The 144,179-nt window shown below is 51.6% G+C and overlaps 1 protein-coding gene, 1 long non-coding RNA gene and 1 pseudogene across 3 annotated transcripts; 2 read left to right on the forward strand and 1 right to left on the reverse strand.

The window, feature by feature from the left end:
* Window positions 1-3,666: 3,666 nt before the first annotated feature.
* LOC142919855 (uncharacterized) lies at window positions 3,667-24,708 on the forward strand. The gene is made up of 2 exons (XR_012938515.1): window positions 3,667-3,737; window positions 23,830-24,708. It is a non-coding gene; the product is annotated as an uncharacterized LOC142919855 (long non-coding RNA).
* A 14,722-nt stretch (window positions 24,709-39,430) lies between these two features.
* On the reverse strand, window positions 39,431-67,599 carry LOC142919856 (uncharacterized). 2 transcript variants are annotated; one of them, XM_076062526.1, is made up of 8 exons: window positions 67,405-67,599; window positions 65,507-65,592; window positions 64,450-64,657; window positions 55,423-56,866; window positions 52,268-52,395; window positions 47,233-47,429; window positions 44,288-44,803; window positions 39,431-40,332 (listed from the first exon to the last, which is right to left on the reverse strand). In XM_076062526.1, exons 2-8 carry the CDS (start codon window positions 65,582-65,584, stop codon window positions 40,258-40,260), a joined length of 2,646 nt encoding a protein of 881 aa, XP_075918641.1. In that variant the 5' UTR covers window positions 65,585-65,592; window positions 67,405-67,599; the 3' UTR covers window positions 39,431-40,257. The 2 variants fall into 2 exon arrangements, with proteins under 2 accessions (XP_075918641.1, XP_075918642.1); XM_076062527.1 differs by lacking the exon at window positions 67,405-67,599 and adding an exon at window positions 66,142-66,637.
* A 3,333-nt stretch (window positions 67,600-70,932) lies between these two features.
* Window positions 70,933-80,725, forward strand: LOC142919846 (large ribosomal subunit protein eL43-like; annotated as a pseudogene).
* Window positions 80,726-144,179: the final 63,454 nt, after the last annotated feature.

Genomic DNA, 144,179 nt, shown 5'->3' on the forward strand with positions numbered 1-144,179 from the left:
GGTCTGATGGAGCAAAGGCACTCAGCGCAGCTCGGTACGACAAGTCAACAATGCGACCAGCGTGCATACAGCACGGACCGGACTGGAAATTTGACACGGCACCAGAGAACTCGCACAGGAGAGAAACCCTTCAAATGTACTGTGTGTAACAAGGCATTTGCATGGCCATCAGTTTTTAAGAACCACCAGAGAACACACACGGGAGAGAAACCCTTCAAGTGCAGTGTTTGTGGGAAGGCATTTTCAGATTTATCTACTCTTAGAAAACACCAGAGAATACACACGGGAGAGAAACCCTTCAAGTGCAGTGTGTGCGGGATGGCGGTTACACGGTCATTTGCTCTTAAAAAACACCAGAGAACACACACAGGAGAGAAACCCTTCAAGTGCAGTGTGTGCGTGAAGGCATTTGCACAGTCATCTGATCTTGTAAAACACCAGAGAACACACACGGGAGAGAAACCCTTCAGGTGCACGATGTGCGGGATGGCGTTTACACAGTCATATAATCTCGTATTACACCAGAGAACACACACGGGAGAGAAACCCTTCAAGTGCAGTGTTTGTGGGAAGGCATTTTCACGGTCATCTGCTCTTAAAAAACACCAGAGAACACACACAGAAGAGAAACCCTTCAAGTGCAGTGTGTGTGGGAAGACAGTTTCAGATTCATCTGCTTTTAAAACACCAGAGAACACATACAGAAGAGAAACCCTTCAAGTGCAGTGTGTGTGGGAAGGCATTTGCACGTTCATCAAATCTTCAAGTACACCAGAGAACACAGAAGCATCAGAAGATCCACAAGGAGTGGAGTCTGAAATCAGCTTGTGAAAGTCAAAGTGCCGCAATGAACCCATCCCTCGTGAATCACGAACCGGACGAATATCCCAGCTTGGACACTTTTAAAGGTATCGAGGTGAAATATGAAGAGGTGAAGGTGAAATGTGAAGAAGTGATGGTGAAGAGGGAAGAAGTGATGAGCGAAGAAGTGAAGGTAAAATGTGAAGATGAAGATTCAACTCCAAAATGGGACCTTCACATCGTAAAGCAGGAGGAGAATTCTGACTGAGGCAGAGCGAGGCAACTCCCAGCAGTTTGTGGAAGTGGAGGTGTGGGTGGACTTCCTAGACAATACAAAGTCAAGTGGAGACCCGGTAGATGTGTAAGCCAGAGACGATGTCGCTACAATAGATGCACCTTTGTCACAGGCCTTTAATGACAAGAACGTGAAGTTGGACACTCAGTTCCTAGGTTCAACCTGCAGAGTAAGAGCGGCCAGTCTTTGTGGGCCCGTGGGTTGGGTAGATCTCTAACCAGGAGCGAGAGACAATAAGCCCCCAAGCATTCACTATGTTATAATAATTGCAGTTACACGGTGCTTGCTTAACCGCCTCAGCAACTCGGAGTTTTGTATCTCGTCTGAAGCACTCGAAGAGCATCCCCAAGTAGCAGCTGCACCTGTGTGGCACAAGGTGGTGGTCCTACACCAGCCTGCATGTGGACAAGAGCCTGTCAGGGGGCGATGATTGATGCGTAATTTCAGTTGTGTAGTTTGTAGGTAATCTTGATTCATAGCTTTCGTGACTGCAGGAATCCACACTCTTGAGTTATTTCGGTAAAGTCACCACGTGGGTAGAAACATAACAGATGACGGCGTTTAGATCACAACACAAGCAATCGTCATCAGGTGGGACAACCACAGCAAGAGAAACTGCTGAAGTAGTAGGCGCCTACTCCAGCAGTTTCTTATTGCTGCTGTGCTTGTCCCACCTGATGATGATTGCTTGTGTTGCCATTCGAAACGCCGTGATCTATTATTTGTAGCGTAATGTTTAGAATTTGCTACATTTTGACCCAGACGCCAGCATGCAACGGCCTACTCGTTTTGAATGACGCAACAATAGTTTGTTGTACATACACTGTTAAGCAGACGGTGCATATTTGTAAAATAGCTTCTTGTTAATACGATGTAACGTGATGCAGTCAATTTCGCTGCAGTAATTCAATGTTGTTAATATGCCCGTCAATGATTTATAATGAATACTTGTCTGTGCGCGTACATGTATCATTTTGTCTGAGGTCACACATTGAATAAGTGATGTTAGGACAAAGTGTGTGTGTGTGTTTTGGAAGTAACCTGTACAGGGAAGTCAGGTGAGACCCGTTGTTCTTGTGATACAGGTCAAAGGGTACTTTTGTGTTTCACGAAGCGTTTGCCTCTGGAGCAACTCATTTTCCTTGAAATAGGGAGCACGCTTGGATCATTCATCAGTTACAAGGCATACCACTTGAAGGTTACACGTATAGGAGGAGGTACATTCTCTACAACACAAATTGTAGTTTTGTCTTACGTGTTGACGTTGATTTTGTCTAACTGGGACTAGATATGGTCCTTGCTGATTCACGTCTGGATGTTCGTAACCATCGGTTGAAGCAAACCCCACTGCTGTTGTTGAGACGCTGTGCACCAATAAAGGTCCAACACGTTGACGGCCTTCAGGCCAGGAAAGTCACAACATTTGCACACGAAGGACGCATTCACGCAAGTACCCCATGCTCCGTTTTGAAGTTTTAGAATGAAACATCTTTGAATTGTGTTGTGTTTTGAGTTAGATGATTTTATTTCTTCAATAAAAGCTTGTATCAATTTACATCTGGAAGACTTCATTGCAAAGGACATTTCGTGTGAATTTTCTCTCGTCATTAAGTAGATGGCCTTGCCGGGGGTTCGGTTCAATGCGGACACACACTGTGTACACACACACAGTATACACAGTGTACACACACACAGTGTACACACAGTGTACACACAAACAGTGACACACAGTGTACACACACACAGTGTACACACACAGTGTATACACAATAATGTCCACGTTGTTGTTGCTGAGCTCACACACCCAAGGGAGGGAGCAGTAGAAAATGAATCTAAATCAACTTAAACTCCAACTCTGTGACGTCACCACTCTGCCATACCTCATCGGCGTGAAACGCAAGGGGGAGGTGTAACTTGCTAGTGACGTCATGTCACCAAGGTATTCACCCCTCCCCCGTCCACCGAGCTCTTGAGCGTGACGTCACCTCCGCCTGGGTCACTGCCGATATCGGTCCAGTGGCAATCCTTATTTGGGCAAAGCTACGCCCAGTGACTGGCGGCTCATTAACATAATGTATCCGTTAAAGCCGTCGCGAATTTATTGCGACGGGTTCAGCGCCAACGCCCCCATCCCTCGACGTATGGTCTGGTCTCATTAACATAATTTATTCACTTAGAGAGCCGCTCGTGGGAGGGAAGTGACGTCATACTACTTCCTGCTGTCGCGAGGCAACAGGAAGCTGCCGTGTGCGCGCTTGCACTGAAATCCGAGGTGAGAAATTCTCATCGTTGTGGTGGTGGTCGTTGTGGTGGTGGTTGTTGTTGTTGTTTACCAAGGTAGAGCCTCGCTCTCGTAGGGATGTCAGTTGAGTAGCAGCGAGCATGGGAATCGATGTCCAGGTTGGAACCTTACAACGCGGGGCCTAGCCACGCGGGGCCTTGCCTCCTGCCCTCGCCTGATTGCGTTCACTTTAATTATCTCGCTTAAGTTTAATTTGTCTTCACCCGGCTCGCCACTTTGTAACTTTGTTTTATTGTAAATATTCACGCAGTTTTTATTTTCTTTTGTTAGCAGGCCAAGCCCGCTTGAGCTGCTATACCGCTCTTGTTGTCAGAAGCGACCTGCCCACAACAACACAAGGTGAGGCTTTGTCAACGTGTGTGAATGTTTTGACTTAAAACTTTGGTGACTGCAGGAATTAATATTCTTGGTTTATTCGATAAAGTCACGTAGATAGAAAATAAAATAATAATAAAATGAAAAATAAAATAAAACAATAAACCCACGACGTTTCGATCGCAACACAAGTGGTCTTTATCTTATTGAATTTAATCTTCTTAGTTTTTTCGGTAAAGTCACGTTGAAGAGAAACAACAAAATAATAAAATATATATAACAATAAAAAATCTCACGACGTTTCGACCATAACTCAAACGGTCATCTTCAGGTGTGTTGGTTTGCATAAATTTATTTTTAAACAGCGCATTTATTTATAAAAAACGTTGGCGTCACGCGCAGCGATTTGGCAGTTTGCCCAGGACTAGTCCATCTATTTTTTTTTTAAAAGAGGAGGGGGGAGACGAAATTTTTTATAATGTATGCTGTCTGAAAGCCACTGTAAGCGTGAACAATCAATTAAGAACTGAAATGGTTTATCAAATCTTTCCAATGATTGCTAAGATAGAATCCATCTTCTCGGTTGAAATTGTCTCTGTGCTTGTATATGTGGATAGCCTCATGAACGAATCTCTCATGGAAGCCAGATGGCTTACAAAGAACCTCCGTCTTGGAAAAGTCAATGGCATGTGAGCCTACTGAATTAGAACAATGATCTGCTACGGCCGAGGTGTTGGTCCTACCGTGTTTAAGGTCTGCTTTATGTTCACGAATGCGGTCCGAGACATGGCGTTTGGTTTCTCCAATGTAACTACTACCACAGAGGCAACTTAGTTTGTAGACACCAGGGTATTGTATGTCCGGAATCACATCTTTTACAGACGGAACCAGATCACGGATTTTATGTAATGTGTTGAAACGGACCTGGATCTTGTGTTTATTCAAGATTTTGGAGATCTTTTTTGTGATCCCAGCAATGTAGGGTAAAGTGATGGTTTTGAAAGGCTCCTCAAGAGGGTTCTTCTTCATGGTTTGAGTGATAGCTTTGCGGATTGTATAGTCGGAGTAACCATTAGCCCTAAGAGCTTGGTGTACGTGCTTGAGTTCACTGCTTATGTGTTCCTGGTCGGATATGCATTGGGCTCTATGATACAGAGTCTTGATGAGAGAATTCTTCTGTGATGGATGGTGGTGGGAATCCGGTTTCAGATAAGCATCCGTATGGGTAGCTTTCCTGTAGACAGAGTGGCTCATTGAACCATCAGGTCTCTTTTTAATTAGGACATCCAAAAAAGGTATCTTGCCATCTATTTCGACTTCCATGGTAAATCTGATGGCTGGGTGTATGGAATTGATGTGGTCGAAGAATTGGTCTAGAGCAGGCCGGCCATGTGGCCAGATGACAAAAGTGTCATCCACGTACCTCTTCCATAAGGTTGGGCGCAGAGTGGCAGTCTGGATGGCGTCAGTCTCAAATTTCTCCATGAAAATGTTAGCTATAACTGGAGAAAGGGGGGAGCCCATTGGGGTGCCCTCAGTTTGTTTGTAGAAAGTTCCATTCCAAGTGAAGTATGTATTGGTTAAACAGTGCCTCACCAGGGGGGGTACCTCAGTGTTTAGTCCTTGATGAACCAAGTCTTCAATGATTGCAATGGTGTCAGGTACAGGAACCTTGGTGAATAAGGAAACTATATCAAAACTGACAAGCAGGTCGTCTGGGGACAGGGAAATACCCTTGATTGTCGATACCAGGTGAGTAGAATTTTGTACCGCAGAGGTGGTCTTTCCAGTGAAAGGACGCAGGATTTCAGACAAAAAACGAGCTAGTTTGTAGGTGGGGGAGCTGATAGTAGAGACTATGGGACGAAGAGGTGTATCAACTTTATGTATTTTTGGTAAGCCGTATAATCTTGGTGGCCTGGCAGGAGAAGGTTTAGACTAGTTTGTAGGTGGGGGAGCTGATAGTAGAGACTATGGGACGAAGAGGTGTATCAACTTTATGTATTTTTGGTAAGCCGTATAATCTTGGTGGCCTGGCAGGAGAAGGTTTCGACTAGGAGGGTGAGAGAACAGGCTAGCAGTGGAGAGGCTAGGAGCGTGAGAGAACAGGCTAGCAGTGGAGAGGCCAGGAGGGTGAGAGAACAGGCTAGCAGTGGAGAGGCTAGGAGCGTGAGAGAGAACAGGCTAGCAGTGGAGAGGCTAGGAGAGAGAGAGAACAGGCGAGCAGTGGAGAGGCTAGGAGAGGGAGAGAGAACAGGCTAGCAGTGGGGAGGCTTGGAGGGTGAGAGAACAGGCTAGCAGTGGAGAGGCTAGGAGCGTGAGAGAGAACAGGCTAGCAGTGGAGAGGCTAGGAGAGTGAGAGAGAAAAGGCAGGCAGTGGAGAGGCTAGGAGAGTGAGAGAGAACAGGCTAGCAGTGGAGAGGCTAGGAGGGTGAGAGAACAGGCTAGCAGTGGAGAGGCTAGGAGAGTGAGAGAGAACAGGCTAGCAGTGGAGAGGCTAGGAGGGTGAGAGAACAGGCTAGCAGTGGAGAGGCTAGGAGCGTGAGAGAACAGGCTAGCAGTGGAGAGGCTAGGAGAGAGAGAACAGGCTAGCAGTGGAGAGGCTAGGAGCGTGAGAGAACAGGCTAGCAGTGGAGAGGCTAGGAGCGTGAGAGAACAGGCTAGCAGTAGAGAGGCTAGGAGGGTGAGAGAGAACAGGCTAGCCGTGGAGAGGCTAGGAGAGTGAGAGAGAACAGGTGAGCAGTGGAGAGGCTAGGAGAGTGAGAGATAACAGGCTAGCAGTGGAGAGGCTAGGAGAGTGAGAGAACAGGCTAGCAGTGGAGAGGCTAGGAGAGTGAGAGAATAGGCTAGCAGTGGAGAGGCTAGGAGAGTGAGAGAACAGGCTAGCAGTGGAGAGGCTAGGAGCGTGAGAGAACAGGCTAGCAGTAGAGAGGCTAGGAGCGTGAGAGAGAACAGGCTAGCAGTGGAGAGGCTAGGAGGGTGAGAGAACAGGCTAGCAGTGGAGAGGCTAGGAGCATGAGAGAGAACAGGCTAGCAGTGGAGAGGCTAGGAGAGTGAGAGAACAGGCAGGCAGTGGAGAGGCTAGGAGAGTGAGAGAGAACAGGCTAGCAGTGGAGAGGCTAGGAGGGTGAGAGAACAGGCTAGCAGTGGAGAGGCTAGGAGAGTGAGAGAACAGGCTAGCAGTGGAGAGGCTAGGAGGGTGAGAGAACAGGCTAGCAGTGGAGAGGCGAGGAGCGTGAGAGAACAGGCTAGCAGTGGAGAGGCTAGGAGAGAGAGAACAGGCTAGCAGTGGAGAGGCTAGGAGCGTGAGAGAACAGGCTAGTAGTGGAGAGGCCAGGAGGGTGAGAGAACAGGCTAGCAGTGGAGAGGCTTGGAGAGAGAGAACAGGGCAGCAGTGGAGAGGCTAGGAGCGTGAGAGAACAGGCTAGCAGTGGAGAGGCTAAGGAGAGTGAGAGAACAGGCTAGCAGTGGAGAGGCTAGGAGCGTGAGAGAGAACAGGCTAGCAGTGGAGAGGCTAGGAGAGTGAGAGAGAGAACAGGCTAGCAGTGGAGAGGCTAGGAGCGTGAGAGAACAGGATAGCAGTAGAGAGGCTAGGAGGGTGAGAGAGAACAGGCTAGCCGTGGAGAGGCTATGAGAGTGAGAGAACAGGCTAGCAGTAGAGAGGCTAGGAGCGTGAGAGAGAACAGGCTAGCAGTGGAGAGGCTAGGAGAGAGAGAACAGGCTACCAGTGGAGGCTAGGAGAGTGAGAGAACAGGCTAGCAGTGGAGAGGCTAGGAGAGTGAGAGAACAGGCTAGCAGTGGAGAGGCTAGGAGCGTGAGAGAACAGGCTAGCAGTAGAGAGGCTAGGAGCGTGAGAGAGAACAGGCTAGCAGTGGAGAAGCTAGGAGGGTGAGAGAACAGGCTAGCAGTGGAGAGGCTAGGAGCGTGAGAGAGAACAGGCTAGCAGTGGAGAGGCTAGGAGGGTGAGAGAACAGGCTAGCAGTGGAGAGGCTAGGAGCGTGAGAGAACAGGCTAGCAGTGGAGAGGCTAGGAGAGTGAGAGAACAGGCTAGCAGTGGAGAGGCTAGGAGAGTGAGAGAATAGGCTAGCAGTGGAGAGGCTAGGAGAGTGAGAGAACAGGCTAGCAGTGGAGAGGCTAGGAGCGTGAGAGAACAGGCTAGCAGTAGAGAGGCTAGGAGCGTGAGAGAGAACAGGCTATAAGTGGAGAGGCTAGGAGGGTGAGAGAACAGGCTAGCAGTGGAGAGGCTAGGAGCATGAGAGAGAACAGGCTAGCAGTGGAGAGGCTAGGAGAGTGAGAGAACAGGCAGGCAGTGGAGAGGCTAGGAGAGTGAGAGAGAACAGGCTAGCAGTGGAGAGGCTAGGAGGGTGAGAGAACAGGCTAGCAGTGGAGAGGCTAGGAGGGTGAGAGAACAGGCTAGCAGTGGAGAGGCTAGGAGCGTGAGAGAACAGGCTAGCAGTGGAGAGGCTAGGAGGGTGAGAGAACAGGCTAGCAGTGGAGAGGCGAGGAGCGTGAGAGAACAGGCGAGCCGTGGAGAGGCTAGGAGTGTGAGAGAACAGGCTAGTAGTGGAGAGGCTAGGAGGGTGAGAGAACAGGCTAGTAGTGGAGAGGCCAGGAGGGTGAGAGAACAGGCTAGCAGTGGAGAGGCTAGGAGCATGAGGGAGAACAGGCTAGCAGTGGAGAGGCTAGGAGAGAGAGAACAGGCTAGCAGTGGAGAGGCTAGGAGCGTGAGAGAACAGGCTAGTAGTGGAGAGGCCAGGAGGGTGAGAGAACAGGCTAGCAGTGGAGAGGCTTGGAGAGAGAGAACAGGGCAGCAGTGGAGAGGCTAGGAGCGTGAGAGAACAGGCTAGCAGTGGAGAGGCTAAGGAGAGTGAGAGAACAGGCTAGCAGTGGAGAGGCTAGGAGCGTGAGAGAGAACAGGCTAGCAGTGGAGAGGCTAGGAGAGTGAGAGAGAGAACAGGCTAGCAGTGGAGAGGCTAGGAGCGTGAGAGAACAGGATAGCAGTAGAGAGGCTAGGAGGGTGAGAGAGAACAGGCTAGCCGTGGAGAGGCTATGAGAGTGAGAGAACAGGCTAGCAGTAGAGAGGCTAGGAGCGTGAGAGAGAACAGGCTAGCAGTGGAGAGGCTAGGAGAGTGAGAGAGAACAGGCTAGCAGTGGAGAGGCTAGGAGAGAGAGAACAGGCTAGCAGTGGAGAGGCTTGCAGAGAGAGAACAGGCTACCAGTGGAGGCTAGGAGAGTGAGAGAACAGGCTAGCAGTGGAGAGGCTAGGAGAGTGAGAGAACAGGCTAGCAGTGGAGAGGCTAGGAGCGTGAGAGAACAGGCTAGCAGTAGAGAGGCTAGGAGCGTGAGAGAGAACAGGCTAGCAGTGGAGAAGCTAGGAGGGTGAGAGAACAGGCTAGCAGTGGAGAGGCTAGGAGCGTGAGAGAGAACAGGCTAGCAGTGGAGAGGCTAGGAGGGTGAGAGAACAGGCTAGCAGTGGAGAGGCTAGGAGCGTGAGAGAACAGGCTAGCAGTGGAGAGGCTAGGAGAGAGAGAACAGGCTAGCAGTGGAGAGGCTAGGAGCGTGAGAGAACAGGCTAGCAGTGGAGAGGCCAGCAGGGTGAGAGAACAGGCTAGCAGTGGAGAGGCTAGGAGCGTGAGAGAACAGGCTAGCAGTGGAGAGGCTAGGAGAGAGAGAGAGAACAGGCGAGCAGTGGAGAGGCTAGGAGAGTGAGTGAGAACAGGCTAGCAGTGGAGAGGCTAGGAGAGAGAGAACAGGCTAGCAGTGGAGAGGCTAGGAGCGTGAGAGAACAGGCTAGCAGTGGAGAGACTAGGAGAGTGAGAGAACAGGCTAGCAGTGGAGAGGCTAGGAGCGTGAGAGAACAGGCTAGCAGTAGAGAGGCTAGGAGCGTGAGAGAGAACAGGCAGGCAGTGGAGAGGCTAGGAGAGTGAGAGAACAGGCTAGCAGTGGAGAGGCTAGGAGCGTGAGAGAACAGGCTAGCAGTGGAGAGGCTAGGAGCGTGAGAGAACAGGCTAGCAGTGGAGAGGCTAGGAGAGAGAGAACAGGCTAGCAGTGGAGAGGCTAGGAGCGTGAGAGAACAGGCTAGCAGTGGAGAGGCCAGGAGGGTGAGAGAGAACAGGCGAGCCGTGGAGAGGCTTGGAGAGAGAGAACAGGGCAGCAGTGGAGAGGCTAGGAGCGTGAGAGAGAACAGGCTATCAGTGGAGCGGCTAGGAGCGTGAGAGAACAGGCTAGCAGTGGAGAGGCTAAGGAGAGTGAGAGAACAGGCTAGCAGTAGAGAGGCTAGGAGCGTGAGAGAGAACAGGCTAGCAGTGGAAAGGCTAGGAGAGTGAGAGAGGGAGAACAGGCTAGCAGTGGAGAGGCTAAGGAGCGTGAGAGAACAGGCTAGCAGTGGAGAGGCTAGGAGCGTGAGAGAACAGGCTAGCAGTAGAGAGGCTAGGAGGGTGAGAGAGAACAGGCGAGCCGTGGAGAGGCTATGAGAGTGAGAGAACAGGCTAGCAGTAGAGAGGCTAGGAGCGTGAGAGAGAACAGGCTAGCAGTGGAGAGGCTAGGAGAGTGAGAGAGAACAGGCTAGCAGTGGAGAGGCTAGGAGAGTGAGAGAGAACAGGCTAGCAGTGGAGAGGCTAGGAGAGAGAGAACAGGCTAGCAGTGGAGAGGCTAGGAGAGTGAGAGAACAGGCTAGCAGTGGAGAGGCTAGGAGCGTGAGAGAATAGGCTAGCAGTAGAGAGGCTAGGAGCGTGAGAGAGAACAGGCTAGCAGTGGAGAGGCTAGGAGGGTGAGAGAACAGGCTAGCAGTGGAGAGGCTAGGAGGGTGAGAGAACAGGCTAGCAGTGGAGAGGCTAGGAGAGTGAGAGAGAACAGGCTAGCAGTGGAGAGGCTAGGAGCGTGAGAGAACAGGCTAGCAGTAGAGAGGCTAGGAGCGGGAGAGAGAACAGGCTAGCAGTGGAGAGGCTAGGAGGGTGAGAGAACAGGCTAGCAGTGGAGAGGCTAGGAGCGTGAGAGAGAACAGGCTAGCAGTGGAGAGGCTAGGAGAGTGAGAGAGAACAGGCAGGCAGTGGAGAGGCTAGGAGAGTGAGAGAGAACAGGCTAGCAGTGGAGAGGCTAGGAGGGTGAGAGAACAGGCTAGCAGTGGAGAGGCTAGGAGCGTGAGAGAACAGGCTAGCAGTGGAGAGGCTAGGAGAGAGAGAACAGGCTAGCAGTGGAGAGGCTAGGAGCGTGAGAGAACAGGCTAGCAGTGGAGAGGCTAGGAGTGTGAGAGAACGGGCTAGCAGTAGAGAGGCTAGGAGGGTGAGAGAGAACAGGCTAGCCGTGGAGAGGCTATGAGAGTGAGAGAACAGGCTAGCAGTAGAGAGGCTAGGAGCGTGAGAGAACAGGCTAGCAGTGGAGAGGCTAGGAGAGTGAGAGAGAACAGGCTAGCAGTGGAGAGGCTAGGAGAGTGAGAGAACAGGCTAGCAGTGGAGAGGCTAGGAGCGTGAGAGAATAGGCTAGCAGTAGAGAGGCTAGGAGCGTGAGAGAGAACAGGCTAGCAGTGGAGAGGCTAGGAGGGTGAGAGAACAGGCTAGCAGTGGAGAGGCTAGGAGGGTGAGAGAACAGGCTAGCAGTGGAGAGGCTAGGAGAGTGAGAGAGAACAGGCTAGCAGTGGAGAGGCTAGGAGCGTGAGAGAACAGGCTAGCAGTAGAGAGGCTAGGAGCGGGAGAGAGAACAGGCTAGCAGTGGAGAGGCTAGGAGGGTGAGAGAACAGGCTAGCAGTGGAGAGGCTAGGAGCGTGAGAGAGAACAGGCTAGCAGTGGAGAGGCTAGGAGAGTGAGAGAGAACAGGCAGGCAGTGGAGAGGCTAGGAGAGTGAGAGAGAACAGGCTAGCAGTGGAGAGGCTAGGAGGGTGAGAGAACAGGCTAGCAGTGGAGAGGCTAGGAGCGTGAGAGAACAGGCTAGCAGTGGAGAGGCTAGGAGAGAGAGAACAGGCTAGCAGTGGAGAGGCTAGGAGCGTGAGAGAACAGGCTAGCAGTGGAGAGGCTAGGAGTGTGAGAGAACGGGCTAGCAGTAGAGAGGCTAGGAGGGTGAGAGAGAACAGGCTAGCCGTGGAGAGGCTATGAGAGTGAGAGAACAGGCTAGCAGTAGAGAGGCTAGGAGCGTGAGAGAACAGGCTAGCAGTGGAGAGGCTAGGAGAGTGAGAGAGAACAGGCTAGCAGTGGAGAGGCTAGGAGAGTGAGAGAGAACAGGCTAGCAGTGGAGAGGCTAGGAGAGTGAGAGAGAACAGGGCAGCAGTGGAGAGGCTAGGAGAGAGAGAACAGGCTAGCAGTGGAGAGGCTAGGAGAGAGAGAACAGGTTAGCAGGGGAGAGGCTAGGAGAGTGAGAGAACAGGCTAGCAGTGGAGAGGCTAGGAGAGTGAGAGAACAGGCTAGCAGTGGAGAGGCTAGGAGCGTGAGAGAATAGGCTAGCAGTAGAGAGGCTAGGAGCGTGAGAGAGAACAGGCTAGCAGTGGAGAGGCTAGGAGTGTGAGAGAACAGGCTAGCAGTGGAGAGGCTAGGAGCGTGAGAGAACAGGCTAGCAGTGGAGAGGCTAGGAGAGTGAGAGAGAACAGGCAGGCAGTGGAGAGGCTAGGAGAGTGAGAGAGAACAGGCTAGCAGTGGAGAGGCTAGGAGGGTGAGAGAACAGGCTAGCAGTGGAGAGGCTAGGAGAGTGAGAGAGAACAGGCTAGCAGTGGAGAGGCTAGGAGCGTGAGAGAACAGGCTAGCAGTAGAGAGGCTAGGAGCGGGAGAGAGAACAGGCTAGCAGTGGAGAGGCTAGGAGGGTGAGAGAACAGGCTAGCAGTGGAGAGGCTGGGAGCGTGAGAGAGAACAGGCTAGCAGTGGAGAGGCTAGGAGAGTGAGAGAGAACAGGCAGGCAGTGGAGAGGCTAGGAGAGTGAGAGAGAACAGGCTAGCAGTAGAGAGGCTAGGAGCGGGAGAGAGAACAGGCTAGCAGTGGAGAGGCTAGGAGGGTGAGAGAACAGGCTAGCAGTGGAGAGGCTAGGAGCGTGAGAGAACAGGCTAGCAGTGGAGAGGCTAGGAGTGTGAGAGAACGGGCTAGCAGTAGAGAGGCTAGGAGGGTGAGAGAGAACAGGCTAGCAGTAGAGAGGCTAGGAGGGTGAGAGAACAGGCTAGCAGTGGAGAGGCTAGGAGGGTGAGAGAACAGGCTAGCAGTGGAGAGGCTAGGAGAGTGAGAGAGAACAGGCTAGCAGTGGAGAGGCTAGGAGCGTGAGAGAACAGGCTAGCAGTAGAGAGGCTAGGAGCGGGAGAGAGAACAGGCTAGCAGTGGAGAGGCTAGGAGGGTGAGAGAACAGGCTAGCAGTGGAGAGGCTAGGAGCGTGAGAGAGAACAGGCTAGCAGTGGAGAGGCTAGGAGAGTGAGAGAGAACAGGCAGGCAGTGGAGAGGCTAGGAGAGTGAGAGAGAACAGGCTAGCAGTGGAGAGGCTAGGAGGGTGAGAGAACAGGCTAGCAGTGGAGAGGCTAGGAGCGTGAGAGAACAGGCTAGCAGTGGAGAGGCTAGGAGAGAGAGAACAGGCTAGCAGTGGAGAGGCTAGGAGCGTGAGAGAACAGGCTAGCAGTGGAGAGGCTAGGAGTGTGAGAGAACGGGCTAGCAGTAGAGAGGCTAGGAGGGTGAGAGAGAACAGGCTAGCCGTGGAGAGGCTATGAGAGTGAGAGAACAGGCTAGCAGTAGAGAGGCTAGGAGCGTGAGAGAACAGGCTAGCAGTGGAGAGGCTAGGAGAGTGAGAGATAACAGGCTAGCAGTGGAGAGGCTAGGAGAGTGAGAGAGAACAGGCTAGCAGTGGAGAGGCTAGGAGAGTGAGAGAGAACAGGGCAGCAGTGGAGAGGCTAGGAGAGAGAGAACAGGCTAGCAGTGGAGAGGCTAGGAGAGAGAGAACAGGTTAGCAGGGGAGAGGCTAGGAGAGTGAGAGAACAGGCTAGCAGTGGAGAGGCTAGGAGAGTGAGAGAACAGGCTAGCAGTGGAGAGGCTAGGAGCGTGAGAGAATAGGCTAGCAGTAGAGAGGCTAGGAGCGTGAGAGAGAACAGGCTAGCAGTGGAGAGGCTAGGAGTGTGAGAGAACAGGCTAGCAGTGGAGAGGCTAGGAGCGTGAGAGAACAGGCTAGCAGTGGAGAGGCTAGGAGAGTGAGAGAGAACAGGCAGGCAGTGGAGAGGCTAGGAGAGTGAGAGAGAACAGGCTAGCAGTGGAGAGGCTAGGAGGGTGAGAGAACAGGCTAGCAGTGGAGAGGCTAGGAGAGTGAGAGAGAACAGGCTAGCAGTGGAGAGGCTAGGAGCGTGAGAGAACAGGCTAGCAGTAGAGAGGCTAGGAGGGTGAGAGAACAGGCTAGCAGTGGAGAGGCTGGGAGCGTGAGAGAGAACAGGCTAGCAGTGGAGAGGCTAGGAGAGTGAGAGAGAACAGGCAGGCAGTGGAGAGGCTAGGAGAGTGAGAGAGAACAGGCTAGCAGTAGAGAGGCTAGGAGCGGGAGAGAGAACAGGCTAGCAGTGGAGAGGCTAGGAGGGTGAGAGAACAGGCTAGCAGTGGAGAGGCTAGGAGCGTGAGAGAACAGGCTAGCAGTGGAGAGGCTAGGAGTGTGAGAGAACGGGCTAGCAGTAGAGAGGCTAGGAGGGTGAGAGAGAACAGGCTAGCAGTAGAGAGGCTAGGAGGGTGAGAGAGAACAGGCTAGCAGTGAAGAGGCTGTTCTCTCTCTGTGTGCCAGTGGTGAGCTGTTCTCTCTGTGTGCCAGTGGTGAGCTGTTAGTGTGTGCCAGTGGTGAGCTGTTCTCTCTGTGTGCTAGTGGTGAGCTGTTCTCTCTGTGTACCAGTGGTGAGCTGTTCTCTCTCTGTGTGCCAGTGGTGAGCTGTTCTCTCTCTGTGTGCCAGTGGTGAGCTGTTCTCTCTGTGTGCCAGTGGTGAGCTGTTCTCTCTGTGTGCCAGTGGTGAGCTGTTCTCTCTGTGCCAGTGGTGAGCTGTTCTCTGTGTGTCAGTGGTGAGCTGTTCTCTCTGTGTGCCAGTGGTGAGCTGTTCTCTCTGTGTGCCAGTGGTGAGCTGTTCTCTCTCTGTGTGCCAGTGGTGAGCTTTTCTTTCTGTGTGCCAGTGGTGAGCTGTTCTCTCTGTGTGCCAGTGGTGAGCTGTTCTCTCTCTGTCAGTGGTGAGCTGTTCTCTCTGTGTGTGTGCCAGTGGTGAGCTGTTCTCTCTGTAGGCCAGTGGTGAGCTGTTCTCTCTGTGTGGCAGTGGTGAGCTGTTCTCTCTCTGTGTGCCAGTGGTGAGCTGTTCTCTCTGTGCCAGTGGTGAGCTGTTCTCTCTCTGTGTGCCAGTGGTGAGCTGTTCTCTCTGTGTGCCAGTGGTGAGCTGTTCTCTCTGTGTGTCAGTGGTGAGCTGTTCTCTCGCTGTGCCAGTGGTGAGCTGTTCTCTGTGTGCCAGTGGTGAGCTGTTCTCTCTCTGTGTGTCAGTGGTGAGCTGTTCTCTCTCTGTGCCAGTGGTGAGCTGTTCTCTCTGTGCCAGTGGTGAGCTGTTCTCTGTGTGTCAGTGGTGAGCTGTTCTCTCTGTGTGTGCCAGTGGTGAGCTTTCTCTCTGTGCCAGTGGTGAGCTGTTCTCTCTGTGTGTCAGTGGTGAGCTGTTCTCTCGCTGTGCCAGTGGTGAGCTGTTCTCTCTGTGTGCCAGTGGTGAGCTGTTCTCTCTCTGTGTGCCAGTGGTGAGCTGTTCTCTCTGTGTGCCAGTGGTGAGCTGTTCTCTCTGTGTGTCAGTGGTGAGCTGTTCTCTCTCTGTGTTTGCCAGTGGTGAGCTGTTCTCTCTCTGTGTTTGCCAGTGGTGAGCTGTTCTCTCGCTGTGCCAGTGGTGAGCTGTTCTCTCTCTCTCTATGTGCTAGGGGTGAGCTGTTCTCTCTGTGTGCCAGTGGTGAGCTGTTCTCTCTCTGTGTGCCAGTGGTGAGCTGTTCTCTCTGTGTGTCAGTGGTGAGCTGTTCTCTCGCTGTGCCAGTGGTGAGCTGTTCTCTCTGTGTGCCAGTGGTGAGCTGTTCTCTCTCTGTGTGCCAGTGGTGAGCTGTTCTCTCTGTGTGCCAGTGGTGAGCTGTTCTCTCTGTGTGTCAGTGGTGAGCTGTTCTCTCTCTGTGTTTGCCAGTGGTGAGCTGTTCTCTCTCTGTGTTTGCCAGTGGTGAGCTGTTCTCTCGCTGTGCCAGTGGTGAGCTGTTCTCTCTCTCTCTATGTGCTAGGGGTGAGCTGTTCTCTCTGTGTGCCAGTGGTGAGCTGTTCTCTGTGTGCCAGTGGTGAGCTGTTCTCTCTCTGTGTGCCAGTGGTGAGCTGTTCTCTCTCTGTGTGCCAGTGGTGAGCTGTTCTCTCTCTCTCTGTGCTAGTGGTGAGCTGTTCTCTCTGTGTGCCAGTGGTGAGCTGTTCTCTCTCTGTGTGCCAGTGGTGAGCTGTTCTCTCTGTGTGCCAGTGGTGAGCTGTTAGTGTGTGCCAGTGGTGAGCTGTTCTCTCTGTGTGCTAGTGGTGAGCTGTTCTCTCTGTGTATCAGTGGTGAGCTGTTCTCTGTGTGCCAGTGGTGAGCTGTTGTCTCTGTGTGCCAGTGGTGAGCTGTTGTCTCTGTGTGCCAGTGGTGAGCTGTTCTCTCTGTGTTTCAGTGGTGAGCTGTTCTCTCTGTGTGCCAGTGGTGAGCTGTTCTCTCTGTGTGCCAGTGGTGAGCTGTTCTCTCTGTGCCAGTGGTGAGCTGTTCTCTCTCTGTGTGCCAGTGGTGAGCTGTTCTCTCTGTGTGCCAGTGGTGAGCTGTTCTCTCTGTGTGTCAGTGGTGAGCTGTTCTCTCGCTGTGCCAGTGGTGAGCTGTTCTCTGTGTGCCAGTGGTGAGCTGTTCTCTCTCTGTGTGTCAGTGGTGAGCTGTTCTCTCTCTGTGCCAGTGGTGAGCTGTTCTCTCTGTGCCAGTGGTGAGCTGTTCTTTGTTTGTCAGTGGTGAGCTGTTCTCTCTCTGTGTGCCAGTGGTGAGCTTTCTCTCTGTGCCAGTGGTGAGCTGTTCTCTCTGTGTGTCAGTGGTGAGCTGTTCTCTCGCTGTGCCAGTGGTGAGCTGTTCTCTCTGTGTGCCAGTGGTGAGCTGTTCTCTCTCTGTGTGCCAGTGGTGAGCTGTTCTCTCTCTGTGTGCCAGTGGTGAGCTGTTCTCTCTCTCTGTGCTAGTGGTGAGCTGTTCTCTCTGTGTGCCAGTGGTGAGCTGTTCTCTCTCTGTGTGCCAGTGGTGAGCTGTTCTCTCTCTGTGTGCCAGTGGTGAGCTGTTCTCTCTGTGTGCCAGTGGTGAGCTGTTAGTGTGTGCCAGTGGTGAGCTGTTCTCTCTGTGTGCTAGTGGTGAGCTGTTCTCTCTGTGTACCAGTGGTGAGCTGTTCTCTCTCTGTGTGCCAGTGGTGAGCTGTTCTCTCTCTGTGTGCCAGTGGTGAGCTGTTCTCTCTGTGTGCCAGTGGTGAGCTGTTCTCTCTGTGTGCCAGTGGTGAGCTGTTCTCTCTGTGCCAGTGGTGAGCTGTTCTCTGTGTGTCAGTGGTGAGCTGTTCTCTCTGTGTGCCAGTGGTGAGCTGTTCTCTCTGTGTGCCAGTGGTGAGCTGTTCTCTCTCTGTGTGCCAGTGGTGAGCTTTTCTTTCTGTGTGCCAGTGGTGAGCTGTTCTCTCTGTGTGCCAGTGGTGAGCTGTTCTCTCTCTGTCAGTGGTGAGCTGTTCTCTCTGTGTGTGTGCCAGTGGTGAGCTGTTCTCTCTGTAGGCCAGTGGTGAGCTGTTCTCTCTGTGTGCCAGTGGTGAGCTGTTCTCTCTCTGTGTGCCAGTGGTGAGCTGTTCTCTCTGTGCCAGTGGTGAGCTGTTCTCTCTCTGTGTGCCAGTGGTGAGCTGTTCTCTCTGTGTGCCAGTGGTGAGCTGTTCTCTCTGTGTGTCAGTGGTGAGCTGTTCTCTCGCTGTGCCAGTGGTGAGCTGTTCTCTGTGTGCCAGTGGTGAGCTGTTCTCTCTCTGTGTGTCAGTGGTGAGCTGTTCTCTCTCTGTGCCAGTGGTGAGCTGTTCTCTCTGTGCCAGTGGTGAGCTGTTCTCTGTGTGTCAGTGGTGAGCTGTTCTCTCTGTGTGTGCCAGTGGTGAGCTTTCTCTCTGTGCCAGTGGTGAGCTGTTCTCTCTGTGTGTCAGTGGTGAGCTGTTCTCTCGCTGTGCCAGTGGTGAGCTGTTCTCTCTGTGTGCCAGTGGTGAGCTGTTCTCTCTCTGTGTGCCAGTGGTGAGCTGTTCTCTCTGTGTGCCAGTGGTGAGCTGTTCTCTCTGTGTGTCAGTGGTGAGCTGTTCTCTCTCTGTGTTTGCCAGTGGTGAGCTGTTCTCTCTCTGTGTTTGCCAGTGGTGAGCTGTTCTCTCGCTGTGCCAGTGGTGAGCTGTTCTCTCTCTCTCTATGTGCTAGGGGTGAGCTGTTCTCTCTGTGTGCCAGTGGTGAGCTGTTCTCTCTCTGTGTGCCAGTGGTGAGCTGTTCTCTCTGTGTGTCAGTGGTGAGCTGTTCTCTCGCTGTGCCAGTGGTGAGCTGTTCTCTCTGTGTGCCAGTGGTGAGCTGTTCTCTCTCTGTGTGCCAGTGGTGAGCTGTTCTCTCTGTGTGCCAGTGGTGAGCTGTTCTCTCTGTGTGTCAGTGGTGAGCTGTTCTCTCTCTGTGTTTGCCAGTGGTGAGCTGTTCTCTCTCTGTGTTTGCCAGTGGTGAGCTGTTCTCTCGCTGTGCCAGTGGTGAGCTGTTCTCTCTCTCTCTATGTGCTAGGGGTGAGCTGTTCTCTCTGTGTGCCAGTGGTGAGCTGTTCTCTGTGTGCCAGTGGTGAGCTGTTCTCTCTCTGTGTGCCAGTGGTGAGCTGTTCTCTCTCTGTGTGCCAGTGGTGAGCTGTTCTCTCTCTCTCTGTGCTAGTGGTGAGCTGTTCTCTCTGTGTGCCAGTGGTGAGCTGTTCTCTCTCTGTGTGCCAGTGGTGAGCTGTTCTCTCTGTGTGCCAGTGGTGAGCTGTTAGTGTGTGCCAGTGGTGAGCTGTTCTCTCTGTGTGCTAGTGGTGAGCTGTTCTCTCTGTGTATCAGTGGTGAGCTGTTCTCTGTGTGCCAGTGGTGAGCTGTTGTCTCTGTGTGCCAGTGGTGAGCTGTTGTCTCTGTGTGCCAGTGGTGAGCTGTTCTCTCTGTGTTTCAGTGGTGAGCTGTTCTCTCTGTGTGCCAGTGGTGAGCTGTTCTCTCTGTGTGCCAGTGGTGAGCTGTTCTCTCTGTGCCAGTGGTGAGCTGTTCTCTCTCTGTGTGCCAGTGGTGAGCTGTTCTCTCTGTGTGCCAGTGGTGAGCTGTTCTCTCTGTGTGTCAGTGGTGAGCTGTTCTCTCGCTGTGCCAGTGGTGAGCTGTTCTCTGTGTGCCAGTGGTGAGCTGTTCTCTCTCTGTGTGTCAGTGGTGAGCTGTTCTCTCTCTGTGCCAGTGGTGAGCTGTTCTCTCTGTGCCAGTGGTGAGCTGTTCTCTCTGTGTCAGTGGTGAGCTGTTCTCTCGCTGTGCCAGTGGTGAGCTGTTCTCTCTGTGTGCCAGTGGTGAGCTGTTCTCTCTCTGTGTGCCAGTGGTGAGCTGTTCTCTCTGTGTGCCAGTGGTGAGCTGTTCTCTCTCTGTGTGCCAGTGGTGAGCTGTTCTCTCTGTGTGCCAGTGGTGAGCTGTTAGTGTGTGCCAGTGGTGAGCTGTTCTCTCTCTGTGTGCTAGTGGTGAGCTGTTCTCTCTGTGTACCAGTGGTGAGCTGTTCTCTCTCTGTGTGCCAGTGGTGAGCTGTTCTCTCTCTGTGTGCCAGTGGTGAGCTGTTCTCTCTCTGTGTGCCAGTGGTGAGCTGTCTCTCTGTGTGCCAGTGGTGAGCTGTTCTCTCTCTCTGTGCTAGTGGTGAGCTGTTCTCTCTGTGTGCCAGTGGTGAGCTGTTCTCTCTGTGTGCCAGTGGTGAGCTGTTCTCTCTGTGTGTCAGTGGTGAGCTGTTCTCTCGCTGTGCCAGTGGTGAGCTGTTCTCTGTGTGCCAGTGGTGAGCTGTTCTCTCTCTGTGTGTCAGTGGTGAGCTGTTCTCTCTCAGTGCCAGTGGTGAGCTGTTCTCTCTGTGCCAGTGGTGAGCTGTTCTCTCTGTGTCAGTGGTGAGCTGTTCTCTCGCTGTGCCAGTGGTGAGCTGTTCTCTCTGTGTGCCAGTGGTGAGCTGTTCTCTCTCTGTGTGCCAGTGGTGAGCTGTTCTCTCTGTGTGCCAGTGGTGAGCTGTTCTCTCTCTGTGTGCCAGTGGTGAGCTGTTCTCTCTGTGTGCCAGTGGTGAGCTGTTAGTGTGTGCCAGTGGTGAGCTGTTCTCTCTCTGTGTGCTAGTGGTGAGCTGTTCTCTCTGTGTACCAGTGGTGAGCTGTTCTCTCTCTGTGTGCCAGTGGTGAGCTGTTCTCTCTCTGTGTGCCAGTGGTGAGCTGTTCTCTCTCTGTGTGCCAGTGGTGAGCTGTCTCTCTGTGTGCCAGTGGTGAGCTGTTCTCTCTGTGTGCCAGTGGTGAGCTGTTAGTGTGTGCCAGTGGTGAGCTGTTCTCTCTCTGTGTGCTAGTGGTGAGCTGTTCTCTCTCTGTGTGCCAGTGGTGAGCTGTTCTCTCTCTGTGTGCCAGTGGTGAGCTGTTCTCTCTCTGTGTGCCAGTGGTGAGCTGTTCTCTCTGTGTGCCAGTGGTGAGCTGTTCTCTCTGTGTTTCAGTGGTGAGCTGTTCTCTCTGTGTGCCAGTGGTGAGCTGTTAGTGTGTGCCAGTGGTGAGCTGTTCTCTCTGTACCAGTGGTGAGCTGTTCTCTCTCTGTGTGCCAGTGGTGAGCTGTTCTCTCTGTGTGTGACAGTGGTGAGCTGTTCTCTCTCACTGTGTCAGTGGTGAGCTGTTCTCTCTCACTGTGTCAGTGGTGAGCTGTTCTCTGTGCCAGTGGTGAGCTGTTTTCTCTGTGCCAGTGGTGAGCTGTTCTCTCTCAGTGCCAGTGGTGAGCTGTTCTCTCTGTGTGCCAGTGGTGAGCTGTTAGTGTGTGCCAGTGGTGAGCTGTTCTCTCTGTAACAGTGGTGAGCTGTTCTCTCTGTGTGCCAGTGGTGAGCTGTTCTCTCGCTGTACCAGTGGTAAGCTGTTCTCTCTCGCTGTGCCAGTGGTGAGGCCGTCGCTGTGCCGGTGAGTGGGTCAATCCCCAACGTCGCCCCCCCCCCCGCCACGCCTCGTGTGCTGCTCTGTACAGCTCTCACACTAACAACAACTCTTCTCTCCGCCTGATGAAGGCCGCTCGTGTTGCCATCGAAACGTCGTGGGCTTTTTTGGCTTTTGTTATTTCCCCAGTGATTATTTAAACATTTTTACTATCTAATTTTTGCCGCGTTATTTTTATTTTCTATCTACCGTTACTTCATAGAAAGGACCAGGAATCACTAATAAAACCCTGTGTCTTCTTTGGTTCTTTCGGTAAAGTCACGAGGAATGAGAATAAAATAATAAATTGATAAAATAAAATAACACAATAATATTCTCACGACCTTTCGGCCACAACACAAGCGGCCTTCATCAGGTGAAGGGACGAGACTGGTAGGACAGCGCTGGAGTGAAAGAGCCACGTTCAGATCACGGCCTTTAAGCTGTGTGAGAGGAACAAAGCGCCTTGACAAAGGAATTAGCATATAATTTAGCATTGAAATGGCTGAATGATTAGCTTGTGACTGGTCACAGAAATAGTTATGTTAAAAGTTAAAGCATACACATCCGCAGAGGCACCCCTTGACAATGGAATTAGCATAGAATTTAGCATTGAAATAGCTAAGTTAAAGCATACACATCCGCAGAGGCACTCCTTGACAATGGAATTAGCATAGAATTTAGCATTGAAATAGCTGAGTGATTAGCTTGTAACTGCTTACAGAAATAGCTACGTTAAAGTCAGACCATACACATTCACCGAGGCACTTAGTACAAATCAAACAGGAGAATTTAGCATTGAAATAACTAGGCGAATTTAGCATTGAAATAACTGAGTGATTAGCTAGTGACTGGTCACAGAAATGACTATGTTGAAGTCAAGGCCTACACATCTGAGCTATTCACAGTACTATATAGTGACCCAATAAAAACTAAAATATAAATTACCTTAATGTTATCAATAAACTCTATATTCTCCAATCAGCTCAGCTACCAACAATAAGTCGTTATATATCACAATGCTATATGGCAAAAAATGGGTGGATTCTTACCCTCAACTTTAGCACCACGGATAGCTACGGGCCCCGTTCAGACGGATGAGTTCGTCCATGGTCGGAACAGAGGAGGGGGAGAGAGTCTCTCCGTGTCTCTCCACGTCTCTCTGTGTCTCCGTGTGTCTCCGTGTCTCTCCGTGTCTCTCCGCGTGTCCGTGTCTCTTGTCTCCGCGTGTCTCTCCGTGTCTCTCCGCGTCTCTCCGTGTCTCTCCGTGTCTCTCCGTGTCTCTCCGCGTCTCTCCGTATCTCTCCGTTTCTCTCCGTGTCTCTCCGCGTCTCTCCGTGTCTCTCCGTTTCTCTCCGTGTCTCTCCACGTCTCTCCATGTCTCTCCTTGTCTCTCCGTGTCTCTCCGTGTCTCTCCGTGTCTCCGTGTCTCCGCGTGTCTCTCCGCGTCTCTCCGTGTCTCTTGTCACCGCGTGTCTCTCCATTTCTCTGCGTGTCTCTCCGTGTATCTCCGTGTCTCTCCGTGTCTCCGCGTGTCTCTCCGTGTCTCTCCGTGTCTCTCTGCGTCTCTCCGTGTCTCTTGTCACCGCGTGTCTCTCCGTGTCTCTCCGTGTCTCTCGCGTCTCTCCACGTCTCTCCGTGTCTCTCCGCGTCTCTCCGTGTCTCTCCGTGTCTCTTGTCACTGCGTGTCTCTCCGTGTCTCTCCGTGTCTCTCCGTGTCTCCGCGTGTCTCTCCGTGTCTCTCCGTGTCTCTCCGTGTCTCCGTGTCTCTCCGTGTCTCTTGTCACCGCGTGTCTCTCCGTGTCTCTCCGTGTCTCTCCGCGTCTCTCCGCGTCTCTCCGTGTCTCTTGTCACCGCGTGTCTCTCCGTGTCTCTCCGTGTCTCTCCGCGTCTCTCCGTGTCTCTCCGTGTCTCTTGTCACCGCGTGTCTCTCCGTGTCTCTCCGCGTCTCTCCTTGTCTCTCCTTGTCTCTCCGTGTCTCTCCTTGTCTCCGCGTGTCTCTCCGTGTCTCTCCGTGTCTCTCCGCGTCTCTCCTTGTCTCTCCGTGTCTCTCTGCGTCTCTCCGTGTCTCTTGTCTTTCCGTGTCTCTCCTTGTCTCTCCTTGTCTCTCCGTGTCTCTCCTTGTCTCCGCGTGTCTCTCCGTGTCTCTGCGTGTCTCTCCATGTCTCTCCGTGTCTCTCCGTGTCTCTTGTCACCGCGTGTCTCTCGTCTCTCTGTGTCTCTCCGCGTCTCTCCGCGTCTCTCCGTGTCTCTTGTCACCGCGTGTCTCTCCGTGTCTCTCCGTGTCCGTGTCTCTCCACGTCTCTCCGTGTCTCTCCGCGTCTCTCCGTGCCTCTCCATGTCTCTTGTCACCGTGTGTCTCTCCATGTCTCTCCGCGTCTCTCCTTGTCTCTCCGTGTCTCTCCTTGTCTCCGCGTGTCTCTCCGTTTCTCTCCGTGTCTCTCCTTGTCTCTCCGTGTCTCTCTGCATCTCTCCGTGTCTCTCCGTGTCTCTCCACGTCTCTTCACGTCTCTCCTTGTCTCTCTGTGTCTCTCCGTGTCTCTCCGTGTCTCTCCGCGTCTCTCCGTGTCTCTCCTTGTCTCTCCGTGTCTCTCCGCGTGTCTCTCCGTGTCTCTCCGTGTCTCTCCGTGTCTCTCCGCGTCTCTCCGTCTCTCTCCGTGTCTCTCCGTGTCTCCGTGTGTCTCTCCGCGTCTCTCCTTGTCTCTCCGCGTCTTTCCGTGTCTCTCCGTGTCTCTCCGTGTCTCCGCGTGTCTCTGCGTGTCTCTCCATGTCTCTCCGTGTCTCCGCGTGTCTCCGCGTGTTTCCGCTTCTCTCCGTGTCTCTCCGCGTCTCTCCATGTCTCTCCGTGTCTCCGCGTGCGTTCGATGCGCGTGGAGCGACCCGCGTCACGGACTCACGCGCTATCTTCCTTTCTCATCGCCGCCCGCCCGCCCGCCCGCCCTTCTCTCTCTCTCCTCCTCCTCCTCCCTCTCCATGACCTCGTCGCCCATCGAGTCGACGAGCGAGGAGCAGCCAAATTCAACTGTGCGCCGGCCAGCCGGGGTGGAAGGCCGGACACACTGGACATACAGGGGAGGGTCGTGCATGCGGGCGTGCGGGTGGGCGGGCGGGCTCGCGTTCCACTCACTAACTCACTCACTCACCCGCTCACTCACCCACTCACTCACTCACCCGCTCACTCACCCACTCACTAACTCACCCGGTCACTCACTCACCCGCTCACTCACCCATCCACTCACCCACTCACTCACCCATCCACTCACCCACTCACCCAACCACTCACTCACCCACTCACTTACCCAACCACTCACCCGCTCACTCACCCATCCACTCACCCACTCACTCACCCACCCACTCACCCACCCACTCACCCGCTCACTCACCCATCCACTCACCCACCCAACCACCCACTCACTCACCCATCCACTCACCCACCCAACCACCCACTCACTCACCCACTCATTAATTTTTCCCCCCCGCAAAGACGTCCAGCAGGGGCACGGGGCTCAGCGAGTGACACCGACAATCGGGGCGACATTCTCGTCACAACAGACGGTCACGTGGGCTGGCGGCACCTGACGACAGCACGTGGGTCAAAACGTTGGACGCCGCGTTTGGTGGAATCGGGTGACATTGCTCATCGCTGTGCCAAGGTGCGACTCGAAGCGGTCTAAGTACGGGGCTCACGAGCGGCCGCGTTTGTTCCTCCGTGCCTGCTTGTAGCGGCTAAACAGCGGAATAAAACCCATCGCATTTAGAGGATATTGTCCCTTGTGATGCTTTGAATGTTGAACTGTGTCCATGTACATACAGAACAGAACAAACATACTCGTGATTAAAAAACACAAACATTAAATTCCGATTTAAAGCTTTCGTGACTGCAAGGATTCATCTTCTTTGGTTCTTTCGGTAAAGTCATTACCACGTAGAATGAGAATAAAATAATAAATTGATCAAATAAAATTCTCACGACGTTTCGGCCCAAACAGGGTGATGCCACTTCAGGTTGTCCGTTAGTTCTGCAAGATATAAACCCCACGGCGAAAGGTCTCGAGACCTCCCACGAGGCACAAATCAGACCGCGCGGCGTTGCAGCGGCGGTTTCTTATACGAACTACTCAAAATGTTACCTATAGAAAAGTCTTTTTTATTTGAAAAATCATTCTCATGTCCAGCTGCCTGGTGGGGTGGCGCCCCACCGCCCCCTAGTGGACTAAGTCAGACACCACCCCCCACTGCCCCTAGTGGACTAAGTCAGACACCACCCCCACTGCCCCCTAGTGGACTAACTAAGTCAGACACCACCCCCACTGCCCCCTAGTGGACTAAGTCAGACACCACCCCCACTGTCCCCTAGTGGACTAAGTCAGACACCACCCCCACTGTCCCCTAGTGGACTAAGTCAGACACCACCCCCACTGTCCCCTAGTGGACTAAGTCAGACACCACCCCCCACTGCCCCCTAGTGGACTAACTAAGTCAGACACCACCCCCACTGTCCCCTAGTGGACTAAGTCAGACACCACCCCCACTGTCCCCTAGTGGACTAACTAAGTCAGACACCACCCCCCACTGCCCCCTAGTGGACTAAGTCAGACACCACCCCCACTGCCCCCTAGTGTGTGAACGCGCACCACCACTGCCACCACTGCCACGACCGCCACCACCACCACTGCCACCACCGCCACGACCGCCACCACCACCACCACCACCACGGCCACCACCACCACTGCCACCACTGCAACCACTACAACCACCACCCACCTCACCTCAAATGAGTACCTGGTGCGGTGTGTAGTAATCATCGCCAGGAGGGAGACAAAGGCGGCCGGGCGTGGTGCTGACCACCCACCCCCTCGTGTGCCACAGTGCCGGCAGCCTTCATAGCTGCTGCTACTCGCTAACAGCACTTGCCCCTACAGTCTGTTACAGGCTACACAGTGGGGAATCTTTGTCTTTGTGTTTGTGTGTGCCTGGCCCCGCCCTGCCTCACCCACCCACCACAGCCAGAATACCTCGTCACACACACAACGTGACGAGGTGTGAACACACACAGCGTGACGAGGTGTGAATACTCACAGTGTGACGAGGTGTGAACACACAGTGTGACGAGGTGTGAACACACACACACACACAGTGTGTGACGAGGTGTGAACACACACAGTGTGTGACGAGGTGTGAACACACACAGTGTGTGACGAGGTGTGAACACACAGCGTGACGAGGTGTAACACACACACACAGTGTGACGAGGTGTGAACACACACAGTGTGACGAGGTGTGAACACACATTGTAACGAGGTGTGAACACACACAGTGTGACGAGGTGTAACACACACACAGCGTGACGAGGTGTGAACACACATTGTAACGAGGTGTGAACACACACAGTGTGTGACGAGGTGTGAACACACACAGTGTGACGAGGTGTGAACACACACAGCGTGACGAGGTGTGAACACACACACAGTGTGACGAGGTGTAACACACATTGTAACGAGGTGTGATCACAGTGTGTGACGAGGTGTGAACACACACACAGCGTGACGAGGTGTGAAGACACACACAGTGTGACGAGGTGTGAACACACACAGTGTGACGAGGTGTAACATACACACAGTGTGACGAGGTGTGAACACACAGGATGACGAGGTGTGATCACACAGTGTGTGACGAGGTGTGAACACACACAGCGTGACGAGGTGTGAACACACATTGTAACGAGGTGTGAACACACACACATTGTAACGAGGTGTGATCACACACATTGTAACGAGGTGTGATCACACAGTGTGTGACGAGGTGTGAACACACACACAGCGTGACGAGGTGTGAACGAGGTGTGAACACACACACAGCATGACGAGGTGTGACGAGGTGTGAACACGGAGTGATTGGGAACCCAGCAATAATGATCATTTCATTCACGCACGACTTGACCGTGGTAAAATCCTCTATACAAAAATAATAATTAAGGGGACGTCCATAAATGACGTCACGCGACTTTGGGTCATTCGGTAAAGTCACGGATAAAGGTTTCAAAGGAAATAAAATAAACTACGACGTTTCGATCCCAACACCAAGAAAATGAATTCCTGCAGTCATGAAAGTTTTAAGTCTTAAAATTGTATTTCTTACACTTGGCCAAAATAATGGGGTGGAGGGTATTGCGTGATTTCAAGAGGAGATTTTATATACACACCACCACACCTGGCTAAAGCAATTAACCACTCAGTTAATTAAGGTGCTAAGTGGAGGCACGTGGCTGGGCTAAACCATTTAAATGCTCACGCGCCACCCGCTAAAGCAATTAACCACTCAGTTAATTAAGGTGTTAAGTGGAGGCACGTGGCTGGGCTAAGACATTTAAATACTGACACGTGACACCAGCTAGACACTTTGAACACAGCACGTGGCTGGGCTAAGACATTTAAATACTGACACGTGACACACCAGCTAGGCACTTTGAACACAGCACGTGGCTGGGCTAAGCCATTTAAATACTGACACGTGACACCCCCACCCCCACACGCACAGCAGCGGTGGTGGTGACGGTGGTGGTGGTGGAATCTGCTCCTCCGCTTCTCAGCTGACAAAAATTTTTTTTATCTGCCGGTGTAGCGATGGAGAATGTAAAATCTCCGCTGCAAGTGAGTAGATAACCCCCCCTCTCTCTCATTCAGCGCTCCAACATCTCTCCCCATCTCTCTCTCTCTCCCCCTACCCCGACTCTCTCCCCCATCCACCTCCCGTACCGCGCGTCCTTCATTCCCGCAGTTTTGACTTCAGCAGCCAAGTGCGTCTCTGTGTTGTCTCTCTCTCTGTGTCTCTGTGTTGTTGCTGTGTCTCTCTCTATCTGTGTCTCTGTGTTGTTGCTGTGTCTCTCTCTATCTGTGTCTCTGTGGTGTGCCTCTCTCTGTGTCTCTGTGTTGTTGCTGTGTCTCTATATCTGTCTCTCTCTCTGTGTCTCTGTGTTGTTGCTGTGTGTCTCTATCTGTGTCTCTCTCTCTGTGTTGTTGCTGTGTGTCTCTCTCTCTATCTGTGTCTCTCTCTGTGTCTCTGTGTTGTTGCTGTGTGTCTCTCTCTATCTGTGTCTCTGTGTTATTGCTGTGTCTCTCTCTATCTGTGTCTCTGTGGTGTGCCTCTCTCTGTGTCTCTGTGTTGTTGCTGTCTCTCACTCAAAACTGCTCTAGAGGAGTTGTACAACCCTAGCTGCCACTGCTATTCAGTGGCCTAAATTATGGCCCTAGATTTTGGTGTTATAATTTATTTATGGAGTTTATTGTTAAAAATTCGGTCACAGTCCCTATGATCACTGTTACATTGCATTTATGGCTTTTATTTTGGTGATTTCAAAAAGTTTTTTTTGTTTTGGCCATGTTTTTGTTTATTGTAGTACGGAGTTAGACTGATAGCCTTAATCTTAGTTGTCTTGTGGTTGTTGTTGTTGTTTGACCTGCATCCCACTGGGATTTTTGCACACAGCGTTGGTGTACGGTGCTATTTCAGGAATATTTTGATATTTTTTTCCTGTATTTTCTGTTTGCACAGTCACAAAATCACTTTAAGATGTTTTCCTGTTCATGTTTTTTGTTTGTTGCGGTTGCACCCGATTCAAGAGCCGAATGTCTCACAGGGCTATACCAAATAAATGAACTATGAACTATGAACTCTCTCTGTGTCTCTGTGTTGTTGCTGTGTTTCTCTCTCTCTGTGTTTCTCTCTGTGTTGTTGCTGTGTCTCTCTCTCTCTCTCTCTTTGTGTCTGTCTCTGTGTTCTCTCTCTGTGTCTCTGTGTTGTCTCTCTCTCTCTCTGTGTCTGTCTGTGTGTCTATGTTGTGTGTCTCTGTGTGTCTCTGTGTTAGCAGTGGTGTAGGCAATTCCAACAAGACCTACATCTCTGCTTTATTGACCTGGTCAAGGCCTATGATACCATCAGTAATCCTGGGCTCTGGGTTGTTCTTCGTGCTTTTGGAGTACCTGACCCTCTGCTCACGATCATTAAGGACCTTCATGATGGTGAGCGGACCCGGGTAAAACTACGTGGCTGGGAGTCAGAGCCATTCCCTGTACACCTTGGGGTGCGACAGGGATGTCCTCTGGCTCCCACATGATTTAACATCTATTTTGACCACGTAGTTCGTGAAACCTTCAGTAGCTGTACCAGAGGAATTTCCATCTGGTACAGATACAATCGGAGGCTGATCGATGCCCGGGTGCAGTCAAGGGATGGCTCCCTATTGGTCAACCACGTTATGTATGCCGACGACCTGGTAATTGGGGTTCACTCAGAGGAGGCGTTGGAGGTGCTGCTGCTGAAACTGGAGTGTGCCACTAAGAGGTGGGGCCTTACCATCAGCCCCACCAAAACTAAGCACCTGCCTGGGTATTTTGTACCATCGGGCACTCCACCCCCGAAACTCACAATCGGTGATGGGACAGTTGTGGAGAGAGTGGAGAGTTTCCCATACCTGGGCAGTGTGCTCATGGCCGGCTCCAGTTTAACAGCAGAGGTCTCACTCCGAATCAGTCGAGCGGCATTATCTTTTCATCGGTTGCATAACGCTGTGTGGAAGCTACATGGTCTGTCGCTCCGCATCTCTACGCTTGCGAAACATGGACCCCCCTAATGGAATATCTTCGCCGGTTAAAAACATTTAGGCTGGCCTGCCTACGATCAATCCTGGGTTTAACCAGGCTGGATTGTGTGAGCAGCTCACAAATCCTCGAAAGATCTGGACAAAGTCCCATCGGTGAGTTCCTCCAGGCAGGTAAGGCTGCGTTAGCTGGGTCATGTAGCCCGCATGCCCAGCCACCGCATGTCTAAACAGCTTTTGTTCGGACGGATTGAGGGGGCTAAACGGGCGCGGCACGGGCTGGAGAAGAGATGGAGTGATGTGGTACAGAAAGACGTGGAGCTGAGTGGACTTGCCGATGACCGGTACCAGCGGTGTCAAGATCGGCCTCTGTGGAGGAGGCTCGTGAAGGACGCTACTGGGCAGTTGGAGGTAGTCGCCCTCCAACAACAACGGAGGGCGGAGGAACGACGCTCACAACAACGAGCGGAGCGCCAGGTGGCTAAAGCACAGCAGGTTGGCACAGTAGGAGGCACAGGTGGTGCATCAGCCAGTCATCTCAGTCAGTCAACCCGTGGCACCTGCTGGGTCTGCCCCGTGACCCCCTGCCAGCGGGCGTTCGACACTTCACGTGGCCTCAGGGTGCACATGGCCTGGCACAAGCGTCGTGGTGATGTCACCGCCACTTAGTGGCGAACGGCGGTTGTTGTTGTTGTCTCTGTGTTATCTCTCTGTGTCTGTGGCGAGGGGTGATGCAGCGGGCCGTGAGCGGTGTGCTCCCTCTCCACGCCCCCGCGCTACGTCCTGATGACACCCAAACGGGCAGAATCATTCTTCGTTACATTTTCGGAAAAGGCAAACAGCGATGCTGCTGCTGCTGATGATGATGATGCTTGTTACTGCATGATGATGGGTGATGATGCTGCTGCTGATGATGATGCTGCTTGTTACTGCATGATGATGGGTGATGATGATGCTGCTGCTGCTGATGATGATGCTGCTTGTTACTGCATGATGATGGGTGATGATGGATGCTGCTGCTGATGATGATGATGCTGCTTGTTACTGCATGATGATGGGTGATGATGGTGCTGCTGCTGCTGCTGATGATGATGCTGCTTGTTGCTGCGTGATGATGGGTGATGATGCTGCTGATGATGATGATGCTTGTTACTGAATGATGATGGGTGATGATGGATGATGATGATGATGCTTGTTACTGAATGATGATGGGTGATGATGGATGCTGCTGATGATGATGATGCTGCTTGTTACTGCATGATGATGATGGATGCTGCTGCTGATGATGATGCTTGTTACTGCATGATGATGGGTGATGATGGATGCTGCTGCTGATGATGATGCTGCTTGTTACTGCATGATGATGATGAATAGGGGAGTGTATTGCCTAGAGCTCCTGCGTTATCTCCCGCAGCTGCAGCAGCAGCTGGAGCTGCAGCAGCAGCAGCTGGAATTCCAGCAGCAGCGGCTGGAGCTGCAGCAGCAGCAGCAGCAGCTGAGGCGTCAGCAGGAGGAGCTGCTTTTCCAGCAGCTGGACGCGAGCCTGGAGCTGCACCTGGTGACGAGGCTTCAGCACCACGAGTGGCTGGAGCAGGCGGAGCTCCGGCAACAGCAGCAGGAGCAGCAGCAGCATCTGGAGCTGCGGCACCAGCAGGCGCTGGAGCAGCAGCAGCAGCAGGAGCTGGAGCTGCAGCAGCAGCTGCAGCAGCAGCCGCTGGAACTTCGGCAGCAGCAGCAGCAGCCGCTGGAGCTGCGGCACCAGCAGCAGCTGGCGCAGCAGCTGGAGCTGGAGCTGCAGCAGCAGCTGGAGCTGCTGTAGCAGCAGCATCAGCTGGAGCAGCAGCAGCAGCAGCAGCGGCTTGAGTTTGAGGAGCAGCAGCTGGACCCACACCTGGAGCTGCACCTGGTGCTGAGGCACCGGCAGCATCAGCAGCCGCAGCAGCTGGAGCTCCGGGAGCAGCAGCGGCTGGAGCAGCTGGATCTTCGGGAGCAGCAGCGGCAGCAGCAGCTGGAGCATCCGGAGTGGCAGCAAGCTGCAGCGGATGGAGCTTGACCTGGAGCATGCGGAGCGGCAAGCTGCCGCCGCCGCCGCTGCTCCTCGGTGAGCATCCAAACGACGTCAATCAGCCGACGCTGACACCGAGAGTGGTGGTGCTGGGGGTAGCGGTGGTGGTGGTGGTGGTGTCAAGAAGCCGCTGTTTGCTTCTCTTGGACAGCCGCTCAGCGTGCAGCAGCACGATCACAGCCAGATGCTGAGTGAGCTCTTGAGTCGAAAGTGATTGGGGGGGGGGGCAATAAGCCAATTGCTTGACCGCATTAATTTTTTTATTTTTCCATCCCCATAGGAGATACTCTGCGGCGACACAAGCGCCGGTGCTTTTGCCGAGATTGTTGACAAAGCACGCTGGCCTTGAACCAGTTGATGCGTGCTGCTGTATGCCTCTTCGTGCTTACCTGCAGCGTGGAAAATAAAGACGATTTCTTGTCTTCTGTCCGGGCCACTTTATCACAGTTCGTTACACAACACTCACCTGCTAGGCCCGTCGCTCGTTCGCTCCCTCACTCGCCTCGTCCTTATCCTATTACTACACTCCTTCACGATCCTATTACTACCCTCCTTCACGATCCTATTACTAAACTCCTTCCCGATCCTATTACTACACTCCTTCACGATCCTATTCACTACTCTCCTTCCCGATTCTATTACTACTCTCCTTCACGATCCTATTACTACACTCCTTCCCAATCCTATTACTACCCTCCGTCACGATCCTATTCACTACTCTCCTTCCCGATCCTATTACTACTCTCCTTCCCGATCCTATTCACTACTCTCCTTCACGATCCTATTCACTACTCTCCTTCCCGATCCTATTCACTGCTCTCCTTCCCTACTCTCCCCGTTTCACCCCTCCCGGCTGCCGTGTCTCGCCGTGTCTCAGCAGCCCCCGGGGGGTCAAGCGTGCCGACGTACGGACCGCGCTTAACCCCCTAGCGGCCCTACCCTAGGCAGCTACGCAGGGCCACACAGGGCTACTCTCAGCCTGGCGAGCTTGGCCGGTCCGGCTTCTCTCGTCCTCTGTCTTCATCGACTCGACCCCTCCGGCTCGTCTTGCCTCCCTCTCTCTCGTGTGTCCCTCGCGACCCCTCCCAGGTCTCCCCGTCGATCCTCTCGTTTTGTTTATTTCCGTGTTTTTTTGCGTGCACCGGGATCATCCGTCCCGAGAGACAAAGTGCACGGCGGCTTGCGGCTCTTGGTTTTGATTGACGTGCCATTAAATGACCCCCATTGGGCGAGGCAGTCACGCCCCAAAACCCGTTGGTTGGCTTCCGCTACATTTGCTGTCCTTGGCCTGCAAGCAGACAGGCCGGAAATTAATACATCTGTAACTTTAGACGGTGGTGCACGTGGGGGCGTATTGTCAGAACTCCACAATTGTGCTGTAAATTTAAGTCGTTAATACCAGCTAACATCGTCAATACCAGCTAACATCGTCAATACCAGCTAACATCGTCAACACCAGCTAACATCATCAACACCAGCTAACATCGTCAATACCAGCTAACATCGTCAACACCAGCTAACATCGTCAATACCAGCTAACATCGTCAACACCAGCTAACATCGTCAACACCAGCTAACATCGTCAATACCAGCTAACATCGTCAACACCAGCTAACATCATCAATACCAGCTAACATCATCAATACCAGCTAACATCATCAATACCAGCTAACATCGTCAATACCAGCTAACATCGTCAATACCAGCTAACATCGTCAACACCAGCTAACATCATCAACACCAGCTAACATCGTCAATACCAGCTAACATCGTCAACACCAGCTAACATCGTCAATACCAGCTAACATCGTCAACACCAGCTAACATCGTCAACACCAGCTAACATCATCAATACCAGCTAACATCATCAATACCAGCTAACATCATCAATACCAGCTAACATCGTCAATACCAGCTAACATCGTCAACACCAGCTAACATCGTCAACACCAGCTAACATCGTCAATACCAGCTAACATCGTCAATACCAGCTAACATCGTCAACACCAGCTAACATCATCAATACCAGCTAACATCATCAATACCAGCTAACATCGTCAATACCAGCTAACATCGTCAACACCAGCTAACATCGTCAATACCAGCTAACATCGTCAACACCAGCTAACATCGTCAACACCAGCTAACATCGTCAATACCAGCTAACATCATCAATACCAGCTAACATCATCAATACCAGCTAACATCATCAATACCAGCTAACATCGTCAATACCAGCTAACATCGTCAATACCAGCTAACATCATCAATACCAGCTAACATCGTCAATACCAGCTAACATCGTCAACACCAGCTAACATCATCAATACCAGCTAACATCATCAATACCAGCTAACATCGTCAATACCAGCTAACATCATCAATACCAGCTAACATCGTCAATACCAGCTAACATCGTCAATACCAGCTAACATCATCAATACCAGCTAACATCATCAATACCAGCTAACATCAATACCAGCTAACATCATCAATACCAGCTAACATCATCACACGCCTCACCAAAGAGAAGCAGTTCCAGCCCATCGCATTAGGGGGCGAGTTAATTAAATGTTTGACCAAATATTAACGGGCAAATTTTTAAGTTGATGATTTTGTATGGCCCTGCGAATGATGATGTTATAAATATCCGAATGTCCCTTGGCAGAAAAAATGTTCCCCACCCCTGCTCTAAGACTTCCAGTGATTTCTTTTCAGCTGTCATTGCTTCAAGGAATGCAAGAGGGCAGCTTTACAGGAGGCACTTAGCACAACAAGCTGCAACCATAACCTGCTGTACCAGCTGGGTTGTGACGAGTGTTGTCGTGGTGTCGTTGTGCACGGTACGATACCAGTTCTCGCTATTAGGTACGACGATTGTCGCGATATATGAACGTTCCATCACGGGAGAGAAAACCACAGACTCGGTATTCATGTCCGTTATTAACGTTTTAATGTTCGGTTTTTCACGACTGCAACAGACGTAAAAAAAAAAGTTACCGTCAAAATAAACGAAATGTATAAACACTTGAACACGTGGTAGAAGTAGGAAGCTTTTGCGACCAATTTTATCCATGAGGGGGTTTTTTTGGGGGGGAGTTAGATCACTTAAATGTGTGTCGTGAAACCCGCCACCACCCGACAGCCAAACAGGGAGGTTTGTCACGTGAACAAGACGTGCCAATTCGTTACGAGTGCAGCACGACACCGGCTGTGTGTTGGGGAGCCAAATCTGGCTGTCGCCTGACGATGCCGGCTGTAATCACTGGTGAAACGTCGTCCTCAAATAGTAAATGTTGTGGATTTACCCTCAAACACAGCGGTGTGCTGTACTAATAAGGAATTGTCCACGTTCTATTTACACTCAAACACAGCGGTGTGCTGTACTAGTAAGGAATTGTCCACGTTCTATTTACCCTCACACACACCGCTGTGCTGTACTAGTAAGGAATTGTCCACGTTCTATTTACACTCAAACACACCGGTGTACTGTACTAATAAGGAATTGTCCACGTTCTATTTACCCTCAAACACAGCGGTGTGCTGTACTAGTAAGGAATTGTCCACGTTCTATTTACACTCAAACACAGCGGTGTACTGTACTAGTAAGGAATTGTCCACGTTCAATTTACCCTCAAACACAGCGCTGTGCTGTACTAGTAAGGAATTGTCCACGTTCTATTTACCCTCAAACACAACGGTGTGCTGTACTAGTAAGGAATTGTCCACGTTCTATTTACCCTCACACACACCGCTGTGCTGTACTAGTAAGGAATTGTCCACGTTCTATTTACACTCAAAAACAGCGGTGTGCTGTACTAGTAAGGAATTGTCCACGTTCTATTTACCCTCAAACACAGCGGTGTGCTGTACTAGTAAGGAATTGTCCACGTTCTATTTACACTCAAACACAATGGTGTGCCGTACTAGTAAGGAATTGTCCACGTTCTATTTACACTCAAACACAGCGGTGTACTGTACTAGTAAGGAATTGTCCACGTTCTATTTACCCTCAAACACAGCGGTGTGCTGTACTAGTAAGGAATTCTCCACGTTCTATCTACCCTCAAACACAGCGGTGTGCTGTACTAGTAAGGAATTGTCCACGTTATATTTACCCTCACACACACCACTGTGCTGTACTAGTAAGGAATTGTCCACGTTCTATTTACACTCAAACACAGCGGTGTGCTGTACTAGTAAGGAATTGTCCACATTCTATTTACACTCAAACACAGCGGTGTGCTGTACTAGTACGGAATTGTCCACATTCTGTTTACCCTCAAACACAGCGGTGCGCTGTACTAGTAAGGAATTCTCCACGTTCTATTTATCCTCAAACACAGCGGTGTGCTGTACTATGAAGGAATTGTCCACGTTCTATTTACCCTCAAACACAGCGGCGTGCTGTACTAGTAAAGAATTGTCCAGGTTCTATTTACCCTCAAACACAGCGGTGTGCTGTACTAGTAAGGAATTGTCCACGTTCTATTTACACTCAAACACAGCGGTGTGCTGTACTAGTAAGGAATTGTCCACATTCTATTTACACTCAAACACAGCGGTGTGCTGTACTAGTAAGGAATTGTCCACGTTCTATTTACCCTCAAACACAGCGGTGTGCTGTACTAGTAAGGAATTGTCCACGTTCTATTTACCCTCAAACACAGCGGTGTGCTGTACTAGTAAGGAATTGTCCACGTTCTATTTACACTGAAACATACTGCTGTGCTGTACTAGTAAGGAATTGTCCACGTTCTATTTACCCTCAAACACAGCGGTGTGCTGTACTAGTAAGGAATTGTCCACGTTCTATTTACACTGAAACATACCGCTGTACTGTACTAGTAAGGAATTGTCCACGTTCTATTTACGTGACACCATACCAATTGGTTGGCGGGTTTAACGGCACATTTGTATTGAAGTGATCTCACCCAGAAAATAAAACCGTATGGATATATAACTGTCTTGGTACGAAGCGTACCAAATGGCACTAGGTTTTTATTTAAATTCTAGTATGCATTATCTCCACTAGGGTGCACACATATACATTGTACCCAGGTTTAATGATATCTTATCGCAAAGAGGAAACATGCTCTTTGGTTCTTTCGGTAAAGTCACGTAGGTAATCAAATAAAATAAATGACGTTTCGATTGTAACACAAGCGTCCATCATCATCATTGGGAAAACCACAGCAAGAATTGCGTGGACGCTCCCCTCCCCCTACCCCCCTCTCTTACCGACACTGTATAACCTACATTCTTAGTTTTTTCGGTAAAGTCACGTTGAAGAGAAACAACAAAATAATAAAATATATAACAATAAAAAATTCTCACGACGTTTCGACCATAACTCAAACGGTCATCTTCAGGTGTTTATGCAAACCAACACACCTGAAGATGACCGTTTGAGTTATGGTCGAAACGTCGTGAGAATTTTTTATTGTTTTATATATATTTTATTATTTTGTTGTTTCTCTTCAACGTGACTTTACCGAAAAAACTAATAATATGAATTACTGCAGTCATGAAAGATTTAAATCAAAACTGTATAACCTCTTACCACAGCATCTCTCTCCCACTTCATCAAATAAATGTTCTTGCTGTGTCCTGACTGTAGTGAGTGTCAAGGCACGTGCATGCTGGGTGTGTGTTCACTGTCATCAGGAAACGTTTATTAAGAAGTCTGTTTACTCTTTAATTCAGCAGGACGTGTTTATTTAAAGTTGCGCATTTTGACGTGACGTCACATTTCTCAAACACCCCCCCCACCTCCTCACACATCGTCACAAATGTCTGACCTCTCCTCCACCCCCCCAGCTGGGTTACGTCATTTATGGACGGCCCCTTAACACATGTTTCAGCTATCATTTGTATTACCATACTCATCCTATCTACGAAATTCATTATATTACCTATCCAGACTAGGATTTAAAGTCTGAATCTTATCCTGGCTATCATTTGTATTGCCCGACTTATCACGTCTATGATAAGCACTAAACAGCCCCGCCGTGACTGAGAGGGACAATACGAATATCTTAGCACTGTGAGAATCACTGCAGAGCTTACGTTAACTAGAACCGATAACGCTCGCGATCATTCATCAATCAAGCGATACGTAAGGTCTAACTTACACACGTTACGACTAAGCAAAATGGGCCTCAATTCTGGCAGCCCAAACAAATGAACAATTTCAAACGCAGCAAAATCGTCAACAACTATTTAATACTTATTTAAAACAATTAACAAATAAGTGTACGCGCAGACACACACACAGACACACACACAGACACACACACAGACACACACACACACAGACACACACACAGACACACACACACAGACACACACACACACACACAGACACACACAGACACACACACAGACACACACACAGACACACACACAGACACACACACAGACACACACAGACACACACAGACACACACACAGACACAGACACACACACAGACACACACAGCGATCAAACCCCTAACATCGATGCGCTAGCCATGCGGATCGCACGCCCAGAGAGAGACGAGACATCGCCCTGGAGAGAGATGCCGCCACCACCCATCATCGCCCTCCTCCGTGTTCGCGTGAATCACCTTCGCCACCTTCGCCAATTTCGCCACCTTCGCCACCTTCGCCACCGTCGTCGTCCACACCGCCGCCACGTCCGACTAAAGAGTTTCGTGGGGGGCTACGGCAACCGGGGGGGGGGGGAGGATTGGGGGGGGAGGAGGAGGGGGGACAGCCCCCCAGGACCTGGGCAGCTCTCCCTCACGCCAAAAACAAAACCTTCACTCGCGACGTCGTCGCCATCGCCGCCAACGACCGGGACGTGACGAGAGTGGCACGCGGACGAGGGGGACCCACTACCAGGGTCCCTCTACTGGGGTCCCCCTACCAGGGTCCCTCTACCAGGGTCACTCTACCAGGGTCCCACTACCAGGGTCCCTCTACCGGGGACCCTCTACCAGGGTCCCTCTACCAGGGTCCCTCTACCAGGGTCCCTCTACCGGGGTCCCCCTACCAGGGTCCCTCTACCAGGGTCCCTCTACCAGGGTCCCTCTACCGGGGTCCCACTACCGGGGTCCCTCTACTGGGGTCCCACTACCAGGGTCCCTCTACCAGGGTCCCTCTACCAGGGTCCCTCTACCAGGGTCCCACTACCAGGGTCCCTCTACCAGGGTCCCTCTACCGGGGTCCCTCTACCAGGGTCCCTCTACCAGGGTCCCTCTACCAGGGTCCCTCTACCAGGGTCCCACTACCAGGGTCCCACTACCAGGATCCCTCTACCAGGGTCCCTCTACCGGGGTCCCTCTACCGGGGTCCCTCTACTGGGGTCCCACTACCAGGGTCCCTCTACCAGGGTCCCTCTACTGGGGTCCCACTACCAGGGTCCCTCTACCAGGGTCCCTCTACCAGGGTCCCTCTACCGAGGTCCCTCTACCAGGGTCCCTCTACCAGGGTCCCTCTACCAGGGTCCCACTACCAGGGTCCCTCTACCAGGGTCCCTCTACCAGGGTCCCTCTACCAGGGTCCCACTACCAGGGTCCCTCTACCAGGGTCCCTCTACCAGGGTCCCTCTACCGGGGTCCCTCTACCGGGGTCCCTCTACCAGGGTCCCTCTACCAGGGTCCCTCTACCAGGGTCCCACTACCAGGGTCCCACTACCAGGCCTCTACCAGGATCCCTCTACCAGGGTCCCTCTACCGGGGTCCCTCTACCGGGGTCCTTCTACTGGGGTCCCACTACCAGGGTCCCTCTACCAGGGTCCCTCTACCAGGGTCCCTCTACCAGGGTCCCCCTACCAGGGTCCCTCTACCGGGGTCCCTCTACCAGGGTCCCTCTACCAGGGTCCCACTACCAGGGTCCCTCTACCAGGGTCCCTCTACCAGGGTCCCTCTACCAGGGTCCCTCTACCGGGGTCCCTCTACCAGGGTCCCTCTACTGGGGTCCCTCTACCAGGTCCCTCTACCAGGGTCCCTCTACCAGGGTCCCACTACCAAGGTCCCTCTACCAGGGTCCCTCTACCAGGGACCCTCTACCAGGGTCCCTCTACCAGGGTCCCTCTACCGGGGTCCCTCTACCGGGGTCCCTCTACCAGGGTCCCACTACCAGGGTCCCTCTACCAGGGTCCCTCTACCAGGGTCCCTCTACCGGGGTCCCTCTACCGGGGTCCCACTACCAGGGTCCCTCTACCGGAGTCCCTCTACCAGGGTCCTACTACCAGGGTCCCACTACCAGGGTCCCACTACCAGGGTCCCACTACCAGGCCTCTACCAGGGTCCCCCTACCAGGGTCCCTCTACCGGGGTCCCTCTACCGGGGTCCCTCTACCAGGGTCCCACTACCAGGGTCCCTCTACCAGGGTCCCTCTACCAGGGTCCCACTACTAGGGTCCCTCTACCAGGGTCCCTCTACCAGGGTCCCAGGGTCCCTCTACCGGGGTCCCCGCTAGTCTGAGGCGCTAGTCTGAGGCGCTGGGCTGAGGCGCAAGTCTGAGGCGCTAGTCTGAGGCGCTAGTCTGAGGTGCTAGTCTGAGGCACCAGTCTGAGGCGCTAGTCTGAGGCACTAGTCTGAGGCACTAGTCTGAGGCGCTAGTCCAAGGCGCTAGTCTGAGGCGCCAGTCTGAGGTGCTAGTCTGAGGCACCAGTCTGAGGCGCTAGTCTGAGGCGCTAGTCTGAGGCGCTAGTCTGAGGTGCTAGTCTGAGGCGCTAGTCTGAGGTACTAGTCTGCGGCGCTAGTCTGAGGTGCTAGTCTGAGGCGGTGCCCTCGTGAGGACCGCTCCTGCGGCTGCGCTTGCTGGGAATCTCCTCCTGGCTGCAGCCCTGGAAAGGGAGGGGGTGGGGAGTTACCCACACACAGAGACCCAAAGACTCACCACACATAGAGACCCATAGACTCACCACACACCGAGACCCATAGACTCACCACACACAGAGACCCATAGACTCACCACACACAGAGACCCATAGACTCACCACACACAGAGACCCATAGACTCATCACACAGAGACCCACAGACTCACTACACAGAGACCCATAGACTCACCACACACAGAGACCCATAGACTCACCACACACAGAGACCCATAGACTCACCACACACAGAGACTCATAGACTCACCACACACAGAGACCCATAGACTCACCACACACAGAGACTCATAGACTCACCACACACAGAGACCCATAGACTCACCACACAGAGACCCACAGACTCACCACACACAGAGACCCATAGACTCACCACACACAGAGACCCACAGACTCACCACACAGAGACCCATAGACTCACCACACACAGAGACCCATAGACTCACCACACACAGAGACCCATAGACTCACCACACAGAGACCCATAGACTCACCACACACAGAGACCCATAGACTCACCACACACAGAGACCCATAGACTCACCACACACAGAGACCCACAGACTCATCACACACAGAGACCCATAGACTCACCACACACAGAGACCCATAGACTCACCACACACAGAGACCCATAGACTCACCACACACAGAGACTCATAGACTCACCACACACAGAGACCCATAGACTCACCACACACAGAGACCCATAGACTCACCACACACAGAGACCCATAGACTCACCACACACAGAGACCCACAGACTCATGACACACAGAGACCCATAGACTCACCACACACAGAGACCCATAGACTCACCACACACAGAGACCCATAGACTCACCACACACAGAGACTCATAGACTCACCACACACAGAGACCCATAGACTCACCACACACAGAGACCCATAGACTCACCACACACAGAGACTCATAGACTCACCACACACAGAGACCCATAGACTCACCACACACAGAGACCCATAGACTCACCACACACAGAGACTCATAGACTCACCACACACAGAGACCCATAGACTCACCACACACAGAGACCCATAGACTCACCACACACAGAGACCCATAGACTCACCACACACAGAGACCCACAGACTCATCACACAGAGACCCACAGACTCACTACACAGAGACCCATAGACTCACCACACACAGAGACCCATAGACTCACCACACACAGAGACCCATAGACTCACCACACACAGAGACTCATAGACTCACCACACACAGAGACCCATAGACTCACCACACACAGAGACTCATAGACTCACCACACACAGAGACCCATAGACTCACCACACAGAGACCCACAGACTCACCACACACAGAGACCCATAGACTCACCACACACAGAGACCCACAGACTCACCACACAGAGACCCATAGACTCACCACACACAGAGACCCATAGACTCACCACACACAGAGACCCATAGACTCACCACACAGAGACCCATAGACTCACCACACACAGAGACCCATAGACTCACCACACACAGAGACCCATAGACTCACCACACACAGAGACCCACAGACTCATCACACACAGAGACCCATAGACTCACCACACACAGAGACCCATAGACTCACCACACACAGAGACCCATAGACTCACCACACACAGAGACTCATAGACTCACCACACACAGAGACCCATAGACTCACCACACACAGAGACCCATAGACTCACCACACACAGAGACCCATAGACTCACCACACACAGAGACCCACAGACTCATGACACACAGAGACCCATAGACTCACCACACACAGAGACCCATAGACTCACCACACACAGAGACCCATAGACTCACCACACACAGAGACTCATAGACTCACCACACACAGAGACCCATAGACTCACCACACACAGAGACCCATAGACTCACCACACACAGAGACTCATAGACTCACCACACACAGAGACCCATAGACTCACCACACACAGAGACCCATAGACTCACCACACACAGAGACTCATAGACTCACCACACACAGAGACCCATAGACTCACCACACACAGAGACCCATAGACTCACCACACACAGAGACCCATAGACTCACCACACACAGAGACCCACAGACTCACCACACACAGAGACCCATAGACTCACCACACACAGAGACCCATAGACTCATCACACAGAGACCCATAGACTCACCACACACAGAGACCCATAGACTCACCACACATAGAGACCCATATACTCACCACACACAGAGACCCATAGACTCACCACACACAGAGACCCATAGACTCACCACACAGAGACCCACAGACTCACCACACACAGAGACCCATAGACTCACCACACACAGAGACCCATAGACTCACCACACAGAGAACCATAGACTCACCACACACAGAGACCCATAGACTCACCACACACAGAGACCCATAGACTCACCACACACAGAGACCCATAGACTCACCACACACAGAGACCCATAGACTCACCACACACAGAGACCCATAGACTCAGCACACACAGAGACCCATAGACTCACCACACACAGAGACCCATAGACTCACCACACACAGAGACCCATAGACTCATCACACACAGAGACCCATAGACTCACCACACACAGAGACCCAGAGACTCACCACACACAGAGACCCATAGACTCACAACACACAGAGACCCATAGACTCACCACACACATAGACCCATAGACTCACCACACACAGAGACCCATAGACTCACTCACACAGAGACCCATAGACTCACCACACACAGAGACCCATAGACTCACCACACATAGAGACCCATATACTCACCACACACAGAGACCCATAGACTCACCACACACAGAGACCCATAGACTCACCACACAGAGACCCACAGACTCACCACACACAGAGACCCATAGACTCACCACACACAGAGACCCATAGACTCACCACACAGAGAACCATAGACTCACCACACACAGAGACCCATAGACTCACCACACACAGAGACCCATAGACTCACCACACACAGAGACCCATAGACTCACCACACACAGAGACCCATAGACTCACCACACACAGAGACCCATAGACTCACCACACACAGAGACCCATAGACTCAGCACACACAGAGACCCATAGACTCACCACACACAGAGACCCATAGACTCACCACACACAGAGACCCATAGACTCATCACACACAGAGACCCATAGACTCACCACACACAGAGACCCAGAGACTCACCACACACAGAGACCCATAGACTCACAACACACAGAGACCCATAGACTCACCACACACAGAGACCCATAGACTCACCACACACAGAGACCCATAGACTCACTCACACAGAGACCCATAGACTCACCACACACAAAGACCCATAGACTCACCACACACAGAGTCACAGCATTACCGTCCGACACCAATGAGGTAGGGGATCGTTTCGCTGGACAGACAAACACACGCACACTTACAGACAAACACACGTACACACACACGTACACATCCACACACACACACACACGTACACACAAACACACACACATACACACAAACACACATACACACAAACACATACACACACAAACACATATACACACACACACACGTACACACACAAACACGCACACATACACACAAACACACATAAACACATATACACACACACGTACACACACAAACACGCACACATACACACAAACACACACACACGTACACACATACACACAAACACACGTACACACACGCACAAACACACGCACACACACGCACACGTACACACACACAAACACGCACACATACACACAAACACACATACACACGCACACAAATACACATACACACAAACACACGTACACACGCACACACATACACACATACACATGTACACACACACACACCACGCATCGTGACGGTGCCCTCACCAGGTCAGCCAGCAGTGGAGTGAACTTCCCACTGCTGCTGTTGCCGCTGCTGCTGTTGCTGTTGTTGTTGCTGCTGCTGCTGTTGTTGCTGGGTAGCTCCTCGGTGCCCGGCCCTCGTAGAACCTCGGTTCCACTCCTGGCCAGGGCTGACGCACGGACGGCGCCACCACCACTACCACCAGCGACCATTCCTCCTCCGCCGGCAACGAGCACGGCGCCGGCGGCGCCGTCGGCACCGAGCCGGGGCGCCGGCGACGCCGCCGACGGGCACAGCCGCGCCACCACGGCGCTCACGTTGTCGGCCTTGGTGCCGAGCCGGTGCCAGCGGGACAGCGCCTCCGCCACCAGCGCCTGCGCCAGCGTCAGGTCTACACCGCTGCTGCTGCTGCTGCTGGCACCACCGGCACAACAACCGGCACCACCAGCAGCACAACCACCGGCACCACCACCAGCACAACCACCGGCACCACCACCGACATCACCACCACCACCACCGGCACCACCACCACCGCTGGCCTGCAGGATGAGACGTGTAAGTGCATGTAGACGTGTGTGTGTGTGTGTAGATGTGTGTGTGTGGATGTAGACGTGTGTGTGTGTATGTAGACGTGTGTGTGTGTATGTAGACGTGTGTGTGTGTATGTAGATGTGTGTGTGTATGTAGACGTATGTGCGTGTATGTAGACGTGTGTGTGTGTATGTATAGTGTGTGTGTGTAGACGTGTGTGTGTGTATGCAGACGTGTGTGTGTGTAGACGTGTGTATGTAGACGTGTGTGTGTATGTAGACGTGTGTGTGTGTGTATGTAGACGTGTGTGTGTGTAGATGTGTGTGTGTGGATGTAGACGTGTGTGTGTGTATGTAGACGTGTGTGTGTGTATGTAGACGTGTGTGTGTGTATGTAGATGTGTGTGTGTATGTAGACGTGTGTGCGTGTATGTAGATGTGTGTGTGTATGTAGACGTATGTGCGTGTATGTAGACGTGTGTGTGTGTATGTATAGTGTGTGTGTGTAGACGTGTGTGTGTGTATGCAGACGTGTGTGTGTGTAGACGTGTGTATGTAGACGTGTGTGTGTATGTAGACGTGTGTGTGTGTGTATGTAGACGTGTGTGTGTGTAGATGTGTGTGTGTGGATGTAGACGTGTGTGTGTGTATGTAGACGTGTGTGTGTGTATGTAGACGTGTGTGTGTGTATGTAGATGTGTGTGTGTATGTAGACGTGTGTGCGTGTATGTAGACGTGTGTGTGTGTATGTATAGTGTGTGTGTGTAGACGTGTGTGTGTATGTAGACGTGTGTGTGTGTATGTAGACGTGTGTAAGTGTATAGTGTGTGTGTATGTAGACGTGTGTGTGTGTATGTAGACGTGTGTGTGTGTATGTAGGCGTGTGTGTGTGTAGACGTGTGTGTGTGTATGTAGACGTGTGTGTGTATGTAGACGTGTGTGTGTATGTAGACGTGTGTGTGTGTATGTAGACGTGTGTGTATATGTGTGTGTATGTAGACGTGTGTGTGTGTGTATGTAGACGTGTGTGTGTGTATGTAGACGTGTGTGCGTGTATTTAGACGTGTGTGAGTGTATGTAGACGTGTGTGTGTGTATGTAGATGTGTGTGTGTGTATGTAGACGTGTGTGCGTGTATGTAGACGTGTGTGTGTGTATGTATAGTGTGTGTGTGTAGACATGTGTATGTAGACGTGTGTGTATATGTAGACGTGTGTGTGTATGTAGACGTGTGTGTATGTAGACGTGTGTGCGTATGTAGATGCGTGTGTGTGTATGTAGACGTGTGTGTGTGTATGTAGACGTGTGTGTGTGTATGTAGACGTGTGTGTATATGTAGACGTGTGTGTGTATGTAGACGTGTGTGTGTGTATGTAGACGTGTGTGTGTGTAGACGTGTGTATGTAGACGTGTGTGTGTATGTAGACGTGTGTGTGTGTGTATATATAGTGTGTGTGTGTATGTAGACGTGTGTGTGTGTGTAAACGTGTGTGTGTGTATGTAGACGTGTGTAAGTGTATAGTGTGTGTGTATGTAGACGTGTGTGTGTGTGTATGTAGACGTGTGTGTGTGTATGTAGGCGTGTGTGTGTGTGTAGACGTGTGTGTGTGTGTATGTAGACGTGTGTGTGTATGTAGACGTGTGTGTGTGTGCATGTAGACGTGTGTGTATGTAGACGTGTGTGTGTATGTAGACGTGTGTGTGTGTATGTAGACGTGTGTGTGTGTATGTAGACGTGTGTGTGTGTATGTAGATGTGTGTGTGTGTATGTAGACGTGTGTGTGTGTATGTAGACGTTTGTGTGTATGTAGACGTGTGTGTGTGTATGTAGACGTGTGTGTGTGTATGTAGACGTGTGTGTGTGTGTATGTAGATGTGTGTGTGTATGTAGACGTGTGTGTATATGTAGACGTGTGTGCGTGTATGTAGACGTGTGTGTGTGTGTATGTATAGTGTGTGTGTGTAGACGTGTGTGTGTGTGTAGACGTGTGTGTGTATGTAGACGTGTGTGTGTGTAGACGTGTGTGTGTGTAAACGTGTGTGTGTGTATGTAGACGTGTGTAAGTGTATAGTGTGTGTGTATGTAGACGTGTGTGTATGTAGGCGTGTGTGTGTATGTAGACGTGTGTGTGTGTATGTAGACGTGTGTGTGTATGTAGACGTGTGTGTGTGTGTGCATGTAGACGTATGTGTGTATGTAGACGTGTGTGTGTATGTAGACGTGTGTGTGTGTGTATGTATACGTGTGTGTATATGTGTGTGTGTGTATGTAGACGTGTGTGTGTGTGTATGTAGACGTGTGTGTGTGTGTATATGTGTGTGCGTGTATGTAGACGTGTGTGAGTGTATGTAGACGTGTGTGTGTATGTATGTAGACGTGTGTGTGTGTATGTAGACGTTTGTGTCTATGTAGACGTGTGTGTGTGTATGTAGACGTGCCCGTGCTCGCTGCTGCTGCTGTGCGTCCGCACGATGACAGAGCGCCACGGCCTCTGTGGGCGTGAGGACATCCCAGACTCCGTCGGTGGCCAGCACCAGGTAGCGGTGGTGCCCTGGGTCCAGCCTGTAGGCGCTGACGTCCGGCTCGGGGGAGACCACAAACTGGGCGCTCGCAAAGTCGTAGCTCCAGAGGTCCCCTGTGGGATATCGCCAACACACACACACGTACACACACACACACGTACACACACACGTACACACACATACGTACACACACACACGTACCACACACACACACGTACACACACACGTACACACACCCACACGTACACACACACGTACACACGTACACACACACACTCACACACGTACACACTCACACACGTACACACTCACACACACGTACACACACACACACGTACACACACGCACACGTGCACACGTACACACACACACGTACACACACACACGTACACACTCACACACGTACACACACACACGTACACACACACACACGTACACACACACACGTACACACACGTACACACACACGTACACACACACATACACACACACACGTACACACACGTACACACACACTTACACACGTACACACACACGTACACACACGTACACACACACGTACACACGTACGCACACACATGGACACGTACACACACGGACACACGTACACACACACGTACACACGTACACACACACGCACACACGTACACACACACACACGTACACACACGTACACACACACGTACACACACGTACACACACACGTACACACACACACGTACACACAAACACGTACACACATGTACACACACTCGTAAACACACACGTAAACACACCTATGCGTACACACACATATACATGAACACACGTTTCACAACAACCGCCATTCGCCATTAGGTGGCGATGACATAACCAGGGCGCCTGTGCCAGGCTACGTGCACTTTTAACGCCAGATGAAGTGTCGAATGCCCGCTGGCAGGAGGTCGCCAGGAGGTGCCACGGGTGTGTATAGGTGTGTGTGTGTGTAGGTGTGTGTAGGTGTGTGTGTAGGTGTGTGTGTAGGTGTGTGTGTGTAAGTGTGTGTGTGTAGGTGTGTGTGTGTAGGTGTGTGTGTAGGTGTGTGTAGGTGTGTGTGTAGGGGTGTGTGTAGGTGTGTGTAGGTGTGTGTATAGGTGTGTGTGTAGGTGTGTGTAGGTGTGTGTGTAGGTGTGTGTGCCGGACGGGCAACTCTGTCGTGGACAGTGCTGTGGGGGGAGGTCCAATTTTGATTGGCTCCTCTACATACACACACAGGGGCTAAACGGGGGCTCTGGATGGATGCGAGGGGCTGGTAACCCCTCCACCTTCAATTAATTACCACTAAACCACGAATTAAGAATATATTACTAATAAGCTTGTGCCGGAGGCCCCGGGAGGCCAGGCGTCTATGACGTCTCCTGGCCAAACCCCAATTGGCGGAGCCAGGAGATTGAATATCTACCCTCGGGGCTCCTCCAGAAACAACGAAAAACCACTACGGGTGGCCACGTGGAATGTTCGAACACTCACTGCGGAGGAGAGGCTGCCACTCCTCTGTCGGGAGCTGGACCGGTACCGCCTGGATCTATGTGGCATTCAGGAGGTCCGGTGGACCGGCTCTGGCTCCTGCCACTATGAGGGGTGGACAGTCCTCTACTCGGGGCAGCAGACTGCCAAACAACAGGGTGTGGCTCTTCTTTTGAACAAAAGAATAAAGGGGCGTGGGAACATGGCGGTGAGGTGTGGGAAGCTGTAAGTCCCAGGCTACTTTGGGCTCGCCTTCCCATCAACTGGAGGCGAGGAATGGTGGTCGTGGTTACTTATGCCCCCACCGAAGATGAACATCCGTGGAGGGATGCAGGCAAAGCCGATGAGTCAGATGACTTCTATGACCTCCTGTCACAGGTGCTGGCTAAAGTGGCCCCTCGGGATAGAGTCATCATGTTGGGTGACTTCAATGCCCGAGTTGGTCATGATACTGGCACCTGGTCTGGAGTGATTGGAGGGCATGGGCCAGATCAGCTCAATAACAACGGTAGAAGGCTGCTAGATTTTTGTGCAGCCCATGGGCTAGTAATTACCAACACGCTGTTCCGGCATCGGCGCATCCACACAACATCATGGATGCATGCCGAGTCCAAGCAAGAACATCTGCTGGACTAGATAGTGACGGACCAGCGGATGCGAGCCCATGTCCTTGACACCAGGACCTACCGTGGAGCTGATCTGCCTTCTGACCATCCGACTAGTCATCTGTAAGATGTGCCTGCTATTCTTCAACTCCGGTGGTGGGTGTACACCCAGGACCCCATTCCAACCTAAAGTGGCCTGGTCTCAGTTATCTGATGAAAGTTGCAAGCGAGAATTTCATCATCGCTTGCGGCTGGGATTGGCATCGTCCCCAACTCCTCCTGATGTCGAGGGTAAATGGGCGAGGTTTAGGACTGTGACTCATGCAGCTGCAATGGCTGCTTTGGGTACGCGGTCCAGACCTCCCCAGAGACCCTGGCTGACAGAGGAGGTGTTCAGGATGGTTGAGAAAAAACGACAGGCCCACTGTCATCAGTTACAGAATCCCATGTCAGAGAATGAGGAGGCTTACCGCAGCCTTCGCTCGGAGGTTCGGAGAGCCATGAGGTGCTGCAAGGATGGGTGGTGGTCGCGGGTTGCTGAGGAGATGGAGTCTGCCTCAGTGGCCCGTGATCACAAATCTCTATTTAACTCCATCAAAAAAGTAATCTGCAGCGCCACACCTATTACCATCATTAGGAAAAAAAACGGTGACCCAATCTTCGACCCCCAGGAACAGGTTTGCAGATTTGCTGAGCATTTCTGTGAGGTCCTGGGGGAGGGAAAATCCCTCAATCGGGAAAACATCGTGGCACAAAGTGAGGATGACCCTGCTGAGGCTACGGTGCCTCAAATATTGGAAGAAGTCACCCCCTGTGAGTGGCTGGCTAAGGTGCCATCTGTTGAGGAAGTACTGAAGGCGATCTGGAGTCTGAGACCAGGAAAGGCAGCGGGCAGAGATGATCTCCCAAGCGAAATGCTGAGGGAGGGCGGCGTTTGTGCACAGACTGCCCTATATGACATCATAACAACAGTCTGGACCACTGGACGGGGTCCGCAGGATTGGAAGGATGCCCTGGTGGTCCCCCTTTTTAAGAAGTGGGACCGCACAGACTGTAACAACTACAGTGTGCCGGGAAAGGTCCTGGCAAGGATTATTCAACATCGCCTTGCCAGGCACGCTGAGGAGAGGCTTGCGGAGCCCCAATGCGGTTTCAGGAAAGGGCGGTCCTGCAAAGATGCCATATTTTCTGTCCGTCTGCTACAGCAGAGGTGTAGGGAATTCCAAAAAGACCTACATATCTGCTTTCTTGACCTGGTCAAGGCCTATGATACCATCAGTAGACCTGGGCTCTGGGTTGTTCTTCATGCTTTTGGAGTACCTGACCCTCTGCTCACGATCATTAAGGACCTTCATGATGGTGAGCGGGCCCGGGTAAAACTACGTGGCCGGGAGTCAGAGCCATTCCCTGTACACCTTGGGGTGCGACAGGGATGTCCTCTGGCTCCCACATTATTTAACATCTATTTTGACCATGTAGTTCGTGAAGCCTTCAATAGCTGTACCGGGGGAATCTCCATATGGTACATATATAATGGTAGGCTGATCGATGCCCGGGTGCGGTCAAGGGATGGCTCCTTATTGCTCAACCACGTCATGTATGCTGATGATTTGGTAATAGCTGCTCATTCAGAGGAGGAGTTGGAGACGCTGCTGCTGAGACTGGAGCGTGCCACTAAGAGGTGAGGCTTTACCATCAGCCCCACCAAAACTAAGCACCTGCCTGGGTATTTTGTACCAGCGGACACTCCACCCCCACAACTCCCAATCGGTGATGGGGCAGTTGTGGAGAGAGTGGAGAGTTTCCCATACCTGGGCAGTGTGCTTATGACCGGCTCCAGTTTAACAGCAGAGGTCTCACTCCGAATCAGTCGAGCGGCAATATCTTTTCATCGGTTGCGTAACGCTGTGTGGAAGCTACCTAGTCTGTCGCTCCGCACTAAGCGTCAAGTCTTCTCGGCCACAGTCATTCCCTCCCTTCTCTACGCTTGCGAAACGTGGACCCCCCTAATGGAACATCTTCGCTGGTGTGAAACATTTAGGCTGGCCTGCCTACGATCCATCCTGGGTTTAACCAGGCTGGATTGTGTGAGGAGCTCACAAATCCTTGAAAGATCTGGGCAAGGCACCATCGGTGAGCTCCTCCGGCGGGCAAGGCTGCGATGGCTGGGTCATGTAGCCCGCATGCCCAGCCACCGCATGCCGAAACAGCTTTTGTTCGGCCGGATTGAGGGGGCTAAACGAGCGCGGCACGGGCTAGAGAAGAGATGGAGTGATGTGGTACAGGAGGAGGTGGAGCTGAGTGGACTTGCCGATGACTGGTACCAGCGGTGTCAAGATCGGCCTCTGTGGAGGAGGCTCGTGAAGGATGCTACTGGGCAGTTGGAGGTAGTCGCTCTCCAACAACAATGGAGGGCAGAGGAGCGACGCTCAGAACAACGAGCGGAGCGCCGGGTGGCTAAAGCACAGCAGGTTGGCACAGTAGGGGGCACAGGTGGTGCATCAGCCAGTCATCTCAGTCAGTCGACCCGTGGCACCTGGGTCTGCCCCGTGACCTCCTGCCAGCGGGCGTTCGACACTTCACGTGGCCTCAGGGTGCACATAGCCTGGCACAAGCATCGTGGTGACGTCACCGCCACTTAGTGGCGAATGGCGGTTGTTGTTGTTGTTGTGTAGGTGTGTGTATAGGTGTGTGTGTAGCTGTGTGTGTGTGTAGGTGTGTGTGTGTGTGTAGGTGTGTGTGTGTAGGTGTGTGTGTGTGTAGGTGTGTGTAGGTGTGTGTGTAGGTGTGTGTGTAGGTGTATGTGTGTAGGTGTGTATAGGTGTGTGTGTAGGTGTGTGTGTAGGTGTGTGTGTGTGTACCGAGGGAGCGTGACACGGCCAGGAAGGGGATGTCCTCCGTGGCTGAGCTTTGCTGCCCAGGGCCGCAGTGAGCCACAAGGGGCCTCCTCCAGGCCACACGGCAAGGCCCCCCTGGCTTCCTCATCACCCTGGTGGGCAGACACACAAAGACAAAGATCCCCCGTGTAGCCTTAACAGACTGTACGGGCAAGTGCTGTTAGCGAGCACACACAAAGACAAAGATCCCCCGTGTAGCCTGTAACAGACTGTAGGGGCAAGTGCTGTTAGCGAGCACACACAAAGATCCCCCGTGTAGCCTGTAACAGACTGTAGGGGCAAGTGCTGTTAGCGAGCAGCACCTACGGAGGCCGGAACGGTACACGAGGGGGTGGGTGCCCAGCACCACGCCCGGCCGCCTTTGTCTCCCTAGTGGCGATGTTTACACACCGTACCAGGTATTCATTTGAGGCTTAGTCGACCTAGGGGAGGCCCTGGACCGGTTCAGATAATCGTGACTGGTGTTGGCTGTGAGCGGGAATCGAACCCGGGTCATCAGGTTCGTAGCACAGCGCGCTAACCACTACACTACTCCTCCCCATACACCCATACACACATACACACACACATACACACACATATATACACACACACAACAACAACCGCCATTCGCCACTAAGTGGCGATGACGTCACCACAACGCTTGTGCCAGGCTATGTGCACCCTGAGGCCACGTGAAGTGTCGAACGCCCGCGGGCAGGAGGTCACGGGGCAGACCCAGGTGCCACGGGTCGACTGATTGAGACGACTGGCTGATGCACCACCTGTGCCCCCTACTGTGGCAACCTGCTGTGCTTTAGCCACCCGGCGTTCCGCTCGTTGTTGTGAGCGTCGCTCCTCCGCCCTCCGTTGTTGTTGGAGGGCGACTGCCTCCAACTGCCCAGAAGCGTCCTTCACAAGCCTCCTCCACAGAGGCCGATCTTGACACCGCTGGCACCAGTCATCGGCAAGTCCACTCAGCTCCACGTCCTCCTGTACCACATCACTCCATCTCTTCTCTAGCCCGTGCCGAGCTCGTTTAGCCCCCTCAATCCGGCCGAACAAAAGCTGTTTCTGCATGCGGTGGCTGGTCATGCGGGCTACATGACCCAGCCATCGCAGCCTTGCCTGCCGGAGGAGCTCACCGATGGTGCCTTGCCCAGATCTTTCAAGGATTTGTGAGCTCCTCACTACAATCCAGCCTGGTTAAACCCAGGATGGATCGTAGGCAGGCCAGCCTAAATGTTTCACACCGGCGAAGATGTTCCATTAGGGGGGTCCACGTTTCGCAAGCGTAGAGAAGGGAGGGAATGACCGTGGCCGAGAAGACCTGAAGCTTACTGTGGAGCGACAGACCAGGTAGCTTCCACACAGCGTTACACAACCGATGAAAATATATTGTCGCTGGACTGATTCGGAGTGAGACCTCTGCTGTTAAACTAGAGCCGGTCATAAGCACACTGCCCAGGTATGGGAAACTCTCCACTCTCTCCACAACTGCCCCATCACCGATTGGGAGTTGTGGGGGTGGAGTGTCCGATGGTACAAAATACCCAGGCAGGTGCCTGGGTATTATACACATACACACACACAGACACACATACACACACACATACACACACACACACACAGACACACACATACACACACAGACACACACACATACACACACATACACACACACATACACATACACACACACACATACACAAGAACAACAACCGCCATTTGCCACTAAGTGGCGGTGACGTCACCACGACGCTTGTGCCAGGCTATGTGCACCCTGAGGCCACGTGAAGTGTCGAACGCCCGCTGGCAGGAGGTCACGGGGCAGACCCAGGTGCCACGGGTCGACTGACTGAGATGACTGGCTGATGCAGCACCTGTGCCCCCTACTGTGCCAACCTGCTGTGCTTTAGCCACCCGGCGCTCCGCTCGTTGTTGTGAGCGTCGCTCCTCTGCCCTCCGTTGTTGTTGGTGGGCGACTGCCTCCAACTGCCCAGTAGCGTCCTTCACGAGCCTCCTCCACAGAGGCCGATCTTGACACCGCTGGTACCAGTCATCGGCAAGTCCACTCAGCTCCACGTCCTCTTGTACCACATCACTCCATCTCTTCTCTAGCCCGTGCCGCGCCCGCTTAGCCCCCTCAATCTGGCCGAACAAAAGCTGTTTCGGTATGAGGTGGCTGGGCATGCGGGCTACATGACCCAGCCATCGCAGCCTTGCCCGCCGGAGGAGCTCACCGATGGGACCTTGTCCAGATCTTTCAAGGATTTGTGAGCTCCTCACACAATCCAGTCTGGTTAAACCCAGGATGGATCGTAGGCAGGCCAGCCTAAATGTTTCACACCGGCGAAGATGTTCCATTAGGGGGGTCCATGTTTCGCAAGCGTATAGAAGGGAGGGAATGACCGTGGCCGAGAAGACCTGAAGCTTAGTGCGGAGCGACAAACCAGGTAGCTTCCACACAGCGTTACGCAACCGATGAAAAGATATTGCTGCTCGACTGATTCGGAGTGAGACCTCTGCTGTTAAACTGGAGCCAGTCATAAGCACACTGCCCAGGTATGGGAAACTCTCCACACTCTCCACAACTGCCCCATCCCTGATAGGGAGTTGTGGGGGTGGAGTGTCCGATGGTACAAAATACCCAGGCAGGTGCTTAGTTTTGGTGGGGCTGATGGTAAGGCCCCACCTCTTAGTGGCACGCTCCAGTCTCAGCAGCAGCGTCTCCAACTCCTCCTCTGAATGAGCAGCTATTACCAAATCAGCAGACATAACGTGGTTGAGCAATAGGGAGCCATCCCTTGACCGCACCCGGGCATCGATCAGCCTCCCATTATATCTGTACCATATGGAGATTCCCCCGGTACAGCTATTGAAGGCTTCACGAACTACGCGGTCAAAATAGATGTTAAATAATGTGGGAGCCAGAGGACATCCCTGTCGCACCCCAAGGTGTACAGGGAATGGCTCTGACTCCCGGCCACGTAGTTTTACCCGGGCCCGCTCACCATCATGAAGGTCCTTAATGATCGTGAGCAGAGGGTCAGGTACTCCAAAAGCACGAAGAACGACCCAGAGCCCAGGCCTACTGATGGTATCATAGGCACACACACACATACACACGAATGTCTTACCGCCCGCCCAGCCTCTCGATGCGTTCCCTCTCCACTGGATCCTCCGGCTTGTGGTCGCGCGTCAACGCCACGGCAAGTAGCGGCACCACCTCGTCCACCACCTCCTCCTCCACCTCGTCCACCTCCTCATCCACCACCTCGTCCACCTCCTCCACCACCTCGTCCACCTCCACCACCTTATCCACCTCCTTGTCCACCACCACCTCCTTGTCCACCTCCTCCTCTTCCACCTCGTCCACCACCTCCTCCTTGTCCACCTCCTGCCGGGGCGGTGGTGGTGGTGGTTGTGACAGTGGTGGCCGTGGTGGTGGCGGTGGTTGTGACAGTGGTGGTGGTGGTTGTGACAGTGGTGGTGGTGGTTGTGACAGTGGTGGTGGTGGTTGTGACAGTGGTGGCCGTGGTGGTGGCGGTGGTTGTAGTGGTGGTGGTTGTGACAGTGGTGGTGGTGGCGGTGGTGATGGTGGTTGTGACAGTGGTGGTGGTTGTGACAGTGGTGGTGGTGGTTGTGACAGAGGTGGTGGCCGTGGTGGTGGTGATGGTGGTTGTGACAGTGGTGGTGGCCGTGGTGGTGGTGGTGATTGTGACAGTGGTGGTGGTTGTGACAGTGGTGGCCGTGGTGGTGGTGGTGGTTGTGACAGTGGTGGTGGTTGTGACAGTGGTGGTGGCCGTGGTGGTGGTGGTTGTGACAGTGGTGGTGGTGGTGGTTGTGACAGTGGTGGCCGTGGTGGTGGTGGTGGTTGTGACAGTGGTGGTGGTGGTGGTTGTGACAGTGGTGGTGGTGGTTGTGACAGTGGTGGTGGTGGCGGTGGTGGTGGTTGTGGTGGTTGTGACAGTGGTGGTTGTGGTTGTGGTTGTAGTTGTGGTGGTTGTGACAGTGGCGGTGGTTGTGACAGTGGTGGTGGTTGTGGTTGTGGTGGTTGTGACAGTGGTGGTGGTTGTGACAGTGGTGGTGGTGGTTGTGACAGTGGTGGTTGTGGTTGTGGTGGTTGTGACAGTGGTGGTTGTGGTTGTAGTTGTGGTGGTTGTGACAGTGGCGGTGGTTGCGGTGTTGCCACGGCTTGGCCGATGGCCGCTATGAAGTCCGCCACGACTTGGCCATGCGTAGGTGGGGTTCCGTCCCAGGCTAGGTGGGCCTTCACAGAAGGGGGGCCCATGTCCGAAGGGGGGTCCGCTGAATAAATGGGGCGCAAGGAAGAAGGGGGGCCCGCTGAATAAATGGGTCGCAGTGAGGAAGGGGGGGCCAATGAATAGACGGGGTGCGTTGAAGGGGGGGGGGGTCCGTCTGTGGGGGTGCCCCCCCCCCGGGGGTGGCGCTGGGCGATGACGGCTCGCGAGTCTCCCACGTGGGCGACGTAGAGCTCGTCACCGCCCCTGATGAGGCAGCAGCAAGCCGTGGTGCCTGTCGTGCTGGGATGGCCCTGCCGTGTGCGCGACCAGCTGCCTCCTGTAGGGGGGGGGGGGGAGTTAGACAGGGGTGTGGGTGAGTGACTGTGTGGGTGGGTGGGTGAGTGAGTGATTGAGTGGGTGGGTGAGTGAGTGGGTGGGTGGGTGAGTGATTGAGTGGGTGGGTGAGTAACTGAGTGGGTGAGTGACTGAGTGGGTGGGTGATTGAGTGGGTGGGTGAGTTACTGACTGGGTGAGTGACTGTGTGAGTGGGTGGGTGGGTGGGTGATTGAGTGGGTGGGTGAGTGACTGAGTGGGTGAGTGACTGTGTGGGTGGGTGGGTGACTGAGTGGGTGGGTGGGTGAGTGACTGACTGGGTGAGTGACTGTGTGAGTGGGTGGGTGGGTGATTGAGTGGGTGGGTGAGTGACTGAGAGGGTGAGTGACTGTGTGAGTGGGTGGGTGGGTGAGTGATTGAGTGGGTGGGTGAGTGACTGAGTGGGAAGTGACTCTGTCAGTGGGTGAGTGATTGAGTGGGTGGGTGGGTGAGTGACTGTGTGAGTGGGTGGGTGAGTGATTGAGTGGGTGGGTGGGTGAGTGACTGTGTGGGTGAGTGACTGAGTGGGTGAGTGACTGTGTGGGTGGGTGGGTGAGTGATTGAGTGGGTGAGTGAGTGACTGAGTGGGTGAGTGACTGTGTGAGTGGATGGGTGAGTGATTGAGTGACTGTGTGGGTGGGTGAGTGACTGAGTGGGTGAGTGACTGTGTGAGTGGGTGGGTGGGTGAATGACTGTGTGGGTGAGTGACTGTGTGAGTGGGTGGGTGGGTGAGTGATTGAGTGGGTGGGTGAGTGTGCCAAAAAAAACCTCTGGAAGGTAAGATGGACAATTGTTGCTAGGAATTTTATGTTATTAAATTTGTTATAACAAAAATTAAATTGTAAAAGTTTTTTTTGTATTTTGAAACGTTTTACAATTTTCAATGTTATTGAACAAAAATATATCAAATATGAAAAATGTTGCGAGAATCTCTTACACATTAGCCATGGGCGAAATAAATGTATCGTGCAACATTCACTGCCATTAATGCAGTGCTACAGTGAAATGCAGCGAAGTGTTTGATGACGTTATTTCTGTCAATATTCCCTGCCATTACATTGAGACAAAATAAAATTAGACTCTGATCAATTTATTGGTAACTCTACCGCTTCTCTTTGCTCTTCGTTATTTCCTAGGTAACTTCAGACAGCATCAGCCACACTCACGTTTCTTCACTCTCCGCTATCAAGCAGCGTCCATCGGAGAAGATCAAATTCATTATGAGACCTCCTTTGCCAGTAACAATATATAGTAATAGGTTTTACCCTTTTAACTGGCAGAAAAACTGACACCTTTATTCAAAGCATCATGTTTGCAATAACCACAGCACAAGCAGTCAAAATGCAAACAAAAGAGACAACTCTGATAATAATATTGGCACTGTCCTTGAATTTGATTGGTCCACACGCGAGACGGCTTTTCTTAGAGCCTAGTCTCCACTGGTGTTGGACCAGAAGACGCCAAAAGGCGTACAACTCAAAAACAGCGTACTATCAGAGTATTGAGGGCTCGGGGTGAGCATTTACAACCTAGTAATAGTTTTTACCCTTTTTATTATCAGAGTTGTCTCTTTTGTTTGCATTTTGACTGCTTGTGTTGTGGTTATTGCAAACATGATGCCTTGAATAAAGGTGTCAGTTTTTGTGCCAGTTAAAAGGGTAAAACCTATTCCTATACTAAGATCAAATTCGTCAGTTAACAGCTTCGGGTGATTGAAAACAGCGCTAAGGTGAAGTTACGGGGGGGGGGGGGGTTGTTCAAATTGCGCAGCAGGCACAGAGAATGTTCCCCCTTCGTCTATTGTGGAAGATACAGAAGACTTCCCTGATCAACAAATTAAACCAATTTCAATGTTTATTTTGCCTCTATCAGCTACATTTGGCCCCAATCATACACGACAAAACGTTGCGCCTTTTGGCGTCATCATCACCTGGTCTAACACCGCAAGTGTGAGACGTCATCATCATCTGGTCTAACACCGCAAGTGTGAGACATCATCTGGTCTAACACCGCCTGTGTGAGACGTCATCATCACCTGGTCTAACACCGCAAGTGTGAGACATCATCATCATCTAGTCTAACACTGCGTGTGTGAGACGTCATCATCACCTGGTCTAACACCGCAAGTGTGAGACGTCATCATCACCTGGTCTAACACCGCAAGTGTGAGACGTCATCATCATCATCTGGTCTAACACCGCAAGTGTGAGACGTCATCATCATCTGGTCTAACACCGCAAGTGTGAGACGTCATCATCACCTGGTCTAACACCGCAAGTGTGAGACGTCATCATCACCTGGTCTAACACCGCAAGTGTGTGACGTCATAATCACCTGGTCTAACACCGCAAGTGTGAGACGTCATCGTCACCTGGTCTAACACCGCAAGTGTGAGACGTCATCATCACCTGGTCTAACACCGCAAGTGTGAGACGTCATCATCATCTGCTCTAACACCGCAAGTGTGAGACTTCATCATCACCTGGTCTAACACCGCAAGTGTGAGACGTCATCATCATCATCTGGTCTAACACCGCGTGTGAGACGTCATCATCATCTGGTCTAACACCGCAAGTGTGAGACGTCGTCATCACCTGGTCTCACACAGCGTGTGAGACGTCATCATCATCTGGTCTAACACCGCGTGTGTGAGACATCATCATCACCTGGTCTAACACCGCAAGTGTGAGACGTCATCATCACCTGGTCTAACACCGCAAGTGTGAGACGTCATCATCATATGGTCTAACACCGTGTGTGTGACGTCATCATCACCTGGTCTAACATCGCAAGTGTGAGACGTCATCATCACCTGGTCTAACACCGCAAGTGTGAGACGTCATCATCATCATCTGGTCTAACACCGCAAGCGTGAGACGTCATCATCACCTGGTCTAACACCGCCTGTGTGAGACGTCATCATCACCTGGTCTAACACTGCGTGTGTGAGACGTCATCATCACCTGGTCTAACACCGCAAGTGTGAGACATTATCATCATCTGGTCTAACACTGCGTGTGTGAGACGTCATCATCACCTGGTCTAACACCGCAAGTGTGTGACATCATCATCACCTGGTCTAAAACCGCAAGTGTGAGACGTCATCATCACCTGGTCTAACACCGCAAGTGTGAGACGTCATCATCATCTGCTTTAACACCGCAAGTGTGAGACGTCATCATCACCTGGTCTAACACCGCAAGTGTGAGACGTCATCATCACCTGGTCTAACACCGCAAGTGTGAGACGTCATCATCACCTGGTCTAACACCGCCTGTGTGAGACGTCATCATCACCTGGTCTAACACTGCGTGTGTGAGACGTCATCATCACCTGGTCTAACACCGCAAGTGTGAGACATTATCATCATCTGGTCTAACACTGCGTGTGTGAGACGTCATCATCACCTGGTCTAACACCGCAAGTGTGTGACATCATCATCACCTGGTCTAAAACCGCAAGTGTGAGACGTCATCATCACCTGGTCTAACACCGCAAGTGTGAGACGTCATCATCACCTGGTCTCACACAGCGTGTGAGACGTCATCATCATCTGGTCTAACACCGCGTGTGTGAGACATCATCATCACCTGGTCTAACACCGCAAGTGTGAGACGTCATCATCACCTGGTCTAACACCGCAAGTGTGAGACGTCATCATCATATGGTCTAACACCGTGTGTGTGACGTCATCATCACCTGGTCTAACACCGCAAGTGTGAGACGTCATCATCACCTGGTCTAACACCGCAAGTGTGAGACGTCATCATCATCATCTGGTCTAACACCGCAAGCGTGAGACGTCATCATCACCTGGTCTAACACCGCCTGTGTGAGACGTCATCATCACCTGGTCTAACACTGCGTGTGTGAGACGTCATCATCACCTGGTCTAACACCGCAAGTGTGAGACATTATCATCATCTGGTCTAACACTGCGTGTGTGAGACGTCATCATCACCTGGTCTAACACCGCAAGTGTGTGACATCATCATCACCTGGTCTAAAACCGCAAGTGTGAGACGTCATCATCACCTGGTCTAACACCGCAAGAGTGAGACGTCATCATCACCTGGTCTAACACCGCAAGTGTGAGACGTCATCATCACCTGGTCTAATGCCGCAAGTGTGTGACGTCATCATCATCATCTGGTCTAACGCCACAAGTGTGAGACGTCATCATCATCTGGTCTAACACCGCAAGTGTGAGACGTCATCATCATCATCTGGTCTAACACCGCAAGCGTGAGACGTCATCATCACCTGGTCTAACACCGCCTGTGTGAGACGTCATCATCACCTGGTCTAACACTGCGTGTGTGAGACGTCATCATCACCTGGTCTAACACCGCAAGTGTGAGACATTATCATCATCTGGTCTAACACTGCGTGTGTGAGACGTCATCATCACCTGGTCTAACACCGCAAGTGTGTGACATCATCATCACCTGGTCTAAAACCGCAAGTGTGAGACGTCATCATCACCTGGTCTAACACCGCAAGTGTGAGACGTCATCATCATCTGCTTTAACACCGCAAGTGTGAGACGTCATCATCACCTGGTCTAACACCGCAAGTGTGAGACGTCATCATCACCTGGTCTAACACCGCAAGTGTGAGACGTCATCATCACCTGGTCTAACACCGCCTGTGTGAGACGTCATCATCACCTGGTCTAACACTGCGTGTGTGAGACGTCATCATCACCTGGTCTAACACCGCAAGTGTGAGACATTATCATCATCTGGTCTAACACTGCGTGTGTGAGACGTCATCATCACCTGGTCTAACACCGCAAGTGTGTGACATCATCATCACCTGGTCTAAAACCGCAAGTGTGAGACGTCATCATCACCTGGTCTAACACCGCAAGTGTGAGACGTCATCATCACCTGGTCTCACACAGCGTGTGAGACGTCATCATCATCTGGTCTAACACCGCGTGTGTGAGACATCATCATCACCTGGTCTAACACCGCAAGTGTGAGACGTCATCATCACCTGGTCTAACACCGCAAGTGTGAGACGTCATCATCATATGGTCTAACACCGTGTGTGTGACGTCATCATCACCTGGTCTAACACCGCAAGTGTGAGACGTCATCATCACCTGGTCTAACACCGCAAGTGTGAGACGTCATCATCATCATCTGGTCTAACACCGCAAGCGTGAGACGTCATCATCACCTGGTCTAACACCGCCTGTGTGAGACGTCATCATCACCTGGTCTAACACTGCGTGTGTGAGACGTCATCATCACCTGGTCTAACACCGCAAGTGTGAGACATTATCATCATCTGGTCTAACACTGCGTGTGTGAGACGTCATCATCACCTGGTCTAACACCGCAAGTGTGTGACATCATCATCACCTGGTCTAAAACCGCAAGTGTGAGACGTCATCATCACCTGGTCTAACACCGCAAGAGTGAGACGTCATCATCACCTGGTCTAACACCGCAAGTGTGAGACGTCATCATCACCTGGTCTAATGCCGCAAGTGTGTGACGTCATCATCATCATCTGGTCTAACGCCACAAGTGTGAGACGTCATCATCATCTGGTCTAACACCGCAAGTGTGAGACGTCATCATCATCTGCTTTAACACCGCAAGTGTGAGACGTCATCATCACCTGGTCTAATGCCGCAAGTGTGTGACGTCATCATCATCATCTGGTCTAACGCCACAAGTGTGAGACGTCATCATCACCTGGTCTAACACCGCAAGTGTGAGACGTCATCATCACCTGGTCTAACACCGCCTGTGTGAGACGTCATCATCACCTGGTCTAACACTGCGTGTGTGAGACGTCATCATCACCTGGTCTAACACCGCAAGTGTGAGACATTATCATCATCTGGTCTAACACTGCGTGTGTGAGACGTCATCATCACCTGGTCTAACACCGCAAGTGTGTGACATCATCATCACCTGGTCTAAAACCGCAAGTGTGAGACGTCATCATCACCTGGTCTAACACCGCAAGTGTGAGACGTCATCATCACCTGGTCTAACGCCGCAAGTGTGTGACGTCATCATCATCATCTGGTCTAACGCCACAAGTGTGAGACGTCATCATCATCTGGTCTAACACCGCAAGTGTGAGACGTCATCATCATCTGCTTTAACACCGCAAGTGTGAGACGTCATCATCACCTGGTCTAACACCGCAAGTGTGAGACGTCATCATCACCTGGTCTAACACCGCAAGTGTGTGACATCATCATCACCTGGTCTAACACCGCAAGTGTGAGACGTCATCATCACCTGGTCTAACACCGCAAGTGTGAGACATCATCATCATCCGGTCTCACACCGCAAGTGTGAGACGTCATCATCATCTGGTCTACCACCGCGTGTGTGAGACGTCATCTTCACCTGGTCTAACACCGCAAGTGTGAGACGTCATCATCACCTGGTCTAACACCGCAAGTGTGAGACGTCATCATCATCTGGTCTAACACCGCGTGTGAGACGTCATCATCACCTGGTCTAACACCGCGTGTGAGACGTCATCATCACCTGGTCTAACACCGCAAGTGTGAGACGTCATCATCATCATCTGGTCTAACACCGCGTGTGAGACGTCATCATCATCACCTGGTCTAACACCGCGTGTGAGACGAGGCTCTAAGGGAAGCTGTCTCGGGTGTGGACTTATCAATTCCACCGCCAATGCATTATCAGAGCTGCGTGTTTTGTGTTTGCATTCCGACCGCAGGTATTGTGCTCAATGCACAAACAATGACTCCTTGTATACGAAAAAAATGGTGTCAGTTTTGTTGCCAGATGAAAGGGTTAAAAAAAAATAATTATCATATTGTGTTACAGGCAAACGAGGTTCCAATGGTGGAACAAAACGTTAATTTAGTGTAGTGTATAGTGTAGTGTATAGTGTAATGTAGTGTGTAGTGTAGTGTGTAGTATATAGTGTAGTGTAGTGTATAGTAGTGTATAGTGTAGTGTATAGTGTATAGTAGTGTATAGTGTATAGTGTAGTGTATAGTAGTGTAGTGTATAGTAGTGTAGTGTATAGTGTAGTGTATAGTAGTGTAGCGTATAGTAGTGTATAGTAGTGTATAGTGTAGTGTATAGTGTAGTGTATAGTAGTGTAGTGTATAGTAGTGTATAGTGTAGTGTATAGTGTAGTGTATAGTAGTGTATAGTAGTGTAGTGTATAGTGTAGTGTATAGTAATGTATAGTAGTGTATAGTGTAGTGTATAGTGTAGTATATAGTGTAGTGTATAGTAGTGTAGTGTATAGTGTAGTGTATAGTGTAGTGTATAGTAGTGTATAGTAGTGTAGTGTATAGTAGTGTAGTGTATAGTGTAGTGTATAGTGTAGTGTATAGTAGTGTATAGTGTAGTGTATAGTAATGTATAGTGTAGTGTATAGTGTAGTGTATAGTGTAGTGTATATAGTAGTGTATAGTAGTGTAGTGTATAGTATAGTAGTGTATAGTGTAGTATATCTAGTAGTGTATAGTGTAGTGTATAGTATAGTAGTGTATAGTGTAGTGTATAACGCAGCACGCGTGAGACCCACCCAGCTCCTCCCACATGGCACGCTGGCACGCCAGGAAGCCGTCACGGATGGCGTGGCAAACTCCCGCGGGGTCGGTGGCGCCCCACAGCCCGGGCTGGGCACGGATCGAGGGCCAGAGGCAGCGGCGGGCGAATCGAGCGGCCTGGGGGCCGCCGTGGCCGTCGAACACGGCCAGGAAGATGGCGTCCCCGTCGCCCTCGGTGGAGACCTGCGGGCACGGGGCGGCGAGGGGAACGTCACGTGACGCGAGCGGTGCATTGTGGGTCGGTCCTAGGCCTCGACCGGCGACCCGGCGGACAAAGATCCCCCGTGCAGCCTTGGCGGACCGTAGAGGCGAGTGCCGTTAGCGAGCGGCGCCAGCGATGGCCGCGAGGGCACACGAGGGGGTGGGTGGCCGGCACCACGCCCGGCCGCCTTTGTCTCCCCGGTGGCGATGTTCACGCACCGCACCGGGTACTCGTTTGAGGCCGAATCGACCTAGGGGGAGGCCCAGGACCGGTTCAGATAATCGCCACTGGGTGTTGGCCGTGAGCGGGAATCGAACTCGGGGTCGCCAGGTTCATAGTGCAGCGCGCTAACCGCTACACTATCGCTCCCCACACACACAGAGACACACACAGAGACACACACAGAGACACAGAGACACACACACACAGACACACACAGAGACACACAGAGACACACACACAGAGACACACAGACACACACACAGAGACACACACAGACACACACAGAGACACACACACAGAGACACACAGACACACACACAGACACACACACACACAGAGACACACACACAGAGACACAGAGACACACACAGACACACACAGAGACACACACAGACACACAGATACACACACAGAGACATACAGAGACACACACAGACACACACAGAGACACACAGAGACACACACACAGAGACACACACACACAGAGACACACACACAGACACACAGACACACACACACAGACACACACAGAGACACACACACAGACACACACACAGAGACACACACAGACACACACAGAGACACACACACACAGAGACTCCGCCCACCTCTGTGATGTCCTCCATGTAGCGCCGCCCCCCACGGTTGGAATCGGCGCTCACGATCAGCTTCAATGGGCTCGACATGGTGCAACCTTAACACACACACAGACAGACACATACAGACACACAGATACACACACACACATACACACACACAGACACACACACAGAGACACACACAGACACACACACACACAGACACACAAACAGACACACACACACACAGACACACACACAGATACACAAACACAGATACACACAGACACACAGACACACACACACAACAACCTGTGTCTCTGTGTGTGTGTGTCTGTGTGTGTCTTTGGTGCAACCTTACCCCACACATACACACACAATAACCTGTGTGTGTCTGTGTGTGTGTCTCTGTGTGTCTCTGTGTGTGTCTCTTGTGCAACCTCACCCCACACACACAACCTGTGTGTGTGTGTCTCTGTGTGTGTCTGTGTGTGTGTCTCTTGTGCAACCTCACCCCACACACACACACAACCTGTGTGTCTGTGTGTCTGTGTGTGTCTGTGTGTGTGTCTCTTGTGCAACCTCACCCCACACACACAGACACACAACCTGTGTGTTTGTGTATGTCTGTGTGTGTAGTCGTGCTCTCAGTGCGGGCTACTCACAACACTGATGACAAATGTCGCCGTGACTACCACGTTTTTGCCGTCGTAAAATGACAGATTAATAATAAACAAAAATTAGGTTAATAATGAAAAATGACAGATTAATAATACACACAAATTAGGTTAATAATGAAAAATGACATATTAATGACAGGCTCATAATCAACAATGACAGATTAATAATGAAAACCACAGACTAATCATGGAAAATGACAGATTCATAATAAACAGAAAAGCCTTAAAGCCCTAAGCGTGTTGTGGTGGCAGCAGCAGCAGCAGCAGTGACGAGGCACACCACGTGACGTTGCTGGGGCAAGCCAGGGCAAGCCAGGGCAACACACGCCTCACACCACACACACAGCCTCACACTACACACACAGCCTCACAGTACACACACAGCCTCACACTACACACACACAGCCTCTCATTTACACACCGACCCCCCTGGTTCCATCTGTGGGGGGCTAGTGCCCCCCTCCACACTCCCCATTAGGTGGGGGGGACTGATCTTCCCCTCCCCCCTCCCCCGCGAGCGGGTGGGGTGTGACGTCAGCACCCCTCCACCCCCCCCACTCGCCGCTGGCGGCTGCTCAGAGTTAATTATTTATTTATACTAAGCCGTTGTGTCAACAGCCAACGGGGGCTGGACGGCCCTCCCCCACCCACGTGACCCCCCCACCCACGCGCGTGGGTGCGGGCAGCCGTAGTAGGGTAGTTTAATATGCACGCGCTGGGTAAGCAATTAATTAATTAATCTCTGCGCGCGCTCGGTAAGCAATTAATTAATTAATCTCTGCGCGCGCTCGGTAAGCAATTAATTAATTAATCTCTGCACGCGCTCGGTAAGCACTTAATTAATTAATCTCTGCGCGCTCGCTTGCGGCGAAAGTCAAACGTCCCTCTGTTTAATTATTTATTTACGGGTGCCTATGCTGATTAAAGCCACCCACACACACGCACAGCGTGGTACGCCAATCGCTGTCCCACCGCTCTTCACAAAGATCCCCCATATAGCCTTAACAGACTGTAGGGGCAAGTGCTGTTAGCGAGCAGCACCTATGAAGGCCGTAACCGCTCTTCACACACACACGCACGCACACACGCGTCACAAAGTCAGTCTGCGCTAAAATTTATTTCCCGTGTATGTCTCCCTCCAGCCAGCAGCAGCCCTTCCTCCTCTCTCACCTACCCGTCTCAGAGTGCGTCCACTGCCTGAGCCCGAGCCGACCGAACTGACCTCCTTTGTCCGTGTCTGCCGCTCACCTCTGCGGCCGCTGCCGCCGCTGCCCGACGGGGCCGAGGGAGATGTTTCTCTCTCTCTCTCTCGCCTTGGGGGACTTTGTGTCGTCGATCGCTCTCAGCTCCACCCTGCAGGCGTCCCGAGCGCGGACCCTGAGGACGGCTAGCTCCTCTCTCTCTCCGCTGCCGCCGCTCCAGAAGGACTCTGCCACAAATTCTCCCTCCTGCACCACACTTATATATGTAGCAAGCCCCTTAACCCCGCCCCCCAACCCCCCCGGGTCATGTGACGTCATCCCACGCATCCAATCGAATCCTCTTTGCGGCCGTTAGGAGCGCTCTAGCCGTTGGGGATGGGGGGAGGGGGGAGTCACGTCATCCCCCTGTTGTATATATAGGTGTTATGAAAATTGATGAAAATAATGAGAATTAAATGAAATTTGCATAATTTATCCGAAATTATGTTAATTGTGTAATTATGCGCATAAATTATGCTGATTCGAGAGATAATCGTATTAATTTATGCGAGTGGGCATGGTTATGATAATTCAGGTCATTATGGATTATAAGGTCGAGCCTCGGTGACGAGGATTGTGTTATGATTTGGAATAACGCAATTAATCGTATGCAGTGACGCAGGCGTTGTGAGCGTGAATGAGAGAGAGTCGATTCCACTCTGCTCTTTAATTCCGTATTATCGATAAGGATACGATTACTCTCGATTGAACATTATGAATTATGTGTTATGGATTATGTGTGGTGATAGTGTGCTTATGATAGGTCCCCAGGATTCAGATCTCATACGCAGAACAATATTATGCAGAATTTCAGGAAGAATCACACACAAACCTGCTTTGATCAATTTTATTTTCTAGCTAACTTTAATTTTTGGATAATATGAAAACTCAATCTCGGGATGTTGGAATTTCAACACAGCGTTAACATGATACCATCACGATTGCGTTGTTTCACCTCGATAGCGGCACCTGTGGTTAATTCCCGACGCGTAACGCAATCGATCGGTTGTTGAGAGAGAGATTAAAAACAAGCGAACTATTCTATCAAAACCTTGACCTTATAATATGCAAACTCGTATTCTTGAATGATTACACAACACGGCACTCGGTCTTTGATTCGTATCCAATCCTTAACACATTCTGATATGCGAAATTATTATGCTTGAAATCGTCAGCACAGTACCACGGCGATGTTCGTTCATTGATTCATCAACGATTATGCAATTAAAGCGTTCTACTGAAATAATTATGATTGCCTCATCAACGTAACTCAATGGGTGGGGATGTTTTTCGTTATCAGCTAATAGTTGACGCAGTTATCATGAGTCTTGTATGTTTAATGGGAGTGTTGTTGATTTCTTGCGTTGAGCAAACGCCTAGGTTGATTTCCTTGCCAAAAAAAATGTTTGTTCGTTGTGTAGCGGTGGGGGAGTGAGAAGGGAGTGTGGGGGAGGGGCATACGAACGACTGCCAGTTTCTGTCCACCGCTGGCTGGATGAGTCAGCACGACGCTCGCCGTCGTCGCGCCGACGACGGTGACGCGAAGTTGCGTGCTGTAGCACGCTGGTGGCACGCTGTTGGCACGTGCTGGTGCTGATGCTGATGGCACGCTGGTGGCGCGCTGTTGGCACGCGCTGGTGCTGATGCTGGTGCTGATGGCACGCTGGTGGCGCGCGCTCCCTCTCCTTGAAGATGCGCGAACGCGCCCGTGCTGATTCGCTGACAGCAGTTTCCTCCACTGCTGGATGAGCTACGCCGGCGCGCGCTCTTTCCGCTGCTGTAGTATCTGACGCTGCGCTCGCCGGCGACAGGTCAATTTTTTCTTCTGCTGAGTGAGCCGATTCGCACGCGCTCTCTTTGTTGAGGTTGTTGGCGGCTCTCTGACAGCAGGTTTCCTCCACTGCTGTATGACTCAAGTCGCACGCGCTTGGTCACTGGTTAGCTGAAGTTGTTGGCGGCTGCCCAAGCTTTTCCGCTGCTGGTTGAGCCACGTTGCACGTGCTTTCTTTTTGGAGATGCTCGAGCGCTCTCAGCGCTGATTCGCTGATAGCAGTTTCTCTCCACTGCTGTATGACTCACTTTCGTTGATACATGGCGACTCATGCGATCCTCGCTACTCAGCGAGGCTCGGAGCCAGCCGCTCCATGCGACTGCTCGTCCTGTGGACGTCTTGACTCGCTGATCTGTCTTCACTCTTGACTGTTGACTTCTCTGACTTTTGAAAATGCGGCTGACCGTTATATTCAAAGACAATTCTCTCTGCGCAGTGGAAAAGGGGGGGGGGGGGGTGGGGTTTGTGTGTGTGAGTTCGTGTGTGTGTACAGATGGCTCTCGCGCTCTTCGGGAGAGACAAAGGTGGTCGGGGTTGCTTGGGATATTGTTTAAACTCTTTCGTAAGTTTGCCCGTTCGCCTCATTCCTTCTCGAAAACCTTTGATGTGACTGTATTTTGTCTCCAAGCTTTGTTTTAAGAGTAAAAGTATTAAAGGTGAAAATCATTTGATAGCGAATTAATTATTGGATAATAATTCACTGATGTATCTGGTGGCCTGGTCTTAATTGGAGTGAGCACGAGGACCGCTAACTTTAGCTTATTCTTGTTATTGCATTTTAAATTTTAACTGTTGTTTAAAAAAAAATGGTTTAACCCGTGGGCGTCCTCATTTCTGGCTTGCGGAGGGCTTCCCTCTGCGTGACCTCCCTTAGGGCACATCAAACTCTTGTTAATCTGGAGATCTTCGCAGATAGCTGCTAACATCCTCGCTTCGAGAGTTTTATTATTTCTTTATTTATTAATGGCCTGTTTATGACCGACATCTGGTTTTTCGTGCGCCTGGCTTACGGGTTTTATTGATTATTTTTTTCGTTTGTTAAAAAAATATATGATATATATAACGGCAAATATTATTGTTAATATCAATTTTCGAAAAGGCTCATATACAACAGGTGGGGGTTGTTGTTTTTGTTACCAGGCGAGACTGAAGAGAAATTTAATTTGGTTTTTTATTTGAGTTTTGCCAAGTTGCTGCGAGATGTCGTCGGCTTAGACAGCTTGGCGCTTCTGTGTAGAGTAGTGAGCGACTGGCAGGGGAGCGAGCGGCTTGTGTGTTTGTTAAATCGTGAGAGACGCCTAATCCCCTCTCTCGGACGGCAGAAATCGCCCCGTCGTTTATACCATCTGTATATGTTTCTCGCCATTGCCTGTGGGGTCTTCAGCGGGTCCATGTTTTAGGAGAAGCGTTTGTTCGAAGCAGTCAAATGTTTCCAAAAAAAATAACCCAATTCGTCAATCCAAGACCTGCATATTAAGTTTGCGAAAACGCCGTTGCAGAGCAAATGTGTCCCACTCTCCTCTTTTCGAACTTCGGCAGCTGGGCCTTCATCTGCCTCTTGAGCGCGCCAGTTGCACCGCCTGTACAATCGCTAGCCGTGCCACTGCCATTTCCGGGACCGACGCCGTGCACACGCACGACCGTACTGACGGCGGACTGCGCTCGCGTTCCCCCGGACGCGGGACGGGTGGTTCGTGCGGGAGTATGGGCGGGGGACTGCCCGGCAGCTCGCTCAGAAACACGCCGGTGGCCGTCGCGGGGTTCGGGGCCGTGGCGGGTCTGGCCGCGTTGGGCGTTCGCAAGATCATAAAGTATTAAAGCTTTCGTGACTGCATAAAATTACTCATTGGTTGAACACGAAATGTAACACTCTTCTGAAATTCGTGGTCCGCCAGGAAGTGTCTAGCTGTGTTGTTGGCCTGACTGGATGTGCTTCACGTAATATTTTTCAGGTTTGTCGTCTCTCATCTTTTTGCTGTATTTACCGCCGTGATTTGTTCTTGACACCTTATGAAGATCGCTTGCGTTGTGATCGAAACGTCGTGATTGTTTTTTGTTTCAATATAATCTTATTGTATTTCTACATACATTTGCAAGATCCTCGGCGGATTCTGCTGAACCTTCCAAGCGGGACTAGGCCCCAATCGTGTCCGGCTCCCGTGCACGGCGTGCCCCACGGCGTCGTCGCCTCCGGCCGAGCTAAACGGAGCACCGCTACCGCGACCGCGGGGAAAAACATCGAGACTCTGAACGGACGCGGCACTCGTCCCCCCCCTCCCCTGCAAAGTTAAATTGTGGTGCTCAACGTTACCGTGGCGGTGGAGTCTTTGCAAAGATGCAGCTTGCAAATGCAGCTTTTTTGTTCTTTGGTTCTTTCGGTAAAGTCACGTAGAATGAGAATAAAATAATAAATTGATAAAATAAAATAACACAATAATATTCTCATTCTACGTGACTTTACCGAAAGAACCAAAGAAGATGAATCCTTGCAGTCACGAAAGCTTTCAATTAAAATGCAGCTTTTTTGTTTTGCGTGCCGATCTTCGCTGTCCCGTTAAGTTTCCGTTTCGTTAAAACCTGCCGCACGGGAGCGACGGGCCGCCGGGGTGCGTGGTGCCAAACCGTCGGTCGCGTTCTGTGGGGCCTGTCGGTGCTTTGTTAATGTTTTGAACCTCTCTGTGCGAGCGAGGCGTTTGCGTCTTTCCCAGCGAGAAAAACCCGACGGTCGAATGGAAATTGCTCCTGTTGGACGGCAACTGTTTTACTTTAATGGAGTCGTTAAATTCACGTTAGTCTGGCCTCAATGAGGCAGCATTGTAAGCGTTGGTAAAATTGAGCATTTCGGAAGCACTTATGTAAATTTTATTATTATTTTATTTAAATACAATTTCAGGACAGGGTGAAAGATTACAAACGTGTTAACGCGTGCGTTACATAGTTGCTACCGCGAACACGGCGAGGAATTGAATGACGCTTGCCATCACGGCAGCGTTTTGGCCATAAACAGAGCAATCAGTTCTCGTTGTTTTGGTCTTCATGCAACTCGAGCAAGCGGGAGTTGAATTTGGCAGCGGGCAGCAACAGCCGCTGCAGCGCCTTGCGTGAAAGTTGCAGGGTAGCAAAGCCTCAACTTGCAAACATATACGTTCTAGACTGTTCATATACGTTCTAGGCTGTTCATATACGTTCTAGACTGTTCATATACGTTCTAGACTGTTCATATACGTTCTAGACTGTTCATATACGTTCTAGACTGTTCATATACGTTCTAGACTGTTCATATACATTCTAGACTGTTCATATACGTTCTAGACTGTTCATATACGTTCTAGACTGTTCATATACGTTCTAGACTGTTTATATACGTCCTAGACTGTTCATATACGTTATGCGGGTGTTTAACCCACACAGTACCCCGGCGTTGCTACGACGACGCGCCACAGTAGCCACCATACACCCCCTGCACGCGCGCCACTCTAACGACTCGGAAGACCCTGGCCACTCCGAGGACAACCAGGATCTGGCCTGGCAGGTTGGCCCAACCCCCCGGGCCGAGATTGCTCCCCTGCATGATGCGTTACATGTGCCTTGGGCAGATTTACCTAAGGGGGAGGCCGATCAGCTGTGTGGGTTGTTACGGGAGTACACCGACGTGTTCAGCGAGCACGATTCAGATGTAGGCCGAACAGACCTTGTTAAGCACCAAATTGACACAGGTGCAGCCCGACCGATCAAACTCCCCGCATACCGGGTGGGTGTGCCCGAACGGACCCAGATCAAGGAGGCAGTCGTGGACATGCTACGTGATAACATAATTCACCCCTCGACGAGCCCCTGGTCTGCCCCGGTGGTGCTAGTGACGAAACAAGCAGTCACCCTCGGCGACGCCTTCCCCATACCGCGCATCGACGACACCTTTGACAGCCTCGCAGGAGCACGGTATTTTTCCACCCTCGATCTGGCGTCCGGGTACTGGCAGGTGGAGATGGCGGAGGAGGATCGGCCGAAAACCGCGTTTACCACCCCGATGGGGCTGTTCGAGTTTCGAGTGCTTCCGTTCGGACTCACTAACGCGCCCGCGACGTTCCAGCGGTTGATGGAGTTGGTAATGCGGGGCTTACAGTGGGAACAGTGCCTGATTTACCTGGATGACGTGATAGTGTTCAGCAGATCTCTGTCCGAGCACTGGTCAAGGTTGCGAGAGGTGTTCCAGCGACTACGAGCAGCCCATCTCAAGCTCAAGCCGCGTAAGTGCTACATTGCGCAGTGCGAGGTAGGGTACCTCGGACACCGAGTCAGCGAGGCGGGGGTGCGCACCGATCCGGAAAAGGTGCGCGCCGTAGTGGAATGGCCACGGCCCAGGAATCTGACGGAGATCAGGTCATTCTTGGGACTCGCCACCTATTATCGTCGATTTGTAAAGGGATTCAGCGAGATTGCACTTCCCCTCACCCAACTCACCTCCCCTAAGAACCCCTATCGATGGACGGAGGCCTGCCAGACGGCCTTCACCGCCCTCAAAGACCACCTCACCCACACCCCCACCCTAGCTTTCCCAGATTTCACCACGGACTTTATCTTGGACACCGACGCCTGCAGCAGTGGGCTGGCCGCGGTGCTGTCACAGGTGCAGGGTGGGGGGGGCAGATGGCGCAATGGCTGGCGCAGTTGCAGGAGTACAACCTGCAAATAGAGTACCGAGCTGGGCGTACGCACGCAAACGCGGACGCCTTGTCGAGGCGGCCCGCGGTGTGCGCCGAGACAAGGTTGGAGGAAGTCTGCCCGTGCTTCACGGGGGGGCGTTGCCGGCAGGTGGCAGGCCCCCAGGAGCGCACCGAGACTAACCCTCCCCCGGTGAGAGGCAGTGCAGTATGTGCCACAGACACCCCGGTAGGAGGAACCAGGGACCTGGCGGACCACTCGGCGGGCACGGGGCCCACACCCCGGGGCCCGACGGGTCGCGCAACCCCACCCGATCGGATCCAGGAGGACGTCGGCTGCGCCTTTCCGGGCCTGGACGACGTGCAGCTGAGACGGACCCAGCTGCGGGATCCGGATCTGGCGGCGGTGGAAGCGGCCCTACGGGAGAAGAAGGACGCCCTACCAGGACCCTGGAGTGGTTTGTATGCCCGGTTGTGCATGCAGAACGGGGTAGTACGAGAGCTGACTGAAGCCGGCCAGCCTGGGTGCATCTGTGTTCCCGCCCAGGTGCGACCCCAGCTGCTAAGACTGGTGCACGACCACCCGCTCGGGGGCCATGATGGGGAATGGCGCACTCGGGAAACCCTGCGTCGCCAGTATCTCTGGCCCAAGTTAGCACAAGACGTGCCCGCCTGGGTACAGGGCTGCCGCGCGTGCCAGCAATGCGGGCCGAAACCAGCGCGATACCAGGTACCCCTGAGACCGTTCCGCATCAGTCGAACGAATCAGCTGGTTGGGATCGACCTGCAAGGGCCATTCCCGCGATCCCACCGGGGCAACCGATATATTCTCGTAGCGGTGGAGTACTTCACACGCTATCCCGTAGCGGTGGCCATCCCCGATAAGACAGCCCTCGTAGTGGCCCGAGCGTTCGTGGAACACTACGTACTGAAGCACGGGATCCCCGAACGAGTCATTACCGACCAGGGTAGTGAGTTCGAGGCAGAGCTATTCCAGGCGCTGTGCCGGGAGTTCGGGATCCAGAAGGACCAACTACGGCGTACCACCCCCAGGCAAATGGGATGGTAAAGAGGATGAACCAGACTCTAGCCGGGAAGCTTAAACGCATGGCGGCCCCGAATCAACGGGACTGGGACGAACACCTCCCCTATGCTCTGTTCGCCTACACCACCACGGTACACACATCTACGGGACAGACCCCGTTCCTAATGATGTTTGGTCGTGAGTCTCGCCTACCCACAGATCTGCTGTTCGGTGTCCCTCCGCCGCAATGGGAGGAAGGGAGCCGCCCCGTGGAGCATCTGATGGAGACCCTACGAGGAGCGAGGGGCCGGGCCTACCCGCAAGGCGAGGCCGCACACCAGAGGCAGGAGCAGGGGACCCGACCCCGAATGGAGCCCTCCTTCTACTCGGCGGGCTCTAAGGTATGGCTGCACACCCCTCGCGTCAGGGCCGGGCAGGCGGGGAAGCTAACCACCTACTGGCGGGGACCCTGGACCGTGGGACGACAGATCTCCCCCTGGACGGTACTGATTCAAGGGGGGGAGAGAGGCCGGGAGATGGTGGTCAACGTCCGGCGACTAAAACCATGAATCGACTCCCTTTCATTCATGCTCACAACACCTACAGAACTGCATACGATCAATTGCGTTATTCCAATTCATAACCAAACCTCGTCACCGAGGCTCGACCACATAATCCATAACGACCTGCATTATCATACCCACGCCCACTCTCATAAATTAATACGATTATCTCTCGAATCTGCATAATTTATGTGCATAATTACACTGATTAACATAATTTCGGATAAATTAGGCACATTTCAAATTTCATTTAATTTTCATTATTTTCATCAATTTTCATAACACCTATATATACAACAGTAGGGTTAGCGGTTAGGGGTTAGGGTTCATTTGGATTCGGGGTTGGGAAAGGGTTAGGGGTTAGGGTTAATTTTTAGGGTTAGAGGGTTATGCTTAGGAGTTAGCGTTCGGGGTTATGGTTAGGGGATAAGGTTAGCTGTTAACGTTAGCTGTTAGGGTTATGGGTAGGGTTAGAGGTTAGGGTTAGGGGTTAAGGTCGGCGGTTAGGGTTTAAGGTTAGGGGTTAGGCACATCTGCCAAAAAACATTGCCAAGCTGCAGTGTGTACAAAATTATTTGGCAGGCGTCATGACGGGAACTGCAAAATCCGACCATGTTTGTCCAGTGCTCACTGAACTGCATTGGCTTCCTGTTCCCGAACTCATTCATTATAAGGTTGCACCCATTACATACAAAGCGCTTGCCACAAATGAACCACAATACCTTGCTGGTATCATCAAAAAGCATAAACGCTCATGCAAACTCTGGTCATCCTCGCACCAGCTTTTGGCTAGTCGTCGAATAAAGACGGTCGCTGCATTGCACGTTTTCAGATGCACTTCTGCAGCCATCTGGAATGTTCTTCCGATATTAGGAAGTTACTGGAGCTACGCATTTTTAAAATCTCGATCGAAAATACATTTTCTTGAGAACTGCTTTTGTGCTTAGTTTGTTGTCCTTCCCCCGCACCTCCGATGATCATGGATGGCTATGTACGGTGTGATAGAAGTTCAACATACACACCAACATGGACACTCGCTAAATAACCTAAACAACATGGACACTCGCTAGATAACCGAACGAACATGGACAGTCGCAAAATAACCTCACCATCATGGACACTCGCTAAATAACCTAACCATCATGAAACACTCGCTAAATTAACTAACCATCATGGACACTCGCTAAAATAACCTAACCATCATGGACACTGCTAAATAACCTCACCATCATGGACACTCGCTAAATAACCTAACCATCATGGACACTCGCTAAACAACCTAACCATCATGGACACTCGCAAAATTAACTAACCATCATGGACACTCGCTAAATAACCTAACCATCATGGACACTGCTAAATAACTTAACCATCTTGGACACTCGCTAAATAACTTAACCATCTTGGACAATCGCTAAATAACATAACCATCATGGACACTCGCTAAAATAACCTAACCATCATGGACACTGCTAAATAACCTCACCATCATGGACACTCGCTAAATAACCTAACCATCATGGACACTCGCTAAATAACCTAACCATTATGGACACTCGCTAAATAACCTAACCATCATGGATACTCGATAAATAACTTAACCAACATGGACACTCGATAAGTAACCTAACCATCAGGGACAACTTGCTAAATAACCTAACCATCATGGACACTCACTAAATAACCTAACCAACATGGACACTTGCAAAATGACCTAACCAACATGGACACTCGCTAAATAACCTAACCATCATGGACACTCGCTAAATAACCTAACCATCATGGATACTTGCAAAATAACCTAACCATCATGTACACTCGCTAAATAACCTAACCAACATGGACACTCGCTAAATAACCTAACCATCATGGACACTCGCTAAATAACCTAACCATCATGGACACTTGCAAAATAACCTAACCATCATGTACACTCGCTAAATAACCTAACCAACATGGACACTCGCTAAATAACATAACCATCATGGACACTCACAAAATAACCTCACCATCAGGGACACTCGCTAAATAACCTAACCATCATGGACACTCAATAAATAACCTAACTATCATGGACACTCACTAACTAACCTAACCAACATGGACACTCGCTAAATAACCTCACCATCATGGACACTCGCTAAATAACCTAACCATCATGGACACTCAATAAATAACCTAACCATCATGGACACTCAATATATAACCTAACCATCATGGACACTCGCTAAATAACCTAACCATCATGGACACTCGCTAAATAACCTAACCAACATGGACACTCACTAAATAACCTAACCAACATGGACACTAGAAAAATGACCTAACCAACATGGACACTCGCTAGGGATATTAGGGCCAGGGATATTAGGGCCAGGGATATTAAGGCCAGGGATATTAGGCCCAGGGATATTAGGGCCAGGGATATTAGGTCCAGCGATGTTAGGGCCAGGGATATTAGGGCCAGGGATATTAGGGCCAGGGATATTAGGGCCGATTACGTTCCGCGCTGCTTTATTCATTGGTGCGAGTTTTATATGTGCGTTGTTTTTGCCGTGGTCTATCCACTGTTAGATGAAAGCAGTCCGCCTCTTTTTAACGACCTTGCGACTCGCCTGTTTGTGTTGCGCGGCGAAACGATTGATGGTGACAGACGCCTTCGCTGGGTTGCGAGTGTGGCTTAGACGGCCACGGTGTCGATCTATTTCATCGGTTGGACGAGCATGTATTCAACCCGCCACCGAGCTCGCGCAAGTAGCCGGTTTGGCTGCAGGTTGCACCGCAAGTGATGGCGTCTTAAGAAACCGCGTGTCCAGCAGCTGTGGACAGAAAACGCCATAAGCATCATATAGGCCGCGGGACTCGGTTGGGGATCGGTGCAGTAGTACTACCCTTGTACGGTGCTTGTGATGCCTCGACACCTTCCAACTTGGTGTGGGAGAGTAGCAGCAGCACGAGACGTGCGTGTTGGCGCGGTCATTCTCTGATCCAGCAGTGTATTGACCTGATGACTGTTGGCGTCCCAAACCTGCTTGGAGAGTTGCCGCAGGTTTCCCTTCAAAAATATTCCTCGCTGGGTTCTTGATTGGTTTTATGTGCACATGGCTCAACACACGAGACCAGGCATCTGAATAATATATTTAACGTTTTTGTGCGGATTTAAATAATTTCCCGAGTGTTGACAATGTTTAATCTCCGTACAGGTCTTCTTGGATTAGATCGCGTAAATATGCAAATGTATCGTTAAACCTGCCACCGGCCGATTAGTAAGGTTTGTCACGTAATCAGAACATGCCAATTCGTTACTAGTACGGCACAAATCTGGTTGTCACCTGATGAAGCTAGGTGTAATTACTGGCAAAACGTCGTACTCAGATTGTAAATGTTGTGGCTTGGCTCTCCAACACTGATGTGCTGTACTAGTATACTACACAATACACTACACTATACAATACACTAGTGCTGTACTAGTAACGAATTGGCATGTTCAGTTTACGTGACAACCCTTACTAGTTGGCTGTCGGGTGGTGGCGGGTTTTATCGACACTTTTATATATTTACGCCATCTAACCCAAAACACTCTACTATGGATGATAGTGGTCGCGAAAGCCTACGTGTTAAACTTAATGTTTAATCTGCAATGCAGTAAATTGCCGATGTGTAGGGTATTCCACGCCACCAGACCTTAATGTTTACTGTTGTACGTAAACCGTTCTGGTGGTGTGGTTCGTTAAACTATCCTTTAGCCTTTGTCTACTGCGACCTATTCGATTTTGCCCAACCTCTTCGTGCTGAAAGCGTGCCATAGGTAATTGTAGACTTATGGGTGGCAATTGTTCTTATAAGGGCGAGTAAAATATAAACTTGAATATTGTTTTGTTTGGGAAGTCTGTCGTAATGTGACCTTGGTGCGAAGCATCTGAGCGGATATAAAACGCTGCGTGTCCAGGAAAATGACGTTTTGTGTGGTCTTTGCTTTCGGCTCTCTTTCTCCGTTAGGCAAAGCGCACGAAGAAGGTTGGCATTGTGGGCAAGTATGGCACGCGGTACGGCGCGTCCCTGCGTAAGATGGTGAAGAAAATCTAGATCAGCCAGCACGCCAAGTACACGTGCTCCTTCTGCGGCAAGGTGAGGGGCGCCAACCCACGTGGCAATAGGGGCACGTCTGGGCGTTATCCGGTGGCTCGCGCTGGTTGGGTCAAGTTGTGAGTGCCAGCCTGCAAAGGTCAAGATTGCAATTGGGTGGTGGTCGTCACCGGCAATGGTTGCCTCAATAGGTTTTTTTGCGAATAAAATTGGGCCTGGACTACTGTCCTTGGAGTTGCAGGGCAGAAAAAGCAGTCTCAGGTACGACTGCCTCGACCCTTAAACCGACTACAATAACAGGTCATCGGCTAATAAAGCAAGACTTTAAAGGACCGATAAAAAGTTAAACGTCGTTACCCCAAGGAGTGGCAGTGGCTGTTTCTGTCTGGGTAAATGGGATATGGCTTATTTCAATTTTAATTTCAGACGTTACACGTGACTAACCCAGGGTTTTGTCGCCTGTGTACACCGATCACTGTTCATTAAACACTCTTCTAGACATTCTCATTTGCTAGACACAACTCCCATCGCTTCCTCTGCCCTACCAATTTGCCGTGGTTGCTCATGATAAATGCACTACCAGTGAAGATTTCCATCCACAATTCCCATAAATTGCCCTCGTGTTGTCCTTAACAAATTGGGGTCCTCGTGTTTTAGTACACGCACACGTGTTGTGCTCACGCTTGTTAACTGTGTGCCTTGACCGGTGATTTCCGCTCAGTGTACCTGTGGTGCTCGTGTTGTCCTTGTGAAAGCCAGACCAAGATGAAGAGGAGGGTGGTGGGCATCTGGCACTGCGGCTCGTGCACGAAGACCGTGGCAGGAGGTGCATGGACCTACAAGTACGTCTTGCACGCTATGTTGAGCCAAAGCCTAAGATGCTTTTACCGTTCCTTATCGTTTTCTGTAATATTTTCAAAGGTAATTATTTTCAAAATGACCAAGGTGTGTATTATTAGGATGAAGGTTTAGAAGTGTTTATTACGATGTCACCCAATGTGTGTAACCGCCCGTTCCTCCTTCAGCACGACCTCGGCTGTCACAGTGAGGTCTGCCATCCGCCGCCTGCGTGAGCTGAAGGACCAGCGAGGGACCCTTCCCACACTGCTCACACCACCGTCCTAGCACACCAGGGAGATCACAATAAAGTGTATATGAACCAGCATCAGTGCCTGTGCGTTTTTTGTTCTGTGCAGTGTGCTCTTCATTTCTGCATCATTGCTCGCGAATTGGGAAATGACAAAGCACCATTGCTGCCACCCCCCCCCTCACATCGCTAATGCCCACTTAGTGACCAGTGATGCTGCGTTCATTCACATGGTGCCACTTGGGTGAGCTGGTGCAAGGCATCTCAAGTTGTACTGCAGAGTTGTATTAAGTGTTGAGGACATTGGTAATGAACAAGTATTTGAAACATCACAAACCAACACGTTTAGATTTTGTAATCAGGCGAGGGCAGGAGGCAAGGCCCCGCGTGGCTAGGCCCCGCGCTGTAAAGTTCCAACCTGGACATCGATTCCCATGCTCGCTGCTACTCAACTGACATCCCTACGAGAGCTAGGCTCTACCTTGGTAAACAACAACAACAACAACCACCACAACCACCACCACCACAACGATGAGAATTTCTCACCTCGGATTTCAGTGCAAGCGCGCACACGGCAGCTTCCTGTTGCCTCGCGACAGCAGTAAGTAGTATGACGTCACTTCCCTCCCACGAGCGGCTCTCGAAGTGAATAAATTATGTTAATGAGACCAGACCATACGTCGAGGGATGGGGGCGTGGGCGCTGAACCCGTCGCAATAAATTCGCGACGGCTTTAACGAACACATTATGTTAATGAGCCGCCAGTCACTGGGCGTAGCTTTGCCCAAATAAGGATTGCCACTGGACCGATATCGGCAGTGACCCAGGCGGAGGTGACGTCACGCTCAAGAGCTCGGTGGACGGAGGAGGGGTGAATACCTTGGTGACATGACGTCACTAGCAAGGTACACCTCCCCCTTGCGTTTCACGCCGATGAGGTATGGCAGAGTGGTGACGTCACAGAGTTGGAGTTTAAGTTGATTTAGATTCATTTTCTACTGCTCCCTCCCTTGGGTGTGTGAGCTCAGCAACAACAACGTGGACATTATTGTGTATACACTGTGTGTGTACACTGTGTGTGTGTACACTGTGTCACTGTTTGTGTGTACACTGTGTGTGTACACTGTGTGTGTGTACACTGTGTGTGTATACTGTGTGTGTGTATACAGTGTGTGTCCGCATTGAACCGAACCCCCGGCAAGGCCATCTACTTAATGACGAGAGAAATAAAATCATCTAACTCAAAACACAACACAATTCAAAGATGTTTCATTCTAAAACTTCAAAACGGAGCATGGGGTACTTGCGTGAATGCGTCCTTCGTGTGCAAATGTTGAATGCGTCCTTCGTGTGCAAATGTTGTGACTTTCCTGGCCTGAAGGCCGTCAACGTGTTGGACCTTTATTGGTGCACAGCGTCTCAACAACAGCAGTGGGGTTTGCTTCAACCGATGGTTACGAACATCCAGACGTGAATCAGCAAGGACCATATCTAGTCCCAGTTAGACAAAATCAACGTCAACACGTAAGACAAAACTACAATTTGTGTTGTAGAGAATGTACCTCCTCCTATACGTGTAACCTTCAAGTGGTATGCCTTGTAACTGATGAATGATCCGAGCGTGCTCCCTATTTCAAGGAAAATGAGTTGCTCCAGAGGCAAACGCTTCGTGAAACACAAAAGTACCCTTTGACCTGTATCACAAGAACAACGGGTCTCACCTGACTTCTCTGTACAGGTTACTTCCAAAACACACACACACACTTTGTCCTAACATCACTTATTCAATGTGTGACCTCAGACAAAATGATACATGTACGCGCACAATCAGACAAGTATTCATTCTAAATCATTGACGGGCATATTAACAACATTGAATTACTGCAGCGAAATTGACTGCATCACGTTACATCGTATTAACAAGAAGTAATTTTACAAATACGCACCGTCTGCTTAACAGTGTATGTACAACAAACTATTGTTGCGTCATTCAAAACGAGAAGGCCGTTGCATGCTGGCGTCTGGGTCAAAATGTAGCAAATTCTAAACATTACGCTACAAATAATAGATCACGGCGTTTCGAATGGCAACACAAGCAATCATCATCAGGTGGGACAAGCACAGCAGCAATAAGAAACTGCTGGAGTAGGCGCCTACTACTTCAGCAGTTTCTCTTGCTGTGGTTGTCCCACCTGATGACGATTGCTTGTGTTGTGATCTAAACGCCGTGATCTGTTATGTTTCTACCCACGTGGTGACTTTACCGAAAGAACTCAAGAGTGTGGATTCCTGCAGTCACGAAAGCGTCGAATCAAGATTGCCTATAAACGACACAACTGAGATGACGCATCAATCATCGCCCCCTACTGACAGGCTCTTGTTCACATGCAGGCCGGTGCAGGGCCACCACCTTGTGCCACACAGGGGCAGCTGCTACTTGGGGATGCTCTTCGAGTGCTTCAGACGAGGTACAAAACTCCCGAGTTGCTGAGGCAGTTAAGCAAGCACCGTGTAAATGCAATTATTATGATAACATAGTGAATGCTTGGGGGCTTATTGTCTCTCGCTCCTGGTGAGAGATTGACCCAACCCACAGGTCCACAAAGACTGGCCGCTCTTACTAGGAGCAGAGTGTTCAACTTCACGTTCTTGTCATTAAAGGCCTGTGACAAAGGTGCATCTATTGTAGCGACATTGTCTCTGGCTTACACATCTACCGGGTCTCCACTTGACTTTGTATTGTCTAGGAAGTCCACCCACACCTCCACTTCCACAAACTGCTGGGAGTTGCCTCGCTCTGCCTCACAGTCAGAATTCTCCTCCTGCTTCACGTTGCCTCCATCGATGTGAAGGTCCCATTTTAGAGTTTCATCTTCTTCACATTTCACCTTCACTTCTTCACTCTTCACCATCACCTCTTCCCTCTTCACCATCACTTCTTCCCTCTTCACCTTCACTTCTTCCCTCTTCACCATCACCTCTTCATATTTCACCTCGATACCTTTAAAAGTGTCCAAGCTGGGATTTTCTTCCGGGTCTTGTTTCAAGAGGGATGGGCTTATTGTGGCACTTTGACTTTCACAAGCTGATTTCAGACTCCACTCCTTGTGGATCATCTGATGCTTCTGTGTTTTCCGGTGTTCTATAAGATGTGGTTGCTGTGCAAACGCCTTCCCGCACGGAGTGCACCTGAAGGGTTTCTCTCCCGTGTGTGTTCTCTGGTGTATTACAAGAGAGGATGAAAGTGTAAACGCCTTCCCACACAGAGTACACTTGAAGGGTTTCTCTCCCGTGTGTGTTCTCTGGTGTGTTACAAGATTACATGACTGTGTAAACGCCATCGCGCATATCGTGCACCTGAAGGGTTTCTCTCCCGTGTGTGTTCTCTGGTGTTTTACAAGATCAGATGACTGTGCAAACGCCTTCACGCACATCGTGCACCTGAAGGGTTTCTCTCCCGTGTGTGTTCTCTGGTGGTTCTGAAAAACTGATGGCCATGCAAATGCCTTGTTACACACAGTACATTTGAAGGGTTTCTCTCCTGTGCGAGTTCTCTGGTGCCGTGTCAAATTTCCAGTCCGGTCCGTGCTGTATGCACGCCGGTCGCATTGTTGACTTGTCGTACCGAGCTGCGCTGAGTGCCTTTGCTTCATCAGACCAAATCTGCAGAGGAAGCGTCAGCCGCAGACAGAAAAAAATAATATCCACACCATCTACACGTCAGGCACAGAGGAATGCACACGTGACTTACACGTCTATACTTATTAATATATTCATGATGTAGTGAAAAGTTTCCCAAATTCATCAGATTTGATGAACGTGCAAACGCCTTCCCGCACAGAGTGCACCTGAAGGGTTTCTCTCCACGGGCTGTTATGTCACACAATGAGAGGGAAAATGTCATTAATATGCCTGGAAGCCTTCATATCTTCAAGATGAATGTTAACTCAAAACTCTAAGCACACAATTTCGGCTGTCTGGCTACAAAAGGAATATTTATGAAAGCTAAATTCAGCTGACATAGCAAAGGGTGTTGAAAACAATACTTTTTGATTTAAAGCTTTCGTGAGTGCAGTAATTCATATTCTTAGCTCTTTCGGTAAAGTCACGTTGAGGGGAAACAGTAAAATAATACAATATATATAAAACAAAAAAAATTATCATGACGTTTCTACCATAACACAAACGGTCGTCATCAGGTGTGAAAAAACCAATGGCAAGAAACATTAGAAAGAAGTGTCGGTTTGCATTAATTTATTAATTCTTAAAAAGGTGTATTTACTTATTAAAAAACCATCAGCGCCATGCGCAGCGATTTGGCAGTTTATTTAGAAGGACTAGTCCATCTATGTTCTGAAAAGAGGAGGGGGGAGACGAAAAATTAATGTATGCTGTCTGAAAGCCACCGTAAGCGTGAACAATCAATTAAGACCTGAAATGGTTTATCAAATCCTTCCAATGATTGCTAAGCCAGAATCCATCTTCTCGGTTGAAATTGTCTCTGTGCTTGTATATGTGGATAGCCTCATGAACGAATCTCTCATGGTAGCCAGATGGCTTACAAAGAACCTCTGTCTTGGAAAAGTCAATGTCATGTGAGCCTACTGAATTATAACAATGATCTGCCACGGCCGAGGTGTTGGTCCTACCGTGTTTAAGGTCTGCTTCACGAATGCGGTCCGAGACATGGCGTTTGGTTTCTCCAATGTAACTACTACCACAGAGGCAACTTAGTTTGTAGACCCCAGGGTACTGTATGCCCGGAATCACATCTTTTACAGACGGAACCAGATCACGGATTTTATGTAATGTGTTGAAACGGACCTGGATCTTGTGTTTATTCAAGAATTTGGAGATCTTTTTTGTGATCCCCGCAATGTAGGGTAAAGTGACTGCCTATGTGTTCCTGGTCGGATATGCATTGGGCTCTAAGCACGTACACCAAGCTCTTAAGGCTAATGGTTACTCCGCCTATACAATCCGCAAAGCTATCACTCAAATCATGAAGAAGGACCCTCTTGAGGAGCATTTCAAAACCATCACTTTACTCTACATTGCGGGGCTCACAAAAAGATCTCCAAAATCTTGAATAAACACAAGATCCAGGTCCGTTTCAACACATTACATAAAATACGTGATCTGGTTCCGTCTGTAAAAGATGTGATTCCGGACATACAGTACCCTGGTGTCTACAAACTAAGTTGCCTCTGTGGTAGTAGTTACATTGGAGAAACCAAACGCCATGTCTCGGACCGCATTCGTGAACACAAAGCAGACCTTAACCACGGTAGGACCAACACCTCGGCCGTGGCAGATCATTGTTATAATTCAGTAGGCTCACATGACATTGACTTTTCCAAGACAGGGGTTCTTTGTAAGCCATCTGGCTACCATGAGAGATTCGTTCATGAGGCTATCCACATATACAAGCACAGAGACAATTTCAACCTAGAAGATGGATTCTGGCTTAGCAATTATTGAAAGGATTTGATAAACGATTTCAGGTCCTAATTTATTGTTCACGCTTACGGTGCCTTTCAGACAGCATACATTAATTTTTCGTCTCCCCCCTCCTCTTTTCAGAACATAGATGGACTCGTCCTTCTAAATAAACTGCCAAATCGCTGCGCATGGCGCTGACGTTTTTATAAATAAAAACACCGTTTTAAAAATAAACTGCCACACCTGATGACGACCTTTTGTGTTATGGTCAAAACGTCATGATAATTTTTATAGTTTTATATATATTTTATTATTTTATTGTTTTCCTTCAACGTGACTTTACCGAAAGAGCTAAGAATATGAAAACAATACTATTTGTGTTATGCAGAAATTAATGTTCAATCACAACTTAGAGGTGTGAATCCAGGCTCAGATGTCCTTGAATGCTGGGATGAACAGATCCGACATCAGCTGAATGTGTGTGCTATGTTCACCTCCTGTTTCCATTCTAATAAGAGTTCCAGAGGAAAACGAAAAATAAACTATTGTTTTGATATAACCTCCGTGTTTAACAGAGTTAATAGACTTTACTGCAAACACAAACTTGACACTGTCACACACTGCCATGAGTAAACAGGTGGTGGTGTGACCAGAACCATGCCTGGCCACCTTCATCTGCTCAGCATTAATTCTTCCTCACTCCACCAAGTAATGAATCGAGGATCAATCAACATAGCCGAGGCTATCCGTGTCTCTGTCTCTCTCTCCCCTTGGTGAAGGTGTTCCCTTCCACACATTCAGAGTCAACAGCGGCACGCGCTTAGCGTCTTTGACCGATAGATACATTGACGCACGTATTGTTGGTTCTTTCAGTAAAGTCACGTAGATAGAAAATAAAAATAACAGATTAAATTCAATAAGATAAAGACCACTTGTGTTGCGATCGAAACGTCGTGGGTTTTTTGCTTTATTTTAATTTTTTATTTTATTTTTTATTTTATTTCCTATCTACGTGACTTTACCGAAAGAACCAAGAATATTAATTCCTGCAGTCACCAAAGTTTTAAGTCAAAACATTCACACACGTTGACAAAGCCTCACCTTGTGTTGTTGTGGGCAGGTCGCTTCTGATAACAAGAGCGGTATAGCAGCTCAAGCGGGCTTGGCCTGCTAACAAAAGAAAATAAAAAACTCCGTGAATATTTACAATAAAACAAAGTTACAAAGTGGCAAGCCGGGTGAAGACAAATTAAACTTAAGAGAGATAATTAAAGTGAATGCAATCAGGCGAGGGCAGGAGGCAAGGCCCCGCGTGGCTAGGCCCCGCGTTGTAAAGTTCCAACCTGGACATCGATTCCCATGCTCGCTGCTACTCAACTGACATCCCTACGAGAGAGAGAGGCTCTACTTTGGTAAACAACAACAACCACCACCACAACCACCACCACAACGATGAGAATTTCTCACCTCAGATTTCAGTGCAAGCGCGCACACGGAAGCTTCCTGTTACCTCGCGACAGCAGGAAGTAGTATAACGTCACTTCTCTCCCAAGAGCGGCTCTGTAACTGAATAAATTATGTTAATGAGGCCGGCACATATGTCGAGGGCTGGGTGCGTGGTCGCTCAACCTGTCGCAATAAACTCGCGACGGCTTTAACGGATACATTATGTTAATGAGCCGCCAGTCACTGGGCGTTGCTTTGCCCTAATAAGGATTGCCACTGGAACGATATCGGCAGTGACACAAGCGGAGGTGACGTCACGCTCAAGAGCGCAGTGACGTCACTAGCGAGGTACACCTCCCCCTGGCGTTTCACGCCGATGAGGGAATGCAGAGTGGTGACGTCACAGAGTTGAAGTCTAAGTTGATTTAGATTCATTTTACATTGCTCCCTCCCTTGGGTGTGTGAGCTCAGCAACAACGTGGACATTATTGTGTATACACTGTGTGTGTGGACACTGTGTATGTACACTATGTGTGTCACTGTGTGTATACACTGTGTGTGTGTACACACAGTGTGTACACTGCGTGTGTGTGTACACTGTTTGTGTCACTGTGTCACTGTGTGTGTGTCACTGTGCCTGGCACAAACGTCGTGGTGACGTCACCGCCACTTAGTGGCGAATGGCGTTTGTTGTTGTGTCACTGTGTACCCTGTGTGTACACTGTGTATCTACACTGTGTGTGTACACTGTGTGTACACTGTGTGTGTGTCACTGTCACTGTGTGTACACTGTGTGTGTGTCCACTGTGTACCCTGTGTGTACACTACGTGTGTACACTGTATGTGTGTACAGTGTGTACACTATGTGTACACTTCTTCCCTCTTCACCTTCACTTCTTCCCTCTTCACCATCACCTCTTCATATTTCACCTCGATACCTTTAAAAGTGTCCAAGCTGGGATTTTCTTCCGGGTCTTGTTTCAAGAGGGATGGGCTTATTGTGGCACTTTAATATCCCTGGCCCTAATATCCCTGGCCCTAATATCCCTGGCCCTGATATCCCTGGTCCTGATATCCCTGGCCCTAATATCCCTGGCCCTAATATCCCTGGCCCTAATATCCCTGGCCCTAATATCCCTGGCCCTAATATCCCTGGCTCTAATATCCCTGGCCCTAATATCCCTGGCCCTAATATCCCTTGCCCTAAAATCCCTGGCCCTAATATCCCTGGCCCTAATATCCCTGGCCCTAATATCCCTGGCCCTAATATCCCTGGCTCTAATATCCCTGGCCCTAATATCCCTGGCCCTAATATCCCTGGCCCTAATATCGCTGGCCCTAATATCCCTGGCCATAATATCCCTGGCCCTAATATCCCTGGCCCTAATATCCCTGGCCCTATTATCCCTGGCCCTGATATCCCTGGCCCTAATATCCCTGGCCCTAATATCCCTGGCCCTAATATCCCTGGCCCTAATATCCCTGGCCCTAATATCCCTGGCTCTAATATCCCTGGCCCTAATATCCCTGGGCCCTAATATCCCTTGCCCTAAAATCCCTGGCCCTAATATCCCTGGCCCTAATATCCCTGGCCCTAATATCCCTGGCCGTAATATCCCTGGCCCTAATATCCCTCGCCCTAATATCCCTGGCCCTAATATCCCTGGCCCTAATAACCCTGGCCCTAATATCCCTGGCCCTAATATCCCTGGTGCTAATATCCCTGGCCCTAACATCCCTGGCCCTAATATCCCTGGCCCTAATATCCCTGGACCTAATATCCCTGCCCTAATATCCCTGGCCCTAATATCCCTGGCCCTAATATCCCTGGCCCTAATATCCCTGGCCCTAACATCGCTGGACCTAATATCCCTGGCCCTAATATCCCTGGGCCTAATATCCCTGGCCTTAATATCCCTGGCCCTAATATCCCTGGCCCTAATATCCCTGGCCCTAATATCCCTGGGCATAATATGCCTGGCCCTAATAGTCCTGGCCCTTATATCCCTGGCCCTAATATACCTGGCCCTAATATCCCTGTCCTAATATCCCTGGCCCTAATATCCCTGGCCCTATTATCCTTGGCCTTAATATCCCTGGCCTTAATATCCCTGGCCCTAATATCCCTGGCCCTAATATCCCTGCCCCTAATATCCCTGGCCCTAATATCCCTGGCCCTAATACACCTGGCCCTAAAATCCCTGGCCCTAATATCCCTGGCCCTAATATCCCTGGCCCTAATATCCCTGGCCCTAATATCCCTGGCTCTAATATCCCTGGCCCTAATATCCCTGGGCCCTAATATCCCTTGCCCTAAAATCCCTGGCCCTAATATCCCTGGCCCTAATATCCCTGGCCCTAATATCCCTGGCCGTAATATCCCTGGCCCTAATATCCCTGGCCTTAATATCCCTGGCCCTAATATCCCTGGCCCTAGTATCCCTGGCCCTAATATCCCTGGGCATAATATGCCTGGCCCTAATAGTCCTGGCCCTTATATCCCTGGCCCTAATATACCTGGCCCTAATATCCCTGTCCTAATATCCCTGGCCCTAATATCCCTGGCCCTAATATCCCTGGCCCTAGTATCCCTGGCCCTAATATCCCTGGGCATAATATGCCTGGCCCTAATAGTCCTGGCCCTTATATCCCTGGCCCTAATATACCTGGCCCTAATATCCCTGTCCTAATATCCCTGGCCCTAATATCCCTGGCCCTATTATCCTTGGCCTTAATATCCCTGGCCTTAATATCCCTGGCCCTAATATCCCTGGCCCTAATATCCCTGCCCCTAATATCCCTGGCCCTAATATCCCTGGCCCTAATACACCTGGCCCTAATATCCCTGGCCCTAATATCCCTGGCCCTAATATCCCTGGCCTTAATATCCCTGGCACTAATATCCCTGGCCCTAATAACCCTGGACCTAATATCCCTGGTCCTAACATCCCTGGCCCTAATATCCCTGGCCCTAATATCCCTGGCCCTAAAATCCCTGGCCCTAATATCCCTGGCCCTAACATCCCTCGCCCTAATATCCCTGCCCTAATATCCTTGGTCCTAATATCCCTGGCCCTAAAATCCCTGGCCCTAATATCCCTGAACCTAATATCCCTGGCCCTAATATCCCAGGCCCTAATATCCCTGGCCCTAATATCCCTGGCCCTAATATCCCTGGCCCTAATATCCCTGCCCCTAATATCCCTGGTCCTAATATCCCTGGCCCTAATATCCCTGGCCCTAATATCTCTGGACCTAATATCCCTGGCCCTAATATCCGGGGCCCTAATATCCCTGGCCCCAATATCCCTGGCCCTAATATCCCTGGCCCTAAAATCCCTGGCCCTAATATCCCTGGCCCTAATATCCCTGGCCCTAATATCCCTGGCCCTAATATCCGTGGCCCTAATATCCGTGGCCCTAATATCCCTGGCCCTAATATCCCTGGCCCTAATATCCCTGGCCCTAATATCCCTGGCCCTAATATCCCTGGCCCTAATATCCCTGGCCATAATATCCCTGGCCCTAATATCCCTGGCCCTAATAATGCTGGCCCTAATCTCCCTGGCCCTAATATCCCTGGCCCTAATATCCCTGGCCCTAATATCCCTGGCCCTGATATCCCTGGCACTGATATCCCTGGCCCTAATATCCCTGGCCCTAATATCCCTGGCCCTAATATCCTTGGCCCTAATATCCCTGGCCCTAATATCCCTGGCTCTAATATCGCTGGCCCTAATATCCCTGGCCCTAATATCCATTGCCCTAAAATCCCTGGCCCTAATATCCCTGGCCCTAATATCCCTGGCCCTAATATCCCTGGCACTAATATCCCTGGCTCTAATATCCCTGGCCCTAATATCCCTGGCCCTAATATCCCTGGCCCTAATATCGCTGGCCCTAATATCCCTGGCCATAATATCCCTGGCCCTAATATCCCTGGCCCTAATATCCCTGGCCCTAATATCCCTGGCCCTGATATCCCTGGCCCTAATATCCCTGGCCCTAATATCCCTGGCCCTAATATCCCTGGCCCTAATATCCCTGGCCCTAATATCCCTGGCTCTAATATCCCTGGCCCTAATATCCCTGGGCCCTAATATCCCTTGCCCTAAAATCCCTGGCCCTAATATCCCTGGCCCTAATATCCCTGGCCCTAATATCCCTGGCCCTAATATCCCTGGCCCTAATATCCCTGGCCCTAATATCCCTCGCCCTAATATCCCTCGCCCTAATATCCCTGGCCGTAATATCCCTGGCCCTAATAACCCTGGCCCTAATATCCCTGGCCCTAATATCCCTGGCCCTGATATCCCTGGCCCTAACATCCCTGGCCCTAATATCCCTGGCCCTAATATCCCTGGACCTAATATCCCTGCCCTAATATCCCTGGCCCTAATATCCCTGGCCCTAATATCCCTGGCCCTAATATCCCTGGCCCTAACATCGCTGGACCTAATATCCCTGGCCCTAATATCCCTGGGCCTAATATCCCTGGCCTTAATATCCCTGGCCCTAATATCCCTGGCCCTAATATCCCTGGCCCTAATATCCCTGGGCATAATATGCCTGACCCTAATATTCCTGGCCCTTATATCCCTGGCCCTAATATCCCTGGCCCAATATCCCTGGCCCTAATATCCCTGCCCCTAATATCCCTGGCCCTAAAATCCCTGGCCCTAATATCCCTGGCCCTAATATCCCTGGCCCTAATATCCCTGGCCCTAATATCCCTGGCCCTAATATCCCAGGCCCTAATATCCCTGGCCCTAATATCCCTGGCCATAATATGCCTGGCCCTAATATCCCTGGCCCTTATATCCCTGGCCCTAATATCCCTGGCCCTAATATCCCTGGCGCTAATATCCCTGGCCCTAATATCCCTGGCCCTAATATCCCTGGCCCTAATATCCGTGGCCCTAATATCCCTGGCCCTAATATCCCTGGCCCTAATATCCGTGGCCCTAATATCCCTGGCCCTAATATCCCTGGCCCTAATTTCCCTGGCCATAATATCCCTGGCCCTAATATCCCTGGCCCTAATAACGCTGGCCCTAATCTCCCTGGCCCTAATATCCCTGGCCCTAATATCCCTGGCCCTAATATCCTTGGCCCTAATATCCCTGGCCCTAATATCCCTGGCCCTAATATCCCTGGCCCTCATATACCTGGCCCTGATATCCCTGGCCCTGATATCCCTGGCCCTAATATCCCTGGCCCTAATATCCCTGGCCCTAATATCCCTGGCCTTAATATCCCTGGCCCTAATATCCCTGGCTCTAATATCCCTGGCCCTAATATCCCTGGCCCTAATATCCCTTGCCCTAAAATCCCTGGCCCTAATATCCCTGGCCCTAATATCCCTGGCCCTAATATCCCTGGCCATAATATCCCTGGCCCTAATATCCCTGGCCCTAATATCCCTAGCCCTAATATCCCTGGCCCTAATATCCCTGGCACTAATATCCCTGCCCTAATATCCCTGGCCCTAATATCCCTGGCCCTAATATCCCTGGCCCTAATATCCCTGGCCCTAACATCGCTGGCCCTAATATCCCTGGCCCTAATATCCCTGGGCCTAATATCCCCGGCCTTAATATCCCTGGCCCTAATATCCCTGGCCCTAATATCCCTGGCCCTAATATCCCTGGGCATAATATGCCTGGCCCTAATATCCCTGGCCCTTATATCCCTGGCCCTAATATCCCTGGCCCTAATATCCCTGGCCCTAATATCCCTGCCCCTAATATCCCTGGCCCTAAAATCCCTGGCCCTAATATCCCTGGCCCTAATATCCCTGGTCCTAATATCCCTGGCCCTAATATCCCTGGCCCTAATATCCCAGGCCCTAATATCCCTGGCCCTAATATCCCTGGCCCTAATATCGCTGGCCCTAATATCCCTGGCCCTAATATCCCTGGCCCTAATATCCCTGGCCCTAATATCCCAGGCCCTAATATCCCTGGCCCTAATATCCCTGGCCCTAATATCCCTGGCCCTAATATCCCTGGCCCTAATATGCCTGGCTCTAATATCCCTGGCCCTAATATCCCTGGCCCTAATATCCCTGGCCCTAATATCGCTGGCCCTAATATCCCTGGCACTAATATCCCTGGCCCTAATATCCCTGGCCCTAATATCCCTTGCCCTAATATCCCTGGCCCTAATATCCCTGGCCATAATATGCCTGGCCCTAATATCCCTGGCCCTTATATCCCTGGCCCTAATATCCCTGGCCTAATTTCCCTGGCCCTAATATCCCTGGCCCTAATATCCCTGGCCCTAATATCCCTGACCCTAATATCCCTGGCCCTAATATCCCTGGCCCTAATATCCCTGGCCCTAATATCCCTGGCCCTAATATCCCTGGCCCTAATATCCCTGGCCCTAATATCCCTGGCCCTAATATCCCTGGCCATAATATCCCTGGCCCTAATATCCCTGGCCCTAATAATGCTGGCCCTAATCTCCCTGGCCCTAATATCCCTGGCCCTAATATCCCTGGCCCTAATATCCCTGGCCCTAATATCCCTGGCCCTAATATCCCTGGCCTTAATATCCCTGGCCCTGATATACCTGGCCCTGATATCCCTGGCCCTAATATCCCTGGCCCTAATATCCCTGGCCCTAATATCCCTGGCCCTAATATCCCTGGCTCTAATATCCCTGGCCCTAATATCCGTGGGCCTAATATCCCTTGCCCTAAAATCCCTGGCCCTAATATCCCTGGCCCTAATATCCCTGGCCCTAATATCCCTGGCCCTAATATCCCTGGACCTAATATCCCTGGCCCTAATATCCCTGGCCATAATATCCCTGGCCCTAATATCCCTTGCCCTAATATCCCTGGCCCTAATATCCCTGGCCATAATATGCCTGGCCCTAATATCCCTGGCCCTAATATCCCTGGCCCTAATATCCCTGGCCCTAATATCCCTGGCCCTAATATCCCTGGCCCTAATATCCCTGGCCCTAATATCCCTGGCCCTAATATCCGTGGCCCTAATATCCCTGGCCCTAATATCCCTGGCCCTAATATCCCTGGCCCTAATATCCCTGGCCCTAATATCCATGGCCCTAATATCCCTGGCCCTAATATCCCTGGCCCTAATATCCCTGGCCATAATATCCCTGGCCCTAATATCCCTGGCCCTAATAACGCTGGCCCTAATCTCCCTGGCCCTAATATCCCTGGCCCTAATATCCCTGGCCGTAATATCCCTGGCCCTAATATCCCTGGCCCTAATATCCCTGGCCCTGATATCCCTGGCCCTGATATCCCTGGCCCTAATATCCCTGGCCCTAATATCCCTGGCCCTAATATCCCTGGCCCTAATATCCCTGGCCCTAATATCCCTGGCCCTAATATCCCTGGCCCTAATATCCCTGGCCCTAATATCCCTGGCCCTAATATCCCTGGCCATAATATCCCTGGCCCTAATATCCCTGGCCCTAACAACGCTGGCCCTAATCTCCCTGGCCCTAATATCCCTGGCCCTAATATCCCTGGCCCTAATATCCCTGGCCCTAATATCCCTGGCCCTAATATCCCTGGCCCTAATATCCCTGGCCCTGATATCCCTGGCCCTGATATCCCTGGCCCTAATATCCCTGGCCCTAATATCCCTGGCCCTAATATCCCTGGCCCTAATATCCCTGGCTCTAATATCTCTGGCCCTAATATCCCTGGCCCTAATATCCCTTGCCCTAAAATCCCTGGTCCTAATATCCCTGGCCCTAATATCCCTGGCCCTAATATCCCTGGCCCTAATATCCCTGGCTCTAATATCCCTGGCCCTAATATCCCTGGCCCTAATATCCCTGGCCCTAATATCGCTGGCCCTAATATCCCTGGCCATAATATCCCTGGCCCTAATATCCCTGGCCCTAATATCTCTGGCCCTAATATCCCTGGCCCTGATATCCCTGGTCCTAATATCCCTGGCCCTAATATCCCTGGCCCTAATATCCCTGGCCCTAATATCCCTGGCTCTAATATCCCTGGCCCTAATATCCCTGGGCCCTAATATCCCTTGCCCTAAAATCCCTGGCCTTAATATCCCTGGCCCTAATATCCCTGGCCCTAATATCCCTGGCCCTAATATCCCTGGCCCTAATATCCCTCGCCCTAATATCCCTGGCCCTAATATCCCTGGCCCTAATATCCCTGGCCATAATATCCCTGGCCCTAATATCCCTGGCCCTAATAATGCTGGCCCTAATCTCCCTGGCCCTAATATCCCTGGCCCTAATATCCCTGGCCCTAATATCCCTGGCCCTAATATCCCTGGCCCTAATATCCCTGGCCCTAATATCCCTGGCCCTGATATCCCTGGCCCTGATATCCCTGGCCCTAATATCCCTGGCCCTAATATCCCTGGCCCTAATATCCCTGGCCCTAATATCCCTGGCTCTAATATCCCTGGCCCTAATATCCCTGGCCCTAATATCCCTTGCCCTAAAATCCCTGGCCCTAATATCCCTGGCCCTCATATCCCTGGCCCTAATATCCCTGGCCCTAATATCCCTGGCTCTAATATCCCTGGCCCTAATATCCCTGGCTCTAATATCACTGGCCCTAATATCGCTGGCCCTAATATCCCTGGCCATAATATCCCTGGCCCTAATATCCCTGGCCCTAATATCCCTGGCCCTAATATCCCTGGCTCTGATATCCCTGGCCCTAATATCCCTGGCCCTAATATCCCAGGCCCTAATATCCCTGGCCCTTATATCCCTGGCCCTAATATCCCTGGCTCTAATATCCCTGGCCCTAATATCCCTGGGCCCTAATATCCCTTGCCCTAAAATCTCTGGCCCTAATATCCCTGGCCCTAATATCCCTGGCCCTAATATCCCTGGCCCTAATATCCCTGGCCCTAATATCCCTGGCCCTAATATCCCTCGCCCTAATATCCCTGGCCCTAATATCCCTGGCCCTAATAACCCTGGCCCTAATATCCCTGGCCCTAATATCCCTGGCGCTAATATCCCTGGCCCTAACATCCCTGGCCCTAATATCCCATGCCCTAATATCCCTGGCTCTAATATCCCTGGCCCTAATATCCCTGGCCCTAATATCCCTTGCCCTAAAATCCCTGGCCCTAATATCCCTGGCCCTAATATCCCTGGCCCTAATATCCCTGGCCCTAATATCCCTGGCTCTAATATCCCTAGCCCTAATATCCCTGGCTCTAATATCACTGGCCCTAATATCGCTGGCCCTAATATCCCTGGCCATAATATCCCTGGCCCTAATATCCCTGGCCCTAATATCCCTGGCCCTAATATCCCTGGCCCTGATATCCCTGGCCCTAATATCCCTGGCCCTAATATCCCTGGCCCTAATATCCCTGGCCCTAATATCCCTGGCCCTAATATCCCTGGCTCTAATATCCCTGGCCCTAATATCCCTGGGCCCTAATATCCCTTGCCCTAAAATCCCTGGCCCTAATATCCCTGGCCCTAATATTCCTGGCCCTAATATCCCTGGCCCTAATATCCCTGGCCCTAATATCCTTGGCCCTAATATCCCTCACCCTAATATCCCTGGCCCTAATATCCCTGGCCCTAATAACCCTGGCCCTAATATCCCTGGCCCTAATATCCCTGGCGCTAATATCCCTGGCCCCAACATCCCTGGCCCTAATATCCCTGGCCCTAATATCCCTGGACCTAATATCCCTGCCCTAATATCCCTGGCCCTAATATCCCTGGCCCTAATATCCCTGGCCCTAATATCCCTGGCCCTAACATCGCTGGACCTAATATCCCTGGCCCTAATATCCCTGGGCCTAATATCCCTGGCCTTAATATCCCTGGCTCTAATATCCCTGGCCCTAATATCCCTGGCCCTAATATCCCTGGGCATAATATGCCTGGCCCTAATATTCCTGGCCCTTATATCCCTGGCCCTAATATCCCTGGCCCTAATATCCCTGTCCCTAATATCCCTGCCCCTAATATCCCTGGCCCTAAAATCCCTGGCCCTAATATCCCTGGCCCTAATATCCCTGGCCCTAATATCCCTGGCCCTAATATCCCTGGCCCTAATATCCCAGGCCCTAATATCCCTGGCCCTAATATCCCTGGCCATAATATGCCTGGCCCTAATATCCCTGGCCCTTATATCCCTGGCCCTAATATCCCTCGCCCTAATATCCCTGGCCCTAATATCCCTGGCCCTAATAACCCTGGCCCTAATATCCCTGGCCATAATATCCCTGGCCCTAATATCCCTGGCCCTAATAATGCTGGCCCTAATCTCCCTGGCCCTAATATCCCTGGCCCTAATATCCCTGGCCCTAATATCCCTGGCCCTAATATCCCTGGCCCTAATATCCCTGGCCCTAATATCCCTGGCCCTGATATCCCTGGCCCTGATATCCCTGGCCCTAATATCCCTGGCCCTAATATCCCTGGCCCTAATATCCCTGGCCCTAATATCCCTGGCTCTAATATCCCTGGCCCTAATATCCCTGGCCCTAATATCCCTTGCCCTAAAATCCCTGGCCCTAATATCCCTGGCCCTCATATCCCTGGCCCTAATATCCCTGGCCCTAATATCCCTGGCTCTAATATCCCTGGCCCGAATATCCCTGGCACTAATATCACTGGCCCAAATATCGCTGGCCCTAATATCCCTGGCCATAATATCCCTGGCCCTAATATCCCTGGCCCTAATATCCCTGGCCCTAATATCCCTGGCCCTGATATCCCTGGCCCTAATATCCCTGGCCCTAATATCCCTGGCCCTAATATCCCTGGCCCTAATATCCCTGGCCCTAATATCCCTGGCTCTAATATCCCTGGCCCTAATATCCCTGGGCCCTAATATCCCTTGCCCTAAAATCCCTGGCCCTAATATCCCTGGCCCTAATATCCCTGGCCCTAATATCCCTGGCCCTAATATCCCTGGCCCTAATATCCCTGGCCCTAATATCCCTCGCCCTAATATCCCTGGCCCTAATATGCCTGGCGCTAATATCCCTGGCCCTAACATCCCTGGCCCTAATATCCCTGGCCCTAATATCCCTGGACCTAATATCCCTGCCCTAATATCCCTGGCCCTAATATCCCTGGCCCTAATATCCCTGGCCCTAATATCCCTGGCCGTAACATCGCTGGACCTAATATCCCTGGCCCTAATATCCCTGGGCCTAATATCCCTGGCCTTAATATCCCTGGCCCTAATATCCCTGGGCCTAATATCCCTGGCCTTAATATCCCTGGCCCTAAAATCCCTGGCCCTAATATCCCTGGCCCTAATAACCCTGGCCCTAATATCCCTGGCCCTAATATCCCTGGCGCTAATATCCCTGGCCCTAACATCCCTGGCCCTAATATCCCTGGCCCTAATATCCCTGGACCTAATATCCCTGGCCCTAATATCCCTGGCCCTAATATCCCTGGCCCTAATATCCCTGGCCCTAATATCCCTGGCCGTAACATCGCTGGACCTAATATCCCTGGCCCTAATATCCCTGGGCCTAATATCCCTGGCCTTAATATCCCTGGCTCTAATATCCCTGGCCCTAATATCCCTGGCCCTAATATCCCTGGGCATAATATGCCTGGCCCTAATATTCCTGGCCCTTATATCCCTGGCCCTAATATCCCTGGCGCTAATATCCCTGTCCCTAATATCCCTGCCCCTAATATCCCTGGCCCTAAAATCCCTGGCCCTAATATCCCTGGCCTTAATATCCCTGGCCCTAATATCCCTGGCCCTAATATCCCTGGCCCTAATATCCCAGGCCCTAATATCCCTGGCCCTAATATCCCTGGCCATAATATGCCTGGCCCTAATATCCCTGGCCCTTATATCCCTGGCCCTAATATCCCTCGCCCTAATATCCCTGGCCCTAATATCCCTGGCCCTAATAACCCTGGCCCTAATATCCCTGGCCATAATATCCCTGGCCCTAATATCCCTGGCCCTAATAATGCTGGCCCTAATCTCCCTGGCCCTAATATCCCTGGCCCTAATATCCCTGGCCCTAATATCCCTGGCCCTAATATCCCTGGCCCTAATATCCCTGGCCCTAATATCCCTGGCCCTGATATCCCTGGCCCTGATATCCCTGGCCCTAATATCCCTGGCCCTAATATCCCTGGCCCTAATATCCCTGGCCCTAATATCCCTGGCTCTAATATCCCTGGCCCTAATATCCCTGGCCCTAATATCCCTTGCCCTAAAATCCCTGGCCCTAATATCCCTGGCCCTCATATCCCTGGCCCTAATATCCCTGGCCCTAATATCCCTGGCTCTAATATCCCTGGCCCTAATATCCCTGGCTCTAATATCACTGGCCCTAATATCGCTGGCCCTAATATCCCTGGCCATAATATCCCTGGCCCTAATATCCCTGGCCCTAATATCCCTGGCCCTAATATCCCTGGCCCTGATATCCCTGGCCCTAATATCCCTGGCCCTAATATCCCTGGCCCTAATATCCCTGGCCCTTATATCCCTGGCCCTAATATCCCTGGCTCTAATATCCCTGGCCCTAATATCCCTGGGCCCTAATATCCCTTGCCCTAAAATCCCTGGCCTTAATATCCCTGGCCCTAATATCCCTGGCCCTAATATCCCTGGCCCTAATATCCCTGGCCCTAATATCCCTCGCCCTAATATCCCTGGCCCTAATATCCCTGGCCCTAATAACCCTGGCCCTAATATCCCTGGCCATAATATCCCTGGCCCTAATATCCCTGGCCCTAATAATGCTGGCCCTAATCTCCCTGGCCCTAATATCCCTGGCCCTAATATCCCTGGCCCTAATATCCCTGGCCCTAATATCCCTGGCCCTAATATCCCTGGCCCTGATATCTCTGGCCCTGATATCCCTGGCCCTAATATCCCTGGCCCTAATATCCCTGGCCCTAATATCCCTGGCCCTAATATCCCTGGCTCTAATATCCCTGGCCCTAATATCCCTGGCCCTAATATCCCTTGCCCTAAAATCCCTGGCCCTAATATCCCTGGCCCTCATATCCCTGGCCCTAATATCCCTGGCCCTAATATCCCTGGCTCTAATATCCCTGGCCCTAATATCCCTGGCCCTAATATCCCTGGCCCTAATATCCCTGGCCCTAATATCCCTGGCCCTAATATCCCTGGCTCTAATATCCCTGGCCCTAATATCCCTGGGCCCTAATATCCCTTGCCCTAAAATCCCTGGCCTTAATATCCCTGGCCCTAATATCCCTGGCCCTAATATCCCTGGCCCTAATATCCCTGGCCCTAATATCCCTCGCCCTAATATCCCTGGCCCTAATATCCCTGGCCCTAATAACCCTGGCCCTAATATCCCTGGCCATAATATCCCTGGCCCTAATATCCCTGGCCCTAATAATGCTGGCCCTAATCTCCCTGCCCCTAATATCCCTGGCCCTAATATCCCTGGCCCTAATATCCCTGGCCCTAATATCCCTGGCCCTAATATCCCTGGCCCTAATATCCCTGGCCCTGATATCCCTGGCCCTGATATCCCTGGCCCTAATATCCCTGGCCCTAATATCCCTGGCCCTAATATCCCTGGCCCTAATATCCCTCGCCCTAATATCCCTGGCCCTAATATCCCTGGCCCTAATAACCCTGGCCCTAATATCCCTGGCCCTAATATCCCTGGCGCTAATATCCCTGGCCCTAACATCCCTGGCCCTAATATCCCTGGCCCTAATATCCCTGGACCTAATATCCCTGCCCTAATATCCCTGGCCCTAATATCCCTGGCCCTAATATCCCTGGCCCTAATATCCCTGGCCTTAACATCGCTGGACCTAATATCCCTGGCCCTAATATCCCTGGGCCTAATATCCCTGGCCTTAATATCCCTGGCTCTAATATCCCTGGCCCTAATATCCCTGGCCCTAATATCCCTGGGCATAATATGCCTGGCCCTAATATTCCTGGCCCTTATATCCCTGGCCCTAATATCCCTGGCCCTAATATCCCTGTCCCTAATATCCCTGCCCCTAATATCCCTGGCCCTAAAATCCCTGGCCCTAATATCCCTGGCCTTAATATCCCTGGCCCTAATATCCCTGGCCCTAATATCCCTGGCCCTAATATCCCAGGCCCTAATATCCCTGGCCCTAATATCCCTGGCCATAATATGCCTGGCCCTAATATCCCTGGCCCTTATATCCCTGGCCCTAATATCCCTCGCCCTAATATCCCTGGCCCTAATATCCCTGGCCCTAATAACCCTGGCCCTAATATCCCTGGCCATAATATCCCTGGCCCTAATATCCCTGGCCCTAATAATGCTGGCCCTAATCTCCCTGGCCCTAATATCCCTGGCCCTAATATCCCTGGCCCTAATATCCCTGGCCCTAATATCCCTGGCCCTAATATCCCTGGCCCTAATATCCCTGGCCCTGATATCCCTGGCCCTGATATCCCTGGCCCTAATATCCCTGGCCCTAATATCCCTGGCCCTAATATCCCTGGCCCTAATATCCCTGGCTCTAATATCCCTGGCACTAATATCCCTGGCCCTAATATCCCTTGCCCTAAAATCCCTGGCCCTAATATCCCTGGCCCTCATATCCCTGGCCCTAATATCCCTGGCCCTAATATCCCTGGCTCTAATATCCCTGGCCCTAATATCCCTGGCTCTAATATCACTGGCCCTAATATCGCTGGCCCTAATATCCCTGGCCATAATATCCCTGGCCCTAATATCCCTGGCCCTAATATCCCTGGCCCTAATATCCCTGGCCCTGATATCCCTGGCCCTAATATCCCTGGCCCTAATATCCCTGGCCCTAATATCCCTGGCCCTTATATCCCTGGCCCTAATATCCCTGGCTCTAATATCCCTGGCCCTAATATCCCTGGGCCCTAATATCCCTTGCCCTAAAATCCCTGGCCTTAATATCCCTGGCCCTAATATCCCTAAGGCCCTAATATCCCTGGCCCTAATATCCCTGGCCCTAATATCCCTCGCCCTAATATCCCTGGCCCTAATATCCCTGGCCCTAATAACCCTGGCCCTAATATCCCTGGCCATAATATCCCTGGCCCTAATATCCCTGGCCCTAATAATGCTGGCCCTAATCTCCCTGGCCCTAATATCCCTGGCCCTAATATCCCTGGCCCTAATATCCCTGGCCCTAATATCCCTGTCCCTAATATCCCTGGCCCTGATATCCCTGGCCCTGATATCCCTGGCCCTAATATCCCTGGCCCTAATATCCCTGGCCCTAATATCCCTGGCCCTAATATCCCTGGCTCTAATATCCCTGGCCCTAATATCCCTGGCCCTAATATCCCTTGCCCTAAAATCCCTGGCCCTAATATCCCTGGCCCTCATATCCCTGGCCCTAATATCCCTGGCCCTAATATCCCTGGCTCTAATATCCCTGGCCCTAATATCCCTGGCCCTAATATCCCTGGCCCTAATATCCCTGGCCCTAATATCCCTGGCCCTAATATCCCTGGCTCTAATATCCCTGGCCCTAATATCCCTGGGCCCTAATATCCCTTGCCCTAAAATCCCTGGCCTTAATATCCCTGGCCCTAATATCCCTGGCCCTAATATCCCTGGCCCTAATATCCCTGGCCCTAATATCCCTTGCCCTAATATCCCTGGCCCTAATATCCCTGGCCCTAATAACCCTGGCCCTAATATCCCTGGCCATAATATCCCTGGCCCTAATATCCCTGGCCCTAATAATGCTGGCCCTAATCTCCCTGGCCCTAATATCCCTGGCCCTAATATCCCTGGCCCTAATATCCCTGGCCCTAATATCCCTGGCCCTAATATCCCTGGCCCTAATATCCCTGGCCCTGATATCCCTGGCCCTGATATCCCTGGCCCTAATATCCCTGGCCCTAATATCCCTGGCCCTAATATCCCTGGCCCTAATATCCCTTGCCCTAATATCCCTGGCCCTAATATCCCTGGCCCTAATAACCCTGGCCCTAATATCCCTGGCCATAATATCCCTGGCCCTAATATCCCTGGCCCTAATAATGCTGGCCCTAATCTCCCTGGCCCTAATATCCCTGGCCCTAATATCCCTGGCCCTAATATCCCTGGCCCTAATATCCCTGGCCCTAATATCCCTGGCCCTAATATCCCTGGCCCTGATATCCCTGGCCCTGATATCCCTGGCCCTAATATCCCTGGCCCTAATATCCCTGGCCCTAATATCCCTGGCCCTAATATCCCTGGCTCTAATATCCCTGGCCCTATTATCCCTGGCCCTAATATCCCTTGCCCTAAAATCCCTGGCCCTAATATCCCTGGCCCTCATATCCCTGGCCCTAATATCCCTGGCCCTAATATCCCTGGCTCTAATATCCCTGGCCCTAATATCCCTGGCTCTAATATCACTGGCCCTAATATCACTGGCCCTAATATCCCTGGCCATAATATCCCTGGCCCTAATATCCCTGGCCCTAATATCCCTGGCCCTAATATCCCTGGCCCTGATATCCCTGGCCCTAATATCCCTGGCCCTAATATCCCTGGCCCTAATATCCCTGGCCCTTATATCCCTGGCCCTAATATCCCTGGCTCTAATATCCCTGGCCCTAATATCCCTGGGCCCTAATATCCCTTGCCCTAAAATCCCTGGCCCTAATATCCCTGGCCCTAATATCCCTGGCCCTAATATCCCTGGCCCTAATATCCCTGGCCCTAATATCCCTGGCCCTAATATCCCTCGCCCTAATATCCCTGGCCCTAATATCCCTGGCCCTAATAACCCTGGCCCTAATATCCCTGGCCCTAATATCCCTGGCGCTAATATCCCTGGCCCTAACATCCCTGGCCCTAATATCCCATGCCCTAATATCCCTGGCTCTAATATCCCTGGCCCTAATATCCCTGGCCCTAATATCCCTTGCCCTAAAATCCCTGGCCCTAATATCCCTGGCCCTAATATCCCTGGCCCTAATATCCCTGGCCCTAATATCCCTGGCTCTAATATCCCTGGCCCTAATATCCCTGGCTCTAATATCACTGGCTCTAATATCGCTGTCCCTAATATCCCTGGCCATAATATCCCTGGCCCTAATATCCCTGGCCCTAATATCCCTGGCCCTGATATCCCTGGCCCTAATATCCCTGGCCCTAATATCCCTGGCCCTAATATCCCTGGCCCTAATATCCCTGGCCCTAATATCCCTGGCTCTAATATCCCTGGCCCTAATATCCCTGGGCCCTAATATCCCTTGCCCTAAAATCCCTGGCCCTAATATCCCTGGCCCTAATATCCCTGGCCCTAATATCCCTGGCCCTAATATCCCTGGCCCTAATATCCCTGGCCCTAATATCCCTCGCCCTAATATCCCTGGCCCTAATATCCCTGGCCCTAATAACCCTGGCCCTAATATCCCTGGCCCTAATATCCCTGGCGCTAATATCCCTGGCCCTAACATCCCTGGCCCTAATATCCCTGGCCCTAATATCCCTGGACCTAATATCCCTGCCCTAATATCCCTGGCCCTAATATTACTGGCCCTAATATCCCTGGCCCTAATATCCCTGGCCCTAACATCGCTGGACCTAATATCCCTGGCCCTAATATCCCTGGGCCTAATATCCCTGGCCTTAATATCCCTGGCTCTAATATCCCTGGCCCTAATATCCCTGGCCCTAATATCCCTGGGCATAATATGCCTGGCCCTAATATTCCTGGCCCTTATATCCCTGGCCCTAATATCCCTGGCCCTAATATCCCTGTCCCTAATATCCCTGCCCCTAATATCCCTGGCCCTAAAATCCCTGGCCCTAATATCCCTGGCCCTAATATCCCTGGCCCTAATATCCCTGGCCCTAATATCCCAGGCCCTAATATCCCTGGCCCTAATATCCCTGGCCATAATATGCCTGGCCCTAATATCCCTGGCCCTTATATCCCTGGCCCTAATATCCCTGGCCCTAATATCCCTGGCGCTAATATCCCTGGCCCTAATATCCCTGGCCCTAATATCCCTGGCCCTAATATCCGTGGCCCTAATATCCCTGGCCCTAATATCCCTGGCCCTAATATCCCTGGCCCTAATATCCATGGCCCTAATATCCCTGACCCTAATATCCCTGGCCATAATATCCCTGGCCCTAATATCCCTGGCTCTAATAATGCTGGCCCTAATCTCCCTGGCCCTAATATCCCTGGCCCTAATATCCCTGGCCCTAATATCCCTGGCCCTAATATCGCTGGCCCTAATATCCCTGGCCATAATATCCCTGGCCCTAATATCCCTGGCCCTAATATCCCTGGCCCTAATATCCCTGGCCCTGATATCCCTGGTCCTAATATCCCTGGCCCTAATATCCCTGGCCCTAATATCCCTGGCTCTAATATCCCTGGCCCTAATATCCCTGGCTCTAATATCCCTGGCCCTAATATCCCTGGGCCCTAATATCCCTTGCCCTAAAATCCCTGGCCCTAATATCCCTGGCCCTAATATCCCTGGCCCTAATATCCCTGGCCCTAATATCCCTGGCCCTAATATCCCTGGCCCTAATATCCCTCGCCCTAATATCCCTGGCCCTAATATCCCTGGCCCTAATAACCCTGGCCCTAATATCCCTGGCCATAATATCCCTGGCCCTAATATCCCTGGCCCTAATAATGCTGGCCCTAATCTCCCTGGCCCTAATATCCCTGGCCCTAATATCCCTGGCCCTAATATCCCTGGCCCTAATATCCCTGGCCCTGATATCCCTGGCCCTGATATCCCTGGCCCTAATATCCGTGGCCCTAATATCCCTGGCCCTAATATCCCTGGCCCTAATATCCCTGGCTCTAATATCCCTGGCCCTAATATCCCTGGCCCTAATATCCCTTGCCCTGAAATCCCTGGCCCTAATATCCCTGGCCCTAATATCCCTGGCCCTAATATCCCTGGCCCTAATATCCCTGGCTCTAATATCCCTGGCCCTAATATCCCTAGCTCTAATATCACTGGCCCTAATATCGCTGGCCCTAATATCCCTGGCCATAATATCCCTGGCCCTAATATCCCTGGCCCTAATATCCCTGGCCCTAATATCCCTGGCCCTGATATCCCTGGCCCTAATATCCCTGGCCCTAATATCCCTGGCCCTAATATCCCTGGCCCTAATATCCCTGGCCCTAATATCCCTGGCTCTAATATCCCTGGCCCTAATATCCCTGGGCCCTAATATCCCTTGCCCTAAAATCCCTGGCCCTAATATCCCTGGCCCTAATATCCCTGGCCCTAATATCCCTGGCCCTAATATCCCTGGCCCTAATATCCCTGGCCCTAATATCCCTCGCCCTAATATCCCTGGCCCTAATATCCCTGGCCCTAATAACCCTGGCCCTAATATCCCTGGCCCTAATATCCCTGGCGCTAATATCCCTGGCCCTAACATCCCTGGCCCTAATATCCCTGGCCCTAATATCCCTGGCTCTAATATCCCTGGCCCTAATATCCCTGGCCCTAATATCCCTTGCCCTAAAATCCCTGGCCCTAATATCCCTGGCCCTAATATCCCTGGCCCTAATATCCCTGGCCCTAATATCCCTGGCTCTAATATCCCTGGCCCTAATATCCCTGGCTCTAATATCACTGGCCCTAATATCGCTGGCCCTAATATCCCTGGCCATAATATCCCTGGCCCTAATATCCCTGGCCCTAATATCCCTGGCCCTAATATCCCTGGCCCTGATATCCCTGGCCCTAATATCCCTGGCCCTAATATCCCTGGCCCTAATATCCCTGGCCCTAATATCCCTGGCCCTAATATCCCTGGCTCTAATATCCCTGGCCCTAATATCCCTGGGCCCTAATATCCCTTGCCCTAAAATCCCTGGCCCTAATATCCCTGGCCCTAATATCCCTGGCCCTAATATCCCTGGCCCTAATATCCCTGGCCCTAATATCCCTGGCCCTAATATCCCTCGCCCTAATATCCCTGGCCCTAATATCCCTGGCCCTAATAACCCTGGCCCTAATATCCCTGGCCCTAATATCCCTGGCGCTAATATCCCTGGCCCTAACATCCCTGGCCCTAATATCCCTGGCCCTAATATCCCTGGACCTAATATCCCTGCCCTAATATCCCTGGCCCTAATATCCCTGACCCTAATATCCCTGGCCCTAATATCCCTGGCCCTAACATCGCTGGACCTAATATCCCTGGCCCTAATATCCCTGGGCCTAATATCCCTGGCCTTAATATCCCTGGCTCTAATATCCCTGGCCCTAATATCCCTGGCCCTAATATCCCTGGGCATAATATGCCTGGCCCTAATATTCCTGGCCCTTATATCCCTGGCCCTAATATCCCTGGCCCTAATATCCCTGGCCCTAATATCCCTGCCCCTAATATCCCTGGCCCTAAAATCCCTGGCCCTAATATCCCTGGCCCTAATATCCCTGGCCCTAATATCCCTGGCCCTAATATCCCTGGCCCTAATATCCCAGGCCCTAATATCCCTGGCCCTAATATCCCTGGCCATAATATGCCTGGCCCTAATATCCCTGGCCCTTATATCCCTGGCCCTAATATCCGTGGCCCTAATATCCCTGGCCCTAATATCCCTGGCCCTAATATCGCTGGCCCTAATATCCCTGGCCCTAATATCCCTGGCCCTAATATCCCTGGCCATAATATCCCTGGCCCTAATATCCCTGGCCCTGATAACGCTGGCCCTAATCTCCCTGGCCCTAATATCCCTGGCCCTAATATCCCTGGCCCTAATATCCTTGGCCCTAATATCCCTGGCCCTAATATACCTGGCCCTAATATCCCTGGCCCTCCTATCCCTGGCCCTGATATCCCTGGCCCTGATATCCCTGGCCCTAATATCCCTGGCCCTAATATCCCTTGCCCTAATATCCCTGGCCCTAATATCCCTGGCGCTAATATCCCTGGCTCTAATATCCCTGGCCCTAATATCCCTGGCCCTAATATCCCTTGCCCTAAAATCCCTGGCCCTAAAATCCCTGGCCCTAATATCCCTGGCCCTAATATCCCTGGCCCTAATATCCCTTCCCCTAATATCCCTGGCCCTAATATCCCTGGCCCTAATATCCCTGGCCCTAATATCCCTGGCCCTAATATCCCTGGCCCTAATATCCCTGGCCCTAATATCCCTGCCCTAATATCCCTGGCCCTAATATCCCTGGCCCTAATATCCCTGGCCCTAATATCCCTGGCCCTAACATCGCTGGCCCTAATATCCCTGGCCCTAATATCCCTGGGCCTAATATCCCCGGCCTTAATATCCCTGGCCCTAATATCCCTGGCCCTAATATCCCTGGCCCTAATATCCCTGGGCATAATATGCCTGGCCCTAATATCCCTGGCCCTTATATCCCTGGCCCTAATATCCCTGGCCCTAATAACCCATGGCCCTAATATCCCTGCCCCTAATATCCCTGGCCCTAAAATCCCTGGCCCTAATATCCCTGGCCCTAATATCCCTGGCCCTAATATCCCTGGCCCTAATATCCCAGGCCCTAATATCCCTGGCCCTAATATCCCTGGCCCTAATATCCCTGGCCCTAATATCCCTGGCCCTAATATCCCTGGCCCTAATATGCCTGGCTCTAATATCCCTGGCCCTAATATCCCTGGCCCTAATATCCCAGGCCCTAATATTGCTGGCCCTAATATCCCTGGCCCTAATATCCCTGGCCCTAATATCCCTGGCCCTAATATCCCTTGCCCTAATATACCTGGCCCTAATATCCCTGGCCATAATATGCCTGGCCCTAATATCCCTGGCCCTGATATCCCTGGCCCTAATATCCCTGGCCCTAATATCCCTGGCCCTAATATCCCTGGCCCTAATATCCCTGGCCCTAATATCCCTGGCTCTAATATCCCTGGCCCTAATATCCCTGGGCCCTAATATCCCTTGCCCTAAAATCCCTGGCCCTAATATCCCTGGCCCTAATATCCCTGGCCCTAATATCCCTGGCCCTAATATCCCTGGCCCTAATATCCCTGGCCCTAATATCCCTCGCCCTAATATCCCTGGCGCTAATATCCCTGGCCCTAACATCCCTGGCCCTAATATCCCTGGCCCTAATATCCCTGGCCCTAATATCCCTGGCCCTAATATCCCTGGCCCTAATAACCCTGGCCCTAATATCCCTGGCCCTAATATCCCTGGCGCTAATATCCCTGGCCCTAACATCCCTGGCCCTAATATCCCTGGCCCTAATATCCCTGGACCTAATATCCCTGCCCTAATATCCCTGGCCCTAATATCCCTGGCCCTAATATCCCTGGCCCTAATATCCCTGGCCCTAACATCGCTGGACCTAATATCCCTGGCCCTAAAATCCCTGGGCCTAATATCCCTGGCCTTAATATCCCTGGCTCTAATATCCCTGGCCCTAATATCCCTGGCCCTAATATCCCTGGGCATAATATGCCTGGCCCTAATATTCCTGGCCCTTATATCCCTGGCCCTAATATCCCTGGCCCTAATATCCCTGGCCCTAATATCCCTGCCCCTAATATCCCTGGCCCTAATATCCCAGGCCCTAATATCCCTGGCCCTAATATCCCTGGCCATAATATGCCTGGCCCTAATATCCCTGGCCCTTATATCCCTGGCCCTAATATCCCTGGCCCTAATATCCCTGGCGCTAATATCCCTGGCCCTAATATCCCTGGCCCTAATATCCCTGGCCCTAATATCCATGGCCCTAATATCCCTGGACCTAATATCCCTGGCCCTAATATCCCTGGCCCTAATATCCCTGGCCCTAATATCCCTGGCCCTAATATCCCTGGCCATAATATCCCTGGCCCTAATATCCCTGGCCCTAATAATGCTGGCCCTAATCTCCCTGGCCCTAATATCCCTGGCCCTAATATCCCTGGCCCTAATATCCTTGGCCCTAATATCCCTGGCCCTAATATCCCTGGCCCTAATATCCCTGGCCCTCATATCCCTGGCCCTGATATCCCTGGCCCTGATATCCCTGGCCCTAATATCCCTGGCCCTAATATCCCTGGCCCTAATATCCCTGGCCCTAATATCCCTGGCCCTAATATCCCTGGCTCTAATATCCCTGGCCCTAATATCCCTGGCCCTAATATCCCTTGCCCTAAAATCCCTGGCCCTAAAATCCCTGGCCCTGATATCCCTGGCCCTAATATCCCTGGCCCTAATATCCCTGGCCCTAATATCCCTGGCCCTAATATCCCTGGCCCTAATATCCCTGGCCCTAATATCCCTGGCCCTAATATCCCTGACCTAATATCCCTGCCCTAATATCCCTGGCCCTAATATCCCTGGCCCTAATATCCCTGGCCCTAATATCCCTGGCCCTAACATCGCTGGCCCTAATATCGCTGGCCTAATATCCCTGGGCCTAATATCCCCGGCCTTAATATCCCTGGCCCTAATATCCCTGGCCCTAATATCCCTGGCCCTAATATCCCTGGGCATAATATGCCTGGCCCTAATATCCCTGGCCCTTATATCCCTGGCCCTAATATCCCTGGCCCTAATAAACCATGGCCCTAATATCCCTGCCCCTAATATCCCTGGCCCTAAAATCCCTGGCCCTAATATCCCTGGCCCTAATATCCCTGGCCCTAATATCCCTGGCCCTAATATCCCAGGCCCTAATATCCCTGGCCCTAATATCCCTGGCCCTAATATCCCTGGCCCTAATATCCCTGGCCCTAATATGCCTGGCTCTAATATCCCTGGCCCTAATATCCCTGGCCCTAATATCCCTGGCCCTAATATCGCTGGCCCTAATATCCCTGGCCCTAATATCCCTGGCCCTAATATCCCTTGCCCTAATATCCCTTGCCCTAATATCCCTGGCCCTAATATCCCTGGCCATAATATGCCTGGTCCTAATATCCCTGGCCCTTATATCCCTGGCCCTAATATCCCTGGCCCTAATATCCCTGGCCCTAATATCCCTGGCCCTAATATCCCTGGCCCTAATATCCTTGGCCCTAATATCCGTGGCCCTAATATCCCTGGCCCTAATATCCCTGGCCCTAATATCCCTGGCCTTAATATCCCTGGCCCTAATATCCCTGGCCCTAATATCCCTGGCCTTAATATCCCTGGCCAATATATCCCTGGCCCTAATATCCCTGGCCTAATAACGCTGGCCCTAATCTCCCTGGCCCTAATATCCCTGCCCCTAATGTCTCTGGCCCTAATATCCCTGGCCCTAATATCCCTGGCCCTAATATCCCTGGCCCTAATATCCCTGGCCCTAATATCCCTGGCCCTGATATCCCTGGCCCTGATATCCCTGGCCCTAATATCCCTGGCCCTAATATCCCTGGCCCTAATATCCCTGGCCCTAATATCCCTGGCCCTAATATCCCTGGCTCTAATATCCCTGGCCCTAATATCCCTGGGCCTAATATCCCTTGCCCTAAAATCCCTGGCCCTAATATCCCTGGCCCTAATATCCCTGGCCCTAATATCCCTGGCCCTAATATCCCTGGCCCTAATATCCCTGGCCCTAATATCCCTGGCCCTAATATCCCTGGCCCTAATATCCCTGGCCCTAATATCCCTTGCCCTAATATCCCTGGCCCTAATATGCCTGGCCATAATATGCCTGGCCCTAATATCCCTGGCCCTTATATCCCTGGCCCTAATATCCCTGGCCCTAATATCCCTGGCCCTAATATCCCTGGCCCTAATATCCCTGGCCCTAATATCCCTGGCCCTAATATCCCTGGCCCTAATATCCCTGGCCCTAATATCCCTGGCCCTAATATCCCTGGCCCTAATATCCCTGGCCCTAATATCCCTGGCCATAATATCCCTGGCCCTAATATCCCTGGCCCTAATAACGCTGGCCCTAATCTCCCTGGCCCTAATATCCCTGGCTGTAATATCCCTGGCCCTAATATCCCTGGCCCTAATATCCCTGGCCCTAATATCCCTGGCCCTGATATCCCTGGCCCTGATATCCCTGGCCCTAATATCCCTGGCCCTAATATCCCTGGCCCTAATATCCCTGGCCCTAATATCCCTGGCCCTAATATCCCTGGCCCTAATATCCCTGGCCCTAATATCCCTGGCCATAATATCCCTGGCCCTAATATCCCTGGCCCTAATAACGCTGGCCCTAATATCCCTGGCCCTAATATCCCTGGCCCTAATATCCCTGGCCCTAATATCCCTGGCCCTAATATCCCTGGCCCTAATATCCCTGGCCCTAATATCCCTGGCCCTGATATCCCTGGCCCTGATATCCCTGGCCCTAATATCCCTGGCCCTAATATCCCTGGCCCTAATATCCCTGGCCCTAATATCCCTGGCTCTAATATCCCTGGCCCTAATATCCCTGGCCCTAATATCCCTTGCCCTAAAATCCCTGGCCCTAATATCCCTGGCCCTAATATCCCTGGCCCTAATATCCCTGGCCCTAATATCCCTGGCTCTAATATCCCTGGCCCTAATATCTCTGGCCCTAATATCCCTGGCCCTAATATCCCTGGCCATAATATCCCTGGCCCTAATATCCCTGGCCCTAATATCCCTGGCCCTAATATCCCTGGCCCTGATATCCTTGGCCATAATATCCCTGGCCCTAATATCCCTGGCCCTAATATCCCTGGCCCTAATATCCCTGGCCCTAATATCCCTGGCTCTAATATCCCTGGCCCTAATATCCCTGGGCCCTAATATCCCTTGCCCTAAAATCCCTGGCCCTAATATCCCTGGCCCTAATATCCCTGGCCCTAATATCCCTGGCCCTAATATCCCTGGCCCTAACATCCCTGGCCCTAATGTCCCTGGCCCTAATATCCCTGGACCTAATATCCCTGCCCTAATATCCCTGGCCCTAATATCCCTGGCCCTAATATCTCTGGCCCTAATATCCCTTGCCCTAAAATCCCTGGCCCTAATATCCCTGGCCCTAATATCCCTGGCCCTAATATCCCTGGCCCTAATATCCCTGGCTCTAATATCCCTGGCCCTAATATCCCTGGCCCTAATATCCCTGGCCCTAATATCGCTGGCCCTAATATCCCTGGCCATAATATCCCTGGCCCTAATATCCCTGGCCCTAATATCCCTGACCTAATATCCCTGCCCTAATATCCCTGGCCCTAATATCCCTGGCCCTAATATCCCTGGCCCTAATATCCCTGGCCCTAACATCGCTGGCCCTAATATCCCTGGCCCTAATATCCCTGCGCCTAATATCCCCGGCCTTAATATCCCTGGCCCTAATATCCCTGGCCCTAATATCCCTGGCCCTAATATCCCTGGGCATAATATGCCTGGCCCTAATATCCCTGGCCCTTATATCCCTGGCCCTAATATCCCTGGCCCTAATATCCCTGGCCCTAATATCCCTGCCCCTAATATCCCTGGCCCTAAAATCCCTGGCCCTAATATCCCTGGCCCTAATATCCCTGGCCCTAATATCCCTGGCCCTAATATCCCTGGCCCTAATATCCCTGGCCCTAATATCCCTGGCCCTAATATCCCTGGCCCTGATATCCCTGGCCCTAATATCCCTGGCCCTAATATCCCTGGCCCTAATATCCCTGGCCCTAATATCCCTGGCCCTAATATCCCTGGCCCTAATATCCCTGGCCCTAATATCCCTGACCTAATATCCCTGCCCTAATATCCCTGGCCCTAATATCCCTGGCCCTAATATCCCTGGCCCTAATATCCCTGGCCCTAACATCGCTGGCCCTAATATCGCTGGCCTAATATCCCTGGGCCTAATATCCCCGGCCTTAATATCCCTGGCCCTAATATCCCTGGCCCTAATATCCCTGGCCCTAATATCCCTGGGCATAATATGCCTGGCCCTAATATCCCTGGCCCTTATATCCCTGGCCCTAATATCCCTGGCCCTAATAAACCATGGCCCTAATATCCCTGCCCCTAATATCCCTGGCCCTAAAATCCCTGGCCCTAATATCCCTGGCCCTAATATCCCTGGCCCTAATATCCCTGGCCCTAATATCCCTGGCTCTAATATCCCTGGCACTAATATCCCTTGCCCTAATATCCCTGGCCCTAATATCCCTGGCCCTAATATCCCTTGCCCTAATATCCCTTGCCCTAATATCCCTGGCCCTAATATCCCTGGCCATAATATGCCTGGTCCTAATATCCCTGGCCCTTATATCCCTGGCCCTAATATCCCTGGCCCTAATATCCCTGGCCCTAATATCCCTGGCCCTAATATCCCTGGCCCTAATATCCTTGCCCCTAATATCCGTGGCCCTAATATCCCTGGCCCTAATATCCCTGGCCCTAATATCCCTGGCCTTAATATCCCTGGCCCTAATATCCCTGGCCCTAATATCCCTGGCCTTAATATCCCTGGCCAATATATCCCTGGCCCTAATATCCCTGGCCTAATAACGCTGGCCCTAATCTCCCTGGCCCTAATATCCCTGCCCCTAATGTCTCTGGCCCTAATATCCCTGGCCCTAATATCCCTGGCCCTAATATCCCTGGCCCTAATATCCCTGGCCCTAATATCCCTGGCCCTGATATCCCTGGCCCTGATATCCCTGGCCCTAATATCCCTGGCCCTAATATCCCTGGCCCTAATATCCCTGGCCCTAATATCCCTGGCCCTAATATCCCTGGCTCTAATATCCCTGGCCCTAATATCCCTGGGCCTAATATCCCTTGCCCTAAAATCCCTGGCCCTAATATCCCTGGCCCTAATATCCCTGGCCCTAATATCCCTGGCCCTAATATCCCTGGCCCTAATATCCCTGGCCCTAATATCCCTGGCCCTAATATCCCTGGCCCTAATATCCCTGGCCCTAATATCCCTTGCCCTAATATCCCTGGCCCTAATATGCCTGGCCATAATATGCCTGGCCCTAATATCCCTGGCCCTTATATCCCTGGCCCTAATATCCCTGGCCCTAATATCCCTGGCCCTAATATCCCTGGCCCTAATATCCCTGGCCCTAATATCCCTGGCCCTAATATCCCTGGCCCTAATATCCCTGGCCCTAATATCCCTGGCCCTAATATCCCTGGCCCTAATATCCCTGGCCCTAATATCCCTGGCCATAATATCCCTGGCCCTAATATCCCTGGCCCTAATAACGCTGGCCCTAATCTCCCTGGCCCTAATATCCCTGGCTGTAATATCCCTGGCCCTAATATCCCTGGCCCTAATATCCCTGGCCCTAATATCCCTGGCCCTGATATCCCTGGCCCTGATATCCCTGGCCCTAATATCCCTGGCCCTAATATCCCTGGCCCTAATATCCCTGGCCCTAATATCCCTGGCCCTAATATCCCTGGCCCTAATATCCCTGGCCCTAATATCCCTGGCCATAATATCCCTGGCCCTAATATCCCTGGCCCTAATAATGCTGGCCCTAATATCCCTGGCCCTAATATCCCTGGCCCTAATATCCCTGGCCCTAATATCCCTGGCCCTAATATCCCTGGCCCTAATATCCCTGGCCCTGATATCCCTGGCCCTGATATCCCTGGCCCTAATATCCCTGGCCCTAATATCCCTGGCCCTAATATCCCTGGCCCTAATATCCCTGGCTCTAATATCCCTGGCCCTAATATCCCTGGCCCTAATATCCCTTGCCCTAAAATCCCTGGCCCTAATATCCCTGGCCCTAATATCCCTGGCCCTAATATCCCTGGCCCTAATATCCCTGGCTCTAATATCCCTGGCCCTAATATCTCTGGCCCTAATATCCCTGGCCCTAATATCCCTGGCCATAATATCCCTGGCCCTAATATCCCTGGCCCTAATATCCCTGGCCCTAATATCCCTGGCCCTGATATCCTTGGCCATAATATCCCTGGCCCTAATATCCCTGGCCCTAATATCCCTGGCCCTAATATCCCTGGCCCTAATATCCCTGGCTCTAATATCCCTGGCCCTAATATCCCTGGGCCCTAATATCCCTTGCCCTAAAATCCCTGGCCCTAATATCCCTGGCCCTAATATCCCTGGCCCTAATATCCCTGGCCCTAATATCCCTGGCCCTAACATCCCTGGCCCTAATGTCCCTGGCCCTAATATCCCTGGACCTAATATCCCTGCCCTAATATCCCTGGCCCTAATATCCCTGGCCCTAATATCTCTGGCCCTAATATCCCTTGCCCTAAAATCCCTGGCCCTAATATCCCTGGCCCTAATATCCCTGGCCCTAATATCCCTGGCCCTAATATCCCTGGCTCTAATATCCCTGGCCCTAATATCCCTGGCCCTAATATCCCTGGCCCTAATATCGCTGGCCCTAATATCCCTGGCCATAATATCCCTGGCCCTAATATCCCTGGCCCTAATATCCCTGACCTAATATCCCTGCCCTAATATCCCTGGCCCTAATATCCCTGGCCCTAATATCCCTGGCCCTAATATCCCTGGCCCTAACATCGCTGGCCCTAATATCCCTGGCCCTAATATCCCTGCGCCTAATATCCCCGGCCTTAATATCCCTGGCCCTAATATCCCTGGCCCTAATATCCCTGGCCCTAATATCCCTGGGCATAATATGCCTGGCCCTAATATCCCTGGCCCTTATATCCCTGGCCCTAATATCCCTGGCCCTAATATCCCTGGCCCTAATATCCCTGCCCCTAATATCCCTGGCCCTAAAATCCCTGGCCCTAATATCCCTGGCCCTAATATCCCTGGCCCTAATATCCCTGGCCCTAATATCCCTGGCCCTAATATCCCTGGCCCTAATATCCCTGGCCCTAATATCCCTGGCCCTGATATCCCTGGCCCTAATATCCCTGGCCCTAATATCCCTGGCCCTAATATCCCTGGCCCTAATATCCCTGGCCCTAATATCCCTGGCCCTAATATCCCTGACCTAATATCCCTGCCCTAATATCCCTGGCCCTAATATCCCTGGCCCTAATATCCCTGGCCCTAATATCCCTGGCCCTAACATCGCTGGCCCTAATATCGCTGGCCTAATATCCCTGGGCCTAATATCCCCGGACTTAATATCCCTGGCCCTAATATCCCTGGCCCTAATATCCCTGGCCCTAATATCCCTGGGCATAATATGCCTGGCCCTAATATCCCTGGCCCTTATATCCCTGGCCCTAATATCCCTGGCCCTAATAAACCATGGCCCTAATATCCCTGCCCCTAATATCCCTGGCCCTAAAATCCCTGGCCCTAATATCCCTGGCCCTAATATCCCTGGCCCTAATATCCCTGGCCCTAATATCCCAGGCCCTAATATCCCTGGCCCTAATATCCCTGGCCCTAATATCCCTGGCCCTAATATCCCTGGCCCTAATATGCCTGGCTCTAATATCCCTGGCCCTAATATCCCTGGCCCTAATATCCCTGGCCCTAATATCGCTGGCCCTAATATCCCTGGCCCTAATATCCCTGGCCCTAATATCCCTTGCCCTAATATCCCTTGCCCTAATATCCCTGGCCCTAATATCCCTGGCCATAATATGCCTGGTCCTAATATCCCTGGCCCTTATATCCCTGGCCCTAATATCCCTGGCCCTAATATCCCTGGCCCTAATATCCCTGGCCCTAATATCCCTGGCCCTAATATCCTTGGCCCTAATATCCGTGGCCCTAATATCCCTGGCCCTAATATCCCTGGCCCTAATATCCCTGGCCTTAATATCCCTGGCCCTAATATCCCTGGCCCTAATATCCCTGGCCTTAATATCCCTGGCCAATATATCCCTGGCCCTAATATCCCTGGCCTAATAACGCTGGCCCTAATCTCCCTGGCCCTAATATCCCTGCCCCTAATGTCCCTGGCCCTAATATCCCTGGCCCTAATATCCCTGGCCCTAATATCCCTGGCCCTAATATCCCTGGCCCTAATATCCCTGGCCCTGATATCCCTGGCCCTGATATCCCTGGCCCTAATATCCCTGGCCCTAATATCCCTGGCCCTAATATCCCTGGCCCTAATATCCCTGGCCCTAATATCCCTGGCTCTAATATCCCTGGCCCTAATATCCCTGGGCCTAATATCCCTTGCCCTAAAATCCCTGGCCCTAACATCCCTGGCCCTAATATCCCTGGCCCTAATATCCCTGGACCTAATATCCCTGCCCTAATATCCCTGGCCCTAATATCCCTGACCCTAATATCCCTGGCCCTAATATCCCTGGCCCTAACATCGCTGGACCTAATATCCCTGGCCCTAATATCCCTGGGCCTAATATCCCTGGCCTTAATATCCCTGGCTCTAATATCCCTGGCCCTAATATCCCTGGCCCTAATATCCCTGGGCATAATATGCCTGGCCCTAATATTCCTGGCCCTTATATCCCTGGCCCTAATATCCCTGGCCCTAATATCCCTGGCCCTAATATCCCTGCCCCTAATATTTTTGGCCCTAAAATCCCTGGCCCTAATATCCCTGGCCCTAATATCCCTGGCCCTAATATCCCTGGCCCTAATATCCCTGGCCCTAATATCCCAGGCCCTAATATCCCTGGCCCTAATATCCCTGGCCATAATATGCCTGGCCCTAATATCCCTGGCCCTTATATCCCTGGCCCTAATATCCGTGGCCCTAATATCCCTGGCCCTAATATCCCTGGCCCTAATATCGCTGGCCCTAATATCCCTGGCCCTAATATCCCTGGCCCTAATATCCCTGGCCATAATATCCCTGGCCCTAATATCCCTGGCCCTGATAACGCTGGCCCTAATCTCCCTGGCCCTAATATCCCTGGCCCTAATATCCCTGGCCCTAATATCCTTGGCCCTAATATCCCTGGCCCTAATATACCTGGCCCTAATATCCCTGGCCCTCCGATCCCTGGCCCTGATATCCCTGGCCCTGATATCCCTGGCCCTAATATCCCTGGCCCTAATATCCCTGGCCCTAATATCCCTGGCCCTAATATCCCTGGCGCTAATATCCCTGGCTCTAATATCCCTGGCCCTAATATCCCTGGCCCTAATATCCCTTGCCCTAAAATCCCTGGCCCTAAAATCCCTGGCCCTAATATCCCTGGCCCTAATATCCCTGGCCCTAATATCCCTTGCCCTAATATCCCTGGCCCTAATATCCCTGGCCCTAATATCCCTGGCCCTAATATCCCTGGCCCTAATATCCCTGGCCCTAATATCCCTGGCCCTAATATCCCTGCCCTAATATCCCTGGCCCTAATATCCCTGGCCCTAATATCCCTGGCCCTAATATCCCTGGCCCTAACATCGCTGGCCCTAATATCCCTGGCCCTAATATCCCTGGGCCTAATATCCCCGGCCTTAATATCCCTGGCCCTAATATCCCTGGCCCTAATATCCCTGGCCCTAATATCCCTGGGCATAATATGCCTGGCCCTAATATCCCTGGCCCTTATATCCCTGGCCCTAATATCCCTGGCCCTAATAACCCATGGCCCTAATATCCCTGCCCCTAATATCCCTGGCCCTAAAATCCCTGGCCCTAATATCCCTGGCCCTAATATCCCTGGCCCTAATATCCCTGGCCCTAATATCCCAGGCCCTAATATCCCTTGCCCTAAAATCCCTGGCCCTAAAATCCCTGGCCCTGATATCCCTGGCCCTAATATCCCTGGCCCTAATATCCCTGGCCCTAATATCCCTGGCCCTAATATCCCTGGCCCTAATATCCCTGGCCCTAATATCCCTGACCTAATATCCCTGCCCTAATATCCCTGGCCCTAATATCCCTGGCCCTAATATCCCTGGCCCTAATATCCCTGGCCCTAACATCGCTGGCCCTAATATCGCTGGCCTAATATCCCTGGGCCTAATATCCCCGGCCTTAATATACCTGGCCCTAATATCCCTGGCCCTAATATCCCTGGCCCTAATATCCCTGGGCATAATATGCCTGGCCCTAATATCCCTGGCCCTTATATCCCTGGCCCTAATATCCCTGGCCCTAATAAACCATGGCCCTAATATCCCTGCCCCTAATATCCCTGGCCCTAAAATCCCTGGCCCTAATATCCCTGGCCCTAATATCCCTGGCCCTAATATCCCTGGCCCTAATATCCCAGGCCCTAATATCCCTGGCCCTAATATCCCTGGCCCTAATATCCCTGGCCCTAATATCCCTGGCCCTAATATGCCTGGCTCTAATATCCCTGGCCCTAATATCCCTGGCCCTAATATCCCTGGCCCTAATATCGCTGGCCCTAATATCCCTGGCCCTAATATCCCTGGCCCTAATATCCCTTGCCCTAATATCCCTTGCCCTAATATCCCTGGCCCTAATATCCCTGGCCATAATATGCCTGGTCCTAATATCCCTGGCCCTTATATCCCTGGCCCTAATATCCCTGGCCCTAATATCCCTGGCCCTAATATCCCTGGCCCTAATATCCCTGGCCCTAATATCCTTGGCCCTAATATCCGTGGCCCTAATATCCCTGGCCCTAATATCCCTGGCCCTAATATCCCTGGCCTTAATATCCCTGGCCCTAATATCCCTGGCCCTAATATCCCTGGCCTTAATATCCCTGGCCAATATATCCCTGGCCCTAATATCCCTGGCCTAATAACGCTGGCCCTAATCTCCCTGGCCCTAATATCCCTGCCCCTAATGTCCCTGGCCCTAATATCCCTGGCCCTAATATCCCTGGCCCTAATATCCCTGGCCCTAATATCCCTGGCCCTAATATCCCTGGCCCTGATATCCCTGGCCCTGATATCCCTGGCCCTAATATCCCTGGCCCTAATATCCCTGGCCCTAATATCCCTGGCCCTAATATCCCTGGCCCTAATATCCCTGGCTCTAATATCCCTGGCCCTAATATCCCTGGGCCTAATATCCCTTGCCCTAAAATCCCTGGCCCTAACATCCCTGGCCCTAATATCCCTGGCCCTAATATCCCTGGACCTAATATCCCTGCCCTAATATCCCTGGCCCTAATATCCCTGACCCTAATATCCCTGGCCCTAATATCCCTGGCCCTAACATCGCTGGACCTAATATCCCTGGCCCTAATATCCCTGGGCCTAATATCCCTGGCCTTAATATCCCTGGCTCTAATATCCCTGGCCCTAATATCCCTGGCCCTAATATCCCTGGGCATAATATGCCTGGCCCTAATATTCCTGGCCCTTATATCCCTGGCCCTAATATCCCTGGCCCTAATATCCCTGGCCCTAATATCCCTGCCCCTAATATTTTTGGCCCTAAAATCCCTGGCCCTAATATCCCTGGCCCTAATATCCCTGGCCCTAATATCCCTGGCCCTAATATCCCTGGCCCTAATATCCCAGGCCCTAATATCCCTGGCCCTAATATCCCTGGCCATAATATGCCTGGCCCTAATATCCCTGGCCCTTATATCCCTGGCCCTAATATCCATGGCCCTAATATCCCTGGCCCTAATATCCCTGGCCCTAATATCGCTGGCCCTAATATCCCTGGCCCTAATATCCCTGGCCCTAATATCCCTGGCCATAATATCCCTGGCCCTAATATCCCTGGCCCTGATAACGCTGGCCCTAATCTCCCTGGCCCTAATATCCCTGGCCCTAATATCCCTGGCCCTAATATCCTTGGCCCTAATATCCCTGGCCCTAATATACCTGGCCCTAATATCCCTGGCCCTCCGATCCCTGGCCCTGATATCCCTGGCCCTGATATCCCTGGCCCTAATATCCCTGGCCCTAATATCCCTGGCCCTAATATCCCTGGCCCTAATATCCCTGGCGCTAATATCCCTGGCTCTAATATCCCTGGCCCTAATATCCCTGGCCCTAATATCCCTTGCCCTAAAATCCCTGGCCCTAAAATCCCTGGCCCTAATATCCCTGGCCCTAATATCCCTGGCCCTAATATCCCTTGCCCTAATATCCCTGGCCCTAATATCCCTGGCCCTAATATCCCTGGCCCTAATATCCCTGGCCCTAATATCCCTGGCCCTAATATCCCTGGCCCTAATATCCCTGCCCTAATATCCCTGGCCCTAATATCCCTGGCCCTAATATCCCTGGCCCTAATATCCCTGGCCCTAACATCGCTGGCCCTAATATCCCTGGCCCTAATATCCCTGGGCCTAATATCCCCGGCCTTAATATCCCTGGCCCTAATATCCCTGGCCCTAATATCCCTGGCCCTAATATCCCTGGGCATAATATGCCTGGCCCTAATATCCCTGGCCCTTATATCCCTGGCCCTAATATCCCTGGCCCTAATAACCCATGGCCCTAATATCCCTGCCCCTAATATCCCTGGCCCTAAAATCCCTGGCCCTAATATCCCTGGCCCTAATATCCCTGGCCCTAATATCCCTGGCCCTAATATCCCAGGCCCTAATATCCCTTGCCCTAAAATCCCTGGCCCTAAAATCCCTGGCCCTGATATCCCTGGCCCTAATATCCCTGGCCCTAATATCCCTGGCCCTAATATCCCTGGCCCTAATATCCCTGGCCCTAATATCCCTGGCCCTAATATCCCTGGCCCTAATATCCCTGACCTAATATCCCTGCCCTAATATCCCTGGCCCTAATATCCCTGGCCCTAATATCCCTGGCCCTAATATCCCTGGCCCTAACATCGCTGGCCCTAATATCGCTGGCCCTAATATCCCTGGGCCTAATATCCCCGGCCTTAATATCCCTGGCCCTAATATCCCTGGCCCTAATATCCCTGGCCCTAATATCCCTGGGCATAATATGCCTGGCCCTAATATCCCTGGCCCTTATATCCCTGGCCCTAATATCCCTGGCCCTAATAAACCATGGCCCTAATATCCCTGCCCCTAATATCCCTGGCCCTAAAATCCCTGGCCCTAATATCCCTGGCCCTAATATCCCTGGCCCTAATATCCCTGGCCCTAATATCCCAGGCCCTAATATCCCTGGCCCTAATATCCCTGGCCCTAATATCCCTGGCCCTAATATCCCTGGCCCTAATATGCCTGGCTCTAATATCCCTGGCCCTAATATCCCTGGCCCTAATATCCCTGGCCCTAATATCGCTGGCCCTAATATCCCTGGCCCTAATATCCCTGGCCCTAATATCCCTTGCCCTAATATCCCTTGCCCTAATATCCCTGGCCCTAATATCCCTGGCCATAATATGCCTGGTCCTAATATCCCTGGCCCTTATATCCCTGGCCCTAATATCCCTGGCCCTAATATCCCTGGCCCTAATATCCCTGGCCCTAATATCCCTGGCCCTAATATCCTTGGCCCTAATATCCGTGGCCCTAATATCCCTGGCCCTAATATCCCTGGCCCTAATATCCCTGGCCTTAATATCCCTGGCCCTAATATCCCTGGCCCTAATATCCCTGGCCTTAATATCCCTGGCCAATATATCCCTGGCCCTAATATCCCTGGCCTAATAACGCTGGCCCTAATCTCCCTGGCCCTAATATCCCTGCCCCTAATGTCTCTGGCCCTAATATCCCTGGCCCTAATATCCCTGGCCCTAATATCCCTGGCCCTAATATCCCTGGCCCTAATATCCCTGGCCCTGATATCCCTGGCCCTGATATCCCTGGCCCTAATATCCCTGGCCCTAATATCCCTGGCCCTAATATCCCTGGCCCTAATATCCCTGGCCCTAATATCCCTGGCTCTAATATCCCTGGCCCTAATATCCCTGGGCCTAATATCCCTTGCCCTAAAATCCCTGGCCCTAATATCCCTGGCCCTAATATCCCTGGCCCTAATATCCCTGGCCCTAATATCCCTGGCCCTAATATCCCTGGCCCTAATATCCCTGGCCCTAATATCCCTGGCCCTAATATCCCTGGCCCTAATATCCCTTGCCCTAATATCCCTGGCCCTAATATGCCTGGCCATAATATGCCTGGCCCTAATATCCCTGGCCCTTATATCCCTGGCCCTAATATCCCTGGCCCTAATATCCCTGGCCCTAATATCCCTGGCCCTAATATCCCTGGCCCTAATATCCCTGGCCCTAATATCCCTGGCCCTAATATCCCTGGCCCTAATATCCCTGGCCCTAATATCCCTGGCCCTAATATCCCTGGCCCTAATATCCCTGGCCATAATATCCCTGGCCCTAATATCCCTGGCCCTAATAACGCTGGCCCTAATCTCCCTGGCCCTAATATCCCTGGCTGTAATATCCCTGGCCCTAATATCCCTGGCCCTAATATCCCTGGCCCTAATATCCCTGGCCCTGATATCCCTGGCCCTGATATCCCTGGCCCTAATATCCCTGGCCCTAATATCCCTGGCCCTAATATCCCTGGCCCTAATATCCCTGGCCCTAATATCCCTGGCCCTAATATCCTTGGCCCTAATATCCCTGGCCATAATATCACTGGCCCTAATATCCCTGGCCCTAATAACGCTGGCCCTAATATCCCTGGCCCTAATATCCCTGGCCCTAATATCCCTGGCCCTAATATCCCTGGCCCTAATATCCCTGGCCCTAATATCCCTGGCCCTGATATCCCTGGCCCTGATATCCCTGGCCCTAATATCCCTGGCCCTAATATCCCTGGCCCTAATATCCCTGGCCCTAATATCCCTGGCTCTAATATCCCTGGCCCTAATATCCCTGGCCCTAATATCCCTTGCCCTAAAATCCCTGGCCCTAATATCCCTGGCCCTAATATCCCTGGCCCTAATATCCCTGGCCCTAATATCCCTGGCTCTAATATCCCTGGCCCTAATATCTCTGGCCCTAATATCCCTGGCCCTAATATCCCTGGCCATAATATCCCTGGCCCTAATATCCCTGGCCCTAATATCCCTGGCCCTAATATCCCTGGCCCTGATATCCTTGGCCATAATATCCCTGGCCCTAATATCCCTGGCCCTAATATCCCTGGCCCTAATATCCCTGGCCCTAATATCCCTGGCTCTAATATCCCTGGCCCTAATATCCCTGGGCCCTAATATCCCTTGCCCTAAAATCCCTGGCCCTAATATCCCTGGCCCTAATATCCCTGGCCCTAATATCCCTGGCCCTAATATCCCTGGCCCTAACATCCCTGGCCCTAATGTCCCTGGCCCTAATATCCCTGGACCTAATATCCCTGCCCTAATATCCCTGGCCCTAATATCCCTGGCCCTAATATCTCTGGCCCTAATATCCCTTGCCCTAAAATCCCTGGCCCTAATATCCCTGGCCCTAATATCCCTGGCCCTAATATCCCTGGCCCTAATATCCCTGGCTCTAATATCCCTGGCCCTAATATCCCTGGCCCTAATATCCCTGGCCCTAATATCGCTGGCCCTAATATCCCTGGCCATAATATCCCTGGCCCTAATATCCCTGGCCCTAATATCCCTGACCTAATATCCCTGCCCTAATATCCCTGGCCCTAATATCCCTGGCCCTAATATCCCTGGCCCTAATATCCCTGGCCCTAACATCGCTGGCCCTAATATCCCTGGCCCTAATATCCCTGCGCCTAATATCCCCGGCCTTAATATCCCTGGCCCTAATATCCCTGGCCCTAATATCCCTGGCCCTAATATCCCTGGGCATAATATGCCTGGCCCTAATATCCCTGGCCCTTATATCCCTGGCCCTAATATCCCTGGCCCTAATATCCCTGGCCCTAATATCCCTGCCCCTAATATCCCTGGCCCTAAAATCCCTGGCCCTAATATCCCTGGCCCTAATATCCCTGGCCCTAATATCCCTGGCCCTAATATCCCTGGCCCTAATATCCCTGGCCCTAATATCCCTGGCCCTAATATCCCTGGCCCTAATATCCCTGGCCCTAATATCCCTGGGCATAATATGCCTGGCCCTAATATCCCTGGCCCTTATATCCCTGGCCCTAATATCCCTGGCCCTAATATCCCTGGCCCTAATATCCCTGGCCCTAATATCCTTGGCCCTAATATCCCTGGCCCTAATATCCCTGGCCCTAATATCCCTGGCCCTAATATCCCTGGCCCTAATATCCCTGGCCCTAATATCCCTGGCCCTAATATCCCTGGCCATAATATCCCTGGCCCTAATATCCCTGGCCCTAATAACGCTGGCCCTAATCTCCCTGGCCCTAATATCCCTGGCTGTAATATCCCTGGCCCTAATATCCCTGGCCCTAATATCCCTGGCCCTAATATCCCTGGCCCTGATATCCCTGGCCCTGATATCCCTGGCCCTAATATCCCTGGCCCTAATATCCCTGGCCCTAATATCCCTGGCCCTAATATCCCTGGCCCTAATATCCCTGGCCCTAATATCCCTGGCCCTAATATCCCTGGCCCTAATATCCCTGGCCATAATATCCCTGGCCCTAATATCCCTGGCCCTAATAACGCTGGCCCTAATATCCCTGGCCCTAATATCCCTGGCCCTAATATCCCTGGCCCTAATATCCCTGGCCCTAATATCCCTGGCCCTAATATCCCTGGCCCTAATATCCCTGGCCCTGATATCCCTGGCCCTGATATCCCTGGCCCTAATATCCCTGGCCCTAATATCCCTGGCCCTAATATCCCTGGCCCTAATATCCCTGGCTCTAATATCCCTGGCCCTAATATCCCTGGCCCTAATATCCCTTGCCCTAAAATCCCTGGCCCTAATATCCCTGGCCCTAATATCCCTGGCCCTAATATCCCTGGCCCTAATATCCCTGGCTCTAATATCCCTGGCCCTAATATCCCTGGCCCTAATATCCCTGGCCCTAATATCCCTGGCCATAATATCCCTGGCCCTAATATCCCTGGCCCTAATATCCCTGGCCCTAATATCCCTGGCCCTGATATCCTTGGCCATAATATCCCTGGCCCTAATATCCCTGGCCCTAATATCCCTGGCCCTAATATCCCTGGCCCTAATATCCCTGGCTCTAATATCCCTGGCCCTAATATCCCTGGGCCCTAATATCCCTTGCCCTAAAATCCCTGGCCCTAATATCCCTGGCCCTAATATCCCTGGCCCTAATATCCCTGGCCCTAATATCCCTGGCCCTAACATCCCTGGCCCTAATGTCCCTGGCCCTAATATCCCTGGACCTAATATCCCTGCCCTAATATCCCTGGCCCTAATATCCCTGGCCCTAATATCTCTGGCCCTAATATCCCTTGCCCTAAAATCCCTGGCCCTAATATCCCTGGCCCTAATATCCCTGGCCCTAATATCCCTGGCCCTAATATCCCTGGCTCTAATATCCCTGGCCCTAATATCCCTGGCCCTAATATCCCTGGCCCTAATATCGCTGGCCCTAATATCCCTGGCCATAATATCCCTGGCCCTAATATCCCTGGCCCTAATATCCCTGACCTAATATCCCTGCCCTAATATCCCTGGCCCTAATATCCCTGGCCCTAATATCCCTGGCCCTAATATCCCTGGCCCTAACATCGCTGGCCCTAATATCCCTGGCCCTAATATCCCTGCGCCTAATATCCCCGGCCTTAATATCCCTGGCCCTAATATCCCTGGCCCTAATATCCCTGGCCCTAATATCCCTGGGCATAATATGCCTGGCCCTAATATCCCTGGCCCTTATATCCCTGGCCCTAATATCCCTGGCCCTAATATCCCTGGCCCTAATATCCCTGCCCCTAATATCCCTGGCCCTAAAATCCCTGGCCCTAATATCCCTGGCCCTAATATCCCTGGCCCTAATATCCCTGGCCCTAATATCCCTGGCCCTAATATCCCTGGCCCTAATATCCCTGGCCCTAATATCCCTGGCCCTAATATCCCTGGCCCTAATATCCCTGGGCATAATATGCCTGGCCCTAATATCCCTGGCCCTTATATCCCTGGCCCTAATATCCCTGGCCCTAATATCCCTGGCCCTAATATCCCTGCCCCTAATATCCCTGGCCCTAAAATCCCTGGCCCTAATATCCCTGGCCCTAATATCCCTGGCCCTAATATCCCTGGCCCTAATATCCCTGGCCCTAATATCCCTGGCCCTAATATCCCTGGCCCTAATATCCCTGGCCCTAATATCCCTGGGCATAATATGCCTGGCCCTAATATCCCTGGCCCTTATATCCCTGGCCCTAATATCCCTGGCCCTAATATCCCTGGCCCTAATATCCCTGCCCCTAATATCCCTGGCCCTAAAATCCCTGGCCCTAATATCCCTGGCCCTAATATCCCTGGCCCTAATATCCCTGGCCCTAATATCCCTGGCCCTAATATCCCTGGCCCTAATATCCCTGGCCCTAATATCCCTGGCCCTAATATCCCTGGCCCTAATATCCCTGGGCATAATATGCCTGGCCCTAATATCCCTGGCCCTTATATCCCTGGCCCTAATATCCCTGGCCCTAATATCCCTGGCCCTAATATCCCTGCCCCTAATATCCCTGGCCCTAAAATCCCTGGCCCTAATATCCCTGGCCCTAATATCCCTGGCCCTAATATCCCTGGCCCTAATATCCCTGGCCCTAATATCCCTAGCCCTAATATCCCTGGCCCTAATATCCCTGGCCCTAATATGCCTGGCTCTAATATCCCTGGCCCTAATATCCCTGGCCGTAATATCCCTGGCCCTAATATCGCTGGCCCTAATATCCCTGGCCCTAATATCCCTGGCCATAATATCCCTGACCCTAATATCCCTGGCCCTAATATCCCTGGCCCTAATATCCCTGGCCCTAATATCCCTGGACCTAATATCCCTGGCCCTAATATCCCTGGCCCTAATATCCCTGGCCCTAATATCCCTTGCCCTAATATCCCTGGCCCTAATATCCCTGGCCCTAATATCCCTTGCCCTAATATCCCTGGCCCTAATATCCCTGGCCATAATATGCCTGGCCCTAATATCCCTGGCCCTTATATCCCTGGCCCTAATATCCCTGGCCCTAATATCCCTGGCCCTAATATCCCTGGCCCTAATATCCCTGGCCCTAATATCCCTGGCCCTAATATCCCTGGCCCTAATATCCCTGGCCCTAATATCCCTGGCCCTAATATCCCTGGCCCTGATATCCCTGGCCCTGATATCCCTGGCTCTAATATCCCTGGCCCTAATATCCCTGGCCCTAATATCCCTGGCCCTAATATCCCTGGCCCTAATATCCCTGGCCCTAATATCCCTCGCCCTAATATCCCTGGCCCTAATATCCCTGGCCCTAATAACCCTGGCCCTAATATCCCTGGCCCTAATATCCCTGGCGCTAATATCCCTGGCCCTAACATCCCTGGCCCTAATGTCCCTGGCCCTAATATCCCTGGACCTAATATCCCTGCCCTAATATCCCTGGCCCTAATATCCCTGGCCCTAATATCCCTGGCCCTAATATCCCTTGCCCTAAAATCCCTGGCCCTAATATCCCTGGCCCTAATATCCCTGGCCCTAATATCCCTGGCCCTAATATCCCTGGATCTAATATCCCTGGCCCTAATATCCCTGGCCCTAATATCCCTGGCCCTAATATCGCTGGCCCTAATATCCCTGGCCATAATATCCCTGGCCCTAATATCCCTGGCCCTAATATCCCTGACCTAATATCCCTGCCCTAATATCCCTGGCCCTAATATCCCTGGCCCTAATATCCCTGGCCCTAATATCCCTGGCCCTAACATCGCTGGCCCTAATATCCCTGGCCCTAATATCCCTGCACCTAATATCCCCGGCCTTAATATCCCTGGCCCTAATATCCCTGGCCCTAATATCCCTGGCCCTAATATTCCTGGGCATAATATGCCTGGCCCTAATATCCCTGGCCCTTATATCCCTGGCCCTAATATCCCTGGCCCTAATATCCCTGGCCCTAATATCCCTGCCCCTAATATCCCTGGCCCTAAAATCCCTGGCCCTAATATCCCTGGCCCTAATATCCCTGGCCCTAATATCCCTGGCCCTAATATCCCTGGCCCTAATATCCCAGGCCCTAATATCCCTGGCCCTAATATCCCTAGCCCTAATATCCCTGGCCCTAATATCCCTGGCCCTAATATCCCTGGGCATAATATGCCTGGCCCTAATATCCCTGGCCCTTATATCCCTGGCCCTAATATCCCTGGCCCTAATATCCCTGGCCCTAATATCCCTGCCCCTAATATCCCTGGCCCTAAAATCCCTGGCCCTAATATCCCTGGCCCTAATATCCCTGGCCCTAATATCCCTGGCCCTAATATCCCTGGCCCTAATATCCCTAGCCCTAATATCCCTGGCCCTAATATCCCTGGCCCTAATATGCCTGGCTCTAATATCCCTGGCCCTAATATCCCTGGCCGTAATATCCCTGGCCCTAATATCGCTGGCCCTAATATCCCTGGCCCTAATATCCCTGGCCATAATATCCCTGACCCTAATATCCCTGGCCCTAATATCCCTGGCCCTAATATCCCTGGCCCTAATATCCCTGGCCCTAATATCCCTGGACCTAATATCCCTGGCCCTAATATCCCTGGCCCTAATATCCCTGGCCCTAATATCCCTTGCCCTAATATCCCTGGCCCTAATATCCCTGGCCCTAATATCCCTTGCCCTAATATCCCTGGCCCTAATATCCCTGGCCATAATATGCCTGGCCCTAATATCCCTGGCCCTTATATCCCTGTCCCTAATATCCCTGGCCGTAATATCCCTGGCCCTAATATCCCTGGCCCTAATATCCCTGGCCCTAATATCCCTGGCCCTAATATCCCTGGCCCTAATATCCCTGGCCCTAATATCCCTGGCCCTAATATCCCTGGCCCTAATATCCCTGGCCCTAATATCCCTGGCCCTAATATCCCTGGCCCTAATATCCCTGGCCCTAATATCCCTGGCCCTAATATCCCTGGCCATGATATCCCTGGCCCTGATATCCCTGGCCCTAATATCCCTGGCCCTAATATCCCTGGCCCTAATATCCCTGGCCCTAATATCCCTGGCCTTAATATCCCTGGCTCTAATATCCCTGGCCCTAATATCCCTGGCCCTAATATCCCTTGCCCTAAAATCCCTGGCCCTAATATCCCTGGCCCTAATATCCCTGGCCCTAATATCCCTGGCCCTAATATCCCTGGCTCTAATATCCCTGGCCCTAATATCCCTGGCCCTAATATCCCTGGCCCTAATATCGCGGGCCCTAATATCCCTGGCCATAATATCCCTGGCCCTAATATCCCTGGCCCTAATATCCCTGGCCCTAATATCCCTGGCCCTGATATCCCTGGCCCTAATATCCCTGGCCCTAATATCCCTGGCCCTAATATCCCTGGCCCTAATATCCCTGGCTCTAATATCCCTGGCCCTAATATCCCTGGGCCCTAATATCCCTGGCTCTAATATCCCTGGCCCTAATATCCCTGGGCCCTAATATCCCTTGCCCTGAAATCCCTGGCCCTAATATCCCTGGCCCTAATATCCCTGGCCCTAATATCCCTGGACCTAATATCCCTGCCCTAATATCCCTGACCCTAATATCCCTGGCCCTAATATCCCTGGCCTTAATATCCCTGGCCCTAATATCCCTGGCCCTAATATCCCTGGCCCTAATATCCCTGGGCATAATATGCCTGGCCCTAATATTCCTGGCCCTTATATCCCAGGCCCTAATATCCCTGGCCCTAATATCCCTGGCCCTAATATCCCTTGCCCTAATATCCCTGGCCCTATTATCCCTGGCCATAATATGCCTGGCCCTAATATCCCTGGCCCTTATATCCCTGGCCCTAATATCCCTGGCCCTAATATCCCTGGCGCTAATATCCCTGGCCCTAATATCCCTGGCCCTAATATCCCTGGCCCTAATATCCCTGGCCCTAATATCCCTGGCCCTAATATCCCAGGCCCTAATATCCCTGGCCCTAATATCCCTGGCCCTAATATCCCTGGCCCTAATATCCCTGGCCTTAATATCCCTGGGCATAATATGCCTGGCCCTAATATCCCTGGCCCTTATATCCCTGGCCCTAATATCCCTGGCCCTAATATCCCTGGCCCTAATATCCCTGCCCCTAATATCCCTGGCCCTAAAATCCCTGGCCCTAATATCCCTGGCCCTAATATCCCTGGCCCTAATATCCCTGGCCCTAATATCCCTGGCCCTAATATCCCTAGCCCTAATATCCCTGGCCCTAATATCCCTGGCCCTAATATGCCTGGCTCTAATATCCCTGGCCCTAATATCCCTGGCCGTAATATCCCTGGCCCTAATATCGCTGGCCCTAATATCCCTGGCCCTAATATCCCTGGCCATAATATCCCTGACCCTAATATCCCTGGCCCTAATATCCCTGGCACTAATATCCCTGGCCCTAATATCCCTGGCCCTAATATCCCTGGACCTAATATCCCTGGCCCTAATATCCCTGGCCCTAATATCCCTGGCCCTAATATCCCTTGCCCTAATATCCCTGGCCCTAATATCCCTGGCCCTAATATCCCTTGCCCTAATATCCCTGGCCCTAATATCCCTGGCCATAATATGCCTGGCCCTAATATCCCTGGCCCTTATATCCCTGTCCCTAATATCCCTGGCCGTAATATCCCTGGCCCTAATATCCCTGGCCCTAATATCCCTGGCCCTAATATCCCTGGCCCTAATATCCCTGGCCCTAATATCCCTGGCCCTAATATCCCTGGCCCTAATATCCCTGGCCCTAATATCCCTGGCCCTAATATCCCTGGCCCTAATATCCCTGGCCCTAATATCCCTGGCCCTAATATCCCTGGCCCTAATATCCCTGGCCATGATATCCCTGGCCCTGATATCCCTGGCCCTAATATCCCTGGCCCTAATATCCCTGGCCCTAATATCCCTGGCCCTAATATCCCTGGCCTTAATATCCCTGGCTCTAATATCCCTGGCCCTAATATCCCTGGCCCTAATATCCCTTGCCCTAAAATCCCTGGCCCTAATATCCCTGGCCCTAATATCCCTCGCCCTAATATCCCTGGCCCTAATATCCCTGGCTCTAATATCCCTGGCCCTAATATCCCTGGCCCTAATATCCCTGGCCCTAATATCGCTGGCCCTAATATCCCTGGCCATAATATCCCTGGCCCTAATATCCCTGGCCCTAATATCCCTGGCCCTAATATCCCTGGCCCTGATATCCCTGGCCCTAATATCCCTGGCCCTAATATCCCTGGCCCTAATATCCCTGGCCCTAATATCCCTGGCTCTAATATCCCTGGCCCTAATATCCCTGGGCCCTAATATCCCTGTCTCTAATATCCCTGGCCCTAATATCCCTGGGCCCTAATATCCCTTGCCCTGAAATCCCTGGCCCTAATATCCCTGGCCCTAATATCCCTGGCCCTAATATCCCTGGACCTAATATCCCTGCCCTAATATCCCTGGCCCTAATATCCCTGGCCCTAATATCCCTGGCCTTAATATCCCTGGCCCTAATATCCCTGGCCCTAATATCCCTGGCCCTAATATCCCTGGGCATAATATGCCTGGCCCTAATATTCCTGGCCCTTATATCCCTGGCCCTAATATCCCTGGCCCTAATATCCCTGGCCCTAATATCCCTTGCCCTAATATCCCTGGCCCTAATATCCCTGGCCATAATATGCCTGGCCCTAATATCCCTGGCCCTTATATCCCTGGCCCTAATATCCCTGGCCCTAATATCCCTGGCGCTAATATCCCTGGCCCTAATATCCCTGGCCCTAATATCCCTGGCCCTAATATCCCTGGCCCTAATATCCCTGGCCCTAATATCCCTGGCACTAATATCCCTGGCCCTAATATCCCTGGCCATAATATCCCTGGCCCTAATATCCCTGGCCCTAATATCCCTGGCCCTAATATCCCTGGCCCTAATATCCCTGGCCCTCATATCCCTGGCCCTGATATCCCTGGCCCTGATATCCCTGGCCCTAATATCCCTGGCCCTAATATCCCTGGCCCTAATATCCCTGGCCCTAATATCCCTGGCCCTAATATCCCTGGCTCTTATATCCCTGGCCCTAATATCCCTGGCCCTAATATCCCTTGCCCTAAAATCCCTGGCCCTAATATCCCTTGCCCTAAAATCCCTGGCCCTAATATCCCTGGCCCTAATATCCCTGGCCCTAATATCCCTGGCCCTAATATCCTTGGCCCTAATATCCCTGGCCCTAATATCCCTGGCCCTAATATCCCTGGCCCTCATATCCCTGGCCCTGATATCCCTGGCCCTGATATCCCTGGCCCTAATATCCCTGGCCCTAATATCCCTGGCCCTAATATCCCTGGCCCTAAAATCCCTGGCCCTAATATCCCTTGCCCTAAAATCCCTGGCCCTAATATCCCTGGCCCTAATATCCCTTGCCCTAAAATCCCTGGCCCTAATATCCCTGGCCCTAATATCCCTGGCCCTAATATCCCTGGCCTTAATATCCCTGGCCCTAATATCCCTGGCCCTAATATCCCTGGCCCTAATATCCCTGGGCATAATATGCCTGGCCCTAATATTCCTGGCCCTTATATCCCTGGCCCTAATATCCCTGGCCCTAATATCCCTGGCCCTAATATCCCTTGCCCTAATATCCCTGGCCCTATTATCCCTGGCCATAATATGCCTGGCCCTAATATCCCTGGCCCTTATATCCCTGGCCCTAATATCCCTGGCCCTAATATCCCTGGCGCTAATATCCCTGGCCCTAATATCCCTGGCCCTAATATCCCTGGCCCTAATATCCCTGGCCCTAATATCCCTGGCCCTAATATCCCAGGCCCTAATATCCCTGGCCCTAATATCCCTGGCCCTAATATCCCTGGCCCTAATATCCCTGGCCCTAATATCCCTGGGCATAATATGCCTGGCCCTAATATCCCTGGCCCTTATATCCCTGGCCCTAATATCCCTGGCCCTAATATCCCTGGCCCTAATATCCCTGCCCCTAATATCCCTGGCCCTAAAATCCCTGGCCCTAATATCCCTGGCCCTAATATCCCTGGCCCTAATATCCCTGGCCCTAATATCCCTGGCCCTAATATCCCTAGCCCTAATATCCCTGGCCCTAATATCCCTGGCCCTAATATGCCTGGCTCTAATATCCCTGGCCCTAATATCCCTGGCCGTAATATCCCTGGCCCTAATATCGCTGGCCCTAATATCCCTGGCCCTAATATCCCTGGCCATAATATCCCTGACCCTAATATCCCTGGCCCTAATATCCCTGGCCCTAATATCCCTGGCCCTAATATCCCTGGCCTTAATATCCCTGGACCTAATATCCCTGGCCCTAATATCCCTGGCCCTAATATCCCTGGCCCTAATATCCCTTGCCCTAATATCCCTGGCCCTAATATCCCTGGCCCTAATATCCCTTGCCCTAATATCCCTGGCCCTAATATCCCTGGCCATAATATGCCTGGCCCTAATATCCCTGGCCCTTATATCCCTGTCCCTAATATCCCTGGCCGTAATATCCCTGGCCCTAATATCCCTGGCCCTAATATCCCTGGCCCTAATATCCCTGGCCCTAATATCCCTGGCCCTAATATCCCTGGCCCTAATATCCCTGGCCCTAATATCCCTGGCCCTAATATCCCTGGCCCTAATATCCCTGGCCCTAATATCCCTGGCCCTAATATCCCTGGCCATGATATCCCTGGCCCTGATATCCCTGGCCCTAATATCCCTGGCCCTAATATCCCTGGCCCTAATATCCCTGGCCCTAATATCCCTGGCCTTAATATCCCTGGCTCTAATATCCCTGGCCCTAATATCCCTGGCCCTAATATCCCTTGCCCTAAAATCCCTGGCCCTAATATCCCTGGCCCTAATATCCCTGGCCCTAATATCCCTGGCCCTAATATCCCTGGCTCTAATATCCCTGGCCCTAATATCCCTGGCCCTAATATCCCTGGCCCTAATATCGCTGGCCCTAATATCCCTGGCCATAATATCCCTGGCCCTAATATCCCTGGCCCTAATATCCCTGGCCCTAATATCCCTGGCCCTAATATCCCTTGCCCTAATATCCCTGGCCCTAATATCCCTGGCCCTAATATCCCTTGCCCTAATATCCCTGGCCCTAATATCCCTGGCCATAATATGCCTGGCCCTAATATCCCTGGCCCTTATATCCCTGTCCCTAATATCCCTGGCCGTAATATCCCTGGCCCTAATATCCCTGGCCCTAATATCCCTGGCCCTAATATCCCTGGCCCTAATATCCCTGGCCCTAATATCCCTGGCCCTAATATCCCTGGCCCTAATATCCCTGGCCCTAATATCCCTGGCCCTAATATCCCTGGCCCTAATATCCCTGGCCCTAATATCCCTGGCCATGATATCCCTGGCCCTGATATCCCTGGCCCTAATATCCCTGGCCCTAATATCCCTGGCCCTAATATCCCTGGCCCTAATATCCCTGGCCTTAATATCCCTGGCTCTAATATCCCTGGCCCTAATATCCCTGGCCCTAATATCCCTTGCCCTAAAATCCCTGGCCCTAATATCCCTGGCCCTAATATCCCTGGCCCTAATATCCCTGGCCCTAATATCCCTGGCTCTAATATCCCTGGCCCTAATATCCCTGGCCCTAATATCCCTGGCCCTAATATCGCTGGCCCTAATATCCCTGGCCATAATATCCCTGGCCCTAATATCCCTGGCCCTAATATCCCTGGCCCTAATATCCCTGGCCCTGATATCCCTGGTCCTAATATCCCTGGCCCTAATATCCCTGGCCCTAATATCCCTGGCCCTAATATCCCTGGCTCTAATATCCCTGGCCCTAATATCCCTGGGCCCTAATATCCCTGGCTCTAATATCCCTGGCCCTAATATCCCTGGGCCCTAATATCCCTTGCCCTGAAATCCCTGGCCCTAATATCCCTGGCCCTAATATCCCTGGCCCTAATATCCCTGGACCTAATATCCCTGCCCTAATATCCCTGGCCCTAATATCCCTGGCCCTAATATCCCTGGCCTTAATATCCCTGGCCCTAATATCCCTGGCCCTAATATCCCTGGCCCTAATATCCATGGGCATAATATGCCTGGCCCTAATATTCCTGGCCCTTTTATCCCTGGCCCTAATATCCCTGGCCCTAATATCCCTGGCCCTAATATCCCTTGCCCTAATATCCCTGGCCCTAATATCCCTGGCCATAATATGCCTGGCCCTAATATCCCTGGCCCTTATATCCCTGGCCCTAATATCCCTGGCCCTAATATCCCTGGCGCTAATATCCCTGGCCCTAATATCCCTGGCCCTAACATCCCTGGCCCTAATATCCGTGGCCCTAATATCCCTGGCCCTAATATCCCTGGCCCTAATATCCCTGGCCCTAATATCCCTGGCCCTAATATCCCTGGCACTAATATCCCTGGCCCTAATATCCCTGGCCATAATATCCCTGGCCCTAATATCCCTGGCCCTAATAACGCTGGCCCTAATCTCCCTGGCCCTAATATCCCTGGCCCTAATATCCCTGGCCCTAATATCCCTGGCCCTAATATCCCTGGCCCTAATATCCCTGGCCCTCATATCCCTGGCCCTGATATCCCTGGCCCTGATATCCCTGGCCCTAATATCCCTGGCCCTAATATCCCTGGCCCTAATATCCCTGGCCCTAATATCCCTGGCCCTAATATCCCTGGCTCTTATATCCCTGGCCCTAATATCCCTGGCCCTAATATCCCTTGCCCTAAAATCCCTGGCCCTAATATCCCTGGCTCTAATATCCCTGGCCCTAATATCCCTGGCCCTAATATCCCTGGCCCTAATATCCCTGGCCCTAAATTCCCTGGCCCTAATATCCCTGGCCCTAATATACCTGGCCCTAATAATCCTGGCCCTAATATCCCTGGCCCTAATATCCCTAGCCCTAATATCCCTGACCTAATATCCCTGCCCTAATATCCCTGGCCCTAATATCCCTGGCCCTAATATCCCTGGTGCTAATATCCCTGGCCCTAACATCGCTGGCCCTAATATCCCTGGCCCTAATATCCCTGGGCCTAATATCCCCGGCCTTAATATCCCTGGCCCTAATATCCCTGGCCCTAATATCCCTGACCCTAATATCCCTGGGCATAATATGCCTGGCCCTAATATCCCTGGCCCTTATATCCCTGGCCCTAATATCCCTGGCCCTAATATCCCTGGCCCTAATATCCCTGCCCCTAATATCCCTGGCCCTAAAATCCCTGGCCCTAATATCCCTGGCCCTAATATCCCTGGCCCTAATATCCCTGGCCCTAATATCCCTGGCCCTAATATCCCAGGCCCTAATATCCCTGGCCCTAATATTCCGGGCCCTAATATCCCTGGCCCTAATATCCCTGGCCCTAATATGCCTGGCTCTAATATCCCTGGCCCTACTATCCCTGGCCCTAATATCCCTGGCCCTAATATCACTGGCCCTAATATCCCTGGCCCTAATATCCCTGGCCCTAATATCCCTGGCCCTAATATCCCTGGCCCTAATATCCTTGGCCCTAATATCCCTGGCCCTAATATCCCTGGCCCTAATATCCCTGGAACTAATATCCCTGGCCCTAATATCCCTGGCCCTAATATCCCTGGCCCTAATATCCCTGACCCTAATATCCCTGGGCATAATATGCCTGGCCCTAATATCCCTGGCCCTTATATCCCTGGCCCTAATAACCCTGGCCCTAATATCCCTGGCCCTAATATCCCTGCCCCTAATATCCCTGGCCCTAAAATCCCTGGCCCTAATATCCCTGGCCCTAATATCCCTGGCCCTAATGTCCCTGGCCCTAATATCCCTGGCCCTAATATCCCAGGCCCTAATATCCCTGGCCCTAATATTCCTGGCCCTAATATCCCTGGCCCTAATATCCCTGGCCCTAATATGCCTGGCTCTAATATCCCTGGCCCTACTATCCCTGGCCCTAATATCCCTGGCCCTAATATCGCTGGCCCTAATATCCCTGGCCCTAATATCCCTGGCCCTAATATCCCTGGCCCTAATATCCCTGGACCTAATATCCCTGGCCCTAATATCCCTGGCCCTAATATCCCTGGCCCTAATATCCCTTGCCCTAATATCCCTGGCCCTAATATCCCTGGACCTAATATCCCTGCCCTAATATCCCTGGCCCTAATATCGCTGGCCCTAATATCCCTGGCCCTAATATCCCTGGCCCTAATATCCCGGGGCATAATATGCCTGGCCCTAATATTCCTGGCCCTTATATCCCTGGCCCTAATATCCCTGGCCCTAATATCCCTGGCCCTAATATCCCTGGCCCTAATATCCCTTGCCCTAATATCCCTGGCCCTAATATCCCTGGACCTAATATCCCTGCCCTAATATCCCTGGCCCTAATATCCCTGGCCCTAATATCCCTGGCCCTAATATCCCTGGCCCTAATATCCCGGGGCATAATATGCCTGGCCCTAATATTCCTGGCCCTTATATCCCTGGCCCTAATATCCCTGGCCCTAATATCCCTGGCCCTAATATCCCTGCCCCTAATATCCCTGGCCCTAAAATCCCTGGCCCTAATATCCCTGGCCCTAATATCCCTGGCCCTAATATCCCTGGCCCTAATATCCCTGGCCCTAATATCCCAGGCCCTAATATCCCTGGCCCTAATATCCCTGGCCCTAATATCCCTGGCCCTAATATCCCTGGCCCTAATATGCCTGGCTCTAATATCCCTGGCCCTAATATCTCTGGCCCTAATATCCCTGGCCCTAATATCGCTGGCCACAATATCCCTGGCCCTAATATCCCTGGCCCTAATATCCCTGGCCCTAATATCCCTGGCCCTAACATCCCTGGCCCTAATATCCCTGGCCCTAATATCCCTGGACCTAATATCCCTGGCCCTAATATCCCTGGCCCTAATATCCCTGGCCCTAATATCCCTTGCGCTAATATCCCTGGCCCTAATATCCCTGGCCCTAATATCCCTTGCCCTAATATCCCTGGCCCTAATATCGCTGGCCATAATATGCCTGGCCCTAATATCCCTGGCCCTTATATCCCTGGCCCTAATATCCCTGGCCCTAATATCCCTGGCCCTAACATCCCTGGCCCTAATATCCCTGGCCTTAATATCCCTGGCCCTAATATCCCTGGCCCTAATATCCCTGGCCCTAATATCCCTGGGCATAATATGCCTGGCCCTAATATTCCTGGCCCTTATATCCCTGGCCCTAATATCTCTGGCCCTAATATCCCTGGCCCTAATATCCCTTGCCCTAATATCCCTGGCCCTAATATCCCTGGCCATAATATGCCTGGCCCTAATATCCCTGGCCCTTATATCCCTGGCCCTAATATCCCTGGCCCTAATATCCCTGGCGCTAATATCCCTGGCCCTAATATCCCTGGCCCTAACATCCCTGGCCCTAATATCCGTGGCCCTAATATCCCTGGCCCTAATATCCCTGGCCCTAATATCCCTGGCCCTAATATCCCTGGCCCTAATATCCCTGGCACTAATATCCCTGGCCCTAATATCCCTGGCCATAATATCCCTGGCCCTAATATCCCTGGCCCTAATAACGCTGGCCCTAATCTCCCTGGCCCTAATATCCCTGGCCCTAATATCCCTGGCCCTAATATCCCTGGCCCTAATATCCCTGGCCCTAATATCCCTGGCCCTCATATCCCTGGCCCTGATATCCCTGGCCCTGATATCCCTAGCCCTAATATCCCTGGCCCTAATATCCCTGGCCCTAATATCCCTGGCCCTAATATCCCTGGCCCTAATATCCCTGGCTCTTATATCCCTGGCCCTAATATCCCTGGCCCTAATATCCCTTGCCCTAAAATCCCTGGCCCTAATATCCCTGGCCCTAATATCCCTGGCCCTAAAATCCCTGGCCCTAATATCCCTGGCCCTAATATCCCTGGCCCTAAATTCCCTGGCCCTAATATCCCTGGCCCTAATATACCTGGCCCTAATATCCCTGGCCCTAATATCCCTGGCCCTAATATCCCTAGCCCTAATATCCCTGACCTAATATCCCTGCCCTAATATCCCTGGCCCTAATATCCCTGGCCCTAATATCCCTGGTGCTAATATCCCTGGCCCTAACATCGCTGGCCCTAATATCCCTGGCCCTAATATCCCTGGGCCTAATATCCCCGGCCTTAATATCCCTGGCCCTAATATCCCTGGCCCTAATATCCCTGACCCTAATATCCCTGGGCATAATATGCCTGGCCCTAATATCCCTGGCCCTTATATCCCTGGCCCTAATATCCCTGGCCCTAATATCCCTGGCCCTAATATCCCTGTCCCTAATATCCCTGGCCCTAAAATCCCTGGCCCTAATATCCCTGGCCCTAATATCCCTGGCCCTAATATCCCTGGCCCTAATATCCCTGGCCCTAATATCCCAGGCCCTAATATCCCTGGCCCTAATATTCCGGGCCCTAATATCCCTGGCCCTAATATCCCTGGCCCTAATATGCCTGGCTCTAATATCCCTGGCCCTACTATCCCTGGCCCTAATATCCCTGGCCCTAATATCACTGGCCCTAATATCCCTGGCCCTAATATCCCTGTCCCTAATATCCCTGGCCCTAATATCCCTGGCCCTAATATCCCTGGCTCTAATATCCCTGGCCCTACTATCCCTGGCCCTAATATCCCTGGCCCTAATATCACTGGCCCTAATATCCCTGGCCCTAATATCCCTGGCCCTAATATCCCTGGCCCTAATATCCCTGGCCCTAATATCCCTGACCCTAATATCCCTGGGCATAATATGCCTGGCCCTAATATCCCTGGCCCTTATATCCCTGGCCCTAATAACCCTGGCCCTAATATCCCTGGCCCTAATATCCCTGCCCCTAATATCCCTGGCCCTAAAATCCCTGGCCCTAATATCCCTGGCCCTAATATCCCTGGCCCTAATGTCCCTGGCCCTAATATCCCTGGCCCTAATATCCCAGGCCCTAATATCCCTGGCCCTAATATTCCTGGCCCTAATATCCCTGGCCCTAATATGCCTGGCTCTAATATCCCTGGCCCTACTATCCCTGGCCCTAATATCCCTGGCCCTAATATCGCTGGCCCTAATATCCCTGGCCCTAATATCCCTGGCCCTAATATCCCTGGCCCTAATATCCCTGGACCTAATATCCCTGGCCCTAATATCCCTGGCCCTAATATCCCTGGCCCTAATATCCCTTGCCCTAATATCCCTGGCCCTTATATCCCTGGACCTAATATCCCTGCCCTAATATCCCTGGCCCTAATATCCCTGGCCCTAATATCCCTGGCCCTAATATCCCTGGCCCTAATATCCCGGGGCATAATATGCCTGGCCCTAATATTCCTGGCCCTTATATCCCTGGCCCTAATATCCCTGGCCCTAATATCCCTGGCCCTAATATCCCTGGCCCTAATATCCCTTGCCCTAATATCCCTGGCCCTAATATCCCTGGACCTAATATCCCTGCCCTAATATCCCTGGCCCTAATATCCCTGGCCCTAATATCCCTGGCCCTAATATCCCTGGCCCTAATATCCCGGGGCATAATATGCCTGGCCCTAATATTCCTGGCCCTTATATCCCTGGCCCTAATATCCCTGGCCCTAATATCCCTGGCCCTAATATCCCTGCCCCTAATATCCCTGGCCCTAAAATCCCTGGCCCTAATATCCCTGGCCCTAATATCCCTGGCCCTAATATCCCTGGCCCTAATATCCCTGGCCCTAATATCCCAGGCCCTAATATCCCTGGCCCTAATATCCCTGGCCCTAATATCCCTGGCCCTAATATCCCTGGCCCTAATATGCCTGGCTCTAATATCCCTGGCCCTAATATCTCTGGCCCTAATATCCCTGGCCCTAATATCGCTGGCCACAATATCCCTGGCCCTAATATCCCTGGCCCTAATATCCCTGGCCCTAATATCCCTGGCCCTAACATCCCTGGCCCTAATATCCCTGGCCCTAATATCCCTGGACCTAATATCCCTGGCCCTAATATCCCTGGCCCTAATATCCCTGGCCCTAATATCCCTTGCGCTAATATCCCTGGCCCTAATATCCCTGGCCCTAATATCCCTTGCCCTAATATCCCTGGCCCTAATATCGCTGGCCATAATATGCCTGGCCCTAATATCCCTGGCCCTTATATCCCTGGCCCTAATATCCCTGGCCCTAATATCCCTGGTGCTAATATCCCTGGCCCTAATATCCCTGGCCCTAATATCCCTGGCCCTAATATCCCTGGCCCTAACATCGCTGGCCCTAATATCCCTGGCCCTAATATCCCTGCACCTAATATCCCCGGCCTTAATATCCCTGGCCCTAATATCCCTGGCCCTAATATCCCTGGCCCTAATATTCCTGGGCATAATATGCCTGGCCCTAATATCCCTGGCCCTTATATCCCTGGCCCTAATATCCCTGGCCCTAATATCCCTGGCCCTAATATCCCTGCCCCTAATATCCCTGGCCCTAAAATCCCTGGCCCTAATATCCCTGGCCCTAATATCCCTGGCCCTAATGTCCCTGGCCCTAATATCCCTGGCCCTAATATCCCAGGCCCTAATATCCCTGGCCCTAATATTCCTGGCCCTAATATCCCTGGCCCTAATATGCCTGGCTCTAATATCCCTGGCCCTACTATCCCTGGCCCTAATATCCCTGGCCCTAATATCGCTGGCCCTAATATCCCTGGCCCTAATATCCCTGGCCCTAATATCCCTGGCCCTAATATCCCTGGACCTAATATCCCTGGCCCTAATATCCCTGGCCCTAATATCCCTGGCCCTAATATCCCTTGCCCTAATATCCCTGGCCCTTATATCCCTGGACCTAATATCCCTGCCCTAATATCCCTGGCCCTAATATCCCTGGCCCTAATATCCCTGGCCCTAATATCCCTGGCCCTAATATCCCGGGGCATAATATGCCTGGCCCTAATATTCCTGGCCCTTATATCCCTGG

The sequence above is a fragment of the Petromyzon marinus genome, unplaced genomic scaffold (assembly GCF_048934315.1).
Source record: "Petromyzon marinus isolate PM22_M1 ecotype Great Lakes invasive population unplaced genomic scaffold, UKy_Petmar_22M1.pri1.0 PM_G_Scaffold_64, whole genome shotgun sequence".
Classification (NCBI taxonomy): Eukaryota; Metazoa; Chordata; class Hyperoartia; order Petromyzontiformes; family Petromyzontidae; genus Petromyzon; species Petromyzon marinus.

Bases quoted from the DNA above. Each gene is read 5' to 3' on its own strand.
- LOC142919856 (XM_076062526.1), bottom strand. From the start codon at position 65,584: ATGTCGAGCCCATTGAAGCTGATCGTGAGCGCCGATTCCAACCGTGGG. The intron at 56,867-64,449 runs GTGGGTCTCACG...CCCCCCCTACAG, and splicing joins TGCCATGTGGGAGGAGCTGG to GAGGCAGCTGGTCGCGCACA. The intron at 40,333-44,287 runs GTGAGGGCACCG...CTCCCTTTCCAG, and splicing joins CTCCACTGCTGGCTGACCTG to GGCTGCAGCCAGGAGGAGAT.